Genomic DNA, 144179 nt, shown 5'->3' with positions numbered 1-144179 from the left:
GTACCAAGTTACATAAACCTTATCCACATTTTAGGATTAAGGCTGCATAAACACTATATCTTTAAAGCAAGTTTCCGCCCTCAAAGAATTCTGGGCACTGTAGTCTATTAAGGGTTGCTGGGAATTGTATTTCTATGAGGGGTAAACTACAATACCCAGAATTCTTTGAGGGGAAAATGTGCTTCAAATGTGCTTTAAAGGTATAGTGTGCACACAGTCAAAGACTCTTCTTGACAAGAGGGTTAAGGGTGACAATGGATGCTACAGAGAGTGACTTGGTCATCCAGCCAGCAGCGCTTCCTGTGAAGTCAAAAGTCACAAAACGCTATGACTTTCATGGAGGCACAGAAAGCTGAACAGAAGTCGGATGCTTTGGTATTGTTTATTCCCTCGGGACACAAAATGGAAGAAGACTAGGCAACAGCTTGTTTGGATTATTTCAAGATTAGATGTTTGCAAATATGGGTTGTTCTAAATTGGTCTCTTTATTTAGACAGTTTGGGATAAATGTGTTAATTTTACAATCCACGCTGGAAAGTGAGAGGCGACTGATATGCACCAGGGAGTCATTCCTTCTGCTGCGCCTAGTTTTACAATCTGCCCAAATCTATCCAAGATGTCTAACACACCAACATCATTTATTCATGCCCGCTGGGTGAGGATAGGGCTGCTAATAAGTCCAGTCATTATGACACTGCTTGAATATAGGGATGTACACTGGTGTCACACCACAGATGCATTAGTTCAAGGTATATATATATATATATATATATATATATATATATATATATATATGAAGAATACATTGGATACCAAGATTCAAGTCTGGAGCAAGTACTCTTTGAGTGTGTGAGTACTCTTTCTGGTGTGAGAACCCCAGCAGAAATTTGAAATCACAAAATATGTAGTAAAGTAAAGCATAGAAATATAGTCTGTTAGACCTTTAAAATATGCCCTTGTGAGTTCTCCCTCTTCCCCCAGCATAGGAAAAGACCACAAGTTTGGCAAGTTAAAAATTGGTTTACTTACAAACTTTTGAAAGGTCAGGTTCATGTGCTTTTCCATACATCAGTCAGGAAAAACTGCATAGGCAGTAAAACATGGCTTAGTAAAAAGGTGGTAAAAGTTCCTAGATTACAGGTATAGGAACTTGTGGCTTGTGAGAACCATGCATCTAAGCTGGAGCAACATGCTGAGTTCAACAGATAGACTGGAAGGGAACAAAGGCTTGATTACCTAGTCTCTCCCAAGGTGAGCTACGCCTGGCAGGACAGCTTACTCTATTGTATTAACCCCTTTGTGTATTGACTAGACTTAAGCATGTTGGTTATATGAGGCTGGTTATCCCACAAGTTGCACTGGTATAACATTATACCAGCATAATTCCTATGCCAGAGAAATTCCAAGGACACAAGGGCAAAAACTGAGTGACACCAGATGGTGAGAGAGAGAAGTAAGACTCTGAACGTTATGATTACTCACAGGTCAGTCCCACCCCTGGAGATGACATAACTACAACAAAAATAGTGCAAGGGCCAAGCTACATGCTACATGAATCACACTTTTTCCAAAAGCATGCTAGGAGAAAGGTTAGATCTGTATAGTACAAATCACATCAATATCATACATTTAAAGCACATGGCTTCTCCCAGAGAATCATGGGGACTGTAGTTTGTTACAGTTGCTAGGAGCTGTAGCTCTGTGAGGAAACTACGGTTCCTATGATTGTTTGGGGGAAGCCGTGTGCTTTAAATGTATGGTTTGAATCTGACCTAAAAGTGGCTCCTATGTTTCAGGTTCTGGTAAAGCGGAGGAGGTGTCCCAGGACGGACTAATTGGACCTGCATGGATGACACTGTGCAAATCTGCAAATGTAGCCTTAAACCTGCACTGCTGGATTCCTCTTCAACTGTGGTAACTCTGCCTCCACATTCACTTCATCACTACAAGTCTCCAAAGGAATCTGCTGAGAGTCTTCAAGTGACAGCTTTTGAGCTCTTTAAGAATCTGATCTTCTCCTACAGCAGTCCAGCAGAGTTTCCATCCCATCAAACCAAATACAGCTCAGTAGCCATGTACAGCTGGTCATCAAAGGCTCAGGAAATGTCTTGCTTTTGCTGCCTGCCTAGAACTGAAAAAACATTGAGGTGGGAGGTGCATTGAAAAGTGCCTAGCAGGATCCCAGGCCAGAGGGTGGGCTGTGTTCAGTTCGATCAGGCACACATTGCGCAGGCCTGATCTAGAATCCTGCAGCTGTGCTTTGGACGGAAGTTTTGAAACGTACTTAGTTTAAAATCTGCGCTGTAAGTCCTATTTTCTACAGCCATTTATATATCTCTATATTCCTGCAGCAGCAGCCCCAAAAAGCTGACTTTGACAAGCTGCTTTCAGTCCTTAGCTTTTGATCCTGTCACAAGGAAGAAAGAACAAGTCTATTTCTCCTCTCCCTTCCAGGGTACTGAAAATGCCGGTGTCCTGGCTGCCAATTTGCAGACAGCTACATGGAAGATGAATTGGGTCCATCAGTTGCTGTAGGAACCTGCATATATCATGAATGGCGCAGTTTGCTGTAAAGAACAATCCCCCAAATGCTGCCACTGTCTTGGCATACAAACCCGTTTCTCAGGCCTTCAATTTTAAAGAAAAGGCATGTCTTCCTGATCTAGGATGACGAGTGTTTGGCTGGCTCATGACAATATCAACCGGCTAGAGGGTGGGGTGCTTCCCCCCCCACCCCGAACAAGCAACAGATGCCTGCAGTGTCACATGGAGAGAGAATCTGGCAGTTTGTTCAAACACTCTGTCGGCAGCAGGCATGTTAGAATCCGACAGATAAGAAATTGGCCAGCAAAGTGTGTTGACGGAGTGTGTAGGCTGCAGAGGCTGCACTGCCACCTCCCTGAAATAATGTGAGACTAATTCCAGAAACAGCTAATAGCTTTTGCTGGGGCAGAATTACAATTGGATCCCATCCACTGCTTTTTTGCAAAGATCCATTGGTCAGGAGGAAAGCATCTGTTGCAGGCAGCCAGGAGAGAGAAGGATGGCTCAGATAAACAAACAGTCTCACCATCACATATCAAATGGTGCATCAAAAACTTCCAACCCCTCCACAGGTTTGTGGATAATGTTAGAATACCCCAGCAATTACCACGGGTGACTTATTTATTATAGGGCTAGTCCATCAGTCAGACAGGAGAGACATTTGTCCTGATGCCTACAGTGAAGGCAGAAATTGCATAGCAGGTAAAAGATGGTGAAAAGAGTTGTGGAAGGAGATGCAAGTACCAAGTAAAGGGACCACAGGCAAAGTGGTTGGGTCCAGCAGAGGATGTAGGGGACAGTGGGTAGCAGATGGGATGAAGAACACAAGAACTGTGGGGAGCAGGTAACAGGATACATATTAAGCACTTAAGTGGATACTCCTAGGTCTCAGCCCTGAAGTATGTGAATCCTTATAATGACATGATGACCATCACAGCTGAGCTTTTAAAAAGTTTATAAATTTTCTAAATTTGACAAAATCTCAACAGTTGACATCTAATGTTTTGACAGCGACATTTTTGAACTGAAAATGTACTTTCAACATTCAAGTACTTTAAGCTTGTTTACATTTCTGGATTGACACCTTCCCCTCCAAACTCCCTCCCCTCTGCCCGAAATATGAAATTTCATAAGCTCAACTGTCGACTGCCAAATGCAAAAATACCACTGTGTTTCATCTATAAAATGCTGCCAACTACTTAATACTATCTCACACCCAATATCAAATGTCACTGGATGCCAAATATTTGGCAAATATTTGACAAATATTCAAAGTGTATCTGAAGAACAGTTGACACCATCAGTTTCAGAGGAGAACGTTGGGATGCAAATTCATTTTGGCTCTGATTGCCAGGAAAACAAGTTACTGCCCTTCCGACACTGCGATCCTATACACACTTACACGGGGAACAACAAAGCTGACTTCTGAGTAGGCAGATATAGGATTACACTGCATGTATGTGGAAGCATCTTACAGAGCAGCATCTGTGCCCTTAATGTTTCTCTCACCGGACAGCTTTAGACAAGGAGGGCATTGTTCTGTGAAAGGAAACATGGCTTTTTAAATGAAATTAACTGCGGTCCAGCAACCGAGCTTGCTTCATCAGTTTCACACCAACTGAAAAACTGCACATTTCAAATTACAAATTGTCAGTTGCATGAAGACATCTCAGCGGGATTATCCCCACTCACCCCCACCCTCTGGCACTTCTCGCGAATGCTTCTTTAAAGCAGGTTCCTCGCGCACAGAACTTTGCTTTCACACACATCACGTAACTTTGGCATGGCTGGCTCGGCTGTCAGCCGTGTTATCGTCCCAGTCCCACATGGTATTTTAGCTCTTTTAATCAGGATCCTGCACGGCCAAAGCTGAGCCACACTGGCCAGAATGAGAGAGAGAGGTGTGGAGGAGGCTTCCTCTCCCGTTCCCTCCCACCAAACATTATTTCCCTACTCTCTTTTTTTAGGCTTTGCCAGAGAATGAATAGTGTAATCTGACATGACAGTGATGAGAGCCAATTACCAGCTTTAAAAATTAGCCCCCAGGTGAACAGGCAGCCCAGCTACTGTCAGGCTGATTTCAGGTTAGGCTGGAAAATTGTCAGCCAGCTGACAGAGCCCTTGTTTAGTCAATTCTCCGCTGGAAAGGATAAGCCAGAGTTTCGACTGAAAAGGAGCCGAGTTCTCCTTTTATTCCTTATGCTTGAAGGCTTGCAAACTCTTGCCGGTGGAAGAGAGTCCAGTAAACAGCATCACTTGCTACTTACCACCTGATCCTGAACAAATTATTTACGGGGAAGTCAACCCGACTGAGTTCAACGTAACAGAGTTATGACGCACTCTGATGCAACAAATTCACTTTTTAAAAACCAGACATTTTATGGTAAGGAAAGTGATGAGGAAACACACTCAAAAGTGTGGGATGACAATGGATGAGATGCTGAATAACCTCCCCACAAACAAATAAGAAGGAATGCTCAATAAAGAGCAGGTATCCTATCACCTGTCAGCAAGCTTAGCTTAAACAAATCAGGGTGAATGCTCAGTAAACAGGTCACCTGAAGACTGAAGGATGGGAGTTTTGAATTAACTGGGTCTTGGGCTGCAGCCTTCAGATGGTTGCCCAGGTTGTTCTCTGGAGATCTGATGCCTGCCTGCCTACCTCCAGTTATACTCTGCTTTTATATTTCGAAATAAAGCAAATATGGAGAAAGATGTCATCTCTCTCCAGCGCTTTCTCACCTGTGGTAAAACATCCTACCTTCTGGCCTGTGTTATGATTGGAATCTATGCCTTTTCCACGGTAAAGCAGGATAATATACTATGGGACCATAGGTGAGGGGTGGGATGTAGTAATATAAAATAAGTAAGCAGGCTTATGCTATGGGTGAACCGACAGTACAACAGATCTAAACTTGCAGCCTGGGAGTTGTAGTTTGGGGTAGAGGAGAAGCGTTGTCTGCTTAAGGAATTCTTAGCAGCCCCATCAGATTGCAAATCCCTAGATTCCCATCACCGTTTGAGTGGACTTTTCTCTACAGTTTGGTTGAGATGGTTTTTCAGATGCTTCTACACATGATCTCTCCTCCCCAAGTTGCAGCTCAACCTGCTTCCCACAAGTAACAATCACAATTCAAGTCAAGGCATTTAGAAGACAATTATTTCCCATGGGTAGTGGAGAAAGAGGTTAACTAATGGCAGTTTCTCTTCTTTAGCAATAGTCAGGAGGAAGAGCTCAGGGCAACATTGCAAACCAATATAAAAAGCCATGGGAACTATTCATATTTCCATCAACTTATGAGGTCCTGTTCCAAGAGTTCCCATTTTCATAAGTGTGATGGGTGAGCACAAAGCATAGGGCTTTTTTCAGAATCAATCTGCAATTAGGTTTGGGGGAGGGGATGCAATCGATCTGGATTGTGGGAGGCACTATGTGGGGAAAACAAGGACTCCATCCCCATTGATTCCGGAATAAATGGTTATGTGTATGCAGCCCAAGAAAGCCACATCAATCTGATGAGCAGGCAACAAACCAGCATCAGTAGTGACTGAAGTCCCCAAGAACCCTGAAAGCAGAGGTCATATTATGCAGCAAGGCAAGTTTGTGCAGGCCTGGAAAGGGAAAGCTGGAGGAGAAGGGATGTTGGCAAGCCTTTGACAGCCTGGCTTTATTTTTAGCAGTAAATTTTATACAATGTACTTTCTGGAGATATTTTATCCTTTCTTTTTATGTTGGAAGCAATCTTTCACGTTGCAATATTATGTATACTTTCCCTTTGCAATATTGCACTTGAAAGGTTGTTACGTGCCTGGAGTCCTCGCGGCGCTCTTTGGAAATAAACAAAAACAAAACAAATGTTGCTCCTCGTCAGATAAAAATGGCTCCTGCTCAAATGTTTCTCTGCCTCGCGTTTGCCTCCCACCTGTTACCTCCATTGTTTGTAAATGTAAGAAGAGCAAATTACGCTGCAGTCGAAAATTCCTAACATGCTGGACAGCAGGAGAGAAGTTTGTTGCTTGGCGTCTAAAGGGCTTATTGGAAGATCTGTTAACGAGAGCACCAAACAGCATCTAAGCTGGAAAGTAGAAAGCAGCAGCCAGCCACAGAGGGAGCATCTCACCATTAGGGCAGGGATGTGGTCTAGTGTGGTGCAAGGCGGATGAGGATGGATGCGGTTTAGACATCATGGTTTATGACTCTTGCCTGCCTTCCCACACTCATTTTCTCAGGAGACCAGAAAGTACAGAAGGCATTTTAATGTGCACGGGTAACAGCAGCAGCCCTTGCATTAAAAGCCCACAGCAGCCCATGCACGGAAGAGATAAAAGTTTGGTGGTTTGTCAGCGGCACTTGCACACACGCAGCAGGGTAATATATCATCATAAATCCCAGCCGTTTCTACCAAGCAAGGGGCCTGTCAGGCTCGCTGCAGAGCGATTCCTGTTGATTCAACTTTTCTCTCAAGATAAAGTTATTAAGGCAAATTTGATCAAAATGACACATGGATTAGAGTGTATGTTGCACAATCTAATTCTGTTTACTGTTCTGGGGGAGCGGACAATTATTACAGAAGCTGGGACAGAGTGTTTTTAATAACATTTCTTGTTAAGATTTAATTACAGGAAATTGTGTTTTCTTAATCACTAAGACTCAACCGCCTGGGAAAAAAAATATTTTATATAATTTCATTTGCAGTTTATCAAATCCTTTAGGATATTCCTTTTTTGACATGAGGTTAATAGGCATACACTAAGGATGTCTTAACCAGGGTGGGGAAGGGACAGAATGTTTTCAGTTTTTCAGAGGCTTGGAAATTTCCAAAGAGGACTAACAGAGTTTGGATGCTTTATATTAAGTCAAGGCTGTTTCATGGACATATTGCCAAGAAGAGAAAACACCTTTACCAGATAAGTAATGAGCAAAGAGATGAGGGGGAAATGGTCTTTTCATTAGCACACTGACCATCTGAGACACTGTACTTGGCTGCTTATAGCTGCCTTATACCCAGTCATACCATTCTTCCATCTAGCTTGGTATTGTGTGTGCTGAATGACAGAGGCTCTTCTCCAATCCTACCTGGAGCTGATGAGGCTTGAGCTTGGGACATACTGCATGCCAAGCAAGTGCTCCACCACTTAGCTATGGCTCTTCTTTCATTTACTTGCTTCACTCTCCAGAGTGGCTACTCACATCAGCATTGTAATGTGTGAGCTGGGAGTTTTGGATCTCAGCAACAGCAGCTTCAAAAGCTGGAATACTTTCGTGCAAACTTAGGAGTTTGCAAAATTTGCCTGTGCCGTAATTACTTGTGTATTTCTATGCACGGCTATAGGCTTGGAATTTTGCTTTCCTCTCCCAAGAATTACTTTTAAGCTCTGAAAGTGACTACTACTAAAATAAGGTTGATCTTGCTTCCTGCTTAGATGACTGGTCTTTTTCAGAAGTGACTGTCCAAAGCATAAACAAAAATGATGCATGCTGTTGACCACTGTCATGTGTCTCTGTTTTTCTTCTAAACCCACTAGCAGGTGGATTTACTGGAGGTGATGTGCTGTGTAAGGCTGCAGGCAGGCAATGTGCAACTGCAATGATTCCACTGTGCCTGACCTGCTGCCATTGCTAAGCCTCTTAAGAAGCTAAAATCTGGCTGCTCATCTACTATACTGAAAACAAATTTGATTTATTCATGTTGAGAGGAAAGCATTACAGAATTTAATATTGCATAAGTATATAGCACATTATAAGGGACGCAGGTGGCACTGTGGTTTAAACCACAGAGACTAGGACTTGCCAATTCGAAGGTCGGTGATTCGAATCCCCGTGATGGGGTGAGCTCCCGTTGTTCGGTCCCTGCATCTGCCAACCTAGCAGTTCGAAAGCACGTCCAAGTGCAAGTAGATAAATAGGTACCGCTCCAGTGGGAAGGTAAACGGCGTTTCCGTGCGCTGCTCTGGTTCGCCAGAAGCGGCTTAGTCATGCTGGCCACATGACCCGGAAGCTGTACGCCGGCTCCCTTGGCCAATAAAGCGAGATGAGCGCCGCAACCCTAGAGTCGGTCACGACTGGACCTAATGGTCAGGGGTCCCTTTACCTTTATAGCACATTATATTTGATGATCGTTTTGTCTCCCTCTCCAGTTTGCATGCAAGACAGATGCCCTGAGCACCTCATCCTAGTTGCATGACTGGAACTCAAAAAGGTTGAAATAGGAACTCTCCCATCTGGTATGCTACACGGATCACAAGCACTATCCTGAGTGGTGAAAAGTCATGCACAAACAAGCTTTGGAGGGGGGAAGCATAGCAGAACCAAAAAGATTATCCCTGGCTATAAACTGATGTGGAACGAACACTTCTGCAGTTTCTCTAGTCAGGAAAAGCAGACAGTGACACTCAACCTACTGGATTCAGGTCCTTTAAAGGAGTTTTAAAGGCTGCCCACATTGTGGTTGAATGGTTGGCATCAAGATGGGTAGGCCCACAGCAGCTGAGCAAGATGGTGGACTCTTCTAATCACACGGCTGGTGATCAAGCCAGATGTCAGAAAAGCAGAGCCAGAAAGGAAGATACAGGGCATGACTCAGTGTTTTTCCTGGCTACCGCCAGGTGTGTTTCTCCAGACTGTGGCACAAGCCTCATTCTGAGATCTTAGTAGGCCGGCTAGTCTACATGGGTGTAGGCATTCCCTCAGGTACCCAGATCCTAAACTGTTCAGGGCACTGTACGTCAACAACAGAACCTTAAACTTAGGCTTAGATGAAATCTCACGTTTCAAAGGGGTGATTCGTGCAATTCATTGTTTCCATCAATTACCAGTCCAGGTCTCGGATCTACAGAACAGCATGCCTTCTGAAGACCCTTTGCAAAACTATAAGCTGTCACCATTCCAGCTCCCCTCTTTCTCCTGAAATTAATAATATATCAAAAGTTGGATTGTTGTCAGTTGGGGGCCCAGAGCTGTACACGAGCGAGAAAAGGAAAACCTAAATCATTTGCTTTTAAGTATCACAAACTGTCTAGTCAATCTCCGAAATACAAAGTTGCCAACAGCAAGGTCACTCGTTACAGAACTTGAAACTATGTTTCTGAGACCTCATATTGCGGCAAACAAGAAGATTACAGGAAAAACTCAAGGCAGGTTCTTTTTTAAAAAAAATATCAGGAACAACCTAATTAAAGAAGCATACATCACCCCGACATAGCACTACACAGCTTCGTCTGTTCACATGGCTATCAACTGTTTCAAACTGTTTTGTGTTTTAATGTTGTCACCCACCCTCAGACCTTATGGTGAAGGGTGGGTAATTAATAATGATGATGATAATGATAATAAATGTGCTTCAAATGTGTGACGGGGATGTGACCAATGGTAGTTCATCTATATCTTTGCAAGCTTTGTTGTCAGCCGCCAGCCTGTATCTAGGATGGCACTCGCAATGCGCCACCCCACACCAGCTGTGTGGCACCTGTGGATGCAGCCTCCATTCTGGTCGGCACATGATAGTTGCCACTTGGTATGCTGAGAAAAATGTATAGCACTTCAATGGTCTGTCACAGATTCTTTATCGTGGATGCAGGGCAGAGAGCTAGGACAGGTCCACATTTTGCTCTCCCAAACAACTTCAGCCTGTCCTGAGAGCAATGTCCCTTGTGATATATCGCCCGTCAGTTGGGTTGCCTCCCATTTAAAGGAACCCTAGCCAATTAGGATCCCAGCTGATTAAGGATGTGAATCCATCAATTACACTTGCATAGAAATGTATAAACCAAGTGGGTATGTGTGTGTGTTTTTTTTGTTTTTAGATCACACACACGTCACAACAGGTACCATCACAGAAGAGGCATTAATTTGCCCCTTCCTATGTGAAAATCTTCCAGCTCTCTGCCACCTACAGTTTTTAAAGTTAATTTAATTAACCCATTATACCCAAAAAAGCAGCTCTTCAATTAATCAGAGGCTACATCAAATTGTTTTTAATCTATTAATTGAACCAGTTAATTGACTAAACATTGCAGCCGTAATCGCAAGGGATCCAGAACTCAAGTCTCAGATCTCACCTTATAGCCACAAGAACACATGATCTAAGACTTGAATCTCAGCTTCCTTTACAAAATCGCAGAAGTCCCCTGGGGTACACCTCTCAGATCTTGCAGGGATTGGCTTTCTTCAGCCTGTTAACCCTCTGCATCTTAACTAAGAAAATTACTTTGAAAGAACCAAGATACCAGATCAAACAAACCTGAGCTCTTCCCGGGAACTCCTTTGTGAGTTAATAATTAAGGAAAACAAGCAAAGGTTGTTTCCTAGCCAATTAAGAGAGTTAGCATAGCACAGCAAAGAGAGATTTATATCTAGCTTTTTCTGCCTATAAGAGGCAGGTCCAGTTACCTGTAGCATAATGGGGTGCTGCCCCAAATATAAGCCACCTCACCCAAGCAATTGTTTGTGCAGTTAGCCCAGTCCTGATCAGTTATCATCTTTGAAAGTTTGTAGAGAAAAGCAGAGTGTGAGTCATGGACTATGTGTTCTAGTGGATATAATATCTGATCTGAGACACTGGCTGGATTGGAACAATCAAATCCTGACTTAATAAACTGGGGTATGCAGGAGCTGCATCCATATGCTGCCCCTTTGCCCCTCCCTCTGCATGAGTGAGGACAGTGGCAACTAACCATAATTTCTTGTTACATATGAACTGTGAAACAATGGTTAATGGCTTCCATGCCCTCCAAGTGTCCCAATTTTCCAGGGGCAGTCCTAGAATGATGAAAGCAATCCTGGCTTCTGATTTGACCCCGGAATGTCTCTATTTCCCCTGCCAGTGCTGCCACCACCCTGGCAACACAACCCCCAAAAAGGATTGTGCCACAAAATCCCGAGCAACTCTATGCCTCTGTTTTCCCCACACTCTTCAGTTCAGTACTAAATATCAAGCAAGTAGCAATGTAAATAATTGCCACCTGAAAACATCCATATGGCTCTTGGTAGGGACTTCAAGCATTCTGTGATGTTTATCTGGGCAACCAGTAGTTATTCGACTCAGTCATTCCAAAAGAGGTTGTGGTGTGGTGTGTCTGGGGGTATAGTCATTAGCACAACAAGGCTCTACCTACAACTCACTGAATTATTCCAAGTGTAATAAAAAAAATTTTAAGGTTATACACACACACACACACACACACACACACACAATATAAATGTTCATAAACGTACCAAGCAAACACGTACATAAATATATAAACCACATGTCTGAAGCAGCACAGGAAGACAGTCCTGAAACCATTTTGACTCCCAAACTGACCAAATGTTTCTTTGCAAGGAGGGAGGGGGTGAGGGAACCTTCCCATTGTCTCAGGAATTAAGTGATTACCATCTCAAAGGAATGGCCAGACTACCAGAAAAGGCAATCAGGTAACTTGCCAGATAGGAGATAAACAAGGAACTCAGATTTCTGTTGTAGACCGCCTTTTCTGTGATGTGGGTATGATGTATCTGGGGGTGGTCTTGGACTCCAGGGTGGGCAATTTAAAATGTCTATATAAGGGCAAAAAAAAAATATCCTTCCAGTAGCACCTTAGAGACCAGCTAAGTTTGTTATTGGTATGAGCTTTCGTGTGCATGCACACTTCTTCAGATATATGGGCAGGCACACCTTTGTTCTGGGTCCTCCTCCTTTCCTGCGTGTGAGGGGAGCACCCTGTTGCAACAGCTTTAATAAAGATCAGGCTTACTAGCTGCTTTGCTTCTCAATATTCTCTGGTTGGCCTCTGTTATTTTCTCCTACCGATGGAAAACCTACAAAGGATTCTATAAGGGCTCTTGTGTACCCCATAAGGGAATAAGGGCAAATTTTGTTTACAACACAACCTCAAAAATACGACCCACAAGGTTTTGCCAATGATCTGCCACAATTCACCAGCTTCTACTCCTCTCCTGATCCATTGCAAGGTTCTGTTGTCAGTTTAGTGTGACTCTGCTCTTGCTCACTGGCAAACCCTAAATCAAACCAGAGAGAATACTTTGCAAGAGCTCAGCTTCTCTGCATGTTAACGAAGAAGATTATCACGAAAGAGCCAAGCTACTAGAACGAATCAGAGCTCCTTCTGAGAATGCCTTTGTGAGTTAATAATTAGGAAAAGCAAGCAAGGGTTTGTTTCCCAGTCAATTAAGAGAAGAACTATCAGAGCAGAACAAAAGATATTTAAATCTAGCCTTTAGCTTGCAAACATGCAAGGTGTCTTGAAGAGTTTTTGCTTTAGATATACATACAGGAAGGTGACCTGAATGCAAATGACAAAATACTTAGTAACCTAGATTTAGTACCTTTCAGTGCAAAGGATACAAAACGTATCAGTCAGAGGTCAAGACATGGAGTGGAGTTTGAGATAAAGATGAGAGCCTGTAAGCCTATGCTGAGTATCTTCACACATGCCTTAAAATTGAAAATCACTGTGATTTATCACACCAAAAACATCTCTAGCCTATTTGCATTGCCTTCATGCACAAATAAAGATTTCTCTCATTTTAAGATTCCCATGTTTGTTTGTTTGTTGCATTTACATCCCACCTTTTTCTCCAAGTACCGGTAGCTCAAGGTGGCATTCATGGTTCTCCCCCTCTTCATTTAATCCCCACAACAACCCTGTGAGGTAGATGAGGCTGAGAGGCAGTGACTGGCCCAGGGTCACCCAGTAAGTTTCATGGCTGAGTGGGGATTTGAACCTTGGTCTCCCAGGTCTTAGTCCAACATTCTAACCACTACACCATGTTGGCTGATGCCCTCTAGAGATTGTGCAAAAGAAAAGGCAACTACACTTTCCTCTCTAGCCTGGGAATGCTGAGGCTTTATAGTGGGAGTGCTGATTTAGGAATGGGATCAGAATCATCAGAATCAGAACCAGCACTCAGGCTGCTAAATGCAAAGTGGGAAAGGACGGTTTTAAAGCCTACCATAAGGCAAGAGTGGAGCAGAAATTTGAATTGCTTCACATTTTAATGCAAACCTACCCACTTCCTGAAACAATGCACAAACACAACTGTTGCTGGAAATTCCCATTCTCTGAATCTTGTGATAGAATTTTTCAACCAAAAAGGGTGTAATAAAAGGTGTATATTAGCAGAAAGTGTGCACAACAATCCATGTTTTAGTTAAAATAACACACGGACATGTATTATATATGGGACAAATATTTCTAAAAATGTGTATATTTGGCAGAATGGCATACAAAATGTGTAAATTGGGAGAAATACATACTAAAATGCTGGTGAATTTTCATGAGGAATTAGAAAAAATTGCAAGCTGATATGAAAAAGTGGAAAACTCAGCTTTAGGACTGGAAAACCAAGAAACAGAAAATGGAGCTGGCAGATTTGTCAATCCTGACCACAAAGGTGACAGCTGAATAAATATTCTGACCTCTTGTGGTTCTGCTGTATTTTATTATAGTTTATTGTTTGATGTGCTTTATCTGAACTGCATTGTTATATTTAGTTACATATTTTGGAACTGCAGATGGCCCTGGAATTTATATGGAGGATGGCACATTAATCTTGTAAATAAAGACATGAACAAATGATGCCATGAAATCTGACATTATTTCTGTACTGTTTAATTACCAAAAATTATTCTTCATTCAAACACATTCCAAGGTGGTGTACAATGGGCATGAATAAAACTATTCATACCAGATCCAAATAAAACAAAACAACAAAACATCTACATTCATGATGAATTAGCAAAATGAGAGGCAGCACTATAACATTTGGAAACTACAAAGCAAACTAAACATGACATTTTAAAATGCCCGGGCAACTAAACATGTTTAAGCCAACCAGATGCCAAAATGTTTGCATGCTGGCCATCTTTAGCCATGTCGGTTTGTGTGTGTGTGTTGAAAATCAATAAAAACACTTTTTAAAAAGATGGTGGAATCTGGAGTCCAACAATATCTGAAGGGCTGTAAGATCCCTACCAGGCACATCAACTCCACGGGGTTGAGGCCTCTACAAACCCCCCTCCCATGTCTGCTGGGATGGGGCTCAGCCTCTCCCCCCCCCATCTTGAGGGGGAAGGGGCCTGGCTGGATGTTGTCCTGGGCCACATAGCACTGGGCGATGCTGGACGAACCAGCGAAGCCTGGAGTACAAATGTCACATTAGGAGGAGGCCTGGTTGGCTTCTCCTGATGCAACAGTCATCATACACGCAATGTGCATTTCACATCATGCACGTGACATCACCCACCCAAAATAAATGTTGGGTGCAATTTGGCACCTGTGATCCTTAATACTGATTCAGGGCTTTTGTATTGGGCTCAGGAATTAACATCAACCAGGCCCATCCTCTTCCTCTCTCTGACATTTTTAACACCCTGACATGCATGGAAGAAAATGTACACTTGCTTTTTCTAACCTACACCTGCACCTCATCTCCAACCTTTTTTTTTTTTTAAGTGTTGCCCTGGCTATCTGCTGCAGCAAAGCTTTCCACTGACAGACAGCCCAACCCATGAAGAACGTGTGACAAACCCTGCTGAATCATCCCAGTGGCCCATCTTGTCCAGCATCCTGTTCTCACAGTGGCCAACCAGATGCCTGTGGCAAGCCAACAAGTAGTGACAGCACTCTCCCTTCCTGCCATTTCCAGCAACTGATATTCAGAAGCTTTCCTGCTTTCAATGGTGCCTCTTTTTTGTGGAACGATTTGCCTAATGATATTAAACTGTAAAAAAAAAACAACAACCTATAGGGCCTCCTGAAGAAAGGGCTGAGGACTTTATTCTGCTTCCAAATACACATCAAAAAATGAGGGAAGGAACTTATGCCTTCCCCAAACCCTTTGTCTGTTGCTTCTGAACTCAAGGATACCAGAAAGACATCCTGATCAAAATATCCCCTATCAGTTCTTTTTCCTGCTCCTTTTTTTAAAGTACTGTGGGTGAAAAAGACAGTTGAGAGAATGAGTGAAAGAGTCGATTGTGCTGCTTAAAGGCCAGGCCAGCTCAAGTGTGCAGGCGAAGGCAGCCTCCCTTTGTACGGAGGGCGATCACTGAAAGGACAGCTCTAGGGGGAGAGGAGCAAAACAGATCCACTATCAGCCGGAGGCATCCGCAATGTCACAAAGCCACAGGCTGGTAAATAGGACGTGAGGGCTCTTCACCCAGCTGCAGCGTTTCAGATGGCACCTCAGGCCTGTCAAACAGCCATGTTATCTCTCCCTGGGAACACAAGGCACCGTGGTTTTGAGGTGAATAGGCTTATCGCAAGCTTGTCTTTCAACTGGCAGGCGACATTCCGCGGAGCACTGGTATTCAGGCCCGGCTTGCCCATTATCTGCATACAGAACCTGATTATCCTATCAGTTCTTCTGACAGAATTGCTACAAAACTGCAACATCTGCCTACACGCGTGTGGGCAACTGTGATCCCCCTGCATAATCAAAGAGAGCATGAAGAGGTGTGTGTGTGTGTGTGTGTGTGTGTGTGTGTGTGTGTGTGTGTTTTCACCTTGCCCTCACTAGTCACAGTGAGAAAAGGGACAGGTTGCATTTATAATTGCCAGCCCCACAAAATCCATGATACCTCAGGAATGTCAATGTTTATGGCCAACTCACTGGTTCTACACACTGCAAGACCATTGCTATCAACAATCAAACAGGCCTTTGAACAAGACATGTATGCTCAACGGCACAAACCATTGCCAACAAAACCCCAAGGGGGTGACTATTTGACTTCTACTTATTGCATTGTGACAGTTAAGGTATTAAAAACCAGCCACAACAAATGCTCTTTAAAAAATAATAATAATAATATTCTAAGTATCCAAGAGTAGGAATGAAAGTTGCCTCAGTTTTTCATTTATCCAATGTTAAATTCAGTTCTCCACATGCAGCAATTTGATTTTTTTAATCCTCATGAAGATTCATCATCATTTTAATGTTATTTTCTCCTAATGCAAACAGTTTTGTATACAAGCTTGACTAGTGTACACATTTCTGCAATCTGTTTCCTCTAATATAAAGCATTTTTGTATGTTATTTGCACTTCTATGTACACTTTCCTCTAACATACATTATTTTTGTAAATATTGGTTGGAGAACTGCATTGCAAAGTTCAGATAAGTGTAAATTTCAAAGGATGGCTGTTTTCTAGTTGTCATATTGTTTCAGAAAACGTGAATTTGATAGATTGGTCTTTGAATGCAAACTGAATCAAATTTCTTCCCCATCTCTATCCAAGGGTGGGTCTTCATCCTGTAAATAAAACTTAGTAAAAGATCACCCAAAGTGTCACTGTGCATTGCACTCGGTGACGCTTACTTCTGACTGCATTGGTTCAACTTGTAAAACTCATAGAGCTTTAACAAAAGATCTTCAACTACCTAAAATGCATCCTTTAGTCTTTAATCAGAACACTCTTGCTGCCATTTTAAACTGCTGAGATTAAGTATGAACCCCATCAAAAAAAGGAAATAAGTATCCAATCTCTGCTTGATTATTTTCATTCATTCTCAGACTTCCTCTATGATTTGTCACAAGCAAACTTGAAAGCCTCATTATCACCTCATCAGCCTGCCAGAGCTAAGAGTGTCCTGGAGCTCCAGCAGATGACATAATAATCACAGTTCTGAAAAAGGCCCCTGAGCTGTGCTCTCTTGCATTCCTCCTCCACTACACCTCTGCCCTTAGAACAGGGGTCGGCAACATGGGCCATGGGCCGGATGCAGCCCACAAAGACCATTTTACCACCCACGAACTGAGCTGTCCACTTGGCAAGTCCCCCGCATGCTGCACTAAACTGGCACAGTGCGGTGTGGGGACTCGCTGAGCGGCGCCGGAAATCACATCTGCGCATGTGCAGATACCGGAAATCGCTTCTGCGCATGTCCAGATGCCGAAAAGAGCTTCTGAATAGGTGCAATTTTCAGCGTCTGGGCGTGCGCAGAAGCGATTTCCGGCGCCGCGGACATGCACAGACACGATTTCCAGCGTCCCGCTGCACCAGTCTGGCCCACGGACTGATCCAGCCCATGGCTGGTAAACCTTGCCGAACCTTGCCTTAGAATTTACAGACTGAGAAGAACCATATTTCATTCTTCTGTGTACCCCAAAACATGGCAAACAGGAAGCATTTTCTGATGTTTTGGTTTCAACATACATTCAGGAAAAATAGTCCAAACAAATTAAGGTGTTGAAATATCTACACAAACTTTCTTGTCTTGGTAAAGTAATGAAAACAAGAAGGGGTTCAGTTTCTTTCTTGGCTTAAATTTCTAGGTTGTGAATTGTCAAAAAACTGGCAGGCTATGAATCTTTCCAACAGAAATGACATTTCAGTCTAGATCAGAACACAAGCACTACAATGAGAACAAAGCAACTTGTGAAGAAAAAGAAATAGAAGGAAGATTTGCTTTTTTTAAGAAGATTGTTGCATCTGTTCCTTACAGACACAAAGGAATATATATACAGAATCTGTAACGCTTTGTTTTATCCATCCATCTATCTAGTTCTCCCTCTCCCTCCTGCTCTGTCTCTCTCATCCTGTTGACAGTATTTATCGATCTAATTGTGCCATCTATCTTTCTACAACATCTCTCTTTTCTTCAATCCAGCCTTCCATGGAGATGGTTTGGAGTGGGTTGTTTTTTCTCCCCCAAGTTTTTGAGGGACAGACAAGACAGCTGTGCATTCATCCTGCACACTGTTTGATAAGCCTGTTTGATAGCTTTTGTTTTCTGTTGGGTTGACTGCTCAGAAAAGCATGTGTAACCTGATCAGAGAGAGTAACATCCAAGCATCAGCAACAATTGGATGTGCACCGATTCATATAATAAAGGACCTGTGAGCAATCAGCACGAACATACAGGCAATAGCGACACCACAATGAGGCAGAGAAATAAATTTTGGGCTTGCTGGTGCAAGGAAAAAATAAAATATAGAAAGGAGAATTCCTGGATGCCAAGATCCAAATTTGTGGCAAGTACTCATTGGTTAGAGAACCCCAGCAGAGATTTAAAATCACAAAATACACAGCAAAGCATGGAAATACTGGCTTTATTACATGCCCTTCTAAATTCCTTCCAAAGTTCCCCTCTTCCCTTAATATAGAAAAAAACCACTCATTTGGTAGAAATTGTTTCCTTACAAACACTCCAAAGGTCAGATTCATGTGCTTTTCCATACAGCATTCAGAAAAAGTTGCACAGGCAGTAAAACTTGGCTTGGTTACAGTGGTGAAGTTCCTAAATTATTGATATAGGAAATCAAAAGAGGCTTGCTAGAGTCATGTGGCTAAGCTAGAACAACCAATTTAGCCTCTTCACATGCTGAGTTTCTCATGTAGATTGGAAGAGGAACGAAGGCTTGGTTATCTAGTCCCTCGCTGGCAGGACTGCTTACTATATATGTTCTTAACCCCTTCATGTATTAATTAGACTTAAGCATGTGGTTATATGAGGTTGGGCATCCCACAGGCCTTCTGTTTTAAACCCTGCCTTCCTCTCTTAATGGTTATCCATTGAATGCAAACACTGTCAACTAATAAATTAGCTTTGATTTTTCATTGCAGGAGACTGGACTAGATGACCCTTTGGGTCCCTTCCAACTCTACAATACTATTATTCTAAGTTTTACTCAGAGTAGAATTAAGGACTCAAGCGTAGTCTTGTCTATTAATGTTAATGAATTTCCTCTGAGTATGACTTACACTGAACATAACCCATTGTTTAAAACAGGTATCAGAACCAGAACCTACTTCTAACCCAAACATGGATTTGGGAATCAATTTCGTAATCTTTTACCATATATTTGCATGGTGATAGTGCTCCTGTTGTGACCCATCTTTGGATCAGGTTGTGGTTCACTAGTGGGTCCTGTCCCATCAGTTGAAGACCAGTGGTCTAAAACTTGCTTGTACAGATGAGGGGCAGAAAAATACAATGGGCACAGAATTTGGTGTCCTGAGAGTCTCCGGATTTATTTTTAAGAGAACAGGTTTCTAGACTTTATGGCCAAGAATACAACTTGAATGTGTGTTGGCAATGTCTGGTGAGATCTTTGATCCTAGGCAAAGCTTCAGTACAGTTTGAAGAGCAAAGGCTTTGGTGCCCTACATGGTTTTTTGTCCCCTTTCTATGATCAGCTGGAGCAGAAAAACAAAGATGCAAAACAAGCCCACAGAGACAAATACGCCAACTTCATACAAGTTGCAAGAATCTAGTTTTTACCCAGCACAGAACTTGAGTTACATAAGCACATTTCTTCTTATTCTTTTTGATGCAGAGCTCTGATTATTTGTCTATTTGCATTTGTATTTGTGCTGTAATCACACAATCTAAGATACGGGTACTCCTGAGACTGTGGGGATGCTCGGATGGTTTCCACAGAGAACACAAGTTAATTACAGGCATCTGTATGCTTTGACTCAGTTACTTCTTTCCCACATAATTATTTTAGGCACACATGTTAAGTATTCCTATGGAAATAAATTCCCAGCTGTGGCCATCACAGCTAGAGGCTGTGGGTGTCAACCTTTATATTGACTGCAAGGATCACCGGCCAGTCTCCTGTTCTTGCACACTAGAGAATGTCCTTAGGGGTCTCATGGTGGGAGGAGGATCCCAGTCTTTTCTTTCAATCTCCCTCCAACTAAGCAAATGTGGCCCACTGATGTGCTTTCAGATCGTCACATCTGGGAAAACTCAGTTTCATTTATCTTGATTTCTTTCCTTTCACTTTAGTTAGCAAAGCTCATCCAGCCCCCCTGCAGTAAATGTTAACTTGTGATGAGTTTTCTTAGAGGGGGAATCTGAAGACTAGTTTTGGTCACATTTGAGAACCCTTGGTGGCAACAGACACAGCAGAAATGTTGAATATTTTACGTGTGGACCATAGATACAGATTTATAGATTTGGAATAGGGCTGAACCAAGCTCCACAGCAGTGGGTGGCACTTTTTGAAAACTGTCAAAAGCCACCAATTTTCTCAGCCCTTTTCTGGGAGTGCTGTGAAAGGGGATGATGTGCTCATATTTGATGGAAGTGCTGACCTCACTCTGAATAGACTTAGCTTCCCTTCAGTGTCCTCTGCATGTGCCCCTTCTCATTCATTATGTGACACTGTGATGCCACCATGTTGACTGTATGGTCACTGTATGGCTAAGATCATCCAGATGACCAGCACAGGAAGCATTGCCTTCACTCTAAATTGGCTTTGTCTTCATTCGGGTTGCAGCAACATTTGATTGCTCACATAGAACAGCAACATCATTACACAAAATTATTAACTTCACAATGTCCAATTGCCTGGGATCACTCACTTCAGAAAGGAGTTGTGGGAGGTGATGGGACCAAAGCAAAAGCAGATATGAGAAACAATTGGCAGAGAATAGCCTCTTAAAATGATGGACATTTGCATATTCAAAGCCTTCTGCTTCCCATTCAAAAGCACAACTTTCAGTTCAGGAAATGAAAGAGGTGAACATCTAGTGTAGCCCTGCTTTGGAGATTATGGTATGGTACATTATATCTCTGAAAGAAAAAGTCTAGGTCCTGCTGAAGATCAAGAAAGAGCTGCAGTTCACTGGTACAGAACCTGCTATGCATGAAAAAGGACCCAGATTCAATCTGTGGCATCTCCAGGTAAGGCTGGGAAAGACTCCAGTCTGAACCTCGGTAGAGCTACTGCCAGTTAGTATAGACAATACTGAGCTAGATGAACCAGTGCTCTAATTGGTATAAGGCAGAGTTCAATGTACTTATGGCTGAGTTATAACAGTACCATCATCCCAGGAAGAAATATAAAGATGTATGCACTGTACAGATGGCTAACTTTGATTTGCGCATTAATTCTGTGTGTGCCTGTTTCCGACATTTCTGACTATGCTAATGTAATCGTTGTGAGCTTTAGGTACCTACCCCCTGCTGTTTACCCATTAGGGCAGTAGCAGACAGAGCAATGGCGCAGCACTGCTCACCTCACCTCTGCTCAGTTGCATTGCTGTTGCTTACTAGAAGGTAGATGGGAAGGAGTGAAGTGGCAGGGAGACTGGTGCAGGGCAAACACACTGACCAGAGGCCCAGATTGACTCTGCTGGTGTGTTTGCACCATGCTCATTTTGTCACCACTTCCTCCCTCCCCTTCTACTTCCTGGCAGTGACACAATTGATGGGACATCAGCTGAGTGGTAGCTGCCCACTTGGGCGTCCACTACTGCAATAGGGTTAACATCCTTCAGTTTAGCAATCTATGAAAGGGGCAAAATGTGTAGGACATCAAGAGACTGCAATAACAGAATAGTCATGACTGCGTTGTAACATGTATTATACATGACTTGCATTATTAAATATGAAAGGCTACCTGCACTTCAATTTGCATATTGTTCTGGGAAGCGCAAATCATCCCAAACTTATCCTTCATCCATGTAGTTTGTCATCGCTGTAAAATTTACTTCTGCTAACAAACATCCAAAAAAAGTGCATCCATGAGAAATTTTCAACTTATTCTTGAGATAAGAACAATCAGTAAACATTATGAACAGCATCCCTGATACTCTAGAGGTAGATGAACCTTATGGACTCAACAAGTAAACAGTAAGACCTTCCTAAGACCCCAGCATCTGCATCCTTGCTTTTCAGAGGCACAGGAGAAGGAGGTTGTCTTGAAAGTGTAGTTTCACTCTGGGTATGGCATTGCCAGGAGCGTAGGTCTCCATCATTGTCACTGCATGACAGCAGGCATGCAGCAGCATCTACTGCTAACGTGAGAGAACTACAGCCTTGTTAATGAACAGAAGTGACAGCAGCAACGGCAAGGAGGCCGGGTGACACCCTTTCAATATACATCACCGTTTCAGATCACCACCTTTTTGTGGCAGCCAGCAATGTGAGAGACAGATCACAAGCTCAAAAGCACAGAGCAGTAATTAGAAAAGGTGAGATTCGAGCTTGTTTTCTGCATTCCATGTACCAGAGGGTTAGACTGAGCAAGTGAGTTGTTGTTGTGTGTGTGTTTGTAAAGGGAAATTTGAAATGTACACTTCAGCCCCCTGGATCCTAACAGAAATGTTACGGCAGATGCTTTCTGTGGGAATACTGGGTTGGCTGAACCAGGATAAAGTCACTCCAGTCAAATATTGTCTTTGGTTGGTGCTCAGGATCAGCTGTTTAAGAGGAAAGCCACATTAAGATGAACAGCCAAAAGGAGATCCCATTTCTAATTAGACAGCCCAATAAGCTTTGAATATTTGGTTTGCCATATGTCTCTATCCATAAATGTTGCAAAACCATGAACTGTCAGCCTACATTTCTTAGGATCGCTGCCAAATATATTTTGATAGACAGACAAATAGGTGTTGGGTGGAATTCAGTGCTACGCTAAGGTGATTGTTCAGTCTGGTGATCAGAAATGCTTCCACTAACCGAACTACATACCCTCCAATATTTCTCAGATGAAAACAGGGACACCTTGAGCCAATTACAACCTTAGAGCTCATTCCAGCTAGCAGCCAAGAAGCAATGCTCTTGAAGTTGCAGAAAATTTTGTCAAAGGCAGTCAGCCCCTTTAGCAGCTTCCCCCAAAATAAAGGTGAGAATTATTCAAGCTTGACCTGTTGAGTTTTGGCATGTCATTGTACCTCTTGAATAGGAGCTGTGCCACTACCAAGGTGGTAAGCCCAACTATAAGGGCATTATCTTATTATCATGTTGGGTCCTACATGGCATGCTGTGCCTGTCTCAATCAGAAGACTGGAGGATGTAATTGCTCTGCTGGTCCAACAGGATTAGAAAGATGTTATCCTTTATTGAACCCGACATTTTCTCCTACCCCCACTCCCAAGCAGGGCAGCCTTTAGAGGATCCTTCAGGGGGAAAGAGCAGCACAGCCTTATGGTGCCTGTGAAAATCCATTTATTTACAAATTTGCAGACTGAGAAGAAAGGGTAGGGAGGCAGCAATGTGCACAGGTACTGCATGATGAATGTCGACTAGTCTAGAGCTCAGGAAAGATGCTTCCTGGTCTGCCTCTGTTCCTGTATCAGACATGTTTAGTGCTTTTGCACATTGATCTGCTAACTTTGGAAGAAATAATAGCTCAGTTGGTTAGAGTGTGATGCTGATCACACCAAGTTGCAGGTTCAATTCCTGTAGGGGACAGCTGCATATTCCTGCACTGCAGGTGGTTGGACTAGATGGTCCTCAGGGTCCCTTCCAACCCTACAAATCTATGATTCTGTGAAGCCCTGGAAAAGAAAGACATGGCCCATCCTGTCACAGAAAGCTTAGAGGACACACCCACCAGAAAGCTAGACAAGATTTATTTTTCTCTCTTAAATGAGACAAGGAAACACCTAGCTCCAGCCTGATACAACTAAGACCATTACCATCTAGTGACTAAACTATGTAACGGCACTATCCACAAAATCCTATGCATGTTTACTCAAAAGTAAATATGCGGCTGCTTTGGAAGACAACACCCATTCTGCACTGGCTGCCAATGTGCTACTGGGCACAACCTGAGATTTTGATGTGAACATATAAATGAATGATTGGGTCCTAAATACTTGAAGGACTATCCCTCCCTCTATCTGCCAGCCTGGAAATTGATGGGGTTAGTATGGTTCACTATCTGGCAATTTGTGTCCAATAAAAAGGGTGCAGTAAAATATACCCTTTGAACCCACTCAGAATAGATCATTTTTAGAATTTCAAATTTCTCCATTTTTGTTACAGAAAAGGCATCGAAGGCTGTCAAAAAGTTCCATCGAAGAAAAAAGGGTCTGTTAAAATTATATAGCGTTATAAAGAGGAATGGCAATCTAAGATCATATTTACACTGGAAAAAGGCATACTCCTGGGACTGCATAGTGACACTGACAGATAAGATGCACAGAGAAAGTGTGTCAGATTTCTTCTTAATATAGGTAGGGAATGCTGGGGAGTGGAGGCAAGGTGTAACAGGTGCCTCTCCAAAAATATTTTCGCCTGCCCATCCTACTACTCTGGCACATGGGCTACTCTGGCACATCAAAGCATCATGAATCATAGCAAATTAATTGTCAAGCACTCATGATGGATTAATGCCCAAGTTTGAATTAAGTGTTAAGAGCCTGCAAATCATTAAACAAAATAAATAAATAAATAAATAAATAAATAAATAAATAAATAGCTAGCTAGCTAGCTAGCTAGCTAGCTGCCTGCTTTCCTTTTCTCAACTAGCGCAAGCCATTGAAGCTAACTGGGAGGGAACTCACTCACCTGCCAGAAATCCTCAGTGGGTGTAGGAAGAATATTTCTCCCAGGTAATCATCCCCTGCAGGCCTGGCTGCAAAGTGCACCTTCACAGCCCACTACTTTTGGTTCCTAAGTGGATTCAAGGCAGCAGAATGTGGTGGTCGAGACCTGCAGGGAGTGGATCATATTTTTAATGCTTCCCTGTGTGAACAATTTTAAGTGCAAGGGTGAGACTAGCACACCAGGGAGAGAGCTGGGATAGAACCGCCCCCCTTTCAAAATGCCAATTTTAGATTTGCAATGAAGGCTTTACCATGGAGGAACAAGTATTCAACACTAGCATCCCTTTCACTTGCAGTCTGAAGTGGTGCAGGCTGCTCTACCACCTCCAGGTCCTATTATTTCATTTTGCTGCGTGTGTTGGTCAGGATATAGTTACCACTGAAAAGAATCCCAGAAAAAAGCCTGGTTTCTTCCCTAGTTGTAAGGCCATGAACAAGGGTTGCAGGGGGTACACATGTACCAGGTCCTAAGCCAGCACAGGCTCTAGTGTCTTAGGTTTCATTTTTTTTAAAGTAAGTTAATCAGACAGTTATATAGAGAGTTAGAAAGCAAAACATGGAGGCAATGTTCTAAGGCTCATTAGAGGCAGATACAGGGAAGCTGCTGTTGCTAGGGATGCTTAATCACTTAATCACTGTTGCTTAGCAGTCAGAGAAAGGATGCTGACCACCTCCTTCTGGGACTCAGGAGGTGGGACTGTCAGAACAGCAGAAAAAGAGGAGAAACTCTTTGTTGTTGCTGTCAAACTGATGCTGGGCAGCGGAGAATAGTCTGACTCTGTGCTAGGATATGTTTGTTTAAGCACTTTCTTCCATGTCCATATTATCTCATCCACTCTCCAAGTATGCTGCCTTTACAGTATAAAACACAGTTGGCTCCCTTTGGTCTGTTTTATTTAGAAGTAACTTCCATGAAATAAATGACTTCCTACTGAGATAAAATGATGATACATCAATGCCCTCCCCACCATTTCCTATGCCTAATTCAGTCACCACTAGTCTGTCAGTCATCACTGGGCTGTTATTTACTAATATACAGCAACCACACAACAAAATAAGCAAATATAGCCATAAAATATTACAAGCTGCATCCGTCAACTGCAGCAAGTTAAAATTCATGTAGGCTGCTTTTTTTGTTTATCAAGCTTGGCAAAAGGTTTTATTTGCATGTGTTTTGCTGAGATTTGTGAAACTGCACATGCTTAGATCATTTAGGTTGTTTGTTGTTATTGTTTGTTTTACCTTGCTTTTCCTTTCAGGAGTTAAAGCTTGGGTACACTGTCTTCCCCTCCTCCCTTTTTATATTCACAACAATCCTGTGGGGTAGACTTGGCTGAGAGTTGGCAGTTCAATCACCAAAATTGTTAAATTGTACATACTTAAGAGTATTTTTTACCTGTTGTTATTTATCAGGGCTGACAAACTTTTTGGTATTTAAATGTAAATTACAGAATTATGAAAGCAGTTAAAGCAAGGGGCTTTTTTCCTGACTTTGCACATATTTTATTTACTTGATTGCTAAATAACACTGGATATTTTTATCTTGCTTTTCCTCCCAGGAACTCAATGCTGTTTACGTTAACCTCTACTCACCACTTTTTGTTTTTGCACCAGCCCTGTGAGGTAGTCTAAGCTAACAATATATGCACATAAGCAGTAGCACCTGCCAATAGATTGTGGGGGTTGGAGGATGCAGGGGCCCAATCCACATACAGTGCACAGGACCCAAGGAATTCTGCTAGCCCCTCTGCCCCCTTATGTGTAACCTTAAACTGTGGCGATTCCTCTGCACAAAGTTATGTCTAACATCTTTGTTGTATAGCTTCCACTATGCTGAAGAGGTACCTATTTTTCCTGGCTTTGTCAGTGAAGATATTTTTGTGGGACCCACCTCTCCCATTTTGGTTAACCTATATTGTGCTGTTTGGAATTGTTTTCCTTGTATAATTGTATATTGTTGTAACTTGCCCTAGGACCTTACAGTGAAGGACAGGTAAGAAAATCTCTTAAGTAAATAAACACCATCTCTCTCTCTCTCTCTCCCTCTCTCTCTCTCTCACACACACACGCACGTATGTTTCTAAATAAAAATAAGTAGAATACAGGTTTTGATGGAATTAGGTAAATTATCACTGACCATACCAGAATGTTAGAATGTGTCAAGAGAAGAGATTCAAGCACTGAAAATTCATCAAGACTAACCATTAAGTTCCAATAAAATAGGGCACGTTGCTGGGTCAGTAGGAAAGTTCTTTACCAGCATTAATTCAGCGTCCACTCTCCCTTTAATACATTTTGTTTCAAGCAATTATGTTGAATATCTTATTGCAGAAGAATCTGAAGTAGAACATTCCTTACACCCCCAGTAACGCTCTCTGCCACCCCTTTCCTCCCCTAGATGAATTAATCTCAAGTCACAACTGCATATGGATCCTGGTGGAGACATGGACTGGCTGAATCAATATGCTTTCCTAGAGAGCTTAATTAACAATCATCCTCCAAATTGCAGAAATAGATAACTTTCTAACATTTGGAGGTATACTCTATCCCAAATACCCAGCAGCAAGTTGGCAATACTGGCCACACAGCACAGATCAATTATAGTGATGTTTTTAATTTCCCAGAAATAGAAGTTAACTGCAGCTTACAGAAGCAGGGACAATTGAATTACAGCTCTGCCAGGGCTGCACTTTTCCCAGTTTATAGCTTGGAAAGTCCACAGGAAAAGATGTTGTTCTGATGTGGGTTTGAAGTCAGGGGGAGCCTAAAATGAAATGGGGGGAAAACGGATGCTGCTTAATGTTGAGAAAGCTCCATAAGTTCCAGGTTTAGATCAGGTTATCAAAATAGTACGGAACTGACTGGCTGCTATAAAATTCTATAGACTGTATTATGAAGGTCAGTGAGTCAGATATACTGATCCCTTTGTGACCTTCATCTGCAAGATATGGATCCTTTCCAGACTTTCATTCTCTTTTCAAATAGCACAAGACTGCTTCTAATCTTTTTCTCCTCGCAGCTCCTGGCTCCTAAAACACATTGCATCCCCTTTCCCTGCCCTTTTGTTGCATTGTTCTTGCCAAAAAGCCCACATCTCTGAATCTTAAAGTAATTCAATATGAGGGTGATGACAGGTGTCATTTATAAAGGGGATGGTGCAGCAGATTCTTTACGCAAGGTGTGAGCCTGGTTTCCTCATGCTTCCGCAGTTTGCATGACAGAAGGATACGGCTCCTGAATGCTGGTTCCCCCATCAGACATGCTCCCCCCCCTTCCAGGTGAGCTACACAACTTTTCTTACCATGTGTACATTTTTACTCATCCATAAAATTCATACTCTCCCCATTTAAAAAAAAAGTAACTGAGAGATAGGATAGCCTGGCCACCATGATTCAGGCACAGGTAACCTCAGGACTTGATTACTGCAGTGTGCTCTACATGGGGCTACCCTTGCACCTGATCCAGAAGCTCCAGCTGGTTCAAAATGCTACAGCTAGACTGTTGATGGGGACAGACTACCACCAGCACAAAATACCGCTGCTTAGAAGCTTGCACTGCCTGCCCCTATGTTAACCGGGCAGGCTGAATGTTCTTTACAAGGCCTTTAACAGCTTGGGTCCAGGATACCTTAAGGACCACCTGATCCCTTATATCCCTTCCCAATCATTCCGATCTTTGGAGGAGTCTCTCTTAGTGGTCCCCCAGGGTTCAGATGCACAACCTGGAAGTTCCAGAAGCCATGCATTCAGGATTAGTAACATCAGAAGAGTCTGTTGAACCGAGGCAATGGTGCATCTAGTTCAGCAACCTATTCTTACAGTGGCCAGCCAGTGGAACTCAAATCTCACAAAGCCATTGCTTCATAACCTTTGTTCTTATCGCAGCCAGGGGTCTTTGATGCATTTTGGTCAACTGCTGTAACATGAATACACATCATACATGGCAGCTGCAAAGAGGCTACCCTTTGGAAGAGAACAGGGAGTTGTCAAGGCGAGCTCACTCCCTGCTGAAGCTTAAAATCCCTCCTTAAGACTTTCTGTGATAACATCTCTCTTTAAACATTGCTTTTACTCTCATTCATAGGCTGAATTGGTACATTTCTATCTACTGCAAATTCTATCTTTGCAATCAATTTGTTGTGGGCATCTATAGAGACTCCCCAGCTTGTGATGTGAATGGTTTAATGTGTAGTCACATTGCCAACCAACACACATTGATCTAGCCTGCCAAAACATGCTGGTCTGAAATTAGACCACATAACCAAAAATAAAAAAGCATTTGGCTCCCCATTCTGATATCGCAGCAGAAAGTCAACTTGGGGTGTAAAAAGAATATTGTTATGCGTATGTGGGGTGTGAGACACCCTAAATTCCTGGATTCAATAAAAGTTATTGTCAGGGAACTGCCATCGGAACTAGCTGAGGAGGCAAGGCTCCACAGCGATGCTGGAGAGGGGCCAAGCAGGGAGAGAGGCAGGTCTCCGGCTGGGGAAGAAAATCAGCGCAACACCAGGGATAGAGGGGGGCCGATGGGGGAAGCAGAGAGGAGGCTCCAGGACTCTTCGCAGGAGACCAGCGAGCAGAGCACAGGTCCTCCGCTGGCCACACCCACCCTGCGCAGAAGACTTCCGCGCGGGGAAAGTAGGCGGCGACTTGGCGTCAAAGAACTTCTTTGCTGGAAGAGGTTCAAGAAACGCCCACTGACGGATTCTGCCAGCGACTGAACAGCCACGGAGTGGATGGCTGTCCAGCGAGAAACGGTTTAACCAGGCAACCTAGCCCAGAGCGGCAGTAACTTACGCACGAGCAACCCCTAAAGCCATTACAGTTATAATTAATCAATATTTGGGGAGTTAAACTGTGCCAAACATTGAACCCCTGAATTCAGTGCTTAGGTTAAAAATACAAGACAGACCAGCCTGGTGATCGCTTGCTGAGTGTGGGTCGCTAGGGGAACAAAACATGAGAATGGCTGAGTCCTTATGCAAATAAAGGGGCAGGGAGATAAACAAAGGAGTTACTCTGTGCCAGACAGCAGAGGGGTGTGAGCCCCTCCTTCCTCTACAGAGGTAGTTAACAGAAGACAAAAGGCCAGAGTTTTTAGGATGGCAGTTGCTTGCAAAAACTGTGACAGGCTGTAAAAAGGAGAGAGAATGCACGGCTTATTTCTGTTTTGGATCCAAGGCTGCTTCACCTATGAGATACCCTCTTGAAGTGTAATGCTGGGAACCACTCCATCATAGACTCAGGTTGTATATATATGTAAATAAACCATATTGCATAGCAACACTACAGTCTCCACTGTGCCTCATTTCCAAAAGGAAACATGAACCCTGGACCACTGGATTCTCAAACCGCTTGGCGAAAGTGAGGCCATAGCCCACTTGTAGTGCAAATGCTTTGAATGCAGAAATCCAAAGCTTGATCCTTAGCATCTCCATACAGGTAGCTCCTGGTTTAGGCACATCCGAATGATGTGTGATCGTGTGCACATGCACAGTGCCGAACCCAGAAATATTCTCAAAACATTATAAAGATGTACTGAAAAGGGGTGGACAGGGGCAGAGCGCTCAGCCGACACACACAGGATCTTGGTACAGAACACACACAAAAAACAACAAAAATCTGTACTTAAAAGCAAAGCTGTTGGTATTACCAGTACCGGGGGGGCTAGATGGACCAGTGGTTAGTATAAGGCAACGTCATCTGCTCCTTGTAGCTTAGTAGTAGAGCACATCCTTCACATACAGGAGGTCTCAGGTTCAATCCCTGGTATCTTCCATTGAAGTATCTCAAGTAGAGGGCTGGCAAAGTCCTCCACCTGCGATTCTATAGAGAGCTGCTGCCATTCAGAGCAGAATTTGCAGCCCGAATTCTGGGCCAGACAAATCAGTGGCCAGCCTTGTCTGTAAGGCAGCTTTGCCTTTAACCAGGAAACGAAGACAAGAATAGCATGACTAGCTTTTTTATATTCAGAGATGCCCTTGACAGTAGAGCTTGCTTGTGTTCTGTGTTGCAAGTTAACAGAGCATCATAACAAGGGCCCTGCTGCATCAAACAAAAAGCCTCTCTAAGTCCAGCATCCTGTTTCATGTTGGGGCCAGCCAGATGTTTAGCACCTGAGGCAAACCATAGAATGGCACCCCCTCCCCACCAGGGAAGAAGAAGTGAGTGAAGATCTCATGTCATGAGTATGACATGTCACTTCATGTCATGAGTATGACATGAAAGTAATAGGTATCCCTCTGTTGTTTGCTCCTTTCCAGGGACTGGCATTCAGTGCTATACTGCCCCTGGGTCTGGAAGTTCCATTTTGCTTTCGTGGTTAATAGCCACCTATAGACCCGTCCTCTATGAATTTGTCTTAATTCTTTTCCAGAGACATTGGAGCAAGTGGCAATCACCACAGCTTTTTACAGTGAATCCTGGCATACATCAAATGATTGGTGGCTTCAGCACCACCGAACAACCAGCATATGTCCCTGACAGAAGAAAAGATTCTCCACCAATGCTTTAATCCTTTCTTTGTGCAGAAGCTGTTTCAACCCCATGGTAATTCCCCACCCCCCATTGCACCTTTTCTAGCTCTAGGATACTCTTTTTTGGACACTACCCAGTATTCCAAATGGGGCTGCGCCACAGATACACATGGCAGCACTGTAATACTGTTATGACACTATTATGGTACCCTCCTTAATAACCCCCCGTATGCAGGATCATGGGGACATAGTTAACATTTTCTTTATTAAGGCAAGGGATCTCAAATGAGGCAGTCGGAAATGAAGGTGTTTGAATTTGTCGTTTGGGAGGTTGCGAAGAATCAAGAAAGTTATTAAAAGGTGTGCACAGGAAGATTCAGTGTTAGAAGGTTAAAGCTTCATTTGACAGATAGTGAGCATGAGAAAATGGAAAGTAAATGGGTTGCTAAAATGTTTTACATTCATACTCATCACGGGCAACGGGAGTCGCCATTTTAATGAACAGAGATGTATCATTTCACTTATAGAGCCTTCTAACTGATGATAAAGAACCATACATTAGACCTGCAGGATTAAACAGCCTGCGGACACAGATTATAAATTGTCATGCACCAAATGGGAACAAATTGCCCTTAAAAGTCGTTCTTACATGGATAAATCAGCAAAATTGCTGAAGAATACTTGGCAAGGGCAGGGGTGAGGTGATATCCTAGATTGTCTTTTAACTTACTAGAGGGTCCTTCACAATCCTCCAAAGCTATAGTTTTCAAGGCGTCTTTGGGGACATAGGGACAATTCCAAAAGAGATACATGCTCGCCACAGGGGCAGCAGATCCTGATGTAGATTTTTATTCCCCACCACTTGATCCTGATGTAGATCTTCACTCACTTCTTCTTCCCTGGTGGGGAGGGGGTGCCATTCTATGGTTTGCCTCAGGTGCTAAAATGTCAAGGGCCTGCCCAGCATGCCTCCAAAGCACAGGCCAAGCCAAAAACCGCTTAGACCCATGCTTTCTAGGGAAGGCACAAGCGGACGTGTGGACAAGTCCAGTGTCGCTGCAATCTCAGAAGAAGGGTCTGAGTTTGGTTGGCCACAATAAATTGAAAGTAGCACAGCAAGTGTACTCAGACAACCATGTATGAATACGCTATGTGATCAGTGTGTGGCTAGGGCATTCATTCCCACCATGCAGTTCAGAGTCAGTGTGGTGCAACAGATACAGCATTGGACTAGGAGAACTAGGGAGACCTGGGTTCAAATCCCTCACTCAGCAATGAAGCCTATTGGGTTCCTACACTTTCTCATAGGCAAGTTGTTGTACAGATACAGGTGGGGGAGAGAAGAACAATGTACAGTTCCCTGTGCAGCTTGGAAGAAAGACAGCATATAAATGAATACACAATATGGATACACAGTGGACTTGAATAAGTACCGGTATATGAAGCAAGAAGCTGATGGATGATTTGTAGCATCATAAGGAAGAAGGAGAGCAGGTAAGAGGATAAGAGTGAAAGTGGCCACTTATTTGCACACTTAGCAGTCCATGCAAGTGGCCTTGTGAGCTACCCCACAGTGTGAGAGGAAAGAGCTCTCACAATACCATAGCTACGTCTTGTCTAAGCACAGAGCACTTGGAAATAAAAACCTCTGTTCGCAGAAGTTGCTGCTGCGCTGTTGTCTCAGTTCCCTCATTCTGCACAGCGCTACTTATGGAGGCCGCTCACATGAGCTATTATAGGTGGTCAATTGTAACGTATTAATATGGCCTAATTTTTCACGAGCCTGCACCACAGAAGATGCTTTCGGGGAAAATAAATGCCGTATTCAGACCTGTTCATTACTGGCAATAAAGATGAAGCATTCTCAGAGGCTGAGTTGTTAAACTCAAATTAAAGGGAAACAAGTGATCAGTTTCCAAATGGCACATCAAAAACAACAGTGTATGGCTGTCATCATTACAGGCAGCTACTATTTCACAAATATGACTGGATAAATGCGGCAATGTCACTGAGGCTATCTTCTTTGTTGTTGCTGCCTGCGTTTTAAAAACAGAACTCAACCTTCAATTTGGTGTCGCTGAAGTCTGCTCTGTGATTATCTGATTACCCCAGTGGAATGGTCAGCTGCAAAAGCACTCAAAGGCTGGCGGTGAGAACAATGGCATAATCTGTTCAGAAATTATGGCAATAGCCCCTGGAGTGCTCCACCTCAGTATCATCACACTGATGTACAAATGGGATATAGATAGCTGCCTTGTGCCTAGCTCAGTATTGTCTACATTGCAATGGCTCTCCAGGGTTTCAGGCAGCAGCCTTCCCTGGTCCTACCTGGACATACCAGGGATTGAGCTCAGCATCTTCTGCATGCAAAGCAAGTGCTCTACAGCAGCCTTCTCCAACCTGGTGCCCTCCAGATGTTTTGGAATACAGCTTCCATCATCCTTGACCATTGGCCATGCTGGCTGGGGCTGAACAAAATTGTAGTCCAAAATATATGGATGACACCAGGTAGGGCAGGGATGGGCAACCTGCAGCCCTCCACTGGTTGTTAGACTCCAACTTCCATCAGACGCAGGTTGAATCTTGACAAGACAGAAGTACTCTTCTTGGGGGACAGGGGGTGGGCTGGTGTGGGGGGCTCCCTGGTCCTGAAAGGGGTAACTGTGCCCCTGAAGGACCAGGTGCGCAGCCTGGGAGTCTTTTTGTTTTTTTATATAATATTTATTCAAAGTTTCAAAAATACATAAGTATGAAAAAAAAAGAACAGAAAAATACAACAGAAAAATATATCAAAAAGAAAATACAAAAAGAAAAAACAAGAAAAAATACAAATCCCATATTGCATCTTTTCATTTGGTTGTTTCTTGGACCTCCTCACACCTCCCTCTTTGTATTCTAGCTTAATTCGTTGTTTCAGCAAATTCTTACCATATTTCTCAATTTTTGTTTAAATAATTTATCTTAACAGTCTATCTTATTTATTAACTCAACATATCCTTTCCATCTTTTGCTATATTCTATTGTTCAATTTACATTAATTTCTTTAACCTTATCTTGCCTTAAAAATCTTAAAATTCAAATTTTAAACCATATTTCTACATAACTCCTTAAATCCTTTTTACTAAAGCCAATTGGTTCCATTCCAGCATAATCCCTGATATTTCATTAGTGTTACACTAATTCCAAAAATAGAAAGAAATTTTTCATTTTATAGACTTTTTCTTTTTCTCTAGTTTTTATCCAACGTCCCTTCTTCCTGGTCTCGGGTTATGTCAGTCCTTTCTAACCATTGCATCCAGTCCATCAATCTGGTGATCTTATGTCCAAGGCCCTTAAGTCTCTTCTATGCCCCTTCTGCAAATTTTCTTGTTCTTGTTTGTGCTTACGCTCTTCTTTGTCTTTTATTGGTTTCTTTCGTAGTTTCTTTCCTTTCTCCTTGGGGAGTGGGTCTCTGGGGAATTCCAGCCGGTAATAATCTCCATTTTCCTTCATCAAGCTAGCCCATTCCCCGCAGTCCCACTCCCCGTCATCGTCATTGTAATCCAAAAAGTAGTTATCCAAAAGATAATTGTCAACCTGTTTCATAGTCCCACCAGAATTAAGAGCTTCCTTGACTCCAGATGCTTCCAGCCACATTCCAAGTTCAATCTTCCAAAGCAGCGGCTTTTGCTCCTGCAGGACTTTGGGTCTCACCATTTGTGTTGCTTGGGGTACAGTCGCAACCTCTTCCGTCTTCATCTGCCCTTGGACTTACCCTGTCAAACCAGTTTCCTGAATTGGTCTCTGTATAGTTTCTTTATCCTTGATTCCTGTTAAATCATATTCACTGGCTACAGCAGTCATCAAGTCCAACTTTTCATTCATCAAGTTCATCTTCTCATGCAACTGCTCCAGCAATGCATTTGTCCCGCCAAGGGCAGACACCAAAACTTCCTCCCAGCACGTTTCTGTTCAAGGTCAAACGACTGGTCCCACGATCTCAATCTCGCAGCTGTGAAGTCTCCGAATAAACTGCAACAGCAAACTGACAGGCTCCCTCTAGGGGACACAATTTCTATTTGTATCCATCTTTAAAAACGTATCCAACAAAGGAAAATTACTTTCGATTTTCAAATACTTTGTTTCTTTGAAATGCAGAAATGCAGAAAGCAGCGTTGAAGTTAGTTTGTTTCTCTTTTTTTTGACTATCTGTCAAAGTGCTCCACTTTTAATCAATGGACGTCTCCAACGATTTCTGTCCTAACACCCCGTTCCCAGGTTTGGGACGATGGAAACATATTCCTTTGCTCTCTCTCCTGCAGGCTTAAACAGTCAAATTCCCCCCCCCCCTTTTCTCTTGCTTCCAAGGGGGTTTTATTGGTAGTAGATGCAGGAAATTTCAGTCTTTAAGACAACTTTCCAGGCTATTAGATTGCAAGGTTTTTGCTTCAGTCTGTTTACAAAAAGTGGAAGGCGGACTTCCTGTTTAAACCTTCCCGCTTCGGAGCCAATTCACAAATTTCTTAATCCAATTTTCCGTTTTTACTCACGGGTACTTTGTTTAGTCCAATTGTCATCAGGAAAAAGTCAGCGCTCTCCGGCGATGGCTGTGCGGCTTCCCTCCGTGAAAGTAGCAATCGGTTTGCTGCACCGCGCTGCTCACCCCACTTCGCTCCGGAGCCCCAAAGATGGGGTTTCCCTGCGAGTAGGGGAGGCGCTCTTGGTGCTCTGCCGAACCCCGCATTCCCAGGCTCCTCCGCCTGGGATTTCTAGCGGGTCCCCACCTTCGCCGCGGCGGGAAGACCCAATTTCCACGGAGCCCGTTCCTCCAGTCGTCGATGGCGCTGACCCGGAAGTCCCCTTTTTGGACTCACAGCTGTTCATGGAGGCGCAGGTCAATTATGTATCCAGGGCAGCTGTCTACCAGCTCCACCTGGTACGAAGGCTGAGACCCTACCTGCCCGTGGACTGTCTCGCCAGAGTGGTGCATGCTCTAGTTATCTCCCACTTGGACTACTGCAATGCACTCTACATGGAGCTACATTTAAAGGTGACCTGCAAACTACAATTAATCCAGAATGCGGCAGCTAGACTGGTGACTGGGTGCGGTGATTGGCTCCCAGTATGTTTCCAAGCACAATTCAAAGTGTTGGTGTTGACCTTTAAAGCCCTAAACGGCCTCAGCCCAGTATACCTGAAGGAGCGTCTCCACCCCCATTGTTCTGCCCGGACGCTGAGGTCCAGCGCTGGGGGCCTTCTGGCGGTTCCCTCACTGCGAGAAGCAAAGCTACAGGGAACCAGGCAGAGGACCTTCTCGGTAGTGGCACCCACCCTGTGGAACACCCTCCCATCAGATGTCAAAGAGATAAGCAACTACCTGACATTTAGAAGACATCTGAAGGCAGCCCTATTCAGGGAAGTTTTTAATGTGTGACATTTTAATGTATTTTTAATCTTTGCTGGAAGCCGCCCAGAGTGGCTAGGGAAACCCAGCCAGATGGGCAGGGTACAAATAATAAACTGTTATGGTTGTTGTTGTTGCTACCAGTACAACTAATGGCCAGCAATGATAGAAACAACATTAGGAAGACCACAGGTTCCGCATCCCTGAGGTTGTGTGCTCAACACAGCAGGCCTAAGACTGGAATTCCCAGGCTCAGCACTAGGGTGGCTTTAGACTGGACAATGGCATATTGGCAAGAATATACACCTGTGCCTTGCATAGTCACTTTTTAATATACCTCATGTACCAATTGAGAGTTCAATATCTAGGAGCTACAGCCATTCTTCTCTCCTCCCAGTTAGCTTAGCAGACCATTGACTTTAATAAGGCTCTGCCCAATATAATTCATGTTAATTTCTCATTAGCATGGACATCATTATCATATTTCGTTAGGTCAAGGTTACAGAAATGTTACAAAACGCACACTTAAACTCATTGGTGCCAACCAATTTTAAGACCATAAACTAAATGATACATTTTGATAGCATTTTGCACTCCATGAAGCAGCTTCTGCATGAACATCTCATCACACATTACCATTGTTCATATCAATGAGGCTCGCCTTTGTTGGGAACAAGCTGTTATCATCTTTCTCTCCCCCCCCCCCCAAGTTCTTGTCTAGTTCCATGCTGGAGGTCTCTGGCCTTCTTCAGGCTTCCCATCAAATTCCATTACCATTGGATGAGGGGATGCAAGCAGGGACACACCCCATCCCTTCCACCTTCCCTCAAGTCACTGTTACCACAACCCAACACATGGAGAAGGAACAAATCTCTGCAGCAGTGAGACTGCTCAGTTGGAGCACCCACACTCTGTTTCAAACCCAGGAAACAGAAAAGGCTCCCTGCTTCAGAAGTTGCCTCTCCAACTCATGGAGGGTGACAGGGAGAGCAACAGGGATGGAGCTATCATGTTCAACCCCACTCTCTCTCATCTCAAAAACACCTGACTGGGGCTTATGAGAAGGCCTAAAACAAATCCAGATCTCCCTGCACGTTCAGTTTCCTAAGAAAGGGGGAAGTGACCACAGCGCCAAAAGGTAGTAATAATTCCTATAATTGTACCATTGTACAATGGTTAAAAGCTGGTTATTTATTTATTTCATTTGCAAATCACCTTTCTGCCAAGGCACCCAAAGAGACCATTTTAAAATGGGAAAACCAATAAAGGGTATAAAATAGGAAATTGGCTCTGGGGGATTGGGAAAGAACTGTTTAACTGGGGCAGGTCCTGATGTCGTTGTTGCCTGCTCCCCCTTACTCCTTTCTTCCTTTCCCCAGGGCAGATGGTTTCATTCAGCCCAGTGTGGGGTCAATCTGGCTGGAGCAGAGAATGGAGTGATGGAACTATTGTCTCCTTCCCATTCTCAGCTCTCCCATGCCCCGTGTTGACCTCCCTCTTAATCTGAAGAAAGTGGTGCCATGTTTTAGCCTTCTTGATTTTGAACCACAGTCAGACCTGGTGCAAAGAAGTCTATACAACAGAGGTAGCCCTCCAGATGTTGTGGACTGCAATTCCCATCAGCCCCAGTGTGTCCTATGGTCACAGATGATGACCATAGTAGTCTAAAATGCTTGAGAGCGCCATGTTGGACACCCCTCCTATACAACACTCCTTATTCTTCTCATCTAAAAGTGGAATGTACTGTGGAACCATGGGGCTTTGCCAAACCTTCTGTGCATCTCCACAGGATTTACCCATCTGTCTACTCTTGTCATTTCCAGCCATGCAAGTGGGGACAGAGAAGCATACTAAGCTGCCAAAATGTGGTTTGTTCAGCTCTGTTTGCTGTAGCCCTGGAGATGCGGGACTGTCATATGTGGTTGGAAATGCACTCACTGGCAAACTACTACTGGTATTATAAGCAGATTAAAGGAACATCTGGTCAGGTACTAAGCACAAATGGATAATATCCCTGGAAGACAGGAGTATTGTTAACATGCTCTTTGCTTACACAAAATGGCTCTTTCTCTCAGATTTTGTATAGGGAAGCATTTGACAGGAGACAACAATAAGGTCCTGATTAATGGCCTTTGATAGCTAATGGCTAATTGAAACTACTGGAAATACCATTACATCCCACCTGCCTGGGTGGAACATAGAAGAGCGGAGTTGTTAAGACTTGAATTTAAGTCTGGGGCTGGCCAGGGAAGACTGTTAACACATTTTTGGCTGGCTGAAGTGGCATCTAGGATACTAAGGCATTGGACTACTTTCAGATTAGGACTGCCTGAGTGCATGCTCACTTGCTTCCCATCTGCTCATCCTGTACATTTGCAAATGAATGGTTGTATTCAGCTACGTCATACTCAGAGTAGACCATTAAAAATCAATGCACCTAAATTAGTCATGTCCATTAGCTTCACTAGCAGGACTAGCATTGAATACCACTGGAACACTTTATATAGGATGCCATATGTTTCTGTTACTCTCTCAACACCAGGTGCCTCTCATCACAAGGTGCTCCTGGATCATCCTACCACTGGAAAAAGTGGGGCGCACAAAAGAAGAGAAGAAGAAGAAGAGTTTGGATTTGATATCCCGCCTTTCACTCCCCTTCAGGAGTCTCAAAGCGGCTAACATTCTCCTTTCCCTTCCTCCCCCACAACAAACACTCTGTGAGGTGAGTGAGGCTGAGAGACTTCAGAGAAGTGTGACTGGCCCAAGGTCACCCAGCAGCTGCATGTGGAGGAGCGGGGAATCAAACCCGGTTCCCCAGATTACGAGTCTACCACTCTTAACCACTACACCACGCTGGCTCAAACAGTAACATGATATAAACATGGCCTCTGAAACCATCCTAATCTGTCATCTACAGATACCACAATACAATACAAAAGGGAACAGGTGGTTCTGTGGTCTAAACCACTGAGCTTCTTGGGCTTGCTGATCAGAAGGTCAGCGGTTCAGATCCGTGTGACAGGGTGAGTTCCCTTTGTTCTGTCCCAGCTTCTGCCAACCTAGCAGTTTGAGAGCATACCAGCACAAGTAGATAAAGAGGTACTGCTGTAGCAGGAAGGTAAACGGTGTTTCCGTGTGCTCTCATCACAATCCTCTGTGCCCCAATAGCGGTTTAGTCATGCTGGCCACATGACCTGGAAAGCTGTCTGTGGACAAACGCCGGCTCACTCGGCCTGAAAAGCGAGATGAGCACCACACCCCATAGTCGCCTTTGACTGGACTTAACTGTCCAGGGGTCCTTTACCTTTTTACCACAATACAAACTGTGAGCCTGTATTCTCACAACTGGCTATTTCCATTCATCTAGCTGGAATACTGTGGAGAGATCCAAATGTCTCCCCTGTTGCAATTAGTCCTTAGACCCAGTGTTTTTTTCTTTTAAAAAATGTTTAGGGGTACTCTCATTTTCCTACTCATATTAAAATACTGCCCCTCAATGAGGCCAAACTTAGATTCACAAAATGTTTAGGGGTATGCATACCCCTGTGTCCCCCCAGAAAAAAGCACTGCTTAAACCCATCAATTCCATGAAGTCTTTCTTCTGTCTCCTTAGTCCTCCAAACTAATCCAAAACATTAGGTTACAGCCTTCATTCATATTCATTCCTAACTGCTTTGCCCTTTCCCATCACTTTCTCTTGCTTATTACCTTTGCTTCTTCCCTCCCGCCCTTGCCTTAGTGATCCAAATGGAGACTGTAAGAGCCTCAGGACAAGGACCTGTCTTTTTGCCTGTCAAACTCTGTAAAATGTCACATAAATGGGTGGTGATGCTATATCATAATGCACTGTCATTAACCCTATCCCCAATGTGAAAAATGGAGAGTAGCATGAAGAACTTAGATCAGGATATGGCGCAAATAAAAGCTATTTTCTGTAAAGTGAAATTATATTGTTGGAAAAGATGGCAAACTCTGGCTAGACAATCCAGTGCAATATATCATGCGCACAGGGAATAGTACATCCCTGAAACTGGTGATAAAGCAAGGGGGTTGTTTGCTTGTGCAGTGAAAATGGAATGAGGAGCTAAACACAGTCCTCTTGCAAAACTTAAAGAAGGATGTTTATTACCCAAGTAACTAGGTATCTGTGCTGCTTGTTGTGGATTACCATAGGCAATTATATACAGGGGTAATAGGTTAAACTCAGAAGAGTTTCGATATCCTGCTGGGACAGTATTAATTAAAGAGATTTTAAAGCAGGAATTAAAAAGTCGAGATAAAGGTATAAAGAGGTATGGGAATACAGGAAGTCGTCAGGCTGTTGCGTTCAGGTAAGTGTTACTCAAGGCAGTTATAACAGAATTTAATATACTGTTTAACCCCTTTATTAGACAGGCTGCAGAGTGAAGCACATAGTCATCTGCAGTGCGCAAAGCCCACCACAGAGATCTGCAGCAGAACTTCATGGAGAAAGAGCTGAACAGCCAGTGGCTCCACTATGCCATTCTGCTGCTTCCAGCTGATTGTTGGAGCTGCTGAAACAAGGAGTCCAACGTGATGTTGCACAAGCAACTAATGGGTAGCAGACAGACTGCCTCTCTTCTTCCCGGAGCATCAGCAGGGCCCTGATCTGGAATATATGCTAGTTCTTTCCTCCTCCTCTTTCATAGGGATGGAGAAAGGGAAATGCCGTGCTCCCCAATAGGTGCAGTATCTTCTAGTCTGGGCTCAGGCCCACCACTATTTCTGCTCCTGGAAGTGATAGTGGAGGGTCTGGAGCACGGTTGAGTGCCCACTTGAGAGCAACAGGCCCTTTGATTCCACAGTCTCCTTTATGGAGAGTCTTTGGAGGTGGCAGCCCAATCTGGACTGTATCTAGCAGTGAGGCACTGCTGCTCTTCTGCAGGGACCTCTTCGGATTTGGGGTTTGGGCACAAGCTGGTCCTGACCTAATTATGCCTTGTAGAAGCAGTAATGCAGCTAAGGTAGGGCTTCAGGGACACCTGTCCCAGTCTGACACAACCCAGACATTGGTGCAAAATAGATATCAAATATCATGGACAACACATTGACCATGTTAAATGATATGGTTTTCAGTATGGAACAATTAAGTTTTCAAGATGACCGGTGCAAACCAGAAGGCAGCTTGCTCAAAAAGTGGCACCTTGACAACTTCTGACTGACCTTGTACCTGCAGCTTAATAAAGCCTGCCCAGGCATTAAATATTGTTGAATGGGAAAGAGAAAATTGAAAATATGTGACACTGGAAAACAGCAGGTATGTGATTTGGGACAAAAGCACTCTCTCAGCAGTGATATCATGGAATTTCAACAGCAGTACCTTCAAGGTCCATAGGCACTGTCCAGTGGAGAATGAGAGGAAAGACCTTAATACCCTCCCCCAATAATCTTTCAATCACAGTCACTAAAGATGCCATCCCAAAAGGAAATAAAACCAAGCCCCCTCTGACATCTGCCCCTATATCAGGTACTGGTTCCAAGAATGAAGAAATTATTGACAGCATTATGATTCCCAAGGCTTGCATCTTTCCAGCTTTTAAGGTTCTGCAAAATCACTTTGAGCTATTTTAACATTCAGACACTAAAGGGTAAGGGAAGAAAGATATAACAACAATTACATCCTTTTTGTGTTCAGAACATTTCACAGTATTCCTTACAACAACCCTGAGAGGTAGGCAAATATTTTCCTCATATTGCAGATGGCAGCTGAGGAATAGTGTTTTGGCCAAGTTTGCCTACTGAATTTGTAGCTGAGGTTTAGTCTGATCCAAAGACTTTTTGACTCCCAGATCACATTCTCACCAGTCACTATGTTTCTACAATGCTGATAGATGCTAATCTGTGTTCAGATAAAGAGTGTACTATATCAGATAATAATATCTGTCCTCTTCTTTACAGAGACAAATAGCTTACATGCCAAATATCAGCTCTTGGGGGCAAGGCTTTATCTCAAGCCGCATCTTTCTGGATTTGTGTTAAACTAAACAGTTATGCAACAGTTATGCCAAAAACCAAAATCCTCTTTGTCTAAAAGCAAATTTATAGCCCTTCAGCTGGTAGAGGAGTTTAGTGCACAGTATTACAACAACATAACCTGAGGTCTAAAAAAATAAAAGAAAAAAAATTGTGCCCTTGGTATCTTTTGTTCATTGTTAAGACTAATTTAAGATTGCAAGAGAGGGAGGCAGACTAGTTAATTGTTTAAGACCTGGGACTTGCAATACTGCTCTCAGCTCTGACAAAAGAAAAAGTAATGGAGGGGATCCAGGGAGAACAGAGAGCACTGAAAAATGTAGGGAAGATGGGGAAGTGGACATGGAGCAGGTTGCCTCAAAAAAAGGGGTTACTCTGCATGACCAAAGACATGCAGGTCCTGGATGATATTGAACAGGTTAGCTATCTATTACTTTTCATTTAATTTTATTTCTTTATATACCACTCAATGCCAAAATAGAATTCTAAGAGGTTTACAAAGTGTAAAAACCAGATGATACAAACCAGTGAAAATACAAATGCCCCTAATTAAAATATACACAACAAAACAATACAGCAGTTGAAAAGTTGAGATATATGGAGGTGCCTGCGTAAACAGTATATCTTCAAAAGCCAGAGATATGCCAATGCAGATGCGGCGTATTTCAGCAGGGAGCACATTCCATAGCACCAGTGCTGCTACTGAAGAAGCCCCCCTCTGTGTTACTACAATGACTTATAACAACTAGCAATTTGTTTGTGTCTCTGTGTGATTTTGTTTCCTATGTCCATTATTCTTGCCACCTCTGCTTTTGCAATAGTTTCAGTATCTTTGAATTTGCACTCTGAAAGGAACTGAAATCTGACCCCTTGGGTGAGACTCATATTCCTGCATTCCAATAGCTTGGGTAAAACACCTACTTCTCCTCAGTTTCCCCCTTCTGCAAAATGGGACTGTTATCCTCAGGTATGGCTTGTGAAAATTAAGCAGCCTTTACACATAGCTGTCAAGTGTCCCTTATTTGAAGGGACAGTCCCTTATTCCAGCGCCATGTCCCGCTGCTGTCCCTTATTGATGGATGTCCCTTAAATGTCCCTTAAATGATGTCCCTTAAATTTCAAAGGAAGCAGCTCCTCTCCCTCCCTCCCTGCCGGCCAGGGAGGAGGGAGGCTCCAACTGTGTTGCTTGGCTGTGTTGCTCACCCAGTAAGAAGTCTAAGAATGACTGGGGGTGGAGCTTGCATGCCTTGTGTGTGACTAGTTAATGCAAGCTGAGGGGGTTTTTGAATGCTGGACGCCATTTTGTTGCACGTGCTGCTGCAAACTTTGCAGTGCAAAGCCAGGCTGGGGAGCCATCTTAAGTTGAGGCTGCATAGGCCTTGTGGTGCATGTGATTCAGATTCTATTCAGTTGAACCTCTGGTTACAAAGTTGGTTGGACAGTGTTCTCGAAGCTACCAGCATGAGTTTGACCAAACTGTAGGAGGACAGGAAGACTGGAGTGCCTGGAACAGGTGAGGCTGCAGGTCCCTTATTTTGGCTGCTGGTCCCTTATTTTCAAGGCTGCTGGTCCCTTATTTTCAAATCTGTAAATTGACAGCTATGCCTTTACAACATTTGGGAGATGCAAAGAACTGGTGCAGTCCTTTGAGAATGCAAAGTTCTGAGTCCTAGCAACAGTTCAGGTATTCTTGGATTTAGTATCTTAGACACATACTGCAGGTTTTTTATCTGCTGTTTGTCTACTGTTGTGTGGCGTGTTTGAAGTGTGTAAAATTAATTACTTTAAAAAAAGAAGAAGAAGAAGACTACTCCTGTGGGGAACGGGAAAAGCAGAAAGTCTGAGTTTAATTCAAATGCAATGGAAGAGAGTGATTCTACAGAGAGAAGTAGGTACAACAGAGTCACTAATGGAATTTTGCTGTTTCCCCACTGCAGGCTGTGCGGGACAATGCTCTCTGCCATGCACTGACTGAAGGAAGGTCAGAAGAGCTTTTGTTAAAGCATTATGTACATTCTGGAATGCGACGTGTGTTGTGTGTTTTGTTTATTTATTCTATATTCAGCTCAATATCTTTAACTTAGTGAGTTCTATACCATGACACAGGCCCTACTAACAGATGGTTGAAGTAAAGAAAATGGAAGAGTACTTTTTTATTCAATACAAGTAAACAAGGACTATAATTAACAGAGAGAGAGAGAATCATAAATATAAATACACAACATCATTTAAGAAAGATATAAAGGAAGAAACATAGCTATCAATAGTAGTACATCTGCTCTACATGCAGAAGGTCCCTGGTTTAATCCTCAGCATCTCCAGCTAGGGCTAGAAGTGTCCCCTGCCTGAAACCTTGGAAAGCCAATGCCAGTCTGCATAGATAATAATACTGAGCTAAATGCAACAATGCAGGTTCCTGTGTTCCTAAATCTAACCTACATATTCCTATTTTAAATAAACTCCAAACTATTGACTCAAAGAAGGCATAAACAGTAGCAATAATTAATACAGTAATATCCTGCCATTCAACCGACTATGTCATCATACAACAGAGAAGTAATTAATTTTAATCTTATAACCAACCTTCAAAAAGTCAATAAAAGGTTGCCACGCTTCCTCAAATTGAGCTTTTAATTGTCTCCCGTCCCTAAATCTCATACCTTCAGTTAGTTTAGAGAACTGCACTATTTTCCATGTACAAATTGTTAATATTTTCTCATTTTCTGCTATTTACAATTTGGCTGCTGTGAAAGAAATTAGTCAAGAAGTAATCTTTTTTTAAAAGCAACATGACCATCGTCACATTCAAAAAGCACCTGTCATCCTATGAATGTATCTCTCTACTTGATTCTAAAATTGTTTAACTCTGGGATACTGCTACTACATATAGCGTTAATACACTGAGACACTGCCAGGACAGTGATGGCTAATCTGTGCCCCCTCCCAGATGCTGCTGGACTGCATTCCCCATCCTCCTTGACCATTGGCTATGCTGGCTGGGGCTGATGGGAGTTGGAGTCCAACAATACCTGGACAGCCGCAGGTCAGACACCCCTGTTCTAGAACCATGCTTTCAAAATATATATTTATATTCTCAGTATATCTTGTATTGAGTCCGACTATCAAACCCAGAACTGTCAAGGAGGGGGAACCTGTGTCCTTTCAGGTGTACAAATCCCCATCATCCCTGGTCATTGACCATGATAAGGTTCTTTCCTAACCTTGAGAGCCTTTAACAGGAGGTGTCAGGAGACGAACATAGAACCTTACACTGGCTGGGTCTGTGCTCTGCAATTGGGTTGCAGCCACTTATGATGCTAGAAACATATTTGGAAAAGGTTGCTGATCCAGGAAAAGCTGAGTTGTCACTTAGGCATGCTGTGAGACATCCACATGGTCTCTACAATGCACAAGAATAACAAGATAATTGGAAACTCAAGACTGGCTTCAACATGGATTTTTTAAAAGGAGAGAAATATGAACTGGCACATAGAAAAAGGCACACTATTAACACCCAGGAGATTACACAGCAGAAAACTAGCATGATTCCTGGCATCTGCTAGAAAACCCCAAGCCTCAGGCTGAAGGGTTGATATGCATTCCCTAGTAGTAATACCTTCCTCTCTGGTTCATTAAATGCAGGGGATGCTAGCAAGGAGCTGGGATCTTTGCTTCCAGGGCCAAAATTGCCCAATTGTGACATCCTGCAAACTGGTATACAGAGGCAAGATATTGCCTGAGAAATCACCAAGTGGAGCAGTGGAGGGGAGTACTTCATTTTGTGCCCAGGCGTTAGCTAAGGCAAGGTGAGAAAGGAACAAGGGAAACCAAAATGGCTCCAGACACTGAGACTTTTGCTTGTTTTCCACCGATGGCTGTTCCAAGCTTGCTCCGCTGCCAGATTGTCCGTCTGCAGGGTGTTCTAACAGCATATTTGTGTCCCTGCTGCTCGTGATGCTGGCAACTACTCAAGGGCTATAACAGAAGCTATTAAAAAGATTGCTCTCAATAATTTAAAAGCCAGCTCTACAGCTTAATAAATTCAGAGTTGGAGGGGGATCCTTTCTTAAGCACATGCAATTAAACAAACAGTCCTAGACTCAGCTGCTTCACACAAAGCACTCTTGCTGGGAAGCCTTTTGTACCAGGAACTGAATGCCACCGTGAGCTTTCAGGAACGGGCAGTAGAATGAAAAATTATGCACGGTGTGGCAAAAGTGGATAGGGAGAAGTTTTACTCCCTTTCCCATAGTATTAGATCTCGGGGCCAAGCAACAAAGGTGAATGTTGGACGATTCAGGACAGACAAAATAAAAGTACTTCTTCACACAACACACAGGGCTTATCCACACTTCCCCTTTTCCCGCTACTTTTCCCTGAAGACAAACCGCTCTTAGAACTCAGTTGGAGCAAATGGCAATTTGGGTGGTGCCCGTTAGGTCTAATAGGGTGCAAGGCAGAGAGGCCAACAGAATGGGGAACCAGAGTCAACTAATTCTAGTCTGGCCCTCATCCACCCCCCTACTGTGTTCTGATAATGGCAACTCTAAGACTACAGAGAAGGAAGCCAATAGCCGGTGCTATAGTATCCCTTAGGTTTGGGAAAGGTACTCACTGTGTGAGGAAATCTTGCATTGGGTCTGCCCAAACAGCAACAAGAGTCAGGAGAACTTCAATACATACAGTGGTACCTCGGGTTAAGAGCTTAATTCGTTCTGGAGGTCCATTCTTAACCTGAAACTGTTCTTAACCTGAAGCACCACTTTAGCTAATGGGGCCTCCCACTGCTGCCGTGCCACCGGAGCACGATTTCTGTTCTCATCCTGAAGCAAAGTTCTTAACCCGAGGTAATATTTCCGGGTTAGTGGCGTCTGTAACCTGAAGCGTATGTAACCTGAAGCGTATGTAACCTGAGGTACCACTGTAGTTGTTTTTCTTATGTATGAACAGCAACACAACACCTAGTTAGTTGCTAGCTGCAACACAGGCAAAACTAAGGTTCCCACTGGTTCCTACTGACTTATGGAGGGAGCCACGTGCAGAAAGGAGAGGGGAGCTTCAACTACACATCAGGCATGTCTCTTAAAAAGAGAGGCCACATACATTTCGAGTGCCACACCCTGGACTGGACGCAAGTAAGAAGGCAGGCAGACTGCGGCTCCACCAAGGGCAGACTGCAGTTGGCAGGGTAGAGCCATGTTTGTCCAAATGGAGAAGCTTGCACTGCCTTGGGCTGAAAAAGGTTCTCCACCTCCACCTTACATCCTGTGGAATTCAGATATCCTTTCGGGAAATGTTCGGTCCTCTGCACATCTTCAGCAGTTTGGGAACAGCCAACTGCTACATTTGTTCATTTTTGGCTATGCTTTTTCTCATTAACCTCCAGCACATTGAAACCTGAAAGCGGAGTTTTGAGCTCCAGGCCCAAGAGCTTTCCAATTTGAATTCGCTGTTGCCACCTTGGAAGCTGGGGCCTGAATTGCCTTTGGAAGCAGGTGGGCTTGTTGGCCAGTTCAGCAAGAGAAGAAGCAGCTCAGCTACGCACGAACCTGGCAGCTCAGACATGACCAGAATGGGGAAAGATGGAGATGCTAGCGCAGCATGCAGGCACCACAGAGCCGAAGAGCATTTGCTCCTTTCTGCTTGGCAAAGAAACCCTGACAGGCCCGATCGGTCTGGATCCAGATCTGAACACAAAGCCACTGGGTCTGCCTTGATGCTCTTGTTGCGCATTTCTGTGCTGCTTCCCTGCTGTTGCGCTCTGTTTGCCACCAAGCCTTGACAGCTCCCCCAACCTCAGCAGGGCTCTTAATGTCATTTCAAGGACTGGCCATTGGAGGCTGAAGCTAACTAGCTTGGCTCATTGTTGTCCTTTCTTTGGGTTGCAAAGCTTTGGCACAGGAGAGCTCATTTGTATGTCATTATGATGCATTCAAACCCTACTAGCTTGTTCCTTTCAGAGCTTCAATCCCAAATTAGAAAATAAAAATGTGTGCTTTGCACACAGGGACCTTTTGTCACTACCTCTTGCCTTCCATGCCAATGTGTCCCTGTAGTTTGCTTATGCCACATTTGCAGCATAAGGCCTGACTGGAAAAAGACACTCTGAAACAATAAGGGACAGGCATCTGTGCCTAAATGTGTGCCATACAGACTCCTAGATGGTCTCAGTCCCTGAGCCAGCAGTGGAAAATTGGGATGCTTACAGATGACTTGTTTAGTGAGCATCATTCTGATTTGTTTGCCTGGATGTTACATGATGCTGCGTCAAGCAAGTGTATTCTAATGTATATCCCCATCACTTTCTTTATTGCAAAATGGCTGATCTTTTGGGGGCAGCTGGTTTGTTGTGCAAGACCTCCAGATCAACTTTAATTGCCCAACCTGAATTTGCTGGTGTGTTATAGAATCCCACCTGAGAATAGCGGCCATCTGGAAGTGCTCATTTGGACATATCAAGAATCACAAACAGTGGGTTTTCCCCGCCAAGCATTTCCTGAGTTTGGAAACTCCCAGGTCTAAGATCCACCTCTCATTCTTTTTTCATTTGGCACCTTGATGAACTCCAGCTTTTGTTTTGGACCCCATCCCACTCTTATCCTTATAAGATGGGGCTTCTACAGGCTGAGCAAGGTGACTGAAGAGACATTGCCAGAGGGATGTTAATACAGATAACATAAATCTGCAGCTCCACTCAGAAGTTAAGTCTTGTTGAATTCAGTGGGGCTTGCTCACAGGTCCGTGGGTTTAGGATTGCATCCTACGTTTCCAGCAGGCTGCTACAGCATCCATTCAGCAGCGCCACCTTTCACCCTGGCTGAGTGAGCTGGCAGGCCTTAGGAAGGGGCAGTTCCCCCACCACCACTACTTTGGGATTGCTCAGGTCCTCTTTTTAATAGCTACCCTATACTAATTGTTCTCTGAATGATGATCGGACATAGTAAAAACAGTATTAAATCACAATTCCACACAGATACAAACAGCAGCACTAACAAAACAATCGCATGAGAAAGTAAAATATAACACATATCATAAAACCAGCCATTAGGAGCATGGAATTTAAAATAAAAAGGCATTGGCATCAAATGGCATTAAAGTGAGCGCCAGACGAAGTTCTCCTGGGAGGGCACTCCATAAGCAAGGGGCCACTGCTGAGAAGGCTTTCAGGGGTGAGTCAAGAAAGCATATGGAAGGGAGGGTGTGAGTGCAGAGGAGGTGCATCATTGCACAGATGCCATGTGGATGGCAGAGGAAGCCTGAGGCCTGGGGAAAGCCCACCCCCCTCTTTTTGGGCAATTTCACCCGCAGGGTGCTCATGCTCTTTCAGATGAATCTCTACAGCAATTGACGGGGAGTATTTCAATCAGAAACCCATCTCCTTTAAGGACTGCTTTGGGGGATGAGCTGGAAAAGCAACCAGCAATCTGCTTCCTGAGGTGGAACAATAATGGGGCCAAGGAATCCTGTTGGAGAAAGAGCAAGCAAATCCCTCAAACACAGCCTGGAGCAGGGAAAACAACAGTACAGCCTCTTGAAGTGCCAGCCAATTCCACTCTCAGGCTCTCTACAATAATAACAACTCTGCCTCCTACTCTACTCTCCCCTGACAATCAGCTAGTGAGGAAACATTATCTTATCCGTGAACTGGATTCTAAACCACGGTAGATGGAGCCCGCTGAACTCTATGTACTTGTGTCTGTGTATATTACTTTGCTCCCCTCTGATTAACTGGTTTGGTACAGAGCCGTTTGAACGCTCTAGCATTGCAATAGCATCACGAGGAATCAAAAGCACATACCAGAATGGCCTTGTCTATGTATGCACTGATAAGGTCTGGCTACCATATATGTGTGGAGAGAACTTAATGAATCCAAATAAATGCCTTTAACACACGGGCCTACAGGCTGCTCTGGTAAAAACAGACTTGCACAATTCGTGACCTCCTCTTTCACTCAAGCCAAATGCAATTCACTAGCTGTTGTCAAGCCTGTCCCCTAGCCCATTTTTGCAGACTCGTTCAGGCAGCAAAGCTAGGATGGTTACTTAGGCTGCACCTTTACCTATGTCAATTCAGAAGTCCTGTTAAATTTAATGGGGTTTACTCACAGGAACATGGGGTTAGGACTGCAGCAGGCTGCTATCGCATAGTGGCAGCAATTCTATCAGGCTGAAGCAGGAAAAGAGAAGCAGGCCCACGCCATCGGCCATATTGAGTTGCCAGCTCCTTTTAGTTCCTCCTCTCACTGAACTGTTTCCATCCCAGTGGGCTGTTATAAGACCTATGCATCTTTAGAACTGTTGCCTGAATCTGCTTTTTAAACTCTCCCTCCCCATCTTTTTTTCTTCTTGTGTTTTGGTTTTTAGATTGCAACCCTGGGAGCAGAAAGGAAGTTTCCCCCCCTTTTAAAAAAAAATATGGGAGCCTTTTCTGCTGAAGAGTGGATTAAAAATGCTTTTATTAAATTAATTAATGTCAACTGAGCAGCATTCTATCACTGTAATTACTTGGAGAGGGCAGGTGAACAGACGATAGCAAGAAGAAAAAACGTCAGGCCTAGGGTGACAATTGCTTCCTTGCAGAAGCGTGGGCCTTGGGAGGTGGCCCAGCAATCCCTACCCCTGGTGCCAGCCCAGTGCAGAAGCCTGTTTACTACCATCCTACAAAGCAAGCAAAACAAAACAATGAATGAGCAATACAAAACAGCAAAACAAGTAATAGAAAACCATGAATCTGAAACAATCCCCCCCCCCAGCTCTCCTACCCACTAGATAAGTCACTGCAGGCCTTTTAAATCATTCTTTGGGCTTTGCCTGAACTCCCCGAGTTTGGTCCCAGTGGGGTACAGGAGATGAGCAATGCCTTGGGTGTGTTCTGTATTGAATTCAGGGTCTTCTTTGGTTGTCCCAAAGGCCAGCCAATGGTTTGGAAGGAAACTCCTCCAGGAGAAAGATTATCACCCATCATTTATCAGCCTTTGCTAACCTGGTGCCCTCCAGATGCTTGTCACCATGACACCCAGAAGTCCCAGCAGGCACACCCATGCCAGGACAGGCCAGCTGCAGAAATGATGCAAACTATTTTTGAATAGGATGCGATGCCAAGTCGCCATGTCTTGTTTTCCCTTACGCTTTCAAAACCAGTTTCCAGTTCTCCTCGTTTGTGCCGTAGCAAGCCGCAGCAGCCGCAGCAGTGTGCTTAGCCTGGTAAATAATGCATACAGTCCTCACTGCTATGCAGACAGACAAAGGCAGGTAGTGTATCAAAGAGTAATATTGTACTGCAAATTGCAGTGTAATAGCAGTAATTTAGTGCCCTGTAGGTGATCAGGGATTCAGAAAGTACCGTAGCCCTATGATCTGTGCTGACTGGCAAGGTGACTGGAGGCATAGCGTGGAGTTTGACCTTTGGATTGTCTCCAACCTAAGCGAAGCCATAAAAAATTCACAAGACCATGCTGTCTCCCAGAAAATGGGTGGTGGGACAGATAAATAGGTTTTTAGTTAGCATACTCATATGGATAAAGTGAGAGGATGAGATAGGGAGGATCCACACAGCATACAATGCACATTCTATATCCATCATCTCCCAGTGTATTGATCTATTTATGCCCATGCAGCTTATTCTAGTAAGTGCACAGAGATAATAGAAAGAAGAATTGCTCAAGAATCAAGTTAGTTAGATAAGGGCTGGGCCTAGAGTGGCTGGAGGTTTGTCTAGATTATTTCCTATTACTTGCAGGCTTGACTGAGAAGAGAGTTTTTCCATTAGGGCTCTGGCAGGGTGCTAGCTGGGGGATTTTCTCAATTAATTTCACAAGCAGGCATATGGATAATGATCTGTCAGTGTGCATGTGGGTGGTGGAGGTGAAATTTCAGCCTGCCATGGCTTCATGGACTGGAGGGCATTAACATTCTTCGCCAGGTTCCCATTTTCCAGCACGTTTGTCGCTGTTGATCATTCTGGTAGTAGTCATCCTGAGCTGGAGAAATGATATCAGGAGAAATATGCTATTTTCAGGCTCCCTACTAACTTCTTGATCAGAGGCAGCTGGAAGCGCCGAGCCATGCGTTCCCATGGAGCTCAGCAAAGAGACCTGGAAGGATGTAATCACTCGGCCCATTTAGGAAATACAAAACTACCCTGGGTTTGCAAAAAGCTGTCACTTTGCATTTGCAGAGGGGGCTTTGGTATGCAGAAGCCCCTTCTGGTTCTCCAACTTGCCCTACTCCTCTCACACCACACCAAGGCTTCTTCCACCAAAAGCAGGGGAGGTGTCACGCTGATTCCTGGACTGTATCACTTCAAGTGCAAACCTCAGATTTCAATGCTTCTTGGTGGGGGAGGCGGGGTGGGGTGAGGAATCCTGCATATCCAAAACTAGTGTTATCAGGCACAAGCCTAGGCTATAACTTTTCTTTGTGACATCTGTTTTTTCTACCTGCGGGAATATTAATAATAAACAAGATTTCATATGGAGGGGCATTCATTTAGCCAGCCTGCTGCCTAAAGCAGCAATGTCCGGGAACAGTTTTATCACTTGCTGTTCATGGGATCCACATATGAGAGGGCCTGGCATAGAGAGAAGGAACTGGTAGTTGATTATTTTTGCATAAATTGGACAAGGGTTGCTATGCTGGATTTTTGGCAAGGAAGAAGCACAACTGATCACTGCTTCGTGTTCATCCATTTGATTCACAAAAGTCTGAGATGGGTGGAAGCTTTTATGTGGCTTTCGTGGATTTTACTTCAGTATTTGACTTAATAGACAGTGCCAGTGGTCATTTGTGGGAGAATTAATCACATACCAATATAGGTAACCTTATTCACATACTTGATTGCAGACACCAAGCTGTTTCTTTTATTAGACAGACCATTTGTCCTTGCTTCTATGAAGCAAGGAAGGCTTGAGACTGGCAAATTGAAACTCCCTTGCTTATCTGGTCATCCTCATCCTATTTGGTATATATTATACATATATTAGGTATATTTTCTGCACTTTAGTATATAGCCGAAGTCATTCAAACAGCTCAGTCCTAAACATGTTTATTCAGAGTTAATTGTGCAGAAGATTGCAGCCTAAGAAAAACATTTTCCCGCATTTGCAATTCACATGAAAATCCCTCACTGAACAAAACGTACATGCCACACCAGCAATGGTTTTCATATACACCATACTTTTAAAATATGTGACATCCCCCAAATAATTCTGGGAACTGTAGCTGACCTCTCACAGAACTACAATTTCCAGAACCCTCCATGAACTATAGTTCCCAGATTTCTTTGGAGGAAAACATGTGCTTTCAGTGTATGGTGTGTACTCTGCGGCTCATGAACAATGTTCAGAGGTGACATAAGGGTCTTCCTGGACACACAATCATAGAATTGTGGGGTTGGAAGGGATCCTGATGATCATCTAGTCCAACCCCTGCAATGCAGGGATTTGCACCTGTACCTTACGGGGACTGAACCTGCAACCCTGGCGCTTGTGAAGTTGTTACTCATCTGTTCTGGAGGATCCAGAGGCTCCCCTCCAGAAGGCACATCTGTAGTGAATATGCAGCGCCCACAGACGAGTCCCAGACAAAAACAGAAGCATATTCATCATACGCCCATACTTCTGATTCCTTAAATTGTCCCCCTCCTAACATGATGTGTGTCCCACTTCCACTGAAATACAAGGACGGCCATCCCTGCCATGTATCTTTTTTAGAAGCTTTCAGTCCTCACCACATTCCAAACATGCAAGAGACAAAACCTCATCAAAATGAGAAGTGTGTGTTGACAAGCGTGATGAGCATCAGCCCTGGCTGTGGAAACACGTCTTAAGAGAATTGCTCATTTCGTGGAACCAGGCAGCCTTGTGGTGGGTGTACTGATTAATTTAATTCTAATTAATTCTGTAATCTCAAGCTGTTTCGGAAATCTGTGCATAGCTGTCAAGGTGGAAGCATGGAAGGTGACACAGAGACAAACCAGGGACTGAGTTCATGGGGCTTCTGTATATTTATGTCACTTGGAGAGGACATCAAGAGCAGCGCCATCCAGCCTGCAGGACTCTGATAGCGTTTTCTGCCATTCCCATACTCGTTGGACACACTGAATGCGCATAGCCCTGGGCAAGCCATATTGGGAATGCAACTGTATTTTACTTAATGCCTCCCAAGACTTAATAATCAGTGATCAGACTCTTTCCTGGACCTAAATGGCTAGGGCTAGCTGGCCGCAGGCGAGATTACAGGAGGAAAGCAGAAGCGGAAGAGCACACAAACACAAAACAGTTATGAGAACAGGGGATTGTAGTGCAGAAAGATAATTACAGCATCTGCCCTGAACTGACTGAAATGCTCCACCTACCCTGTTGGCTTGGTGGCAAGGATTCACACACACACACACTCCTGCCTGTGGCGCAGGTCTCATTTTTGGTCCCCTGTCACTTGAAAATTGGCAGTATCTTTTGTTCTTCATTTGGTCTTCCTGGAGGAGTCACAGCTAAGAGCTGAAGAATGGCCGTATTTCTTCCTTGATGGCCCATCTCCAGTCTTCTGTCACATTGAATGTTTCAGCCTCTGACCCCTGGGCATTCTCCCAGCTACCTGGCTGCATTGCGATTACCTGGACGCCAGCTGTCTATCAAGACCCACCTGGGTCAGAAATTCTTAAAAGGAAACTGTTGCCATACCATCCCTTGTCCCCCACCTCACTGGACTGTCAAGGCTTCTACTTTACACTTCAGGAGACCCAAAGCTGATTGCAAGCAGCTGCAGGAGGAAAGATAGGCTCGGACTAAACTGTTTTAATTTTTTTGAAACAACCTTCTGCCCCCTCCATTCGTCCTGTTATTTCAGTTTAACTCTTAATAAACTTCACAATTTTGGAGTTTTGTGTGCATTTCTACCAGATCCAAAGGGAATTTGAATGTGCAGACCATTAGGTGTTACACTACATGTGGGTATAATTGTTCTTGTTTTTATTTTGATTATGTATTCTGTATTTTGATTACGTATTCTGTGTTTTTATATTGTGATTTTATCCTGTGAACTGTCCTGAGACCTGCGGGTATAGGGCAGTATACAAATTTTAATAATAATAATATTTTTTTTTTAAAAAGCACCACCACAAAATAGTTTCTCAGCCCTTATTTTTTTTTAAAAAAGGGGGGGTACTCTGAGCATGTGTAATTTCATGTTTTAAGTTCACTTAAATCATAGCATCATCATGACTCCAGAAATAAACAAAAAGAAAGTTTGCTTCAGCTGGGTTGGGCCCAATTTTAATAGTAGATCCACTAAAAATGATAAGACATGACTAACTTAGGACCATTAATTCTGACAGGTGTGTACTCTTGAATACAACTCTTAGGAATTAGCACCATTTTATATTAGTAAAAGGCAATATGTATTTAAAGTAAAAAAATAAAAAAAATAAACTTCTATAACAATGTGCATGCCTGACCAGCTGATCCATGAATAGAATTGAAGAAAGGATTCTACAGTGACCAGTGTCAGTCCTAGTAAGCCTCAGACAGACCCAAATGCTGGTGTCAGACCTGTTTGCTGCTGCCCTCATAAACTACTGTTCTCTGGGTAGTCATTTGGAGGGCCTCCAGACTCTAAGGCCCAGGGCTTTGAGCCAAAGTTCCAACTCTATCAACACCACTGCAAAGACCAGGCGGAATATTGGCTTTGTAAAAAACCATATAAAGGGCAATAAAAACCATCCCATCACACATCCTTCTGCTCACCCCTCTTCTCACTCAGATCTATTTATACAGCTTCCACTACCTGTATTAAAACACCAGCCACTGGAAGGCTGTTGCCAATGCACAGAGGATATTTAGTCATTTTTCATGTCGTATATATATACATTTTTAAATACAGGATTTGCAGCCCTTGCGCACCACAAAATTGTAAGCTATTATTCAAGAATCAAGACAGAAAGAGGCAAGTATTCCCCAGCACCAAAACAGCAACAATCACCTATACACCTCCACCACGTATTTATTTACTAGTATGTCATGGAATGAACAGTAACTTGAATAACTTTGAAAAACACATTTCAACAACAGGAGCCATGTTATCCCCAGGCAAAGGGCAAAGGTTCCACTTTGGGGCTGACCTGGAAAGAATTGGTCTAGATGAACAAAGTGTTTGCTGACTCCTAAAGAGGCAGTGACAGAAACAACCAAATTAGACCATTAATCATTTCTACAGCTGTAGAAGCAGTCCCTTTTAGAATTGTTGCAACACAGGAAGGAGTACAAGAGAGTCCTGCTCTTCTCATTCCCACCCCATCCCAAGATAGGACACAATGGCTGCAATCCTATACACACACGAGTGAGTCCCACTGAACTTGGGGTTTACTTTTGAACATACATGTATAGGATTGCACTGTAAAGTGTGTGTGTGTGTGTGTGTGTGTGTGTGTGTGTGTTTTACAAGGGATGGTAGGGGAGTTCTCCGTCACCCTTGAATCAATATGTACTTTTCTAAGGCAGAAATTTTGTTCTGCAGGATTGATGGATATTTCGTCCTATCGAAAGCCATGACAGATGGGCTGCATTCAAACCTCTATGCATTTTTAAATTGCATTTACACTCAGCTAAACAAACAAAAATAGTGTCTGAAGCAAAACTGTATTTCTTTTTATGCCCCTCTCTGCATACTATGCTTCAAAAACACCACTGGGAGCCTCAGCTGGGTTTTAGATTTGAACCTGCTGCGTTCCCCCAAAATGCATTTTCTTTTAGCCCAGCTTTTGCTAGATTGAGAAAATGCTACAGATTTTCCCATTATTTATTAACCAAAAACAAATCAGAAATGGGAAACCCTGGATCTAATCCATGTAGTGAGTTCTCTGCCACTATTCTGCAATCTTTCAGCCCCATCTTATGCATGTTGCCAGAAGTCTTCCTGAATTTAATGGGACTTACTCCCAGGGACGCCTGCACAGGACCACAGCCTCCAGCTGCTTTCAGATTGTAGAAACATCATACTTCAAATCATGAACTTGGTTCAGACAGACCTTAATCCCAGGCAAGGTTGCAAAGGTTCATGGAAGAAAAACTACATGAAATGGCACACATAATGCAAGAAGAATACTGTGGCACCTAGCATTCATGTAGCAAGCATATTTCAAGTACACAGAGTGCATCATCCTAGCAGCCCTTACAACAACCCTATAAGTCTTATAGTATAAGGTAATATTATTATTTCCATGCTGCTTATAGGGAGATAAGACCAAGAGAACAGCTGGCAGATCTAGGCCTACCTAGCAAATTCAAGGTTAAAGTGAGCTTTGAAGCAAAGACTACTTGGTTCACTGCTCATACCCTGAGCCACTACACTTGTCACCACCACCACAGTCCACTATTGTCTGGCAACCCAAATTCAGGGGGTTTGGTTCAAGGACCTCCAGGTGCTGCTGACTTGAATAAAATTGGACTTAGTCATTCATTTATTTAGAGGTTTCTATACCGTTCTTCACAAAAAAATGGTAATGGGGTGGTTTACAAAAAAAAAGAAAGATAATAAAACATACTGTAATACCTACTAAGCAAAACAATTCTCATAACACAAAAAAGGCTAGCCTCTAGTGAGCACATTTAACATGGGAATAACCAGGAGAGCTTCTTCCTCAAATCTTAATACATGGGCAGGTTGGTAAGGGAAAATACATATAGGTTCAAAGCCGCACACATTGGAGGGTGTTCACATGAGCACTCTCTCACAATCAATGTGTACTTGAGCTCCTTTCTCACTAATGCTGAACAGAAGGTGGAAATCCTGCCCCCCCCCATGCATTCACTGAACATCTGGTGGGATTCAATACGAACACTCCTTGTCCAACCCCTTAAATCTGGCCTCTGCCATGAATTCACTGGTGGCTTTAGGAAAGCCACTCTTCCTCAGGCTCATCCCCCAAAATGAAGATAACGATACCCGCCTAACAGGGTTGTTATAAGGATGGCAATGATACAATAGCCAGAACCGGCCCAATATATTTTTTCTCCCCAGCCCCTACGATTGCAGCTCCAGCCACCTAGGCTTAGACTTTACAAAAGTCTATGTGGGAACAAAGTTTCAAACATCATTCAATGCAGGTTTTAAAAGCTCTAACTAGAGAGTCCAAACGAGCAAAATGAAAAAATAAAAATACTCCTTTCTTGCAAAAAAGTCTCCCAAAAGGCAGAATTGCTGTGGAAAAGGAAGAGCCCCAGCAGTGCAGCCTGATGGGCAATGGAGCTCCTCGCTCTCAGTTCTAGAATATTCTTGAAACAACAGTACTGTAATAATTAAAAACACTCACATATTTATTTTAAGTATGCTCCTCTCTTCTTATAGATTTGAGTGACCCTCTAGGTAATAACAACAAGAATGTAAGGGGGACTCACCCTTTGAAATAACTTGGTAGGCCAGGGCTGTCCTGAATCCCTTTCCTGCAGCTCTTACGTCAAAATGGCTTCCAAAGGCCACCATTCCTCCCCACCCATCTGCGCACAAGAGCTTGAAAGCATTGAACCTCCTTAAAGTTCTAATTAAGCCATAGGGGTTACATAGGTACAGGTTTTGCTTAAAGCAGAACAGCAAGCCCTAATGACAAGCAAGCCCTAAATGACAAGACTAGAAGAGAAAGCGAGCTGCATTTAAACCTGCATTTGTTTCCCCCCAAATCCAAACAGAATTAAAAGGGTGGGTGGCTATTATGTTTATGGGCGGGGTGGAATTTGTGAGGGCTGGGAGAAATTTCCCCATATTTTATATGTTTAAAAAATGTCCTGCTTTGGTAGGAGAGAATACATTTGGTGCTGTGGCTCGCTGTTACTTGTTCAGTGCAGAGATCTATAGAGGGGAACAGAAACAGAACAAAAAGAGAGACTAAGGTTCAAATAAGATGTGACATTAAATGCATTGTTCCATTTCACATGCAGGTTTTTAAAAATGCAAACAGCTGCAGTAGCGGTGGTAGGAATTATAATGATTGGGACTGCAGCAGCCATAGAGTTTTCCTGCTAGCCTTTGAGGAAAATTCCTCTTCTGAAGGCAGTGTTGGCTTTAGGGAGTAACCCCCCCCCCCATCAATACTACACCTTTAGAAGAGGGCTTTTCCTCAGGACCACAGCAGAGGAGAAAGAGGTTAACTCTTCCTGCTTCTTGCCTGCTGCAATGCTAAACATCTTCAGTTTCCTCTGATACGGTTTTGCATTTTTGAAGTGAACTCCTGAGTCCTGCCTAGTTTGGCCCTAGGGGAAGAAAAGGGGAGGCAAAGAGACCCTGTAAGGTGGAGAAACGGAGAAGAGTCAGGTGGGGTAACATACAGGGTAGAGAGGTCTGTGATGCTGTAGAGATGAGAAAAGAGTACTATAGATGAACAGAGAAATGGAGTCAGAAATACAGAGAAAGGAAAAAGAATTTTTTTTAAAAGGAGGTGTAGGGAGACCTATGAACTGGGGAAAGAGTAAAAGGGAGTAACAGATGAAGAGCACACATAACTGTGGCTACAGAGAGGGAAAAAATAAAGGAATGAAGGAGGCTGACAGAAACATTGGTGCAGAGAAAAATAAATGGACTAAAAAAAACCCCTAAGCACTTCGTTGAAAATGTGACACTGTCCCAGTAGTGATATAGCACTGTGGCCCTTTTGAATTAATAAACACGTAAAAGTGGCCCTCAAAGTGATTTGTGCATCCTTCTTTTAAGTGTTGTTAATAAGAGCTACATTTCAGTATCATCCCTCCTTGTTAAATTTCAAGCCACTTATCAATTCACTTTGCCTAAACACCTCTTCATTTTCTGTACCCTAAGCAGTATGGTTGCCTTCATCTTCCTTTCAGGTTGCTTTGCCACCCTCCGCTATAACACAGATGACTATGTTCCACCCAAGAACACAAAATAGTTGTATTTCAGTAGCAGCTTGTGTTGTTTTGGATAGATTTCACAGCCTTACCCAAAGGTGCCTCCTTGTCTAGTTTAATTATAAGACTAATAATTTTGGGTGTTTTCTAGCTGCTTGAAATTATAAGAAATATGCTATAAGTTGGTGGGGAGTTTGGTTTTCTTGTAAAAAAATACTCTGTTTAGAATTCTGCTTTTCTTGTACTTAGGATGGGAAAGATGCATGCTGTGCATACTAAAGGCTCAGAAGCAAAAAAGATGATGATGAAGAAGCTGCTAAAATCAGAGTTTTAATGCAGTCTTGTGAGCTTGTGCTTTTAGAACATCTGGAGTTTTAGTCATTAGCATTTTTTATTATTTGCTCCATTCACCTTGCCGCAATTATTGTTAAGGAACCTAATATTATTGGTAGTTCAGCAACCACTTCAGTTATGGGTCTTGGTAAAAGTGGTATCCATCTTGATGATTAATAATTGAACACTACATGATGTCAACCATCTCTCTCCATATCTATGCTGCTGTTCTCCAGCTACATGATTAAAAAAAATGGATTGATGAAGTTAGCTGTCTTAATTGGCTTCTAAACTTGCTGGAACCAGGGATTAAAGAGATCTGGCACCCACAAACCCCTAACACTATGATTTTTCCCAAAGAATCCTGGGAACTGTAGTATGTTTAGGGTACTGGGAATGGTAAATATGTGAGAAAACTACACTTCCCATATATTTTGGGGAGAAGTCATGTGCTTTAAACGTGTGTTGATTGCATTTTAAATATATGGTGTGGATCTGCCCCACTAGGGACCATAAAAGCATCCCTCAACACCTCACAATTGTTTTTAAAAGGATACGACACAACCGCATCCTCAAAATATTTTGCATTTTTCCGTTCTGACATTTAAAAAAACGTGGATTCAGCACCTTACGGTGCAAAAATTAAGACTTGTTAAAATACAAATCTAATCCTTTAGAATGTATGGAAGTGAGAGCTGGACCATAAAGAAGGCTGATCGCCGAAGAATTGATGCTTTTGAATTATGGTGCTGGAGGAGACTCTTTTGAGAGTCCCATGGACAGCAAGAAGATCAAACGTATCCATTCTTAAGGAAATCAGCCCTGAGTGCTCACTGGAAGGACAGATCGTGAAGCTGAGGCTCCAATACTTTGGCCACCTCATGAGAAGAGAAGACTCCCTGGAAAAGACCCTGATGTTGGGAAAGATTGAGGGCACAAGAAGGGGACGACAGAGGACAAAATGGATGGACAGTGTTCTCGAAGCTACCAGCGTGAGTTTGACCAAACTGCGGGAGGCAGTGGAAGACAGGAGTGCCTGGCGTGCTCTGGTCCATGGGGTCACGAAGAGTCGGACACAACTAAACGACTAAGCAACAACAAGAACAACAACAACAATCCTTTAGAAATGCACCTTCCAAATCTCAGTCACCCTTCCAAATGTGACCCCCCCCCCCACAAAAACGAACAAAAAGCAAGCTGTGGTGCAAAACTTTATATTCGAGACACAAACCCTCATGACGTGTATCATACTTGGGAAGCAGATTGTGGTAGTTTTAGTATGCAGATCCTTCCAATCACATTCCACTTCTGCAAAGTCCCTTTATTGATCATATTATAGGACATAAAACTGTGCTACCGAGTTAAAGATGAGCCCAACACCGTATTTAGTAACACATTATAGATGCTATTTTTTGTATGAAGGAGTGAGCCTGTTAAAAGATGAAAATCATTCTCGTTTCATGAGATAAAAGGAATGCCGGAGGGCGTAGGAAGTGGTGATATAAAGCCATCCATGCCATGCCCTCCCTCCCCCAGTAGTGAATTCGTCTTATTCGGGGTATTAAACTGCGGCAGCATCTATCAGTCGTCGAAACGCAACGCTGCGTAACATCTCCAAGCCCTACCCCTAACTTTTGACTCGGCGGCTCTTCTGCCAGCCAGAAACCTTAGACACGGAAAGCCTCTCTTTAAGCCACGTCTCCCACTAAACCAGAATTGCTTTGCCCTTCTCAAACATGGCGGCGTGCACGTGCGCGATGGAAAGCGGAGAGAAAGGACCGGAATACCCGGGGCAAAGATGGCTGAGGAGGCTACTCGAATCCTCGCCCCCTTGCTTGAGTGAAGGCCTATGTGGCCATCCCGCGCCTGACTCAGGAGGGAGGTGGAGGAGGAGGAAAGCTGTGCGCATGTGCAGCCCACCTGTGCAACGTGGAGGGGGAAAATGCCTAAGAAGCAGGGAGAGCGCGTGGGCGTAGCTCAGGAGGTGAGGAGAGCGGCACGTTGCCCGGGCAACCAGGAGGAGAAGGGGGCTTTTTTTGGGGGGGGGAAGCACCTTACTGAGGGCGTGGCAAGGATCCGTGAAGGATGGCAGAGGGGATGGACGTGAATGGGGCGGGGCAGCGGGAGCGGGTTTTACAAATGGGTCAGCCTTGGGGGAGGGGAGATGCATATAGGATGGGAAGAGAAATTGGTGCTAGAATGGGGAGCGGTGGTGGCTAAGCGTGTTGCACGAACCTACCCCGTGGGGTTGTTGTGAGGATAAAATGGAAGAGGAGCACGCACACTGCGTTAAGGTCCTTGGATGTGTAGTCCCTAAGTAAGGAGTGGAGAGGGATGTCTGCAGAAAATAATTGTGGATATATTAGATTGCGCTGAATAGTTGACCAAAGCACGCCTCTTCAACCAATCACACTGTTGTAAGTGCCTGTGAGCATGCCCTAGCTCAGTGGTCAAGCTCTGTGTTACGACTTAAAGCTGAAGAGACAACATCGAAATGTAATAAGTAAGCAATAAGCAACGGACATAGATGGGTGTCTGTAGCAAACGCCTCTTTTAACTATGCTGTTGTACATTAGGTGTTTTATCTCTTAATCTTAGGACCTGATACATATCTGGTAGGGTCACCAGCTGCAAGAAAGGGCAGAGCTCTTGCATCTTTGAATAGTTGTGTAAAAGGGGAGAAAGGAATTGGTGTAAGCTTGTCATGTTATGTCTTAGCCTTAGCTTGCCTTCCAGGGTTAGTGAGGATCAAATGCCACAATGCACCATTTTTTACCTGCAGTTGAAATTTTACTATTATTTATTTATTTTCTTTAAGAACAAATCTCAAGGTGGTTTGCAACACATCAAAACAGCAAATAAAACAATCCAGAATAAAACGAATTCAAGCTTCAAGGAAAATATTCAGATCCTTCTCTAGGTGACATTTTGCTTTCCCCAGTCGCCACCCTGGCATCCAGAGATCTCCACATAGTCACAATTGGACACATGCCAGTTGCAAAATGCACCTGGCGCCTGGCTAATCCTAACACTGGTTGGTATGGCTAGAGCTTGAAAAGGTGTAGTGAGAATGTGGCAGGCAGAAAGTTAATTGGTACGGCCTTTACAGCCTATTATACTAATTAGCATCCTAAATTGGTTACTTGTTACACTTTTATGTTGCCCTTCTGTAGAAGCCCAGGGTGATGTAAATGGTTTTCTCACACCCTCGGCCATTTTATCCACATAAGAACTCTGTGAAATAGGCTCAGCCAAGATCACACAATGAGCTTCCTGTTTAAGTGAGGATTTGAAACCAGGTCTTCCCAGTCCTAGGCTGACAGTCTAATCACTGTACCACAGTGTCTCAAATGCAGGATCTTTAACACTTCTGCACCTTATTTATTCCTCGGCATAGCACTTCATGCACCTGATGCAGTCCACATAAAATCTTAGCCTTTGCTGTTTTTGCTGCAAATAATTTCTGGTTTTGGAACCTTAGTTCCAACATGCTGGAACTTTAATTCTGAATTACTGGCAAAAGGGGAGAATAATTTATTTGATAAACTCTTTCCCTCCCTCCCTCACCTGTTAGTGGGAGAAGAGTGAAGGAGAAACCTATAACTATCCTAGCTCGCTATCAGTGTCCTTGTATAAAATTCACCTTCTTTGGGAAAGGTGGTGGTATTAGTTGGAAGGTGCAACTGGAATACAGATCCCTAGCTTTTTCTAGCTGGCTTGGTACCATCTCTGAAGGTGCTTGCCATGCTAGCTGCCGTTCATATCTGCTCCGCCTTTGCAGTTGGCCTTGGAGGTGTTATGTCTTCACTTCTTACACATCCTTCCTATTCTGCTGTTTAGTCCCTTGGCTTTCAGTTCAATGTGCTTTCTGTGTAGTGAAATAATTTGGAGAGAATAAGGTGGAAAGTACTGCATATGACTGAGCCAAGGGTGGAGGAGAAATATTGAAATTTCCTAACATTTGTTGAGAAGAGCCATGGTCAATATCTGAATCAGTGCTTGGGTGACAAGGCACCTTGGTTTTTTCCCCAGTGTTACTAGGCATCCCTGTTCCCCCCCACCGCCGCCATGTTGCTTGGCTCAGTCACCATTCCCTCTCTTTCCTCCCTGCCCACCCCCTCCAACTCCAGCCTAAGAAGCCAGGATGAGAAATGACTTTTAGAATGTGTTGGTTCTGCCCTTTCAGTGTTTCCATCCCATCCCTTCCTCCCTTTTGCATACCGTACTCTCTCCAGAGTTGTTCACTGCTGTTGTTTCCCCATGTTGCAAAGTCTTCAACTCTGTCTCTGCAGTTATTTAGAGCTTATTAAAACTCCCCCTGTTCAGAGGCAATGATGTGTTGATTTAATCAAAAGTATCTGCTGATCTGAGCAGTGCAACAAAACGTTGGCAAATGGGAAATCCTGGGATATAGGACCTCAAGCTCCACTAATCTTAAGTGGCTCAGGCTGTTCTGCTGTACCTTCAGCGGCAAACACTTTCCTTCTTTGCAGGGAAATCTGCCAGAGGGCCCTGCTGTGAGCTGAATTGCTTCCTTCTTCAATGCATATTCTGCTTGTATCACCCAGAAACAATTGTTAAAATCTGAGTTTAATTCTAGTGTCAATGAGCACAAACTGGCTGGTAGAGTGGACTCTACTCTATAATAAACAATTTATTACATATCAAATACTGTTTGAAATATGGGCTCCTAATTGTTGCTCTGTGTAACCGCACAGAGCATGAATAGCCAAATCCCACTGAGTAGTCAGACACATAAACATGATAATGGTTCATGTCCACTATCATCTAACATGTGGCAGTATATACACAGAAGCCCCCAGTGGCACAATGGGCCACTGTTTCTGGCTGTGGGCAGGATTCCTGCATTGTAGGGGGTTGGACTAGATGGCCCTTGGTATCCCTTCCAACTCTACAATTCTATGGTATCTTAAATATCACAGTAATCCTTACAATCATCACCTCCACCAACCGTGCGCACTTGGTAGGTTGGTTGCTCTTGAGGTCAAGTGGCTATCAAAAATAAGATAAATTATTTCTACAAAGTTGGGGAACCCTCTGCATATGCAGAAGAATATAAGTTTGTAGATTAATGAAAATCTAACAACAGCCTGTTCAGGACCTGTGAGCTTCCGATATGTACAAAATGTTGAGATGTCAGTTTGGAGGGTGGGGGAAAAGGGAGTATTAGCCTGCTGAAGCCCCCCAAAGCTGCTAATACACATATCCCCTTGGGGAGGGCAAGGAACTCAAGAGGGTTGTGGTGATGCTGCTGTAGACATTCCTGGAGGAAACGGATTATCTTGACCCATTTCAATCTGGGTTCAGACCCTGGTTTGGAACTGAATCTGCCTTGGTCACCCTGGGGCCCTCTATTGGGAGAGGGATTCTGTTGCCCTTACTAGAGCTCTCATTGGCTTTTGGTACCATGGTATCCTCTTGAAATGGGTATTGGAGGCACTGTTCTGCATCTCATTCTCTTGGCATCTTTTATATTTCTAGTGCTCTGAGAAAGAGAGGAAAATCTTTCTCTGTCCATTTTCTGCACACCAGAATAAGAGGTATGCAGAGAAAGGTAATATGGAATTTTTTCCCCAGCAACAATTTATTCATAAAGGTATTCTCAGATAATTTAGAATAGCAGCATTCACCTGCTGTTTGAGGGCTTTAGCTCACTCTTTTAACACCAATAGATGGTGCATGTTTGCATTGACCCCAAAAAATCTAGATTGCACTAAGGTTTAGAGTTAACCTTTTCGTAACAGTTTAGGATTCCGAAGAGACACTGCACCTCATACTTGCAGATTAAAGGCGCATTGGGGTTAAAAATTACTGTGTTCTTAAAAGGCAGTCAAACAAAAATAAGTCTGTTGAAATAGGAAGTGACAGCATCATAAGCGAGTACTTAAAAATTAACGTGTATGGCCAGCCAAGAGCACCAGCCAGCAGGATTTTGAGGCTGCCGCATGTGGGCCATGTAAGCATTGTGACCAAAAATACATTATTGTATTAAGATTCACTAACAGGAACAGAGTGTGTAGTACTTTTCTGCTCTAGTTGGCTCTGGCTAGGGCTTCCTTGAAGACAGCACTCATTTCTGGGCGGATTGTTTCAATAAGAACAGACAACTGGAAGGTGGAGGGGGGATTCAGTACTTGAAACAGGACTCCTCTTCCTCCTTCTCCACTTGTCTTGGGGCAAAGACTTACCCCATTGTACTCCGGAGAGCACCATATTGCATACATTCCTCCAGCCTTTGACTCCCTTTGCCCTCGCAACTGTCAGTCATGTCAAGAGACTGGTGATTGGTTGAGGTACGTTGGCATTGTTCTTTGTGATCCAATGGCTCTCTTAATAGCCTTGATAGATGTTTACAGTAATGAAAATTCTACAAACCCCCAAGACAGCATGTTCCACTATCCTCAGCTGTGTTTTCAGTAGATCGTTTTTCCTTCCCTATTTAAGGAACCAGGCTAATTTAAATCTAGGCTGTTGCGAAAAAAGAACAATGGAGTAGCACTGACAAGTGTTGCAGCCAGATTTTCAAATACTTCTTGGAATTTTGCAGGTGGCTCTTTCACTCCGGCACATCTCTCATCCCAGTAGCAGAAACAAAAGCTATTTTTATGAGGCAACATGGTAGAATAGGAATAGGATGTCTTACTCAGGGAGACAAAGGCTATGTACACACCATATATTTAAAGCGCATCTCCCCTCCCCACCCCAAAAGAGAATCCTGGGAACCATAGTTTATCCTTCAGTTCCCAGCTGAGGGATATGTGCTTCAAATGTATGGTGTCTCCATAATTAAATGAACTGCCCAAGCAGCTAGCCCTGATGGTCTCCTTATCAATACAGTGGAACCTTGGTTCTCGAACGGCTTAGTTGACAAACAAATCGCAACCCGAACACCGCAAACCCGGAAGTAAATGCTTTGGTTTGCAAGCTTTTTTCAGAAGCCGAATGTCCGATGCAGCTGTCAGCTATTGTTTCCGGGGTGTCTGTGCCAATCGGAAGCCGTGCCTTGGCTTTCAAACTTTTCGGAAGTCGAACGGACTTCCAGAACGGGCTACGTTCAAGAACTAAGGTACCACCATACTGAAATGTGCCCTGAAGATGGAGAAATAAAAAGTGTGCCCATTTTGGATGCTGTTTTCTGACACTTATCTTTAGCCTCCTGTTATAATTCTTGAATCTTACAAATACTGCATGCATTGTGCAGGGGGAAAGCTGCTGACAGATTACATAGGACAAGTATCCCCATTAATCGATATTCTGTAAATACAGTTGATAACCTGCTGGGTCACTCAAACCAAAGGTCCATCTAGAAAACCACCCTGCTTCTCACAGTGGCCAACCTAGCTGTGTCCAGGAAGCCCACAAAACAAATTGAGAATGAAAACCCTCTGGCTGTGACTGGTTTTCGGTGGGCTGGTGCCTCTGATCCTGGAGATTCATGACAGCTGTTATGACAAATAGCCAGTGTTTATCAAACTGGATTTTTTTTCCTAAAAAGTTTGGTTCTCTAGTTTTTCTGCTTGGTTTTTTTTTTTCAAATACACTGTTTTATTCCTCTGATAGTTGCTTCACTGTTGCTGTTATAATATTGCTATATTGTTTATTATTTTTATTTTGTAGGTGATAAGTTGGAATGTTTTATAATGAAATTTTATCTTTTAATAAGTTTTGAGCCACCTTGCTAATATCGAAAGGCGGCTTACAAATACTGAAATAAATCTGCTTAGCAGGAAGATGATTCCATTTGTCTTTTTCTCACAAGCCACCCTCCCCCTTTTCGTTTGGCTCTGATCTGTTTAATGAGGGTCAGGAGGTGTAAAGCCTCATTATCTTACTCCATTGGATGTCAGTGTGTGTGTTATGTGGCTGAGTGCCAGGATCTTAATTAGGGAATTTACAAAGATAGAGACCGGATGCCACTTCTTCAAAACTGCTTGCAGCCTTCCAGCAAGGAGGAATGGGTTTGATTAACTCATTACAAAATTGGTTTATTTTGTTAAAAATAAAAATAAAAAGACCAGCAAATTCAGACCAGATCAAAACGCCAACCTTCTGTTTTTAAGGCACCCGGAGACAGTATAAATAAATATCAGTAATAAGCATCTGTGTCTCTTTGGATTGACATCTATTTCCCAACCCCAAGCCTCTGTGTTTTGGGAGGTCTCCAGAGTTCCCTCAAGTGAATCCAAATTTCAGAAGAAGTGGGCATTGTGCCTGATGGTGTACTTCCTACGAGGGGATGCCTCTGGCTTTGGCACTTTATGCAGATTGCTTGTCAAGTATGCAGGGGCTACCCATCCTCTCTTAAAGTGCATATTGTAGCATTGAACTGGGGAATGCAAGAGTGCATTGATTATGGGGGCAGTCCTTACTGTTTTGGAGTGGTGTTTGATATCAAATATGTCTTAGGAAACTCTGGGTATGGTTCAACTAATGAATCCTATGAGCATAACAGGGCTCCCCCCTCCCCTGGCACCCCCAAAATTGGCTGTGGGGTGTCAGGAGAACACTCTGAATAGCCTGCAGGGGGAGGAGAGAGGGGTTATTCCATCACGCCCTGTCGAACACTGTCCCATCAAAAGTCAAGGAAATAAGCAATTATCTGACTTTTAGAAGACATCTGAAAGCAGCCTTGTTCTGGGAATTTTTTAATGTTTGATGTTGTGTTGGAAGCTGCCCAGATTGGCTGGGCGAACCCAGTCAGATGGGTGGCATACTAATTAATTAATTGATTGATTGATTGATTATTAGGCAAGCTGAAATGCTTATCCTGATGGCACAATCAACATACCATGCCATTGGATTCCTTCTTGTGTCCCAGGCTTTGTGGGATTATAAGAATTTTTAGATTAGCTGCACACTTCATATGGCAATTGTGTCTGCTGCAGATGTATTGGTGTTATCCCAGTATTTCTTGCTGTGAACATGTTGTGAATGTTATTTTATTTAATAGTAATTGATTTTTCTTAAACCCACCTTTTAGAAAGATTGCCTTTTGAATGATAAACATGCATCCTTAAACAGTGGCACATGTTTATTGGAAGCCTGCAGTCCAGTCAGGGCTCCTGAGCATGTTTTTTTAATGGGTATTACAATACAATATAAGTTTATTGTTTTAGCCAAAGGCCATGACAAACCCGCAGCAACGTTACCAATAAAACAATACACACCATACATCCATAATAAGAGCCAACACCCATGATGTAAGAGAGGTTTCCAAAGACATCCACAAACTCAAATCCAGCTTGATTCCACATCAAACCACCAAATCACAACATTTTATACCAATTTTATCTAATCCCCTTTCCCTGTTTTTATTTGTTATTATTTTACCGTATTTATCGCTCAATAACACGCACCTGACCATAACACGCACATAGTTTTTAGAGGAGGAAAACAAGAAAAAAAAAATTCTGAATGAAACAGTGGATGTATCATTTTTGTGCTTCATGCTGTGGCCACAGACATGTGATTTGACGGTGAATTTGGGGTGACCCAATGCAAAGATCCTGAGGATCCATGCTTTGTAACCACGTTTTTGTACCATTGCAGCCCCAGGCAACAGTGGGTGCGTGATTTTTTTGGTGCAGGCTGTAGCCATGGACATGCTATGTGATCTGATGGTGAATTTGGGGTGACCCAATGCAAAGATCCTGAGGATCCATGTGGATCCGTGCTTTGTAACCACGTTTTTGCACCATTGCAGCCCTGTTTTTGCATCAGATCATTGCTATGTGATCTGATGGTGAATTTGGGGTGACCCAATGCAAAGATTCTGAGGATCCATGTGGATCCATGCTTTGTAACCACGTTTTAAGTGGGGAGGGAAGGAAAAACATAGAAGGGACAAGGAGCACGATAGGGGTGTGCGGAGAAGCAGCTGGCTAAGAATGCAGGAGAGGGGTTTTACCGGAGGGAGGAAAAGAAGGCAAAAGTTCCCCCCACCCACCCACCCAAGCCAGCCAGCGCTCTCTCTCTCTCTCTCTCTCTCTCTCTCTCCCCCCCTGCATGTTTTCCGGCTGCCTGGAATGCTTCCCTGGACGCAGCAGCCGCAGCACCGGAGCACGGAGAGGAATTAGAAGGAAGGACACTATCTTTTCCTTTCCCCTCTGCTTGCCAGGAGGGGAGGGGAGGGGATTTCCTGCTCTTCGTTTCGTTTGAGCAAACAGCAACCGAAACAGAACAGGGTGGGCAGTAAGACCCTGAGGCAGAATGCAGGAAAGCAGCAGCTTCCTCTTTTCAGGTTTCCCTCCTCCGGTGACGGCGCGATATGATTTTTGCCTGATTTTTGCCCCTGCACTCGGGACAGTCGGCTCCAGGGACCACACATTCACTCAATAACACGCACAGGCATTTCCCCTTACTTTTTAGGAGAAAAAATCTGCGTGTTATACAGGGAAATATACGGTATTATTTTTGCAGCCAGGGCACAGAGGGTGTTACTCGATGTCACTCAATGGAAACCAAACCACTTCTGCCAGGGTGTACCTGCTTGCTTGTGTGAACAAAGGTTTCAGAAAGCAATTTCTTGGGTCTGTATGGAAAGGCCCCATTGGGAAAGGGAGCAGCACAAAATCATCTGCATACATCGTGATTGAGACATTTCTGTTCCTAATTACTGGAGAGTGGAAAATTAGCATTGGCTAAATATGGCACCAAATAGCTAATATAAAAGTTGAAAAAAGTGGGAGCCAGAATGCAACCTTGCTTCACTCCTCATGACATTTTAAAAGCATGAGTCATACCACCATTTAAACCTACTCTGACCCTCATTAATGTGCTGCTGCATAGTTCTTGGATCAATAGCAGAACTCTGCAGTCAACTTTGGCAATTTGAAATTTCTCCCAATCTATTTCTGATAATAGAGTCAAATGTAGCAGAAAGATCAATAAAGGCCACATGAATATTATTCTTATTGTTCTTAGTATGTTTTCTAGATGACCTTTGGGTCCCTTCCAATTCTTAAAATTCTGTGATCCTTAAAATACAGTTCAGGGTAAAACACTGTGTCCTCCTCAGTGGTTTTTCAGGAGTAATGTTGTTACTTTGTAACCAGTCTGATAATTTTTGAAGGATATGCTGTGCATATAGCTTTGAGGAGATGTCTTAACAAGATGGTGGTTTTGTGGATAATTCCTATTGTTAAAAGTGAATAATGAAGAAGAGGCTGTAATGTGGTTGATAATATTTCCACCCTTTTTGTTCAAATAAGTATACTTACCCTTAGAAATTTCTACAGGACTCCCATGAAGGATATATAAATTACGTTGGGATACAAATTCTAACAATTTCAGGCCCTGTGCCTTATATTTATTGCCAAAGAATAATGAAGTCTAAGCCTAAAGATAGCAAGAGATCCTCTGCAGTAGCTCCAATTTGGGCATTAAAATCTCCACAAAGAAGTAAATGCTGTGAGGAATTTATGACTGATCTGTTCCAGCAGAGATGTTAAATCTGACCAAATTTTTGTGGTCAGTGACAGACTATTAGTAGGGGGGAGGTAGATGAAAAGAAAGGTTCCTGATTCAGTTTTGATTTGTATTGGCAAAATAGCATCATTTTGAATTCCAAAATCTGCTATCCAAACTTGCCCTGCCAATTCAAGTTATATAAAGGAACTTAAGCCCCCAAGTCATTGTCCCTTTTTAAATTTCTTAACAGCTGGCTGTCTAAAAGAGTTAAAACCCTGTAAGGGGGAGGGGGAGGGTTAAGTTCATGAGGTCAGGTCTCTTTCAAACCTATTATATCAAATTGCTGGGACATACAAATAATATCCTTCTCGGCCTTCTTATTTATCCCAACCCACCAGGTACCAGGAAAGAGTGTTAAGACCTTTTCTGGATGTTTTCTAATCAGTTATGGCATCTTAAAGGAGAGCTAAAGGCATCATAGCTTGCTTTTCTATAATTACCCCTAGGCCTGGTCTTATCTTGAACATTTGTTAATGGAGAATCCTTTTGATTTCTGGAAAATAGATTGCAAGCAGGGTATACAAGCAGGGTAGGAACTGTTATGTACTGAGTTGAATAGGATCAGAACACAAGTTAGCATAGAGTCATAGAATTGCAGAGTTGGAAGGGACTCAGAGGGTCTTCTAGTGCAACTCCCCATTTAATGCAGGAATCTCAACACACAGTCCTCCCCCCAATAATCTGTTTGCATCTCTCGCCCTGCTCCAAAATGGTGTTCATCTCCGATGCTTGGGGGAATCATCATGATGTCTACTTTCCATATCCTTCTCCTTTATGTCCCATTTAGGGACTAATGCTACAGTCCTCCACTCACTTACTTGGGAGACAGCCCTATGGAATGAATTCCTCTGAGTAGGTTTGCATAGGATAGTTTTGTTTGTGACCCATTCATTCTTTGGCTGAAGCTGCCAGGAAAAGAATATTGCAGGAAGAATGATCTATCGTGATCCCCTCCTTGCCCCTCCCGTTCCTCCACTCGTTTCTAGTCTGCCTTGTCTTTTCTAAGCATTCCTTACTGCGAGCAAATGCTTTCCATCTACGCCAGGGTTCAGGTGTTCAGCAGTTTCAAAGAGCACTCTGTGGAGAGCATCCTCTGGGGGATCTTGCAGAAGCCTTACTGTTTATCAAAGTCTGTGATTTTTGTACAGATATGAGATCCTTGGGAAGCTCCATCCTTAGCAACCCTGAGAATAAATGTTAATTCTTGCCCAAATGCTCCGATTACTCCAACCCTCCCTGTCCATTTCTATCTCTCCTGACTCTCCCACTGCCCCTTATCTACAGCAATACTACTGTAGTAAGAAATATGCCCCTGAATTGCCATGTATTCAGCATTCGGTCTCATGCACCTCTAAAGTGTGTATGGGCCTCTATTGGGCTTGCATCTGCCCATGTTCTTCTCTTCTGCACAAATATTCAGTTATGTCATCTGGACAGCTATCAAAGCTTTAATGCTGAAAAGTGGGCTGTCCCTGAGCTAACTTGCTCACCTCAGAAATCTCAAAATCCAAAATGGATCTGAAGTGCAGGATAAAATTTGCAATGGTGGTTCCCATTCTTTCTTTTTTTTGTCACAGCTCAAACAGTAAGGTGTTCTGTTTGCAGCTTCCATGGACTCTATAAGGCCTGTCATTAGAACAAGATCTGGGTGTGTGGAATTGGTAATGTGCTGGGATAAACTGAAGCTCAATTCTGACAAGATGGGAGATGCTGCTGATTGGTAGTATGACTTGTGGAATGTTGTACTCTCTCTTAAAGATCTGGTTTGCGAGTGGGTCATCTGCAAATTCTCCTAAGACAAAAAGATAGCTTACCCACAAATATTGACACTCTGGCAATGTCCTGTTTAGACTATTGCAATGCATTGTCTACGAGGCTACCCTTGAAGACCATTTGGAAACTGGAGGTTGTACAAAACAAATATGGTGGGTAGACTACCAATTTGGATCTTGTCAGTCTTAAAACAGATGGATTGGTTTCTGGTCCATTTCCAGGACACATTATTGTGCTAGACCAAGATGCCTCAAGTAGAGTCTCTTGCCTTATGAACCCTCCTGAATATTAATATTCTTCTCAGATGGGCCTTCTTTGGGTCTTACTGCCATTTGAAGAGAAGTAGGTGGTGGCTTGTGCTATAGCGTCTTTTCTGTTGTAATACCTTATCTTTGGAATGCTCTCCCTATATAGAGACTTGCCTGACACTGGTTTTGCTTTCTTTTTAGCACTAGGCAAATGCATTTTAATTTACTCCAGCTTCTTAGTGTGCCTTAGTCTCAACTGATGGTTTTATCTGGTTCACAACCACCCGCAGTTCTGTTTTCATTGTCTTTTTGTTGAAAGGTGTCATTTTTATTGATGGATGTTGTTTTAAATGACTGAATGAAAACTCTTGTGTGAGGTTCGCCTAAAAAGCACTATAGAAATGCTGAAATAAAGAGAGGTGCTTAACCTGTTCTTCTGCTTCTTTGCCAGGAGAGAGAGAGAGACAGCTTTGCTAGGAGGTGGGAGCTGCATCTTGTTTCTGTGTGAACCGTTTCTGATTTTGGCCAAAGACGGGGTACATATCCCAGGATGCATCTGCTCTCAAAATAGGCAAATGTGCAGAAGAGTGATTGAACACATTCAAGGAGGATAGACCAATTGAGATTATTAGCCATGTTGGCTTCATAGTTTCAGAGACTCTTTGGCACTCAGTACTAGTTGCTGGGACACGGGTGGCACTGTGGGTAAAACCTCAGTGCCTAGGACTTGCCGATCGTATGGTCGGCGGTTCGAATCCCCGCGGCGGGGTGAGCTCCCGTTGTTTGGTCCCAGCTCCTGCCCACCTAGCAATTCGAAAGCACCCCTAAGTGCAAGTAGATAAATAGGTACCGCTTTATAGCGGGAAGGTAAACGGCGTTTCCGTGTGCGGCGCTGGTGCTGGCTCACCAGTGCAGCTTCGTCACGCTGGCCACGTGACCCGGAGGTGTCTTCGGACGGCGCCGGCTCCCGGCCTCTTGAGTGAGATGAGCGCACAACCCTAGAGTCGGTCACGACTGGCCCGTACGGGCAGGGGTACCCTTACCTTTTACTAGTTGCTGGAAGGCAACAACAGGGAGGGAGCTACTACCCTCAAGCCCTGCTTGTGAGAGTCATATAGTATAGGATGCTGACCTACATGGACCATTGGTTTGACCCTACAGGGCTTTTCTAATGTTATCTGGGCAGGTGTGGGGAACCTTTGGCCCTCCAGATATTGTCTAACTACAACTCCCATCAGCTCCAGCAAACATGGCCAGTCACCAGGAATGATGTGAGATGTAGTTCAGCAACCCCTGGCAAGCCAAAGGTTTCCCATACCTGTTTTGGGGGCTGTGTTTTTAAGGTGCTTTTGCTGTAGACAGACTAATAATACACTGCACTTCAATTTTTCAAAGTTCTTCCCATCGATAATGTCAATAATCCTTATAACACATATGAAAGGCAGGCCAATATGATTTTCCTCATACCAGTCTGTTTCTACTGCCATAAATTGGTCCCTTGCATCCCAATTCCTTCCTTCTTCCCTCTGCCTTGCCCGAGGCTGGTGCTGCTTGCTTTCCTTGAGCAGAGTGTGAGGATTGCTAATTAGCCCAGAATTGAGCCATAAAGTGGCTAATCAGGGGATCAGTAGAATTGATTTCCCAGTGCAACTCTTCGAAGGGATGCCTTTCCCTCTTTTCCTGCCCTGGGATGAGCAACCAGAGCTTGGTGCAGGACTGGGAAATGTCTCCCCATCCTCTGTATTGAGCGCATCTCAGTGGGCTACTGGGAAGGACTGCTCCAGATGGGCACATGACCTCTCTTAGCCAGGCTTCCTACCATGCGCACTGGAAAGGGGTATTGGGAAGGGAGCATGTCTGATTGGCAAGCTAATGGGGAAACCATGTCAAGCATCAGTACAAGCTCTCCTTGCAATTCCCCTGTATGGGGAGGGGCCCATAGCTTGGAGAGCTGGCTTTGCATGCAGATCCTCTCCTGTTCAATCCCTGGCAACTCCAATTTAAAACATGTCAGGTTTCAGAGCTGGGAAAGACCTCGTTGCCTGAGACCTGGGGGAGCAGCTGCCATTCTGTGTAGACAGCACAGGCTTAGATGGGTCCCATGGTTTGACAGCATGAAAAGTTGCTTCCTATGTTCCACAAAGAGCACATTGTTTCTGCCAGATACTAATGGAATCTCTTTCCTGATGCTTTACCTATAGGGTGGCAAAACAGATTTCCCCTGGGCTCAGAATGAGATGCCGAGGGAGGGGGGAATTCCCCAAGGCACTTTTCCCTTAAGGGGCCTCCTTTGTTCAGACCTCATTCTTCCCATACTCCTCAGTCCTTCATCACCTGTTCCCTTGCACTTCAGCTGCTCCCTCTCCCTCTCTTGTCTCTCCACTTTACTGGAAAATAAATTAGCAGACTAATTAGATGACTATCTTAAGCAGCCAGCAGTTGCTTCCTGCCGCAACTCCAGCTGAATGCAAGATGATCACGGCAGTTAGAAGTATCCGCTTGGGACTCGGAATTGCCCAAGTTAATCTGCCTGCCTCACCTGGGGCAAGTCACTGGGCCACTTTCCATTTTCTGGAAGACATGGCTGCATTAAGATATAAATAGCCTCAAATGTGCCTTATTTCCTGGAGAAAATTCAAGGAGTTGTACATCTACATTCCAAAGGTTTGCTCCAGCTGCCTTTCCCCCCCTAAGTGTTGGCTATGAATGTTCATTTCCTCATCTTAAGCCAGTGGGAGTGATGTTAAATCTTAACATGGGAAGCAGCTCTTTAAGTAGCTCCTTCCTTGGTGGTTTTTAAGCAGAGGTTGGGTGGCCATCTGTCATGGATGCTTTAGCTGAGATTCCTGCATTGCAGGGGGTTGGACTAGATGACCCTGGGGGTCCCTTCCAACTCTACAATTCTATGATCTCCATGCAGGTGTGTGTGTGTGTGTGTGAGAGAGAGAGAGAGAGAGAGAGAGATTGCTTCTGAAGTGCAACGAGAGTACTTATTTTGCTAAAAAGAGATGAATTGAGAAGCAGACATTTGTGTCCCAATCTGTACAGGTGGCAAATGAATACTCGAAGCCCTGATTCTGCTCTAGTCACACACAACTCATGGTCCATGGAAAATAATGTTTATTTCTCCTCTGTGTCAAATGTGAGGCCAGCCTGGATGATCATCCCAATGCAGACCCAGATATGCACTGCCATCAGTTCTTGTTGTTTAGTCATTTAGTCGTGTCCGACTCTTTGTGACTCCATGGACCAGAGCATGCCAGGCACTCCTGTCTTCCACTGCCTCCCACATTTTGCTCAGACTCATGCTGGTAGCTTCGAGAACACTATCCAACCATCTCGTCCTCTGTCGTCCCCTACTCCTTGTGCCCTCAATCTTTCCCAACATCAGGATCTTTTCGAGGGAGTCTTCTCTTCTCATGAGGTGGCCACAGAATTGGAGCCGCAGCGCCATCAGTTCTGTCTTTGTGCAAACCTGCTTCTTTATGCCTTGTTCCCCATTGCTGGATTGGGATCTGTTCTTGCTAGACAAGGAATGGCATCTTCTGTTTTTCTTACAGAGCAATTATCAGTGTAATACAAAGCATCACTTACTGTAACTTTTTTTTAAGCTACAGATGACATTTTAATGCCAATCTCAGGTTCAGTTTTATTGGGAATCGGGCATCTTAAGTGATATTTCTACCTTTTGCGAACCTATCCCTTGATACTGCAATTCTTGGAATATTTTGCTAAGGGGGGGGCACCTTTAATATTTAGTATGAGAGCCACATGTTTCTTGCCCCTTTATGCCATATTGATCCCGGCCCTGGAGACCCACCATAAAGCAAGCTTACCCTGCTGTTCGGGTATCCTCTGCCTAAGTGTCTCTCTGCCACATTTGTAAAAGGAGGATTTTGCGGTCCCTGTTACTGGAGAGTAACCTCATGTGCCAGTTAGTGTCTTTAAAGCCCTGATCGGCAACCAACTTCATTGCAGGCCCATTTTCAGGAAGGGATGCTGAGTAGAGCTTCACCACCAGATTGCTGGCTGAGGTTCCCTTCAGATCTAATATAACCTATTTTAAAAGAGCTGCACAGGTTGCCAGTTCATTTCCAGGCCCAATTCAAGGAGCTTTCGTTATATTGGAAGCCCTGAACAACTCAGGCTCAAATACCTGAAAAGACTTCCTTCCCTACAGACCCTCTTGGGTGTCAAGATTGGCAGAGGGTGTCTACTTGGCACCCTCAGAAGCTCACTGTGGGTGGGTGTGGCAGCCCAGGAGAGGGCATTCTTCAGCAGCCCCTAAGATGGGGAATTTTCTCTTCCCACAAAGGTGTGTCCCACAAAGCACCTTCAAGATACAGCTTTTGGTGAATGCTGAAGGTGAACCTCTTTGCCCTGCTTTTGACACTTGAGATGTGTGTTTTTAAGGGGTGAGTAGCAACCAAGAGGCTTGCCTGTTGCTTTAACAGCCTGATAATACAATCTGCAGCGGTCTCTCCTGCTTCTTTCTGTTGGATGGTGGGACAGCTGAAACATTTTTCAAGTCTCCAGTCAAACCCAAGGTGGGCATTTTGAGCGGTTGGTGAAGAGTCTAGTCATTCATTCTTGGTGTTGTTTTATGTGTGTTTCAGATAGATACCCTGGAGGAGAAGCTGACCCAGTGCAGAGAGAACTTGGAAGAGTTGGATTTTAAGCTACGGAGAGAAGAACTGACTCCTGAGGGAAGGTACTAGTGGGAATTCAAAGAGCTCATTCATGCATCATGGAACTGCAAGTGTCTGTTGCTCATGCAAACCACTGGTGGGCGAAGTTTGCTGATTGCAAACAGCTCTGGACAGAGCAGAGATTTAATGAGATCCCCCAGCTACAGTTTGCTCTGAAAAGGAGACAATTTTGAACAAACTGAAGCCTGCCCTTTGCTGCTTTTTGTTTGTGGTGTAGCCTGTGCAGATGCACTCTGAGCTTCAATATGCTCTTAATTTATCACCTTTCCTTGATAAATTCTTTTTGGACCACCCAGAGAATCTTGGGCCAGAAGGAGGGGTATGGCAGCAAACAAGAGGAGGGACTGGCTAGTTTGGATGCTTATGAACAAATTGCTAAGAGGTTGGCTCCATTTCTTTCTGATCCTCAAAGCCCCCAATGCAATTTTGCCAGCCTTTTGTCTTCTACAGTAGCCATTCAACAGCTGCTTTAGAATTGGCTAGATTTCTCCCCACCCTGGCTGGTGTCTCTCTCTCTTCCTCCTTTGACGTACTTCTAAGAGTCCTTCTCTGCATGCCCTTCCCAACATGAACACATTCTGTGCTCCTCCCTTAACTCGCTCAGCAGTCTACTTTGGCTCTATTTTCACCCTGTCTTGTGCTTTACTCTCTGGGGGAAACAAACCCTATTAGGCCCCCTGCCTTCCCCAACTACACCACAGGGCTTGCTCGGAACCAGCAGCCAATTTGCTGGTGTCTCTTTATTTCTAGCCACACAGTGGCTGCTGCATGTCTTCTCCGCTGTTATTGGAACCGTACTGTTGCTGCAGGTGCTACTTTCAGGCAATTTGTTTTGTTCTTGTGCTTTAAACTATGGATTAATTAATCATGTTGTGCAGCTAACAATGCAAAGCTGTAGATTTGTTCCCCTTCTTAGAAGATGTGCTGTGGAAAAGCAGTGCAGCTGTTCACTAAGGGCTTCTACTAGATTCAGGCAAGATGACCTAATATGGGGAAACAGATGCGCTTATGTCCCTTGAACATTAAACCACATGCAAGACTCTGCAATTTTCTGCTCAGAAGTGGCAGATTGGAAACTTCATCTGGGATGAAGCAGTCAGGATTTCTGACTGAGATGAGTGGACTTGGAAAGAAAGGGCAATAATATTTCCTTGAGAGAGATCCTCCTCTGAGGATGTATTTATTTTCTAATGAGGAAATGTGTGTATTTAAGCACTCTTTTGGGAGGCAACCAGGAGTTGCATGCTGTTGAGTAGCTGGCATGGCATGGCAGCAAGTGGGGAGGCTAAATTCTGCATCCAGTGCAGAAATGCAGCTCTCTGTCCCTCCTCTGCCCAACTGTCAGCAGGCTAGTTACTTTTGTGGGGTTATTTACAAAAGGCTGATTTAAGCTCCCCCAGTTTGTTAGAGCCCTGTGGAAGGGAGCTGACTTGAGGATAACTCACAGGCAGCAGATAGGGTAAACCAGTATCTGCACTATACTGTAGATCAGTGTTTCTCAACCTTGGGTCCCCAGCTGTTGTTGGACTACAACTCCCATCATCCCTAGCTAGCAGAACCAGTGGTATCTATTCTACGGCAGATCTCTTTGTGATTTGTCACGGGTCGGCAAGGGTTTCCGCCTCTCAACAATTCAACAGTAGCAAAACCTAAAAAGCTTTCCCACTGGAATTTGATTGCTGAAAAACAACAATTGGAGAACAATCAGTAAGAAGGATTTATGAGCTTCCTTCTTTTACTGATCACAAATTCCTGATGTGACCAGGTGCTTAATGCCTAGCTGTCTAAGCTACCAGTGGCACATAAAGGTTCTAGCAGAAATAAAGTAGATCTCACAAGCCAGAAGTCTCCCCACCCCAGAATATACTTGAGACCTGCAGATGGGGAGATTCACATGATGTAAAACAAACAAAACAGGCTAGGCTAGAGCCCTCCTCCCTGCCATGTCAGTTTTTGCATGGAGAGCCAGTGTGGTGTAATGCTTAAGAGTGTTGGACTATGACCCGGGAGAGCAGGGTTTGAATCCCCAGTCAGCCCTCAACTCATTGGGTGACCCTGGGCCAGTCACCATCTCTTAGCCTAACCTATCTCACAGGGTTCTTGTGAGGATGAACTGGGGGGGGGGGAGGGGCATGCACACCACCTTGAGTTCCTTGGAATAAAAGGTGGAATGTAAATGTAATAAATGTAATAAAAATAATCATATGAGTGGTGCCCACCTGTAGTGATACAGTCCGGACACAGTTTGTGATAACTACAGAGGCCTTAAAGTCTAGGTGCCAGAGTACCTTCTCAGCCAGCCGTTGGGAAGATTTTATTTCACTGCACAACTTTCAGATTATCTAATAATCATTCTCACATATTTGCAGAAAGTCACTGGAAAGAGAGAGAAATCTGCTAGCAACCAAAGCTGAAAATTATGGTAAGGAATGAGTAACTTTAGAAATTGCTTTCCCCAAAGACATACCATTAATTCACAGGCTCACGAGAGGGAGGAGCTGTGAAACTAAAGTAATTCATTCAACTGCCCATACGCTCATGGAAAACTGTTTTTTAATGCGGAGATCATAAATGCCTTCTGAAACAGAGTTCAAGCACTCCTTGCCAGAATTTATGTATTAGAATTCTGCAGTAAAACCACTAATTTTTGCAAGAATATACATTTCCATTTAAACAGTGTAAATTAAGGATGTTGACTATTTCAGCTTGAAAAGGTAAAATGAGAGCAGAAAAGCAATGGGTAAATAAAAACAGGGCAAGTGGATCATAAAACAGGTTGCGTTTCAATTTTTAGAATTTGCTGAAAGTATCACACACAAATACACTTAAAAATCTGCATCATTCAAAGAGAGAGTTTCCCTGAAATGGAGCCTTATAAAGCCAAGGTTATTAATTAACCCTCTTTCAGACACAGTAAGGCCAAATCCTACACATCCTGAAAGAAATCCTGCTTTTTACTAATAGGAATGCAAAACAATTTGTCAGATCGCGACATTTCTCTTGTTCATTGAGAGAGCCGATAGCTTCGTTAACCATTTTGCTGGCTTGGCTGATATATGATGTAATTCTCCAGGCCTTGATTTGTTTGGTGTACAAAAGAGGAAGCAATTTTGCAATTGATAGACTTCCAAGTTCTGGGTGCCCCCTGGTGAGAAAATAAAAGTTGCTTGCACTCCCATTAAATACGTTCTGCATCAAATGCAGAGTAGCCTCTAGATAAGAAGATGGCCCTTAAGGATTCGCTTTTGTGGGGTCTCTGAAGAAAGGTGGGAATGTACATGCACCAGAAATAATGGGGGGGACAGGGATGGGGCAGGGGGGAAGAGTTTGGATAAAGCCTTTGGTCAAGGAGGCTCTGGCCATTTAGCAGCACAGTGACTGTTCATTTCAGACTGTGGTTGTAAACCCTGCCTCATGTAGGCCCATGGTCCAGCATCTTGGGGCAAAAAGGAAATGACATGGATAGCTGCAAGGAAAGGCAAGGGCAAAGTTAACAGTCTAATTGTGAGAAACAAAGATTGCCATCCCCACTTAAAAGCCCTGGCACCAAGGAATATGGTTATTGGTTGCTGGGGAAAGGAACCAAAGTATCTTCCTTCCCTTATTTGCCCCCGCAGCAGGAAAACTCAATTCCCTGAACACCCAGTCCTTAGTATTCCATGATTACATTTCCTCAAGTAGTGCATACATCGTACTTGAAATTGCTGCATGTATGATATCATGGCAACAGCAAGTGGTTATTGGCCATATCAGCACTGGGGCTGAGTGACATACTTCCTTCCTATACTTTTTTTCCCCAATGTGATTTTTTAAAATGTCTTGCTTCTTGGCTAGAGATGGAGGGTTTCAGACTGTACTTCTAGTGCCTTTTAAAATACAAGAAAGCAAAACCCTAGTACGGCAACCTCCTTCGCACTTCTGCTACACCATGTTGCAAACTTTGTTCTGAGTCGTCTCAAAGGAAGGGTGCAGAGAGGGAGCCCTCCTTGCAGCAAGACTACTGCTTCCCTTCCATTAGTCCGTGCTACTGTGGCTGAGAGCTACTTCAAAGCTCACTCTCTCTGCTTGTGGTCAGGAAAGCCCCTGACAATTGCTTCATTAGCCCACTATCTATCCTTAGCTCTTTAGGTTGTGCTGCCCCCTGCTGGCTTGTTGTAAATCTCATTTGCTCCAGAGATCTCGCCCACCCTCTGGATTTGAAAATAACCTCAGGACCAGGTCTATCAGAAAGCCACTTCACACATTGCACTGCACAAAGTTGTACATCTAAAGGTTGAAATGGGCATGCATGCACATGGTAGCATGCAAGTAAACTTTTTAAGGGAGCTGTACTTGGCTGCAGTTATTCCCTTTTTATATTTTAATGGAAACCTTATAAACAGGTGAAATGGGTCTGTGGTGTTAGAAAGGACGCAATGAGATCATGTGGCCCAGCTTCCAGGACCAAGTTGTTCCACTATTATCCATGATAGATTCCTGAGAGACTCTTAGAAAACCTCAGAGGAAAGACATTTCACCACCTCCCTGCCACAGAACACAACTGGAAAATTCCTCCCAATGTCTGATCTAAAATATTTCTCTGCCTTCCTGATGTAGTTGATCCTGTTTCTAAATAGCCAGCATGCACGATCGGTCAGTGAAGGGAGCAGTGCCCTATAAGAGCACCATAGCTGCAGTGAGAACTAACCTCCAGTCAAGGGCTGAAGACCTTTCCGCCCCATTTTAATGCAATGGGCTCATCTCAGTTAAAGCTGTCTCCCTGGGGAGCTAGCAAATACAAAGGGACATCCGCCTGAGCTGTCGTATTAACACCTGAAACTTCCCATTAAAATTATACTCCTCTGGCAGTCGCACGCCGAGCTGCGCTCTGACCTCTGCCGCCACTGCAGTCAGCGACAATGATTCTGTTGTCAAATAAGCAGGCGCTATGGTCTAACCTCTTGCAGAAATTACAAAAGCGCCGAAATTGCCTCTGAAGAGGCTTGATTGCTGTGTAGCAGCCCAAGGTTGGTGTAGCAAGGCAGCTGCGGCACAGCTATTGAGTAGGCTCTCAATTAAACTGGAGCTAGCTTTCTTTATGTTACAACTCACACCCCACCTTTCCTCCAAGGAATTTAGGGCAGAATACTTCATCCTCACAACCACCCCATGAGGCAGTGCTAGGCTGAGATGCCCTACATTGCCTGGGCCCTCAGGTCCAGGGAATGGCTAAGATGGGAACAGTTGCATAGAAGCTGGCAAGCAACATAAATTCCCCTGGAACCCTCCGCCTTCTTTAGCCAAACAGCTGGGGCCACAGATGGGCAAAGCCAGAGACAAAACTGGGAGAAGCAATGAATGCAACTCCTACCTTTGCACAGTAGGCTACATTCTAGCCACACAAAATTCACACCACACACATCGCCATCCAGGCAGTAAGGCAGCTCAAAACAGCATTCCAGCTAAGACACTGGAGCAGGATCAGCGAGAGGCAGTCTGACTAGAGCCACATCAAGAGGGTTGCATCCAGTCCCTCAGACCGCAGTTTCTCATCCCATAATTCAAACTAGTCATATAGTTAGGCAGAGAGGCACTTTCCTGCCTCAACTAGTAATTCCTTTTGAAGCAGCAGGTTTCCACTGGCTCAATATGTTCAATGACACAGAGGTGGATTGAAGTACAATGTTTGTACGTGTCAGTAAAGCCAGCTCATATGTCGCCATGTAATTGTTTTAGGACTACATAGCAAGCAGCATTTTGAGTTACACAGAGCTCTTCTGCAAGCAGGTTTATGAAAACTAGGCTTAAAACTCAAGGCTTCATAAGAACCTTAAGCAGGACTCTAAAAAGATTTGTGGACCTCCTTTAAGAACCTTGAGTAGGAATATAAAGATTTGTGAATATCCTTTAAGCTCCTTATCCTACCTCCTAAGCAGCTGGACTAAGAAAAATCTACATTTCAACCATCTGGGATCTGAATTCAATGAGCATGCTGCTGAGACGTAACTTTTATTCTCACAAACCAAAGCAATCCCGCCATCATAATTCCTTTTGCAATCATTCTATGGGTTAAATGAGAGCACCACATTTGGTGGTTGTGCAAGAACTGCTTTCCTTTTTCTGCTCTCCAGTTATCCGTAACAGGATTAAGCTGAAGCCACAGGCTGATTGCGAAAGTCAGGTTGATGCAGCAGGTTGAGGGATATTTTATACACCTTGAGTTTCCCCCTCTAAAAGAGAGATTATTTTATTCAACCTTTGCAAAATTTACGAAAACTTCAGGCAGAGATAAAATGAAAGCTCAGACAGTGCTTTATAACAAGGCCTCTAGACTCTGCCATGCCCCTCCATCCAGGCTTCTTGTTCTTCTATGTCAGGCCCTGTAATACACTGCTTCTGTTTGTAAGAGTTATCCACCTGCAAGTAAGGCATGCAGCTGAGAGAGGGAGAGCACATCTACCTATAATGGAGAAACGCAACCACATTCTAATATATATATATATAAATGTTTAAGGCAATAGCTTAAAGAACATGAGAAGCCTTAAACACTGCCAGTTCCACAGCAGTAGAGGCACTAAAAGAAATGAAACAGGCCTGTCTTAGATGAGTGGTTGTCTGGGAGAGGTCTAAAATCCAGTTTTTATCAGGCTCACTAATATGGCAAGACACTGGAGCAAGAAAACTTGATTTCCCCCAAATGGAGGTTGTGGGTGATTTTGAGACGAAAGTAGCACCTGTGTTTTTCTCTTTTCAGAGAAAGAACTGAAAGCGCTTCGCCATGAAAACCGCAAGAATGCAGCCCTCTCAGTGGCCCTCGTGCTGCTGCTTGTCGTTATTTACACTTGCTGGACGATGTAGCAGATTCTGCAGAGATCCCCTCATGACGTGACTGTGATAACCTCTTCTTTCCCTCACCAGACTGTCTCGAGGGCGTGATCGGCTTTCCAAGCCAGTGCTCTCAAGACACCTCCAAATCATAATGGCCTCGGCAGTCCCTGCTGTTGAAGTATGAGGAAAATTTTGGAGAAGAGGCTGAAGTATGGTGGGGGCCGTCCCGTTATTCTGTGGTGAATAATCAGTAATGCTGCCATTTCCTGTTTTTAAGAAGCCACCTGTGTGTAATCAGTCCCTCAGATTGTTTCAGTAGCTCAAGCATTTTGAAAATGAAACTTTTGCCACTGCAAAGCTTTTCTCCCATTCCCCCCATTCAATAGACACCAAGCCTCTCCCTCTCGTCCTATTTCCATGGTCCTCAACGCCTTCCTTTCCCACTGAGCAGCATAGGTGGAGCATCTGGTAATAGTACAGGGCAGAAGAATTTCCTGGAGTTGGCAAAGGGCAAATAAAACTAATTCCACAATTTGAATAAATACCATCCTCCTGCTTGGAAGAGGATCTATCTTCTGCCTCTTTGCTGTGACTAGGAAATAATTGCACCAAGAATGAAGGCTGTGTTGGTTTTTATGTTTATAATAATGGGACTCGTGGAATGGCCCATCTTCCACTGATCAAAATGAGCTTGATAATAAATCCTGATGATGTCTGTATGTTGGGCACACGTTGCCAGGCGGAGCTGAAAAGAGCTACAGTCTCATGGAAACCAACAGCGTATTGTCCATGGCTTATGTTAAGCTGTATTAATACTCAGAGTCTCTCTCTTACTATTTTTTTACGAAGTGTTCAAGCCAGAGCAGTTTTACCCTCCCTTTCTTAGGCCACTTTGTATACACAGCAGAGCTCTGGGAAATTCATCTAAGCCAAGAACACAGCACATTTCTGAATTATAAGGATTGTATTGGTGATGCACAGACAAAAAGGGAAGAGGAACAAACACAAATGGTATACAGCTTCACAGAACACATTGTGTAAACATTCCTTTCAGCAAGACATTTTTGACCACCTTCCCCCATGGGCTGGTATGAGAACAGGCAACAACAGCAGGTTGCATTATCCAGGCCCAGTCTTTCTAATGGCCTTCCATGATCCGAACTTACCAAGAGTCCATTCCCCAATACTGGAATTAAGCTGTTATAATGTTCATTAGTGTCAGGCATGCAGCCTTTAACAGATCTTGGCTCCCCAGCTAGTGTACTTCGCAGTGGAAGAATCTTGACCCCACAAGAGGCCATTAGATCTTTTACTAACACCATTTACTAGCCCTACGACAACAGAAATTAGCTGTAACGCAGGTGAATTAAGTGAGGATAGACGTTTCTGAAATCATTCTACCCCAGTATTCATACATCCCCTACCAATTGCCCTCAAATAATATAGACTAACATCAGAGGAAGTCAGAACTTATAATAAAATCTTTCTGAAATATTCTATGCCAGCAGGCAAGGAGGTTCTGAGCTAGAATACCCACTGTTAATTACATGTCTCATTAGTCTCATCTGCTGTGTCATATTAGGCGCAGGGGAGAAGGCAGCTCAAAACACACCATGCTGTTCTACAAAACAAGTACTTTCAGAAACCAACGCCATGAAGTTCAAATTAGAGGAGTCCGAGGTTATTTATTCACCTTTGTCCCTTCCCACTTGAAACAAAATGGGTCAAGCACTGCCCTACGCTCTACCCAGAGGATGATCCCGTACGTATCAGGAAGGCAATTTTGATTTGAAATTTGCCCTTTTCCTGCCACAATTGCCCTGAAAAAGCAGAACCTTGGTGTTGGCAAAAACCCCTCGGCCCCAGCTGATGTCCCTCCAGTATATGTAGTGGCCGCCTCCTCATGCCTGATCAACAGAGACTTCAACAGTTTGCAACTCCTGTTGCCGTATGCCGGTAAAGGAACCTCGAAACAAGTTCCAGTGGTGCAAAGCCTTGATCAAGCTAGACAACTGCTTAAGCTACTGCTATAAAGCATGAATGTATGTGAACCTTGTGACTGAAGAACAGCAGGCTTGAAGGCCATGCCTAATAAAAGCACAAAAACGGTCACAAGATTTAGGTTCTGCTTATAAGGAGGTTTATAAAGGGTTGTGTGGAGTGGCGGTGCCTTGCCTAGTACCTCCTCACAGCGGACTTGGGTATCCCCCGTTAATGTCCTGTTCTGGGTGCTTTGCTATGAGGGCAGAGACTCGGATGATGCCTTCAATTGCAGGAAGCTTCGCAGATTTCTTAAGGCACAATCTAGGCTACCCCTTAAGTCGACGCTGTCCCTTCTTGCCAACATGTGCAAATAATTCCATGCCTTCACTGCCTCCAGAGTCTTTTGCGGTATATTAATGACTGGCTGCCATTAGAAAACGCAGCAAAGGTTTTCCTTCCATCTCAAGCAAAGTCGCAACACGGGGAAGCACCATCATGACCCTTCAAGCTGGTCTTTTGTTCTCAGCACACAAGAGCTTAAGTGCCAAAATACAGGCCAGAAAAGCAAAGGTTATTTTTCATCGTCATTGCAGGAAAGGAAGAGAAAGAAGATTCTCTGTGCCTTCATTACAGATGGAATTTTTGATCTAAATGTAAAAATGATTTCTGGTGCTTATTTTAATAATTAAAAAGGCCAAGGGAAAGTGACCTATTTAGAAGAGGGCTGGTTGTTACCCTGGAAAGATCAAGCCCAGATGGTTCAACCAAACCACATGCTCTTGGAGGCCACCAATCCTCTAAATTCCAAATCTTCCCAACTCGCTGAACTCAGTGAAAAACACTAGGCATGCCTCAAGGATTTCAAAATGGAACTGCTTGGGGTGACCCATTTGCATTACTGAAAGTGGAGAGTGGGAAAACGCAACAAACTTACTTTGCATAGAAGCATGAAATCCAGCTTTCAACATAGTCACAAGTCACTGTCGGCAGTAACTACCCCTGAACCATTACAATCAATACCTCCCCATTTGCTCAGTTTTTGCCCCTCGAGCATCCAGAACTCCCTAGGCATGAGCCACAAGCCCAAGGAAGTAAGTGCTGCAGGAGCCAAACTTCCCAGTGAATTCACACTAGGCTCCTAAAGCAGAGAGGCACCATAAAGGACAAACTGAGGCCTTTAAAAACCCGCTCTTCCCTCCAGCTACATTGTCTCCCACTCTTACAAGCACGACCGAGGAGCTGTGCGCATCCTCTTGCTCGCTGTGCCATCTGCTACGTGGAGGCCAGGTGGTCGTCGCACAGGTGGGGAAAGCCCTAGAAAGAGATGGTGGGGATCAATCCGGAAGAATGTCCTCTGCTCCAGGAATCTTACCTCTGTGGTACTTGCAGGATAAACTGCCCGGAGCAGATATTTATGTACAGAGTTAGTTTGCAGTCGGAAGCCATTTCCCATTCGTTTTGCACTGATTCCCCTACCACCCGACCAGGCTTCCTTGACCATAATTTTCCTCCATGGCTCACTGCAAGCAGCTGGAAGAAACTTGATTCTAATCAGCTGCTGAAGATTCCAACCCAGGCTCATTTCCTGTCCCCCAGGACCGCGTGAGGAGCTGGTCGTAGGGCGAGTGGAGTCTGATGAAGGATAAGACAGCGTCTTTGGATAGCTTCTCAGAATTGTCCCTTTTTTGAGAGTCGTGCACTCTGACGCCTTCCCCCCACTCCCAGAAGAGGCGACTGAAGTAGCAAATTCTGTGGACAAAGACGACAGAAATCAGCACAGGGAGTTGGACCCAGGCAGTTGCAAACAGTTGCGTATATAAGGCCCTCAGTTCTGTTAGTTAAAAGAGCCCTGGATTCCAGGCAAGGACCTCTGTTTGTATCTCTGGAATGGCAGCAAGCTGAGACACAGAATTACCAGGTTAACTGATCTGGACTTAAAATAAGGCAGTGCTTTCAAAGGCTCCTTTTAAAGGAATGTAGCAAAGGGCATTAAAAAGAAAACCAGAAGGATCTCCAATAAACCCAGATTATGTACTGAATAATCTCCAGGGATTTTTCAGACTGACCGCATAGCAAAAGAGCTCAAATGCTGTGCACAGCTTTATACAAATTAGCACATAATTTCTAGTTGTTACATTCTTTTGCAAAATTTCCTATATTTGGGTCTCTAAGCACTGTGCCTTTGCTACAACTGAGGGTTAAGTATGGGTGAAGAAAAAGGGAGAAAGCAGTAAAATAACTGTTCATCTGAACTGTAGCTCTTTCCTCCCTCCCTATGTGTGTGCGTTTGTGTGTCTGACCATACATACGGTAAGCCCAGTGTAGAAGAATTCGCTTCACCTTCAATGGCAAGAACCATTCTGAGGAACTGGTGGTGAAGTCCCATCTCTTGAGCCTGCCTGGCCAGAGGGTCCAGTGCCAAAGAAGGGGTGGGTAGGGTGTTTGGTGTTTGTTTTTTTTTACGTGGGGGGCACAACAGAATGATGAGTAGTAGCCCCAGGTGTGGTCAGTACCTTCCTTCACTTCTGGAAGTCCTATTAGAAGCTTGATATCGACATCTTCAGCCAATCTTGGCCGTTTGTGCAATGGGGCTTCCCTCCCCTCCCGCTACATGCCCCCTAAATTGGCTCGAGGGGAGTGTCAGGAGGAAACACCCCCCCAAACAGCACAAAGGGGGAGCAGAGAGCGGGTCTTTCTACCCAGAAAACTGGAATGCTTGCACAGACAAAATGATGGGAGGAGCACAACACTGAATTCCACCTTCAAACACTCCACAAAGTCTAACCTTCAGCTTCCACAGAATAGATACGGCTGATAAGATACTTCAGGTGTAAAATGGCCACATATACGTGTTCTGTCTGTGCTGATGATGTTCGCATTACAGCAGAATCAGCACAAGAGAGAGGAGGGATCTTTTGCCAGCTCTCAAGTGGGAATATGAATCTCAAGCTGAACATGCATCCCCCAAGTATCAAAAGCCTGTCTGCTGGTCATGTGGCCAAAAAAAACACCCCTGTTTGCTCCCTCTACTCTGATGCCTTAAGAGAAAGCCTAATCGATAATTTCTGCAGGACCCACCAATTAAAGGACTTGCAGACTGCAGACACAGACACCACAGCCAGGTGTACAAAAGGTTGTTTTAACAGAAACAGCCTTATTTTTGCCTCAAGTCAAAGCACTGACTAGAAGGGGGAAATCAATGCCTTTGGTGTCTGAAAGCGGGGGAACCCAACACACAGAGAGCCAAAAATTTTTTAGACTTCTGAGGGGGTGAGGAAAATGAAGTACCCTTAGCAGAATCTATAAAAGAACTTACAGGAGACTTCTGAAGAGTCCAGCAACCAGAATGGAAACCGCAGGAGCTGCAGCAACTCTGACTGCTCAGCAAAACTTGACATTTTAGATAAATAAGTTTTGTACATTCTGATCTTTTTAAAAAATCCTCTTGGAGCAGCCTCATTGATCAGATCTCTATTCCTGCCTGAGCTCAGGTTCTCCTCCTTGTTTAACAGTGTTGTCATACTGGAGAAAAAGCAAGTAGCTAATTGCCGGAGACAAAGCGGCCTTCGAGTCCAACAATTACTGGCATTTAATATTCACAGCCTATTTAGTTGCACTGTTCTGATATTAGCATTGTGACAAGAAAATATATCAGGGCCTAATTACAACCATATTAGAGTTCACAAATGATAATGCAAAACATCCATTATCAAAATCACACGTAAGCCTCTTCCCACTGTTTTCAGAGCCACAGTTATGCTTTCTGCAGAAAATATGCAATATGAGGAAGGGAACGGAAAGAATTCCTGAGTTTCTGAAAGAAAGTGAGATGCTGCTTACTGCCTGCTTAGCATTTGACAAAAAGAAGTTCAAAGGGCTCCCACAGTTTCTCTAAAACTATTCAGTGCAAGAGAGGTGGAAAATTAGAAGCAACTCAGCTGGAGTTCCCAGGGGTCAGACACGCTCAGGCCCGAGAACGAGGCTGGATTTTTCTTAGGGTAAACAGAACTCCTGAGAATGAGCCTCTCATTGTCTACATAGGTAAAGAGACCCCTGACCATTAGGTCCAGTCATGGCCGACTCTGGGGTTGCGGCGCTCATCTCGCTTTACTGGTGGAGGGAGTCGGTGTACAGCTTCCGGGTCATGTGGCCAGCATGACGAAGCTGCTTCTGGCGAACCAGAGCAGCGCACGGAAAGCCCATTTACCTTCCCACCAGAGCAGTACCTATTTATCTACTTGCACTTTGATGTGCTTTCAAACTGCTAGGTTGGCAGGAGCAGGGACCAAGCAACGGGAGCTCACCCCGTCGCGGTGATTCGAACCTCCAACCTTTTGATCGGCAAGTCCTAGGCTCTGTGGTTTAACGCACAGCGCCACCCGCGTCCCTCCATTGTCTACATAGTCCATGTTTAAAAAGCTGTAAGCACTTCTGCTAACCCTGTTTGGATAAGCGACAATTCTTCTGTGTTTTATGTAGTACACATCATAGATTCAGCTTTACAACTAAGGACTTCTAATCCTGTGGGCAGGAATATAACCTCCTTTATAAATGGGGGGTGCAGTTTATGGAGGGCTGAAATAGGCTTACATCAACGAGATGGGACACTAAGGGGGCAGGCAGGGCACCCAAGGGGGCTGCTATACTAAGATGAGTAAAGTTGAAAACTTATTCCAGAAAACGAGAGAAGAAATAAGCTTTTACAAGTGTGTGTGTGTGTGTGTGTGTGTGTGTGTGTTTGGGGTGGGGGAAAGAATCGCAAAGATACAGAGCAGCAAAAGGGTAGGCAGAAGGAAGAGAGATGGACAGACATTTTGGTCCTCTGATGAGCATTCTTGTGCAAGCTGAGTTCACAGGAGAAAGGACTTGGCGGGGGGGGAAGGGTGCTAATTTCTGTCCTTTCCTGCTAGGCTTCTGCAGAAGACACCTTGTTTGTTTGTTTGTAAATTTGTATACTGCCCTATACCCACAGGTCTCATCCTTCTTGCCCACCCTGCAAAAACTCAGCTGCAAAGCAGATACTCCTCTTTTCCAGGTACTCCTCTTTTCCAAGTTCTCTGCATGTGTCGCAGGAAGTGGGAAAGGTTTGGGGTTCACTAGCAACTGCATATAATGGCTTAGATAGAAAACCATCCAAACACCTGAAGCCTTGGTAAAAGTAATAAGGAGAGCCTTAAAGATAGAGGAAAGCAGTATGAAAGAGCTAGAGATTAAAGAACTTCAAAGTAAGAGGGGTCTACATTTTATACAAAAAACACCCACAAAACAAAACAAAAGCAAACAGAATGGAACAGAACAGAACAAAAGAAAGGGGAAGCATGGTTGAAGCAAGCGGCAGAATTTGTAACCATCTAATGGCTGAAGGTGGAAGACAAGAATGCCAATGAGAAGAAGACAGCTACAGCAGATTCAAGGATTCTGGCGTAAGCAAGGATTATTTCATTCTTGCTTCTGTCTGACTGCTGTGAGGTCCCAGAATTCAGGACCTGACAGGGCATAGAAAAGAAGCGTAGGTGAACCATACATCTCTGCTTTGGGTGACAGATACTCAAGGAGTAGGTTTTGAATTAAGTGCAGGCATGTATGGTTCCCCACTTCCTCAAAAGCCTTAGTGCAGTGCTGCCTTTTCCTAAGTCTCCTAGTCAGCTTCTTCCTGTATCTCAAAGCCTTTAAAGTGAGAGTGTTTCCATATTACAAAGTTTAAGCTGTAGTTCTATTAAGGGGCCCAAGATCAAACCAAGAAATCTTAGCATCCTTTCAAAGATCCCCAGAGTTGTCTGGGGAAAACTATGATACATCAGGCCACTGTAATTCTGTGGTATTCAGAAGATCAAAAGCTTTCAGCGAGACCTATTCCTGACACAGTCTCCAGACCCAGCCAAGTATACCAACTGTGGCATGCAGTCTAATACATGCTGGGTTACCTTGCCACCTCCCGAAGCCAACTATTAAGAGTACAATGAATTGTAAATCATGGTCCAGAACCCTCCCAATGTTTCCTTAGATAATAGAGCAAAGCCTGCGGTGGTAACTTCTGTGGACATTTACAGGTCAACACCACACAGTTTAATGATGCTGGAGAGAGATCTATGCACTACAAAAGCAACATGTGCTGGTATGATCCCCCTCGCTGCTTCTAGATAAACTGGCAGTATTTTCTGGATGATACTCACTGAAATGGTGCAACAGATTCTTGAGGCAGTTCATACGTTGATTTATGTGTTGTCTTGTTGTAGAAAAATTTCCTATTAGAATTTTTGCTAACTGCCATGGTCCACGGATCTGTGGGGGGGAAAACGAGATCAGATTAAAAAGAGAAGAATAACTGGACTACTGTAGAGTATTGCATGTGAAGCTGTCCTTAAGAGATGGTTCAGAAGCTGCAAGTGGTGCAGCATGCAGCGGCCGGAGTGCTGGTGGGCTCTGCTGGCTAAGCACATAGCACACCAATTCTTAAAAGACCTGCACTGGTTGCCATTGTGCTTCCAAGGCAAGGTCAAGGTGATCATGTTGACATACAAAGCCCCAAATGACTTGGGCCCCAATATCTAAATCAAGCAAAGGCAAACTCGGCCCTCCAGATGTTTTGGGACTACAACTCCCATCATCCCTAACTAAGAGGACCAGTGGTCAGGGATGATGGTAGTTGTAGTCCCAAAACATCTGGAGGGCTGAATTTGCCTGACCCTGATCTAAATGAAATGCCTCCACCCATATAGCCCTGCCCAGGTGTTGAGATCTGCAGAGGAGTTTTTGCCAGCAGTTCTACTACCTTTGTGAAGTCTATGGGGCAGCAGTGTCTGAGAGGGTCTTAAAAGACCCTTATGAGAAGAAAAAAACTTGCCAATATACTTTTTTTTTTTTACACCAAGGCACCTCATTTCTAAGGCACATCGGGAAAATTCAGGATATGGCCTGAAGGCATATGAGGCTACCACCTTGCTGAAGCTAGGTAGGGTCCAAGTCAGGTCAAGATATTTTGTACTTCTGCCAATCTTGGGATTCCCCCAAGAATGCTTATGCCTTCCACTTGGTTTTCAGTGACCCTGGCTTAGCTACAATCTTGCTGGTACTCATTAGCTGAATACACTGTAGGAATGATGGGGCAGGAAGGGCAGCCTCATGCGCCAGGTGATGGACAGAGGACAAGGGAACAGGTAGTTGCCCTGCACTTGAGTTCTCATCCAGTTACTGGGTACCCTACTCATTTCAATCCTGAGTGGTGGCAGGAAAAGCAATGCATGGGAAGAGAAGCTGCTTCTGTAGTATTTATCATGGATGGCTTTTAAGGAAGAAAAGCACAGGGGGCATATGAAAGGAGAAAACTACTTCAGCAATCTTCTGCAAGCATTTTGCACTGCTTTTTCTGCAAAAAAAATAATACCTCAAGATCTTCCCCAGCTTCCAACGTTCCCCTGCACAATGCTACGCTCTGCTAGGAGAATCAGGATCCAAGACAGAATGGGAGGGGCAACTAACCAAATAGAGGAATGTACTCTCTCAGTTTTTTAAAAGCAAAAAATGGTCCATGTAATTGTTTTGACCAAAGCAGAGATGCATATTTCAGAGCTTGACTTTGACCATCATAGCAAAGAGTCCCTGAACAGAGAAGGACTTACCACTGACAGTCCGAACGATGTACAATCCTGTGGGAACAAAGTGTCTGTCGTCACGGCCAGTGTAGGACAGCCGTGGGGTTCCGCCTGAGCTCTTGATGATCTTCATCTCTAACCTACGCCACCAAACAACCAGGAGACAGGGTGTTCATACCCAAAGTAACAAAAAATGCACAAAGCACAGGTCTCAGCAATGTGGCAAACAGTCCCAGACCCTGGGACTTGGTCCAGGAGGTGCAGTTCATATCCCTAGCCAAGCAGAAACTCCACTGTGGTCAAATGACCAACACAAATTCTTCTCTCTGTTAAAAGTATAATTGTGACATAATTTTGAGGGGTGTTGTGAGGATGAACAAGATAAGAAGAAGGTTGTCGGCCAACAAAAAAAATGGTTGCCAGGATCATGCCCCGCTCCCAAAGGGAGCTGGTTTGCTGGTGACCTCATGCTGAGCCTCCAAATCAAAGATGCATCTGGGACAATCTCCTTGCTGAGTGCTCTGAACACCCAACACTCTAAACAACTCCCAGGTGTCCTCCAAACTTTGGGGATGCAAAGGGAAAGGGGCAGTTCTCCCCCCTGCAGCTCCACAGTTGGGTGAAGCTTGAGGCTCCTCACACTCACCAGAGGCCTGCTGAACACTTTTCATGATCAACAAAATTGTGGAACCTGTTGAAAGGGTACTAAGGGACTCTGAATATTAGAGAGACAAATGGTTTAGAAGGTTCATCTGAGAGCTTTGTTAAGTACTAAGGCAAAGCAGCTAGTACTAAGGCAAAGAATCTACGGATAGATTCAGGGCTTAAAATCTGGTCATTTTAGCACCATCTATGGATTCCATTGTGCAAAATATGAATGTGCTGATCTTTAAAAGCAGCCAGTATTTCTCCCACCAGCCAGCCACACAAGCAAGCCTCTTCTACGCCACAAGGGAGAAATGGGATGGATCTCTGCAGGGCTGGAAAACACAGTGTTGGAGGCTTGGCCATAAAAAACCTAACTAACTTCCTTCCGCTAGCCAATAAACATAGGTTCCTTTTGGATAGGCTGATAAATCCTACCAGTAATGCAGAATTAACAATATTCTCTTTAAAAAAACAACAGAGAAAGTCCAAATAATAACATCATAAAGGCTGCAAATCCAGGATTTCTGAGGACTTACCTTAGAAAAATCTTTTCCATATCCTCTAGCCTGTATACCTCCTTCACTCTGTGGAGAAAAGTCCATGAGTGGAATAATATGCTGGCCACAACATCTAACTGTAGATTGAGTTCCTACAAGCTCTTCAAAACTGCTGATGACTCTGCTTTAAAAAAAACTTACTCCCCAGGTGCTCTCATCAAGACTCCTAAAAATCTTAGACTTTCTATAAAAGGAAGTTTCTAGCCCTCATGATCGAGAAGTAGAATACTGTAATAAAGAAAAAAAAACTTATCAAAGATCATGACTTCTAATCACAGAACTCTACTGATCTGAGCACTTCATGTCAGCAGTACCACCAGCCTTCTTGCTGAATTTAGATGGCTATATTTAGGAGTTGTAACCCTGCTATTTTGTTTCAGCATCAGAAAAACACAGAATGAAATATTACACAGGTCCTATACAACAAACTTGATTCTGAAAGGCTTCTGTTGACTGGCAAGCTTTATGCAGGTTAAATTCGTTATCCAAAACAAAATTATTAAAATTGAAGAGGCACAACCACCCTTTAGTAAAGTGTATGTTTCCAAGATGATCCATGGTGCTGCTTTCTCTTGTGGCCTGATTTCTTTGCCCTCCCCTCCTGTCTTCATATAAGTTACAAACTAGACCCAGAAAGAGAACCACATCGTTTGGTCTCTGATTCTTCTGTCTAGCAGCTAAACCAGTTTATTTCAAGGATAAGCTCTTCACATATCAAACTGATCTGAAATGGTCTTTCATAGGAAAGCATCCTCCCACAATCACTCTTGCTGGCTTCCAAACGTACAACTTAATGTGAAAATCCATCATGGTACAAACTACCTACAAAGTATTTTTAATTACAGCCCCAGAAGCCAGCAAGAATCCAAAAGGCCGCACTCACCGGATGGGGTTCATATCTGGCCGGCTAGGTTTAGAGACGGCTTTTACAAATTTCTCTGCTAGCTGAATTCTGCAACCAAAAAATAAGGATTTCTTTAGTTTAGCTTTACTCAGAAATGGATTAAGTCTTATACAATGGGGAGGCTACTCAAGGTAGTAACATAACCAATCTAAAGATTGACTGATTTAATAGTTTGGCCCATTTAAGAACCAGATGTTTACGGGAAGCCCCAAAATAGGACAAACTATGAGTAAAATGTGGCTAGGAAGGCATTTGAGGGCTGTTGGCTTTTTCTCATGAAAAAGGATCCCTTCCATACTAGTATATTCCCAAATGTTAAGATTTGCTTGCTTGCTGCTAATGGAGTAGTCTTCTCTGCCACAGGGTTGCATTGGCTAACTGAGTGGAGATCAAGAAAAGGCATACCGCATTCAGAAGTTTGCTCTTTCAAAATTTCTCAAGTGTCTATTTGGGGTTATTCTGTTGAACAGCCGACACTCTAGGTTAAGAACCCACCTCTCACACACACCCCGCACCCATCAAACTATATACACAAGTAATTTCCCGAACTCTGCTTACCGCTGATTGAAATGTTGTTCTCGGACATCACTACCATTTATCACCAGGGCATCCAGGATGTGGATGGCATTAATTTTTCGCTGTGCTTTTCCCTAGGGAGAGGAAAATCGGCACCTCACAAAGTGCTGCTGTATTCTGAGTGTGTTGCAAAGAATACCATCTGCATGCGCAACAGCTTCCCACCTCACTGACTGCTTTAGAAGTTACAGTGGTACCTCACAAGACGAATGCCTCGGAAGACGAAAAACTCGCAAGACGAAAGAGTTTTTCGTTTTTTGAGTTGCTTCGCAAGACAAATTTCCCTATGGGCTTGCTTCGCAAGACGAAAACGTCTTGCGAGTTTGTTTCCTTTTTCTTAAAACCGCTTGAAGAGGTGCAGTTGCGACTTGACCGTGCTTCGCAAGACGAAAAACCTCGCAAGACGAAAAGACTCGTGGAACGAATTAATTTCGTCTTGCGAGGTACCACTGTATACAAAAAAAAGTGCCTCTTTGGCTGCATGTCATGATAAGCTTGAAATAAACTATGGTTCACAGGAAACCAGGCCACACGGCTCCGCCATGTTGGTTTTGCTCCACCCTGAGCCAGGAAACCAACCACAAGCACTTTTGGTTTGCTTCTCCCAAACAAACTATGAGCAGTAAGCCAAGGTGGCTTCCACTTATGGTTTGCTTCAAGAACAAACTGAGTGCTGGTTCCAGGCTCATTCCTGGTAAACCATCGTTTATTTCAAACTATGGCTTATCATGACATGTGCATTGGGCTGTTACCAGGTTCTCCCACCCCAAATATACAGTTCCATAAAGGATACCGCACATGCTGAAGTCTATACTGTTAAAATTCACTTCTAAGCTGTTTTAAAATTGTTCCCAAATACTGGGTAAGACACCACTAGGTTGTGACTTTGTGGGGAAGTAACTGGAGAGCAAACCAGGGCAATGGATTGTGGGACTGTCGCTTCTGAATCTTGAACTCATAGCTCACCCATTGACAGATAAAACCCATTGGCATGCTGCCTTAGGGGGTGGGGGAAAGTCAGGAATCTATGGATCAAATCAACCTTCCAAAAGAATGAAGTAACTGCTTAGCTGGTGGAGATCAGGGGTGTTTCTACGCCAGCACTCCCAACAGCGGCTAGCCAGGTAACCTTGCAAAGCTCGCAAGCAGGGAGTAATAGGAGAAAACACCCTTACATTTGTTCTCTGCGTTCAGTAAGCATGCACATATTGTGGCAGAACATGGAAATTCCATTCTTAACTGTCATGGAAAGCTCTATCTCCCATTTAACTCATTTAATCCTTTTAAAAAGCCATCTCTACAAGTTGCCAGCGCCATATCCTGCAGTAGGAAATCCTTTAATTTAAGCACCGTGTGAAGAAATAGTACCCTTTGGCTGTCCCAATCCTATTGCTAAATCAATTCCACAGCATGAATCTGGATTTGAGTGTTTCAGAGATGGCAATTTCTCTCTAAACAGTTCATTATTTTACAAAGTCTCTTACGTTCTCCCGCCCTAAAAGTCTGAAAACTGTTGAACACACATAAAACCCAGCAAAGCTGGCGACAGCCAACCACCTCCCAAAATGTTCCTTCAGCTAAGCCTGACTGGATCTGAACAAACGGACTGTGTCAGAAGCTATGGAAAGATCACACAAGAGCACAGCAAGCATACTGCAATAGCTTACAAAGAGAAGGTAGCTTTGTGCCAAAGCGAGTATGTGGCTGAGCAAGGTAAAACTCCCTTTCTCTGTCTCACTAGGTGAACCCTGAACTGTGAATTAGGCTTTAAGCAGATTAAAATTCCATTATTTTAGGTTTTCCGAAACAGTGTCAAAGAGTGCATAATGGAATTGAAAACACTAGCATTTTTATTAGGATAAATTGTAACAAGCTTGATGGAAGTGGGAAATTTGGTCCCACGGTAGTTGTAACACACAGTGCTTTGCTCTCTTTTATGATTTTGGTATTGTTCAGATTCTACTGTTGATCGTATTCACTGAAGTTCATTTTGCACTTCATACTGTTTCTAACACATCTTTTTTTAAGTATAAAAAGTCAGAATTTCAGCACATTGTTTTTATTCTTGAACTGTTTTATCCTGTTCTTATTAGATGAAACTGATTTTACTAATTTGGACAATTTTTTATCATTTTGTGTATGATTTATTGCTTTATCACTTGTTTGCCACCTTGGGGTTCCTCTGGGAGAAAGGGCAGGAGATTGATTGATGGATAGGAAAATTTGTGTCAATGCCCTGATTTACCCGGGCTGAATTTTTAACTTATTTTATAAAGATTGGTGTTCCAATTACTGGTAGTTAAATTTTGTTTGCTGCACTAGTCTCAGGAATGCTTACATTTTTTTCATTCGCAAATATCCCCTGCAGAAAATCATTTATCCCTTGAATAAATTATCTTCTCTAAACTTTGTGATTAGTGACTAAAAATAATAACAATCCCATAGCAATATTTGTTCTTCAAGCTTGGTAAATTGGTAAGAAAATGATAGATCCACTTCTGGAGAGGAGAGCTTTGGCTGGAGTATATGCATGTGTGCAAGTGATCCTACCTTAGAAGAGCAAGCCACAAAACGACCTTAAATGCCACTATCCTTACCAAAAGCCCTAGTGATGAGTCTGTCAGGCCTTTCCCCCTTGTAATATGAGTTTTAAATTGCTAGTAGAAGAAAATTAGCCCCTTCTGAAGAAAAATCAGCCTCTTACCTCTCCTTTCAGCTCATGAACTATCTCCACAGACAGAAGAGTGTCCCGTGGTAATTCTGTTTTCAAGTCCAGTTTGGTCCAGCGATCTGATGTGCGACCAGCCCAAGTGTATATCTGAGACTTCTGCATGTAAACAAACAGGAAGGCAGCAAGATTAGGGACCAAAGGAGTTCACAGATGAGGCCACAGTCTCTTGGAGTTAGTACCAGGCCAGCAGAGAGAGATTGCCAGAGTGGAATGTACTTTATAACGAAGCATCTAAAAAGGTTGTCAGCGGAAGAAGAAAATCTTAAATTTTATCTGTTCTAGTATTTTAACTTTTGTATGTTTTAAAGTAGATTTCTTAGTTTTTCTGGATTTTACTTTTTTATCTTTTGTAAATCGTTTTAAGGTCTTTTACAATCAAACAGTGTACAAATTTTATTAAATAAATAAACGAGTAAACAGTTATTCAGGTTGTTTAGCAAGCTTCTCTTTTAGCCCTCACAAGCGAGGGACTTAATTTCACTGCAGAAATTAAGAAATCATGTTATCAGAATATGGTAAGATCATGTAGTTGGTGAATTTATAAAACAAAGTAAAGCTTACTATAAAAATTGGCTTGTAACGTATCAGTGAGATACTAGCAAAGGTAATCCACAGACCAAACAACCACCATGGCAATTTAAGCCAGGATCTAAAACAAGACCATTCCTGGAGATAATCAGGAGCAACACATGGCTGAATGAAATTGCAAACCAAGCACCAACTTGCTTAAAATACACAGGGGGGGTTTTTTCTCTTGCTGAAACTCATTGTTACATTTCATTATTACCACTTACCCCTAGTGCTAGAAGAAACTTCTGCTCACTTCCTGACACCATGCACCTGTAATCCAGCACAGGTCGGATTTTCTCCAAAGTTTTTGAGTTGAGAGGTGTTGGTTTGTAACTGAAGATCTCCATGTCAGCACCCTAAAAACAAAAAAGAAGAGGGAATTGTTATCCCAAAAAAGGCTATCACAATGACTGGAATTAAGGAAGTTGTTTCCATGCTCCATATACTGCATATCTCCACCACTGTCCAGCCAGGACACTGATTCCAGCTTCGAGGGCCTTCTGGCAGTTCCCTCATTGCAAGAAGTGAAGTTACAGGGAACCAGGCAAAGGGCCTTCTTGGTAGTGGCACCCACCCTGTGGAACGCCCTCCCATCAGATGTCAAAGAGATAAACAACTACACGACTTTCCGGAGACACTTGAAGATTATTGGGAAATTTTTAATACCTGATGTTTCCTTGTATTTTTCTGTGCCCAGACTGGCTAGGGCAACCCACTCAGGTGGGAGGGATACAAATAATAAATTACTATTACTGACGTAGTGACATTTTTTGCCTCCAGCAGCCAATTGTCAAAATAACTGCACAATGCTGCATCTGATCACAAATATATTGTGTGCAAAACTGATTGTTTGAACCAGAGAGTTTATAAGTAGATACATACGTTTAGGGACAGACAAAGCAGATATACCTCTCCGTAATAGCCAGCTCCAAACTTACGACGATACACTTCACCTTTTGCTGTTAACAGCAACCAATACAAGAAGCCTTGAGGGAGTGTTTTCACCATCTTTGCTTTTTGCTGTCTCATGATAAAGAGCATTAATTTAATCTGAGCATACAGAACAAACAGCAACTGGAAGTCTCACCTGAATTAGCTCAAAGAACTTGGACTTGGGATCAGAAGAGGATGGAGCAACTCTGGCCTGGTCTGGAATCTAGAGCAACCCAAGAGCCAATGAGTCAACAAGGATTTGGTTCACACATTACATTTATTCCATCATTGCTTCTAATTATTTGCTGTTCATCAGGCATAGAATAAAGGGGACGTATGGAGAAGCAAAAAGAAAGCCAAGGCAGATGCACATTAAAATATTAACTTATTTTGTAAAAGACAAAAGAGCTTGAGTTTCCCTGAGCTACTGATGGATCAAAATTAACTTGTACTCGGGCTATTTTTGTCCTCTTACTCACAATCTCTCTGCCTCTCATGAATGGAAGAACCCAACGCATTGTTTTTGAAGTATTGCTACACACTACTTCTACAGCTTTTTAACATGCCTGCAAAACGCTCAGTAAACTTTGGCAATTGATTTCAATAGGAACAATGGGAGCAGCAGTTCCTTTTCAAATAAAAAGAAAAAAGTACTCTTTACTTCTCCGAGATCTGGTGTTTAATACTAAGGACTATCAAAAAAACCGGCAGAGAGGAACTGAGAGAGAATTAAGAGCCTCGGACGTGAGGTCTCCAGGCTGATAGTAGATTAAGACTGATGGACATTTGCTGGGGATCGAAACCGGGAAAGGGGATGGTGGGGTCTGGGAATCCAAAGGGCGTACAATTATAATCTGTTTTTTTTATTTTGTTTGGTTATTAGTATGAAAATTGGGGAATTCGTGGAAGGGAATTTGGGTCGACTTTAGAAAAAGATTTGAGCACTGAGGTACAAATATTGATGTCTATAAGTTAAAATTGTTTTTTTTAAAATGAATTAAATATAAAAAGGTTAAAAATTGGGGATAGGAACTTGTTGAACTAACAACTTGAATTGGAATACAAGAAGGGGAGGTGTGGGGAAATCAGGGAAATATGGTATTGAAAATATGGAATTGTAAACCCTATGTGTTTTTTAATTTTTTTGTGTTTTTTTTGTTTTTTTGTTTTTTTGTATTAATGTGGAAAATTTCAATAAATATCTATAAAAAAGAAAAAAGTACTCTTTCGCACAATAGATAATTAGCCGACAAAATACGTTGCCATAAAAATCCCCACAATCCAACTTTCATGCAGGGATGACAGGTTGCAGCTGAAGAGTCAGAGCTCCATAGTGGAGCCTGCTGGCATGCATAAATCCCCAGCTTCAATTCCTGGCAGCTCTGGGAGGGGCTGGGAAAGACACGCTGTCTGAAATCCTGGTGCGCCACAGACAATCAGTGAGTTAGATGGGTCAATGGTCTGAGTTGGCATTAGGCAGCTTCTTGTGTTCCTGGTTAGGTTTCTTCTTCTCGGCTCTGAGTGATGAAGTATATGTTTATCCAGTGGCCCCACCTAGAGCAAGGGTGAGAAACTTGTGGTCCTCCAGCTGTTGTTGGACTCCAGTGACCATCAGGCCCAGTCACTGGTCAGGCAGGATAGAAGCTATAATCCAACAACTCCTGGAGGACCCTAAGTTTTCCACCCATTTGCTACAGAGTAGTTTCAATGAATGCTGAAAGTAAGGTCCTTTTTATGTTTGGGGAGAAATTGCTCTTGTCTAAAAGGATCGATGTTTATTTATGTTAGGGTCCTATGGAGTATCCTGAGTAGCAACTCATACACATGCCAAAATACGACTTCTTATTTTGGCCAATTAACCCAAAACAGCACTGCACCATGATTCCCTACTCACAATCACTAACTTCATTTAGAACAATATACCTAAAGCATGTACTAACAAGTGCAATCAACTGATCAGACTGTGACTACAAAAGGGGATATTGAAGCACTCTTAAGAGCTGGCTAGTACTAAGTGGCATTGCTCTTTTTGGTTAATTAGGGTATGACATTCCCTTTTCGTCCACACACACGATGACATTTACTCCCTCAGCCGCTAAACATTTTAAGCCAAAGAGATATTTCTCAGATAATAGGAATGGGATGCATACTAAAAAGCAAGAGCTGTTACTTAAAGATTCATCATACATTATGTTACAGTCTACGCTTTTGTTTTTAGCTAATTGTGAATGGCAGGAGTTCTTTCAATGCTTTTAAAATTGAATTTCCACAGGCTACACTTGAGAGAATTTTTTTTCTTTAAAAGCAGGTATGGATTTATTAAATTTAACAAGTCTACAGCTAAACAGCTATTTTCTTTTAACCAACTTGTTACTCCAATAGCCATTCACATGTTACTAAGAGAAAGACACACAGAGAAAGAAGGTTTTTCTTCTTCCAGTAGAAAAATGCTATGATCAGTAATAATAGGTGGCATCATCTCATGAAATATGGGGATTTTGTTTTATTACATTTCTATGCTGCCCCTTAACATGAAGCTATCGATCAGGCAGCTTATAAAAAGTGCAATGAAGTATGAGAAGAGACACAATTATTCCATCCTGGTAGCAGAATTACAGCAGAATTATTTTTAACAGCAGTCAACTTCTTAAAAGCCTGCATATCACGAAGCAGACTTGAAGAGCCTCAACTGCCTGTTGCAATGCATCAAACCCAAATACGAACCAACGGTTTACAAGCAAAATTTTATGTGTAAACCTATCTGTTTATTTCATTTTACTACACAAATCTTATGTCACAGGAATATCAATTTGAAATAAAATCCAAGCGGTGGAAGTTTGAACTTCATTAGTTGCACACTTCTAACCCAAAAAAGTAGGGTGGCCAAGAGAGAAAGAATTCATTCTGAGACCGTATGTGCTGTGATACCTCAAAGACCACTGTATTTTTCAGTGTAAAAAGCATGGCCTGCAGCTTTGTCATTTACTTTAATAGGTCAATGCAACTTAGTAGAATGATCAGAAATCATGTTCTAGGCCAAAGAGACTTGCTGTCCAAGATGACCTATTGTGGTGTGTAAGTCAGGAACAGGCATTTAAAATATGGATGCTTTAGAAGGCAGTTGGCATTCATCATGAATGTCTCAAGTAAGTTATACTCGCATTCACAATTAACTTAGTACTAATTTTTCTGTCACTGAAGATCTTTAGTTTAGCGACAATCCCACCCTTTGGGAAATGGTTTTATAAAAATCTCTTTCTCTAACCATCACTCTCTAAATACACAGAATTATATATAAACAATATATACAGTCCCTAGCCTGCCCTGTGGTTTTTTAAGGGAAGAAAATCCTCTTCAACAGAGAATACAGAGACATTAAAAAAGGAGAACTACAAAACTATAGTTTGCTGTTCTGTGGTTTTACTCACCCCCCAGAGTCGGAGGCATTCCTTTCGGATGTCAGCCTGTCGTGGTTCATTCAAGGTCCTAGAAGAATTTGTGATGGTTCTTCTGAATTTTCCAGTAAAAAGGATAATTCAGCTTGCCCCCCCCCCCAACACACACACCTGTCCCCAAAGATGGATTCTTCTTTTCAATTCACATAGTGATTTATGCACCATAAAAACAAGGTGAAGAAGACCCTCAAATAAACTTCTGAAATGCTCTAGACCCCAGAAATTACACCTGGAAGATCTATAAAAGAATACCGCAAACCACAAACTTGACTGACTTGAATGACGTTCCCTGGAATAGAGCCACTTTCATGCAAGTCTCTCCCATGCCCCACCACCAAATGAAGGCTGTAACATCTCAAACAGTACAAACAACAAACCTGAATTACAGTTCGGCCCTCACCCAAGAGCACCTTTAAATATAAATATACTTACGTGTCTTGAACAAAGGCACGGATTTTGGCCAGTGCTTTGATCTGAACAGCGCAGAGTCTGGAAGAGAAAGCAGGTCCCAGCTTTAGAATGCATTATCTACTAAATTGACAAAGTAGCTATCTGAAGATTGATTTCAGCAAGGCATTTGACAAGGTGCCCCATGATATTCTTGTAAAGAAGCTGGTAAAATGTGGTCTTGACTATGCTACCACTCAGTGGATTTGTAACTGGCTGACTGACCGAACCCAAAGGGTGCTCATCAATGGTTCCTCTTCATCCTGGAGAAGAGTGACTAGTGGGGTGCCACAGGGTTCTGTCTTGGGCCCGGTCTTATTCAACATCTTTATCAACGACTTGGATGATGGACTCAAGGGCATCCTGATCAAATTTGCAGATGACACCAAACTGGAAGGGGTCTAACACCCCAGAGGACAGGATCACACTTCAAAACGACCTTGACAGATTAGAGAACTGGGCCAAAACAAACAAGATGAATTTTAACAGGGAGAAATGTAAAGTATTGCACTTGGGCAAAAAAAATGAGAGGCACAAATACAAGATGGGTGACACCTGGCTTGAGAGCAGTACATGTGAAAAGGATCTAGGAGTCTTGGTTGACCACAAACTTGACATGAGCCAACAGTGTGACGCGGCAGCTAAAAAAGCCAATGCAATTCTGGGCTGCATCAATAGGAGTATAGCATCTAGATCAAGGGAAGTAATAGTGCCACTGTATTCTGCTCTGGTCAGACCTCACCTGGAGTACTGTATCCAGTTCTGGGCACCACAGTTCAAGAAGGACACTGACAAACTGGAACGTGTCCAGAGGAGGGCAACCAAAATGGTCAAAGGCCTGGAAACGATGCCTTATGAGGAACGGCTAAGGGAGCTGGGCATGTTTAGCCTGGAGAAGAGGAGGTTAAGGAGTGATATGATAGCCATGTTCAAATATATAAAAGGATGTCACATAGAGGAGGGAGAAAGGTTGTTTTCTGCTGCTCCAGAGAAGCGGACACGGAGCAATGGATCCAAACTACAAGAAAGAAGATTCCACCTAAACATTAGGAAGAACGTCCTGACAGTAAGAGCTGTTCGACAGTGGAATTTGCTGCCAAGGAGTGTGGTAGAGTCTCCTTCTTTGGAGGTCTTTAAGCAGAGGCTTGACAACCATATGTCAGGAGTGCTCTGATGGTGTTTCCTGCTTGGCAGGGGTTTGGACTCGATGGCCCTTGTGGTCTCTTCCAACTCTATGATTCTATGATTCTAAGATCTTATGAATCAGAATGCGCATGAAAAATAACCAACAGACACAATGACCAATTTCAATACAATACAGTAACTGGCCATGCTGCAATGGTACTGCCAGGGAATTGAGGAATATTTTCACTCTTCCTTCACAAAAGGAGGTTGGGTTTTGTGTGTTGTTGTTGTTGTTTATGTTAACCTATGACTATTCTTATCTGCGCAGAAAGTAAGTTTTTTTATTATTGCTGCTTTTCAGGTTAAAAAGAAGAGAATAATGACTGGTCAGGATAATACAGAAATGCAAAAAGTGAATAAAGTACACTAAAAAACAGAAATTAGCAAGATTTCTTACGATCAACTGATAATACCAGTTTTATATTATCACTGCAGAGTAGAGAAAGCCACGAAACTACAATATACAAAGCAGGAGTGAGAAATCTAGATGTGCCATTAATCATGCATCTACAATTAATGGTGCCTAATTGGCATTTGAAAACAAAGGACAGGACACGAGTTATACAGTGTGTCATTCACTTTGTCTTGTGAACTAATCCACAATATGTGGACTTTGCAGAGGAAGAATTATTGGAAGCAGACAGCTTAGGAAAAGTGGCTAGCAGAACCCTGCAATTTCTTCTCACTGCCCTTCAACTCACCTTTCATTTGATCGGATTATGTAATCATGGAAATCATGGTCACCATTGATTACTTCCAAAGGGACAACGAGGTTTACATCCTGGTCTGTGTTGCGTAGCTGATTGAGTTTGATGTTCACCGAGAAAAGATAGTCTCTCACGTCATCAATTCCAGATTTCAGTCCTCGGCATACCACATACCTGCAGGGTGAGACAGACTATTTGCTCATTAACTATAATAACTTTCTGATGCATTGTGCCAAACTGTAAAATGAAATAAATACAGCTTGCAGAAAACCCTTTCTGCTTTTGCAAGAGGTGATGACCTTTATTGGTTATCATATATTTTATTACTTCCACTAGTGCAAAACACTTTCCCAGTTCCATCTTGTTTTATTCCTATTTCAAGGATAGGAATATTTCAAGAAAATTAGAGATATTGACTTGCCCCAGATGAGCTGCAGTACCTTAGGCCACAATCCTGCAATTAACTGGGAATGTGCTTTAGAAACATTTTATTGTGATCTGGGCTTCTTTTGGCAATGGCCCCAGAGGCACCAAATTCACTGAAAAGAAGGTATGTATACAAGTGATTTCTGGTCATTATCTGTCTGATGAAATTTTACTCCAAAAGTATTTGAAGAAGGTAGGAGGCAAAAAGAAACTTCAAGCACAGGCATTAACGAATATAACAGCATGAAGGATTACAAGTGATCCTCTCATTACAAAATTTAATTGCCTCCCATTTAGCAGTTTGATGTGCCAGCAAATATTTAGCAAAACAATTTGAATGTGATACAGAACCTAACTCTCATAGAGTTTGTAGCAAAGCTGCAGCTACTTCAAACCTTTTTTTTATCAGAGCCGCAGTGTTCAAAGAGACAGGTACCTTCCACCTTCCACAATGCCCAGGTCTCACCTTTCAGAATTGGCAGGGCGACTCGTCACAGGTTTGAAGATTGACACGCGCTCAAAGCAGCAGTAGAGCAAGTATACTAGGCCAACGCTGAATGGCGTGAACAGATCAAAGGTTTTGCAGACAAAGTGCCCTCCTGGAGCAGAAAAAGCAAATTGAAGCTACACCTTACAAAGAGAAAGGAGAAACACACACTACTTTATTATTAATCATATTTGTATCCCACCCTTCCTCCAAGGCACTGAGGGTGGTGCACATGGGGTTATGAAATGTTATCCTCACATGCACCTGTGAGGGAGATTAGGCTGAAAAACAGTACCTTCTACACAGGGAACATAATGGCTGAGCCGAGATCTAGATGGGTGCCTCCCCAATCTGTCCCACACACTGTCTATATCACACATGGTTTATGACAGCAGCCATTCTTGTCCACAGATGATATGGAGGAGCATGCTGTGGAAATCTCACAGGATATTCTCTTGGGTACTTAACAATCACATTTTCAAAAGTCATTCAACCCTTTCACCTCCATTTACCACTTCTCCCCTAATTCCCTGAAAAGGGAAGAGATTGGACAGAAGGGATTCCAGCAAAGTCCTCTGCCTGCTGCCTTCAGAATGTTTCCATGGTAAGCTGGTAATTCCCAGGGCCAACATAAAGTTCTCCATTGCCTCGCTATGAGAATTTCATATTCTGCAAATACGAGGAGATAGCCAAGAGCTTCCAAATCCAAATCTTATTTTAAAAACAGTGATGCATAATTATAGAAGAGGAACAGAAGGACCAACACCTACAAAAACAACGAGTCTGGTCTCTTACAAAATACTGCGCAAAGTAGGGGTGGAGATAAGAGAGTCTAGAATAGTTAACACTAAAGCCACAAGGGACAGAAGGGGAAATACAGAGACGGGGGTGGGTGGGGAGAGTGTGGAGAAGCACCTGTTCGTACGACAGAGAGTGCTGTGAGGAACTGGCAAAGAGTCAGCTGCTTGCTTAGAATCTCTTGGATGTTTTCCTGACCCTCAACAGAGAAACCCTGAAACACACAGCAAACAGCAAACCTTAATGCAAATCACATTTTATGGAACTGAAACCCAGTATCACATTTCATGAAATGGAAAACTTAAATTCAATTCACCCTTCCCTCTTTGGAGAGCGTGACAAGTCACTGCCTGCCCACTGAGCTGCATGCAGCCTTCTCCCTCCCTGGGCTTATGCCTTTCCATAATCTGTCAGGGAAGAGGAAGCTTGCTTCTCACTTTCAGTAAAGAGGCAACTGAGATAATAGTCAGTAAGGATGGAGGGGGGAGTGAGCAGAGAATTGGTGGAAGTGGTCCTCCTTAGTCCCACACTCAGGAGGGTGGGGGATCATCTTCATGGCACTGTGCCTCATTAAAGAGTCTGTTCCTCCTCTGCACCTTCCTTCTCTTCACACCTATCAGTTCTAGGAAGTGCTCATCACACAAGGAGCCACTGTCATTGTCTGTCACACAGTGTACATACACACAGAGAGTGTTATTCAACTAGAAGGAACAAGGATGCACTCGCAGAGGGTAGCAGCAGCTTTCATGCTGTACACTGAGTGCTCAGATATGCTGGTGAGGGACATCAGCAACAAATCTATGTTGTGATGTTCTATGAACCACCACATTTGTTGATTTTATTTGTACTGAAATGAAACCATTAATCCAATCCCAAAACAAAACTGATCCATTATCTATATCCAGAGGTAATCCTGTGTGTGTGTGTGTGTGTGTGTGTGTGTGTGTGTGTGTGTGTAAGCTCTCTGAATCATCACATCACATTTATAACAAGCTAAATGTCACATCACAATGCACAAAGCTAGGTCCCTCTCTTAGCTCAGGGAACAAAGGGAAAAGAGAAGGAACATACCCCATCAGCCATCAAGAAATGTACCCCCTTGCGATCTGTATTGTCCAGCACAAAATTCTGGAAGGCAGTGATGTTCTCGGGACGGGTGATGTCTCCATCTCCCTCAATTCCTTCTTCGCCTGTGAGCAAGGAAAGCAAGGAATTTGCTCTCATCTGCTGTGTATTACTGTCATTACATACCACAGAATCATTTCCAAAGATTTCTCATTATTTCATTTTAAAAACTTATGACTACACTTCCGCATAAAGTGATCTGAGAAGTTTTGTAAAAGAAGTGCCACTTCTCTCATCTCTCGTGATGTTGGTATTCCTTGCTATCCTTGGTAGTTTCCACACTTGATTACATCCTTTGTTTAAAAAAATGGGAGACAGTGGCAACAATCTGTGTATCCTGCCTGTCTGTCTCTAAGATCAAATGGCAATCAACTTTCAAAACATATATAACTTCTGTAGGTACTGACAGAGCTGTCACCAAAATGTTTTAGATTTAAAAATGCACGTGCATTCAAAACTCTTTAAGTCTTTCAATTGACACTGAAGATGAACTATGAGGGGGTGGGGAGAAGGTTGCCATAAATACATGCTTATACATACCATAGTAAGGCTCAAAGAGCTCACTAGAAGCAGCAAAGAAATCCTCCAATTTGAAATCATTTGGTCCTTTTAAGGTCATGCCAAAACCTTTTGCATGCCACTTCTTCCTCCAGAGGACATACTCTGAGAAGCCCCCAGGGCCAGCACATACATCAGCAAAGTACAGGAGCTCTGCATCACGATCTCTGATCAGAGGTTTCTGCCAAAATGGATAAGGGATGAGACTCAAAGCACCTCAACAGAAGCAACTGACTAACCAAAGAAACAACTGCATTGCCGTACTGCATCCCTGACTGCCAGGGCACTTAAAAAACAACCCCCCCCCCCAAAAAAAACCCCAACTATTTTAGTAAAACTCTGAAGGATTTTTCCACCCAATTCCCCCATTCACAGAAGATACTGAAGATTTACAGATATAGAGAAACCTTTACCCCTCGAGAATCCTTTGGGTTTGTAAACATGTGGTCGAAGACGTAGTCTAGGTTTGCCATCTTCATTGCTGCTCTGTAAATGCAAGAGGGAGACTTGTTAAGAGTCTGCCCTTGCTAACTCAAGGGCCACAAATCTGAGATCCTCCACTGACCTGTTTAGGAAGAAGACTCCACGGATCATCTCATAGGGGTTGGACCTTGTACGAGCTCGGCGCATTTCCTCCCCATCCAGCTCATCAAATACGCTCTGGAAAAAGAAGGAACAAGTCTAATTTGACAAGGAGGTCAAATTATAGTTAAGTAATATCAAATTACAGGAACCTAGCTATAGGGGAATAGCAATGAGCTCAAAATTCTCTAGCTGGAGGTATTAAGATGCAATAACTTAGGCAGTGCCACTACAACCTTTTGAAGCCAGTAAGAAACAAAGGCCTGTCAAGTGAGATTTAAAACACTGAGTCTGAGAATTAAATTCTGGCCTCGAAATTAACACACATGGATGAAGTGTCTAGGTCACTTGACCCCCAATGTCTCAAAACAATCAACTCGCAGAGCGTCCAGATCTTAGCTATACTCCCGTTCTCTTCCACGGAGTGGCTCTGTCCCCAACAGACAAAACTCACCTTGCACTGAAGCATATTCTGTAGGAGTTCTTCTCCACAGAAATGTGTTTCATCATCAATCACCAGTTTTTTCTAGAGAATAAAATATAGGGGAAATTAATAAACAAAGATAACATCTTCCTCTTTATTAAGACAATGTGGCAAGAAACCTTTCATGAAAACATGCAAATCTAACAACAAGAAAATAGTTTGGGGCATCTGCTCTCAGGTGGGAACTCTGACCTACTCCTTGTGTGCCAGATAAACGGACACATCACTTTTTCAGTATGAGAAATAGGACTGAGGGACTGGAACTGTAGACACCTGCCTTCATCAACAGTTTCCCACATGTGATTCTTTTTCAAACTTTGAAAAGAAATAGTTTAAAGAATCATAGGCTAAATGGAATACTTATCTGATTTGGGGCCATACTTGCTGATCAAGCAAGTAATGCACATGGAAATGGCTTCAGACATGAGCCTAATTTCTTATAGAGCTTTGCTTTTTTAAAAAATAAATCACCTATGCTAATAAAAACTTGGATCAAAACACTGAGAGGTGACATTTAGCAAATATCACTATGTGTGAACCCACTCCAGACTTTTTGGGTTGACATCAGATAGCCAAACTTGAAAACTAGGTGCCATCATCACATACTGGCTACATGATCTCCACTTCATAGGCTCGTGTAGCCTGCAAGAACCACTCTCTATTTAAAACAAAAAGCAAGTACATGCTGCCAAAGCTGTTGCTGAAAGGGATGCAAAAAAAGGGATGCTGGGAAGGGGGCTTCTGAAGAATATTTTGGTGGTCTGAAAAATCTCTTGGGAGCATGGAAAACATTCACCCAGTTTTAATTTTAAAAAACTGTGCAAGAAGGCAACTTAATGAAGCTCTGCATACAGGAAACAGGTTTGGTGTGCCTTGCTCAAGGCTACCGATGAATTTATTTGATATTTAAGATCAAAGCCTTGTTGCTTGGGTCCAAGCCCAATGCACTCTTAACAAGGGCTCATAGCACTTTTTGTAAGAGTCAGAAGCAAGGCTGATCAATAATCAGTCTGTTTCACTGCAACAGGAAACAGTATATAAGTACATATTGGGAGTATGCATCTATTTCTACTTCAGTTTTCAATCTAAGAACAGTTAGATATCTACTCACCAGGCAGACTAATAAACATGGCATTTTGCAGCCTGAAGAAAAGTGGGGAAGCTGGCTTTGTATAAACACCCTTAAGAATCACTGCGGTACATCAAACACTTGCCACTATGGATCATTAATAAAAACGGCTGGTATCCAAGGAAAAGGAAAATCCTGTCACTTGCTGTTATTTACACTTCTGGCTAGGCTGCAGCCTTTCAAACTATATCACTGGTGAGCAGCAATATTCTGTGCCAGGCAGACAGAGAACACTGTACAAAATGAGAGCATCACTACAGAAAATGCGGCTTCCTGCTGTTGTGATTAAACAGCTTGTCAAGGTACTCAAGCTCTCACAAACGCAGCAATTACATGGATGAAGCTTATTCGCACTGCAATCTGAAGAACAGAGTGAGTAGCTCTCAAATACCCAAGTATGTTAATTTGCTCCCTTCACATGGAAGTATGGACTCAGGTTGAGAACACAGAGCTCAGCAAGATAATGAGTGTAAACACACCAACCTAGGACCCAGGCCCACATCACCCAGCAAAACATTTTTAGTACAGAAAATGGAAGAGCTGGACGGCTTAGAGGTCCTTCTCAACAGATGGTTGTTGTTAGTCAAGTAATAAATTATTATTATTAGAGATAAACAACAATATGACATTCTGTAGACATCTGAAGACAGCCCTGTATCAGGAAGCATTTAATGTCCGATGTATTGTGTGTTCTTTATATTCTGTTGAAAGCCTCCCAGAGTGGCTGGGGCAACCCAGTCAGATGAGCTGGGTATAAGTAATAAATTCTTATAAAAACTATTATAGTTCGGAAGTGAATGTTAGCCAAAACATTGGGTGAACATCGGCAGTCACTTTCTCTTAAGTCTAACACTACCTGACAGGGTCAACATGAGACTAAAATAGAAGAGGAACCATATATCGCACCCTCAACTCTTTGGAGGAGGACAAAACAAAAATGCAATAAATAAATTGTAAATAGAAATTCATTTATATAGGAGTTCATTGTGGACCATGCACTAAAATAAAATGTTTGGAGCTCATCTGTAATTTTAATTTTAAAAAATTGAGAAAGTCAAAATCATCTAATTATATTTTTATTGGCATTTATTAAATGTATTTTTTTACTTCAGTTGGCTTCCCTAATATTAATTATATTTTAAAATGTTTACTCAATATTTTGGTTATTCTGACCCGGTCTTAATCTGTTTGTGTCAGGGAAAGGGCATCACTCAAACTGCATTTCACTTTTGCATGCAGAATGGCACCTCTGGACTTGGTACCCAGCCTCTCTGAATTCTTAATTGGTGTAGCCCTTAACTTCTTCCCCATGCTTCATACCTTGCCTATAGTCATCCAATCCTTCATTTCCTCAGCATCTGGAATTTCAGTGGTACATTCTGGGAACCAGTCCACTTGCTCATAAGCACTAGCCTGTGAACATATGAAAAGATAAGTAAAAAAGAAGACTGTGTATGCTGCAGCAAAATTTAACTGCTTAATAAGGTAAAGGTAAAGGTACCCCTGCCCGTACGGGCCAGTCTTGACAGACTCTAGGGTTGTGCGCTCATCTCACTCTATAGGCCGTGAGCCAGCGCTGTCCGCAGACACTTCCGGGTCACGTGGCCAGCGTGACAAGCTGCATCTGGCGAGCCAGCGCAGCACACGGAACGTCGTTTACCTTCCTGCTTGCACCCGGGGGTGCTTTCGAACTGCTAGGTTGGCAGGCGCTGGGACCGAACGACGGGAGCGCACCCCGCCGCGGGGATTCAAACCGCCGACCATGCGATCAGCAAGTCCTAGGCGCTGAGGTTTTACCCACAGCGCCACCCGCGTCCCTTTAACTGCTTAATACTTGGAAGTAAACCAGAAGCTCAACATAATCTTTAAGGCTGAAATTCAAATAATGTATTTAAGACAACCATAGTGTTTTCATAACACATGGGCAGGCAAAATGTTTATGTGACAAATAAGAATAAGGAAGTTGAAATAGATTACCAGACAGAGGACAGGATTCACTTAACAAATCCTGTCAGAGGAAGCCCTGCATAAGGACTTCCACTTGCAAATCAGGGCTTTCTCCCCTCTCTTCCCCCCACTCTGGGCTCTGGGGGACGGGGTGTGGTTGACGCAGGGGGAAGAGAAGGGGGAATAATTCCATCTGGCAAGCTAAAATTATTGTGCTGATGGAATGATCAGAAGAGCAAAAGGCTGAATTCTGCCCAGAGGTTAGCACCATTTGCAAGATATAAGTCTTCAAAACCAAGGGTTGCTGTGCCACAAACTTCACCTGAGCCAGTGGCCAAAAGACCTCTCCACAATGCCTAACAGATAAGTCTAAAGCACAAAAAAACATGTGGAAGGAACAAAATGTGCACATAATTACCTCTGGCTCATCCTGCCAGTTGATGTTGACTTCTCCATCAAATCCTTTCAGAGTCAGCCCCAGACCTCGTCTTCCTTTCTGTTTGGAGGCCTCAACGATCTCTTGTCTCCCCTGGCCATATTTTCCAAGACCTTCACCTTCTCGGAAACCCATTTTGGCCTGTAAGCCAATGCAGAATAAGCTCCTTAGTAACGTCTAACAACAAATTTATGCACTACCTTCTGTGCTTAGGCTGAGGACTAGCAGAATAAATAAATAAATCAGGCCATCTTAGGCTCCTGTGATTAAAAAGTATTGAGTGCACTTAATGAATCTCACAGAATACTTCTGGACTCTCCTTCAAGTGTGTTCAACTTAATTAGGATGAAGCTAGATCAACAGAATGAAACATGTAAACACAACAACAAAAATGAACTGCCTTGCTACAAATGAGTAACCTGTGAAGAACTCAATAGCTATTTGCCATTTATCAAGTTTATCAACTCTGGGCTCTTTGGACAGAAAAGTCTGTAATGAGACTACAGTTTTGATCATTGTCTCTCTCTTTCTGTCTCACACATGTCAGAAGCCCAAAGCAGTTCATGTGAACCTCACAACAGTAAACAGATGGGATTTAGTTAGCCATAACCCTTCAGGCAACAGGAGGAGTTTCAAACTTGTGTTCCAGGGAACTCTGGGGTTCCTTGAAAGCTTATCAGGTACAACTTAAAGCAGAGGTTGCCAAATGGTGGTCTGTCCACTTCCTTCAGGTGGTCTGCAGCATGTCTGTGAAGAGCAGGTAGACGGCCAGGTTCTAAGGTGAGTGGGATGGACTGGAAGTGATTGGGGGGAAGCATTTGAAAGGAGTGGAGAAGACTAGAGGTTTAAAAGTTTAATCTTGATTTCATTAAAGAGAATGTAGCATCATTACAATTGCTAAAACAGGCAGAAAAATCATTAAGTGGTCCACCAAGACCCTCCGTAATTTTCCTGTGGTCCATTGTGGGGGAAGTTTGAGAACCACGGTCTCAACAAACAGATCAGGTAGGTAGCCTTGTTGGTCTGATGCAGTAAAAATAAATAAATAAAACAAACTTAGTTGGTCTCTAAGGTGCTACTGGACAATTTTTTAATTTTTTAATTTATTTCAACGAACAGATCAGTAACGGCAAACAGGTTTCCCTGTAAAACAGCTCACATAAACATCTAGAAGATGGAAGTAGCAGAAGAACTGGGGTACATTCTATGCTACACTCTCAATTAACACAGAGTGACCCTAGGATCCTCTGCTATGCACAGGGATTCTATAGCAGAAATGTGAAGATTCATGACAAGCTGCCATGAAGAGGTTCCTTGAAGACAGACATTTGAAAACCATAGAAATAAAGCAAATAGAATTATAGATCTTGTTGGTTATATTTTTTCTTTGAAAATAATTTTTAAATTCCTTTACACTATTAAACACCGGCTGTGCTCTTACAGATATAATTTAGTCAGGAAGGAAAAACAGTACCGACCTGTGTTTGAAAGACTGCAAACCCCAGTTCCTCAACTGTCAATTAAAGAAAGCCAAGGTCTGAAGGGGAGGTCTAGCTTTGTAGCTCAACTCTCTGGAATGTTACACTGTTGGAGAGACAGGATTTTCGTACTGTAGCACTGCCACCCTCTGGAATTCCCCCCCTAGAGAGACCCACCTAAATTCTTCCTTTCAACTTTTTAGGAAGTAAGTGAAAGTATTTCAGATCAGGCCACCATTTTGACTTTCTGATACTTTATTTAGTACTGGTTCTTATTGTTACGATTCACCTATAGTTTGTTACCTTGGCCAGAATATTTTGTAATTAAGTAGATCAACTATTTCTTTGGCAGCATTTATTCTTTTAGAAACATATATGAGCTAGGGATGTTCAACCAGAGTTGTGACATTCCCTGGGAAAATAAGCTGCTGCTTAAACAACTTTACTCCTAAAAACACAAAGAGGAATATAGCACTCACTCAGTTTCTCGTAATATAACTATTAGGAACTGATTCCTCAGCTAATCTACACAAATAATCACACACAAACAATATAAGCTTGGAGGGGCTCATTTATCTCCTAACAACTGCACATATTTCTTTAGGAGAGCTCACCTCACACTCAGAACTGTAGCTCTAGCACAGCTTACAGCAAACCCTCTACCATGAAAGTAATTACTGAATTCTGTGATGGATTTAATTAACTGCTCACTGACAGATAAGAATCAGGCAGGCCTCTGTGAGCCAAGGGCAATACTGATGAGGGCCGAGTTATTTTCATAAGGCCTGAGCACTTCACTCAGAAAAGGTGCATCACAGACAACCGGAGCTCTGAATTTCCTCCCCAATATAATGCTTGCATAATTCTAGAGGCAAGGTTGGTACCTTATTCCCTGGCAGGGTTCCTGTGCTTTTAATACCTGTGTGACATATTGAAATTCAGCAAGTGGAGATTTCCATATCATTGAATCACAAGGGTAAGAAAAGCTTCACCTGCTCCTACCTGCTATGAAGCAGTTCAAGATTACCAGGAAAAAGATGTCAGTTCTAGACTAAGGGACAGGTTGTCCCAAGTTCAGTTTCTGCAACCTGTCCAATACAGCTGAAGTTGTTGTTTTAAAATACTGAAGATTGGAACATTTTATTATAAAGGCAAGATCCATTTTTTGTATTATGTGGAAGGTCAGCTCTAAAACCTGCATGACACTTCATTGAAGTTGTGCATACTTGCCTAGGATGAACTATTCCACATTTCAAAAAAGTTGTTTAAACTATGCACACACAGGAACTCACATGGTACCAAACAGCAACATGACTCCAGTGCCCCAAACAAGGAATTCCATTTGAATCTAATTTATTTTAAAGATTCATTGCGCTAGGAGTCCATCTGAAATTCTGATAGCAGGAAGTAAATAACAAGAAGGGGGCTACAGAGTATGAACGTTTGGATGTAGTCTGAGAACATAGGCGCACTGAAGTTTTGCTTTTGCTCCTAAGGAAATATAATAATCATGGGTGAAAAGGTTTATAATGCAGATTTCTCTGTCCCAATTCACGCTGTAAATGGCAATACTAAAAGCAAAAGAAGAGTGCTGAAATCACCTCTCTAAAATTCTTAGCATGTAGGAAAACTGAACTTTGGTTCATACCTTTCCCTGAAATGCCTCTTTCCAGAAACTTGCAAACAGCAGGTAAGGAGACATTTAAGGACAGCAAGTATGACGGGGCAGGAAAGTACAACGTGGAGTGCTAAGCATATATGTTTCAGCATACATGGTGGCTTTGAAGTGCTACTCAAAACAGATAACCATTCCTTGATTTTGAACCAGATATGCGTTCAAATTTTAAAAGTTTCTCCACCACCAACTACAGCTAGAAATAAGCTCCTAAAAATAAATGGTACAACTTGAAACTCAAAGGCAAATTATGCAATTTGCAACCTGACTGTGACTATGCAGCCTTCCAGCTTTCCTAACTTACTGAAAGAGCACTCTGGACACATATTTGGCCCAGACATGTTCCAATATAGTTGGGAAAGGGAATCCTACCAAGTGGATCCCACTGACAGTGCTCTTATTTCCCCCGATTCGGTTTCCACAGGATGTTTGCAAGGGTGCTCTGACCTACCATGAGCTTCTGGGACACGCTGTTATACATGGAGTATCGGGAGGATGTGCCCTGTACAAGGGAGTCTGCGCTGAACTTATTGCTGAAAGAGCCAAGGACAGGCCGCCTCTCACTGATCTCGCCGTCAGATTCGCTGCTGCTTGTGGTGGAAGACTCTGAAAACCAAACAAAGGAAAGAAACACTCCGTCTATGCCACAGCATAATCAAGTTATTCATGGAGAAGAACACAGATCTATCTAGCTCAGTACTGTCTACTCTGGCTGGCAGCAGCTCCCCACGGTTTCAGACTTATCTGGAGATACTGGGGTATGAATCTGGCACTGTTTGCATGTCAAGCATTTGCTCTACCACTAAACTATGGCACTTGAGCCTTACAGTTCAATTCACTGCTGGAAATCTCTTTAAACTGCCACCAAGTGCTGTAGGAAGCAGACATCCCTCAAACACAATCCTTAGTGTTGCACTGGCTTCATGTGACAAGGAAGGAGATTCCAATTAAACAGCAAGAAAAACTTTCTAGCAGTAAGAGAAGAAGAGTTTGGATTTGATATCCCGCTTTATCACTACCTGAAGGAGTCTCAAAGCGGCTAACATTCTCCTTTCCCTTCCTCCCCCACAACAAACACTCTGTGAGGTGAGTGGGGCTGAGAGACTTCAAAGAAGTGTGACTAGCCCAAGGTCACCCAGCAGCTGCATGTGGAGGAGCGAAGACGTGAACCCGGTTCCCCAGATTACGAGACTACCGCTCTTAACCACTACGCCACACTGGCTCTGTTCGAAAGCAGAATGGACTCCTTCAGGAGGTGGTGGACTCTCCTTCGTTGGAGGTTTTTAAGTAGAAGTTGGATGGCCATCAGTCATGGAGCTGAGTCAGAAAAGTTGTTTTATAGACTGCAATAACAAATGAAAATTCCACTGACTTGTTAGTACCCTATATAGCCCCCAGTGCCTCTGACCTCACATGGTACTCACAATGGTTTAACTATTCTTCTCTGGAAATTAGCAAGCAGGGTTCTAATGATACCAGTTAGTCCATGACTCCATTCTATGTCCAATGAAAGGTTGATTGCAGCACAACCAAGTTTAGATGTGGACAGGCCCATGTGATGTCACCTCTATAGTTACCTTGAGCTCCATGATTACCAAGTTGCGTTTCATCATCTGATGTGGAGCTGAGGGTCAGACCCAACTCTTCGATCCTTTTCTTCTGCCTCTTTAGGGGACTGCTATATTCAGGTTCTGCTCGTCGCTTCATTTTCTCTGCAAGGAGGAAACAAAATATTTAATTATTAAAATATTTCTATATTGCCTATTATAGGGGCATCACAAGGTGGTGTACAACAATACCAAGAAATACAATACAAATACAATCAAAATGATTACAATGCAATCCGGTGGACAGTAAAAATATTCTTAAAACCCCAGAATGGCTGGTGGTAATAGTCAGAAAAAGTCATAGTAAACAAGAAGGTTTTCACCATGTGCCAGAATAGTTTCAAACACATTCATAAGTGTGGCATAATTTTAAGGCAGTGGAGTATTCAGGTTTTCAGTCCTTATATAGAAACATTCTCTTAAGAAGAAAACTCTTTCCTCTGTGCACTTTCAAGACTGCTCATATAAAACAGGAGGGAAATCAGGAAAGCAAACAATTTGCTCTCCATTAATTTAAAAAGAATGAAAACACCTGAATAGGCATTTTCATAGCATGTTTTCATTCCACCACTTTCATCATACAGACACACATCCCAGTAGAACACAGTTCTAATTCAGGTTTCACTGATAAACACACAAGAGAAAAAACAGCACAATCCTATTGTTTATTCTCATTGAGCCTTACTTCCAGGTTACTGACATACAACTGCATCTTAAGATTGCAATCCTAACCACACTTGCTAGTGAGTAAGCCCTATTAAGAGAGTGGGAGATGCTGCCAAATAACCATGCACATGACTGTACAGCATGCTCCTTTGAACTCAGAGGGGCAAATTTATAAGTAAACATGAATAGGACGGAGCTGTAACCATGCAATCCTATACATATCTACTCAGAAGGTTCTACTGAGTCAGCGCCAGCTTACTTCTAGGTAAGAGGCTGCAGCCTAAGCTTGTTAAGTTATCACAGTACATAAACAAATAACAAAAGGTGCCCAAAGTATACCACCAGTTTAGCAGGTAGTCCTGAGTTAACAAATTTGTGAAGAACCAGTTTCTAATGCCAGAGCATTCAGAAACCTGGTTATAAATAATGTTATTTATATGAGCTCTCATATATTGCAATAATGTACTGTAGTTGCTAATAAATACATCAAAAGCATTATTTTTTGTTATGGAAGATACACTGATACCACAGCATAATAGGGCTAAATAACACACCACTGAATTTACCACTCCTGGGATCATTAAAACTAGGAGAAGAAACATCAACTATGTGGTACAAATTTTCTTGAGGCAAGTGAGGAACAACAGGGACAGCACTGTGGCTATGCTTATTAACGGTGGTGAACACAACATTGTTCATTTGTACAAATCATAAAACTGAGTAAATTGAATGTTAAACATAAGAGCTGAAAGCTTAAAGTTGTATAGGCATAGTAAAATTTCCAGGATGAAGCCATCCCCTTCCAGTCTCCCTGCAATCAGCACGAGAAACAGCAGCTAGTTAAAAGGAGTATCAACAGGAAGATTCTCATTTTAGTTCTTCTATGGGCAACATTTTACAGCACAAATCATATACATGCCTACTTAAATCCCATTCAGTTCACTGGGGCTTACTTCGAGGTACGTAGGTATATGATTCGAGCCCATCCATCACTGGGCAATGAGGGATTTTACTGAACAGTAGCACTGAGTCACATTAACTTGGATATATAAATGAATTATATAAAAGAACACTGCACAATGCTAGAAGATTTCACAATACATTGGGGGACAGTCTCAAATTTTATTCTGAATATGTACACAGTCTTCAATACCCAACAGAAAGTAAAGCACAGTATTGTAACAGATAGTTTCTTCACAATTTCATCCAGTTGATTGGTTTTATAACAAAACCAATTTCTATGACGAAGCCATTAAGTGCTCAACTAGGAATATGATATTTTAATTCAGATGCCAGCTAGTGTACTTATATTTACTAAACCCTATGGGGGTGGGAGAGATGGCCTTAATATAGCCACCACCACAACAAAACAACACTAATTTGCAAAGAGGACTGAGGGCTGGGGGGGGCGGGGGAGAGAATCAGAGGAAAACACCAGAGCAAAGGATGGAGGTGGTTTAGGTAAGGGGAAGAAGTTGGGATTCCAGGTGGAAGCTAAAAGGAGCGTGTGTTTCTGTGCAGAATCCACAGTCTGTGGAGAGCTGCAACCTGACTTCAAGCAGGCTTACCCAGAAGTAAGTCCAAATGAGCTAAAGAGAACTTATTTCCTGGGAAACATGCTTAGCATCTCACCCTTGGTAAAAGGGGGAAACCGGGAGATGGAGATGAAAAGGGAGGCGAGGGAGTATCAGGACACAGGAGAGACAGAAACCTATCAAGCGATGCCCTCAGGAGGGAAGGTCTCGGCTAGGCTAGGAGACATAACGGGGAGAGGCAGGAACTGGGGACGAAGAGGGGCAGACAGGGGCGGCCAGCCTGGAGTATTCTCGGGAGCTGCAAACAAGTGGAGACAATCGGAAAAGCAGCGTGACAGGGGCGGCGGGGGGCTGAGAAGCAGGGGCAAAACGCCCCCCCCCCAGGCTCGTTCGCTCTCCCCGACCCTCCCGGGAGCCCTTGCTACACTCACACGAGGGGAAGGGGGAGGCTCTGTCTTAGGCCGGAGCGGGAGATGAGGGCAGAGAAGACCGCGAAGGCCGAGCCTCAGCCCCCTCCAGACACTCGCCTGGGCTCGAGAGACAGAGAGAGGAAAGAAGGCCGGATCCCCCCAACTCCTCTCCGCCACAGTTCAGTTTCGTTTCCCGGCAGCTCCGCACTGGGACGGGGCCCTTCCTTCGCGCGCGGCGCAAACTAATGACGCAATAGGGAGGCGAGAAGAAGTCCTAGAGAGGCGCAGGGCCCCCTCGTGGCGGGAGGCTGCAGAGGGAGGGAGGGAGCGGGAAGCATCTCAGAGCCTGCACCTCGCGCAATGAATACTATAGTACAGAAAGGGGAGTATTAAGCGAAAACGTAAGCTTCTTGTTCCCCACCTTGCACGATTAAAGTGCAAATTAAAGTTCCCTTTAATTTGACGTTTTAAAGTGCTGTAAATAATAATGCAGCGCATTTGGAATAGTCTACGTGCTTCACACGTAGGTGAAGGATAGCTCAGAGTAGACCCATGTCCTAGTAACTAGTTGGATATTGTGGAAGATCAGCAGCCTTGCTAATTAGCATAAATTAGCATAAGGAGGAGATTAGTCTACAGAGCTGCATTGCTCAGGGAGATACTCAGACCATAGAAATACAATTGGTAGAGAGGTCTCTGTCTGATGTTATTTCCCCTCCACTCCTGGGAGGGAAGGAGTAACTGATACAAGAGAATAAACATGACTTCAAACCATATTTCCCCCCAAGACCCATTTATCCTTATTAGAACCCAATAAGGCAGACATATATGCACAAAGTATTTGTTTTTAATGTGATCCCATTGAGATCCCAAGATGAAATTTTGTAGGAAGCTCTTTAAAATATGAAATATTATTTTTTTGGAATTCTTTAATCATATTGATTTTTTTTATATCACTATTTAAAAATTTTCAAAACATTAAATTTTGTAACTTAAATTAAAAGTTTAAAGTAAGTCCATCGTGTGCCATATCATATTAAAGCCCATGAAGTTCTGAAGAGATTTGTATTTTTAGTTTTGAATTACTGGGATCTTTTCTTATACTACTTTTAGGAAACAGAAAAATGAAAGCAATATAAAATGGTAAGGTAAATGTCACTGGATCACTTGACATGGAATGCCCCTAAACCAAAAAAAGGAGATGTGCAGAATGCATAAATATGTAACAGATGAAGTCTTTCCAATTTCTGTCCTCCATCTTTTCCCCTGAAAAGTCCAGGTAGGTGACAGAATGGTTAACACCTTCAAACAGTCAAAAACAAATATATACACTACAAGCAAGCTTCACATGGGCATATCAGTGCAAACCAGAGATAGCTAACCTGTGTAGTCCAACAACACCCACTATACCTTGCCCATGGCGGCTGAGTATGATGGGAAGGCCAGAGATTCCTCGTCCCTTGTGTATACCCATGACTTTAAAATACTTGATGCACCAGGAAAGCATTTAAGAATAGGCTTGTCCACAGCAAGAGACAAGTGATCAGGAGAGTGGTATTTAAAAAAATATGACCAGGAGCTTTTTCTACCAACAAATTACTACAGGCAGCAACCATTTTAGACATGCCCAATGTGCATGTTCACATCATCCCCAACCCAGAAGTGACCTGAAAACGTCACCAAAAAGGGGGGAGGACGGGGCAGGGGCAGAATGGAGTGTTTGCAGGCATTTTCAATGGTGTTTCACTTAAAACGCATAATCCCCATGTCAACTGGGAGATGCCTTTGATCGAATGCATGGTCTTCTTAAGAGTTGCTTCATCCACTACAGTTTCCCTTAAAAATATCAATTCTATATACACTGCTGCATGTCTCCAGTAAGCACATTCATACACAGTGAACACCCTGTGAAACAGACACTTCGAAGTTGACACATGACTATGCAGATGCAATGTCACGGCAGGGGACGGCAGCTGGGATAGCAGAGCAGAACATCCAGAAAGGTAGCTTCCCTCTTCTGAAACGAGAGTGTTTCCAAAATTGCCAAATAACAGAAATCAATGAGAACTAGGTGCACCATCATGTGTAACAAGGTTGATATAGCAATGCAGTTTGCCTCATTTAACCCATTCCAATAACCTTGTTCCAGCTGATTCCCAAATTGGTGCTCATGCGCCAAGGTGGTTTTGAGGGAGGAAGTGCTTTCAGATCATGCATTTCTTGGTAAGAAAACACTGCCACTTTATTAGAATTGGGGAGGGGCACCACACATTCTTATTATATAATTTATAACAAAAGTTAACATAGCTTTATGGCCTATGTGCCCCTGCATCTTATTTCATCTGTTTGAAACTACACTACCAACATCTTCAGGGCAAAGTAGCATTAACAAAAAAAATATGGAATTTATGAACTTGCAATAATTTATTGACAATAGTAAACTACTGTGGTGGCTCAGAACTCCTTGCAACGGGGAATGTTAAGTGTCTTTATCCAGTTATAAAAGTGTGATCTTCATTAGCATTAAAGCTAGAATCAATAAAAATAAGGTAGCCAGACTCAATTGGCTAGACACACAGAGCTGGGGAGTACCACACATTCAGAAACACGAAGAAAGGATATTGGCTTATGAAAGCAACTTGAGCAGAAATGACAGGTTTTTTTTGTTCTTTTATATAAATTGTAACTTTTAAACAAAGAAATAAATAACCACCCCAAGACATATCAAGGAAACAAAAAACAGAAACAGCTGCCAATCCAATTTGCCTGCTAATTTGAAGCCAAAGCCCCTGAAATGGAACCTGAGTTGCTGCAAACTTATAGTGCTGTACCAGCAACATACTGTGAATACTGATAAATATGTAGTGCCACCTTCTGCTCATTCAGAAATGCAACTTCTTCACTCAGCCGAAGCCCTCCTACCACACTCTACACACACACATACACAGAGAGAGAGAAATGCAAAAGCGCTGCTACAGTTTTGACTGTGTCTGCTCAATTTTGGCAACAGAGCTTGAGAGAAAGTGATTAAGATGCTTTTCTGGGAAGCTAGGTATCAAACTCTTTGGGGCTTGGGGCATGGTAAATTTAACCTTGACAATTTCTCCAGACTTATGCAGCTGTAAATATCCTTATTCTCTTTATGAACCCATGAGTCATGTGTAAACAGCTTTCTGACACAAAAAGCAAATATGTACTACATCAGGTTACACTTAAGCAGTTATTTAGCTGATGAGCTGGCACTCTCCAACCTATTAGGAGGGAAGCAGTTAAATTTAAGTTTGGTGGTACATTGTCAACTCCAAGAATTTCATAGCAAGAACAGAAACACGGGTTTAGTCACCTAGTATGAAAAATGGGTTTGAGCCTAACAGTTTTCGATCGTACTCTTCAGAGATGAGGACATCGCACATTCACTTAAGAAAAGAACAGGACCCTGCCAAGCCCTTTTAATCCACAATTCAAATTCCAGTCTCTTCATTGTTCCAAGTGTCCAATCCTTTCTCCCAGAAAGCATCCAGAGCAGGCTCCAAACAACTGCAAGGGTACGGTGCAGGTATTTCAGATAACATGGTGGCTGTCAGAGTCTCCCTCATAGTCATCACTTTCAAAGCTGCTTAATGACATGATGGACTGCACAGATGTAAGGCTACTGCTCTCGCTGTCTAATGTTGAGGTAATGCTACTGCTCTCACTGTCTGAGGACGTGCTGAGAGTACTGCTCTCACTTTCTGACGCTGGGTTCTCCGCAACAACCTGCTTCCCTGCAATTAAAATACACAGATAAAAAAAGAAAAGCAAAAGTGATTTGAGGCAAGTGCAGGAATACCCAACCAAAGGATTTAAGTTTGGGAGTATATTTGTTTTTCAATGGTGCAGGAAAAATACATTTAAAAGTACAGTATAGGCAAAGGGTAATGAGGACTAAGGGGGAGTGGGCTTTGCTTTCAGTACTCAAGGGTAAAACTTTTATATTCTGCACAGCTCTGGTCTTTCATACTGAATACTGTCTCTTCCCTTGGACCAATGCCCACTCTTCTCTCAAGGAAGTACACAACTGTCTCAAACACGATGCTTAAAAGCACAGAGAGGGTTAGAGAAGAGGAAGAAAGAGAAATAAAGGAGACACAATGTCTCAACATAAAATCAATACAGAGGTGGAGCAATGCAAGGTGTCTCTGTCTAAGCCACTGATGGCCAAACTTGGCCCTCCAGCTGTTTTGGGACTACAACTCCCATCATCCCTAGCTAACAGGACCAGTTGTCAGGGATGATGGGAATTGTAGTCCCAAAACAGCTGAAGGGCAAAGTTTGGCCATCACTGGGACTCTAAGCTGAACTCTAGACTGCTTGACTGCTTGTAGCAGACATGCCATCCTCACTTGTAACATAACAGTTAATCAGTTGGTCCTAGGGAGGTGGTCCCCAAATTCCAACCCGCCAACCACCTGAAATGGTCTTTTCTGCCTGTTGTAGCAATTATAATGTGCTGTGCTAGAGGCTACATGATATTAATTTGGTTTTTATTGCTTTTATTGTTTTTATTTCTTATATATTGCATTTTATTTAATTGTAATACAATTTGAATTCCATAGAAGTCAAATTGTAATACAACCCAATGCAAGATAATAAACAAAAGGAGCAATAAAAATACAATTAAAAATCAATACGAATATTTCATATAACGGATGTACTCTCTCCCATCTTCAACCACAAATCCACAGACCCACTGCAGACCACCTGAATGAAGCTTACAGGTAGTCCATGGACCCCATTTGGGATCCCCTGTCCTAGAGCATAGTCTGAAGTTATATAATAATAATAATAATAATAATAATAATAATAATAATAATAATAATAAAACCTTTATTGTCCATGTACAACCTGTATACAATGAAATTAACTGAGCCTCCCTCCCCCCAACTCAGTCCCATTGCACTCTGTGTGCTTGTCGCACAACACACCAACCCCGAAAGTCTGCTGCACTATATTATTTTCCGTTCAGCAGCCTGACAGCCCACAGATAGAAACTGTTTTTTAGCCTGTTGGTACGACTGGTTATACTTATATTTCTCCTGCCTGAGGGTAGAAGATTAAAGAGGTGCTGGCCGGGATGTGAATCGTCCCTGAGAATTTTTCTCACTCTCCTAAGGCAACAATCCCTTTCAATGTCATCTAGCAGGCTCAGGGGACAGCCCATGATATCATGCACTGCGTTCACCACCCTCTGTAAAGACTTTCTGTCTGTGGTTGTCAAGCCAATGTACCACACTGTGATACAATATGAGAGGACACTTTCTATTGTGGACCGGTAGGAGGTCATAAATTGTTGTTTAACATTGTTCTTTCGCAAGACCCTGAGGAATGGAGACTCTGTTGGGCCTTCCTAACCACCTGAGTTATATTGTTTTTCCAAGTGAGGTCTTCACTAAGGTGAACTCCCAGGAATTTAAAGGAGCAAAGCTAGATTCTAGTCAGTGTCTTCTCAGCAGCTGCATGACGGAAAATCGAATGTAAATATAATAAATAATGTAAGTAATGCTAGCATGAAATGAAGAAGGTGGCTGAATTAGAAGATTAACCCATATTGCTTTATTTAAATTTTTCTAAGTTTTTGTATCTTAAGGTGTCTGTGTGTGTGTCTGTGTACAACAACCTTGCTGTTAGCTTTGAAATGCTGTCTCCAAAACAGCATCTGAAACTGAAAAAGCTTTATTCATGAACAGAAATAAAGCAAGGCACAGAAACCTAACTGTAGTTTGCTATCAATATATTTCTAATTAAACACTACGCTACGCAGGTGCCAAGGAATGTTCAAATGCCTTAAGAATGGAGGACCCACCTCTCACCTTTTCGCTCTTGGATGAGGGAAAGGTGGCGATGCTTCGTCTCATCATCCAGGTTTTCCACCATCCTATCAATACAATTGTCCAGAACTAGCGATCGTGTCTTGGATAATATCGTCCCTCTACATATTGGACACTCCAGCTTACGCTTCATCCATTCATTGATGCAATAGGAGCAGAAGCTGTGTGCACAGTTGAGAGTGACAGCCTGAAAAGTTCATATTATATATAATACATTAGATTAGGATTTCTATCCCGCTTTATTTACAGAAGCTTCAAGGCAGCTCAGAATGGAAAATAAAATTCAAAATACTAAAAACAATGTAAGAAAAGGAACTGTCAGAACTGGATAGCTTGGCTGGTTAGAACATGATGCTGATGACACCAAGGTTACAGGTTCAATCCCTGTATGGGACAGCCTCATATTCCTGCATCGCACAGGGTTGGACTAGATGATTCGCAGGGTCCCTTCCAACTATGATTCTATTAAACATCCACATAAAAGGATAAAAGAGGAAATGAATAAATGGAAACCAGTAATATTGTGTGTGTGTGTGTGTGTAAAAACTAGGAATAACGTATTATTTATTTGTCGCTATAAAGGAAATGAACTTAGACATGTACATTTTTGGAAGCAATTATTCGAAATTGAGATTTTTGAAAATAATCTGTATACTTATTTTTAAAAAGTAGATTGATATTTAACATATTTTAAAGGTATGATAAAATGTAATAATTGTGATGCCAATGGTCTTTTAGTAAGATATTGTAGGATTATTGAAAAGGTTTATTATTATTTTTTATTATTACTACTATTATTATTACTGTATTATTATTGAATATATATACCGCCCTATACCCAGGGGTCTCAGGGCAGTTTACAGAATAAAATCAAGATATAAAACCACAAAATACCTAATAAAAACAACAACCCAATAGCCCCCCACAAAAGAACACATTTTAAAAGGATGTATTTATATAATAGAATGTGTTGCATTAAATGATATTCTAATATCTGTATTATCTTTTGGAGTTTGTATAGCATGTATAATGTTTATTCATTAAATCAAATGTTTATTTAATTCTTTTAAAGGAAATTGTGTAAATCACACACATATCCCTTCCATGAGCAGGAAGTTTCATGAGCAGACTTCTGCTCACAGAATCATTGGATCCAACCCACAGAAATCCCAGGAACAAAAATCGGGTTCAGCAACTTTCAGACTGATTTGGTGTCAGTAAAAGGGGATTAAAATATATGTACACTTACTACTGCTTCTTAAAGGTTTCATCTTTCAAATCTTACCTCAATGAAGTGTTCAGAGCAAATAGTACACTGCAGCTCATTCTCCAGCACATCATTCATGTGGCTCAAGGCCTCTTCCTTTTGTGCTCGTGCCTTCTCCTTCTCTTCCTGTGGCCCAGAAGAAAACGAACCCAAAAACATCAGGTAAACAATGGTAGAAGAATGAGAATGTATTGGGCACGTGAGACATACTTTCCGAAAGGTGAAAACTTTATTAAAAATCTGCACAAAACAAAATGCCCCTAAAGTTATATACAGCTAAAACCCTCCACTTCACCACAGTGTAGAAATAAAAGCAAGGTGGTGGGAACCTATGGAAAAGCAGAGAGCAGCTTCCTTAAGCTGCAAAGTGGGAGGCTTTGGAGCAAGGTCTAAACTTCGACTGTTGTGTGTTTTTCTTCTGTTCATACCTTAGTCTCTTTCAGTTCCCTGTCCTTGGCTTTAATGATCTCTTCAAAATCCTTCTTGCTACGGCTCAGTTCTTCCATCAAAGCACGATGCTGAGAAATAAGATACCAAACAGAAATTCTCATTAACATACCAATTAGGCATGCCAGATTCTACTTCGCATCCTGAAAATATGTCAACCCACTGCATGAATATAACTCATTTCCTCTAAATAAACATAATCCGTAAAACATACACATACTTAAAACTTATTTAGATTAGAAAAATGAATAGGCAAAAGGTATGTAAGGATGCTGCTAACTGTACAAAGGTAACCAGATGAACTATACAAAACAAAGTTAAAATAAAATTAATCATAAAATACAATTAACAGCAGTGTATCACACCCAGTTAACCAGATAAGGCCACGCCGACACTGCTCTGAATACTTGCAAAAATAGGAAGCTGTCACCTGAATGACCATAAAATGGGAGACAACCGGCTTTCTACTACAGGTTTCATAGACAGGGTGCCACATCTGAGAGGCCCTTCTATACGGAGTGGCTCCCTAGCCTATTCTTAGTGAGGACACCACAAGCAGAGTCTTGTGCACAAACCTTACAACTCAGGTTGGATGGTTCTGGGGCAGGTGTGCCTTCAAGTATTGGGTCCTAAGCTCTTCAACGTTTTGTTCACTGATACCAACACCTTGAATTGGCCCTAAGAATGTACTCATTCATATAACTATAACATCAGGAGCTGAATGAACATTTATAGGCCAGCGGTAATTCCCATGATTGTAGCACCTGGAAATAAGTCTGCCTTTGGTCACAAAAGTAGCGACCATCCAGTTTGGGAACCTGTGGGCCTCCACATGTTGCTGAATTACAACTCCAATCCTTGACCACTGACCATGCTGGTTGGGATTGGTGGAGAAGTCTAACAACATCTGGATAGCAACAGGTTTCTACTCCTAGCAAAGAGCTTACCACACATTTCCTAAATGATCCTCATGATAGAAAAAGACCCTCTGGCCCAGGTAACATTTTGTGAAGGTGTGCCAAGAGGGAAGAGAACGTGTTGCAGCAGTGGGATGAACAGTAATAACTTAGAAAATGATGGGACCAAGCCAAGAAAAAATCAAATTCAACAAGCCATCATTACAGATTGCTTGTGGTTTTGATACTGTCTTTTCTGTTCTTCCTAATCATCCACTATTTTTGCTACTTGCAGCCAATCAAGCATGTCTCACTGCAAGAGGCAGAACTAAGCATCCTGGCAATTCGCCAGTGGGGGTAACATTTGAACATCATCAAGTGATACAAACATTGGAAATAACCTAACACTGTGCTACGTTACCTGCACTAGAACCTGGGTCAGTTGTTCCTTCAGTCTCCCTTCTCCTTCTTCCTCTTTTGCTCCCTAAACAATAAATAAGAGCCTGTCAGTCAAGTAAAGGAAAGACATATAGAACTAAGAACAACAACATGAAGGATAACAAAAGCTAGTGGAAAAATATGCTAAAAGGAGTCAAACAAGTTTTCTTCCATGCAGTTATAAAATAACAATAAAATGGCTGCTGCCTACACAAAACTGAAACCTGAAAAGGAAATCTTCAATTATTTTTATTTTTACAGTATTCCTAATCAGAGACACATACCCCTATACAACACACTATCTCAGGGGTCTGCAACTTTTAAGACAAAAAGAGCCACTTGGACCCGTTTCCGAAGAAAAAAAAACTTGGAGCCGCAAAACTCGTCATTATAAAAATAACTTTTTTGTCACTTTTTTATTATTTCTTTGTTTGACCCCTCAGAATTACTCCTCCTCATAGAAATAAATGTTAAATTAACAAGTTACCTTTTTGTGTGTGTGTGTGTTCTTCACTCCCCTTCAAAACAGTGACCAGCGTACATCCCCCTTACAATGTAGCGGGTGGGCAGGAAGGTGACGTCGGGACGGTGCGTGACTAATGAATGCACCGCCCCCATGCGACGTCACAGCCAGTACAGCGCCCGCCACAGTGGGGAGTGTCGGGGCGCACAATGCGCCTCCTCCCCTCACTAGTATCTGCCCCAGAGCCGCGGCAAAGGTGTAAAAGAGCCACATGCGGCTCCGGAGCCGCGGGCTGCAGACCCCTGCACTAACTAATCATGTAATGCCTAGAGTATCTTCACTTGTTTGTTCTCTCTGCTGTGGTTGTATAGGCAAGGGAGAAGGGCCCTAGCTCAGTGGTAAAGCATCTACTTTAAGTGCAGAAGACCCCAGGTTCAATCCTTGGCATCTCCAGGTAGGGCTTGGAGAGAACCTAATATGAAATCCTAGTGAGCCTCTGCCAGCCAGTGTAGACAAAACTGAGACAGATAGACCATTGGTCTAAATCAGCATAAAGTAGCTCCCAATGTTTCTAACAGGGAAGGAAAATAGCCGGAGCAGTGTCTTCTTTGCTCCCTCCTTGCTAGAATATGTGCTATCACAAGAATGTGAATCATTGATGGCTTTCTCCTTGGTGGAAGAAGCAGTCACCTACAATAACTGTTGCAGGCAGTGGATGTTATAGCTGCTCTACATTGTTGGAAGAGCAGTTTTAAAAGTCCTGCTTGCTGGCTGTAACGTGTGGTCTTTATGGACATTAACAAGGTGAGTTTAAACATTTTTAGAAAGTGTTTCTGAATATTTAAAGTGCAGGTTACGATGATAAAGGTGAGCTCTACTAAACTCATTGGAGCTTTCCAATTAGCAAAAATTGTGTAACATTAGGCCACAGTTAGGGGTGTGTGCTGCTAACACACACTCACACAACTAGTACTGTGTGCTTAGCTGTCTTCACTGCCCTTAATAGCTGCAGAAACTTCTCTCAAACCTGCCACCCTCATAGGCAGACTTGGGGACACAGAGAGGTCTTCTCAGTGGCTGCTCCCAGACTCTGGAACTCCCTGTTTTTGCTATTCTTACTTTATCTGTAAGCCGCCTTGAGTCCCTGTCAGGCAAAAAGGTGGGGAATGAAAGAACAAACGAATGAATGAATGCAGTCCCCATATCTGAAAAGATTGCCGAAAGGACTGAGGCAGCATGGCAGAATGTATGTGACAGTCACAACCCAAGAAGCTGCCCAGTTCAATTCTACCTCTTCAAGAACAAGCTTGTTCCTGCACCTCTGACAAAGTTCTGGGGGTGTGGCAGGAAGTCAGTGTAATGGTTCTCCCCTTGATTGTCCCACCAATGGTGCTAAGAGGAACAGACAGGACACACAGCAAACCTACTGCCCCTAAGCTACCATCATGCGCACACTATCAATGGTGATGTTTTACCATCACAAGCGCAATACAATACAAATGATACAATGTGATAGAACAAAGCTATTAAACATTTTGATGTAAATAAAAACAATAGATTGCAAGCCACATTTCTTATCCATTCATAATCATTTGTGAGCATCTTCCACAAGCAATAACATGCTTGTTCACTGAAGTAACGTGTGAAGCAGCCATGAATCACTGTGTTTTAGCAGACAACCCTTATTAGTTGTAGGTTTCTCTTAGCTCACAAATCTAAGGAATAGTTGGCTTTGTCAAAAACAGAAAAGAGATTTCTTTCACACTTAGTGGGAATGTGCAGAGGTGAGTAAAATACTGGAGAATGGTCCTGGAGGTAATTAAAAAGATTTTTTCAATTTAGCAGATCCCATCATATGTTTATTAAATTATTTAAAAGACAGCTTCCTTTGATAACTAAACAATTTGTTATATGTTCATATAGAACTATAAACCTATAAAGAGCTGGAATCATATGGGTAAAAACATGAAAAAAGGTAATCAAAGTAAAACAGATTTTTAAAGACAAATTAGTGAACAACTGGTGTTGGTGAAGCTTACTGCTTTATTTTTCAAAAATCACAAAATTATAATATGATCAAAGTGGGTTAGAATTACAATATATTAAGAGGAAATTAAGTATTACAGATATGGAGAATGTGTTTATTGAACTATGAAATAAAGAGCTGGGATAACACCATGGTTATAATAGCTAGGGCATTAACCATGATCTAGCAATTTAATTGCACACTCAGGCTTTATGCACATTGGTGCCTTGAAATACATTGAGGGTTTTTTTCTGGCAGTGTTTCAGGTTGCTTTTTTAGGTTGTTGTTCATGCCAGAGAAGGAGTGGGGATGTCGTCATCTGATGCCCATTACCTAATTTGCTTACCCACACTGAACTCCAATTCATTGAAGCTGTCGCTGAGAGCTGCCTAAGAGCTACAGACCTCAGCTTCACCATGGCTTTCATTTTTTAATCAATGGAGGCTGTTTAGAAGAACAGCAAACAAGACTCCAGGATACCTATGGATTGTGGCTAACTTCATGTCTACTCAGGTTCAAAGACCAGCAGTGGGAGCGCACTGGAGCCAGAGAAGGGGTAATGTGTGCACAGCCTACGCTGTGGTTACAAACTACAGTGGTACCTCGGGTTAAGTACTTAAAGCCTACGCTGTGGTTACAAACTACAGTGGTACCTCGGGTTAAGTACTTAATTCGTTCCAGAGGTCCGTTCTTAACCTGAAACTGTTCTTAACCTGAAGCACCACTTTAGCTAATGGAACTTCCTGCTGCTGCCGTGCCGCCGGAGCATGATTTCTGTTCTCATCCTGAAGCAAAGTTCTTAACCTGAAGCACTATTTCTGGGTTAGCGGAGTCTGTAACCTGAAGCGTATGTAACCTGAGGTACCACTGTACCAAATGAAGCCGTGTTATACCCTGCTGTGATAAAACTCGTTGGCTTTCTTTCACAGACAGAAGGGGAAGTTCTGTTTTGCCACCCATCCTATTCTTATCCCTTCTCTAGCAGGGGCCATGAGGAATCAAACAGGGACAAAGATAATTAAACACAGTGTATTTCCATTGTTCATTTACTGCTAGACACTTTCCTTAGCGCTACTACTTCATCAGCAGGAATTTCAAGCAGAGTTGCTGATGGAAGAACTAGAAGTATTTTAGGGTCAAAGCAAAGAACAGTATTGTAATCTCTACTGAAGTGACTGTGCAACTAGTAAGGAAGTGAAACAATATTCTGCTAACTACTGTGCCCATCAGACAACAACAATCCATTCACTTCACATCTTTTTATTGAACCCATAGCTCTAGGAGGGAGAGGCCTTGCACTTCAGTACTGATCTTCTGGTGTCCATCATTCAAATACAGTAAGCTGTGGCTCACAAGCCAGTAGATGCAGCCATGTTAAAAACACATCAAGTATCCTGAGAGCAACATGTCCATTGTTGCTGATCTTGCTATCTTGCCTAGTCTCACCAAAAGATGCACCATCTGCAGAAATGCAACTCACGTGTCTCACTAATCAATGGGCTTTTTGCAACACAAGAAATTCGAGGAAATTAGGACAGGGAGCAAACAATTCTCTCTTTGCCAATCTCATCATAAAACAACTACAGTGAATTTTAAAATGCTGCGCTTATTTTAAAAAATACAAACTCTACGGTGAAACAGGACCAAGTGTTGTCTCCTTCATGCATAGTATTTTTATACATGTGATAATTTTTGTATGAAATAAGGTATGGTACATGACTGGGCAGCCTAATCAATGTATGAGCACTGAAATAAGTTACCACAATACACTGTGTACATGATGTTGCACATGCTTTTTCCTTGTCGTCAGATATTTCAGTGTAGGAGAAATGTCATAATTAATCTACCCTGTGCTAATAACTAAACCAGCTGGGATTTTTAAGCAGCTAAACTATAGTTTCAAACAAGTTGGCAACACTGTTGAAAATAGCTCATTAGGCACACTAAATGGAGGACTAAGAAACCTCAGTGCTGAAAATGAAGGTGTGGTGGTTTGGGAGACTATGGCAATGCTAAAAATGCTAACCTTTCCCCCATCCAATCATTCTTGCTTAGGCACAACTTCAACACTTGCAAGTTTTCAAATGGTACATGAGAGTGGGTGGGTGAAGTATCACAGCTGCACCTACCTCCAATTCTTCACAGACGGTCTTCTGCAACTGCTCCACTTGCTGCTGTTGCTGCTCCTGCTCAGTGCATAACTGCTCCCTCAGTTCCTGCAATTCCTGCTCCAAAACCTGGATCTCTACAGGAGCACACTTGTTCATTTGCCTCACATTCAGGACAGCTGTCTGTTTCTCCTGCATCTTGGCTTTTAGCTTTGTCATATCTGCTAGAGTTTTCATTATTTGTTCCAAACCATTCCAAGACTGTGCCAAATTTGGGGCTTTATGGTCCTTAGAAAGAAGAGCTAAACCATGCTCAGGCGGAATGGTGCTACAGTGATTTTTCTTCTTCTCCTTTTTACTGGGACTTGGAGAAACCAACACTGTTTCCATGTTTTCTGTTGTTGGTCTGGACAGTTCTGTCCTGCCTCCCTCACATTTCCCCAAAGAGTCATTTTCTGAAGACACCCTGTCTCTTTTGGTTCTGGAATTGGAAGGCCCTTCCGCTCCAGATGCCTCAGATTCCTCCAAGCTAATTTTACGCTTAGCCCTCATGTCTTTCGTTTTCTCTGTCAGCTGGTCATTTTTCAGCGCCAGAAATGGACTGACTTTCTTCCAATCTTCCCTTATTAGTGTATATTCATACTCAGCTGTTTCTCTGTTTTTAAAAGGAACTCCTAATTGGATATAGTCGCCTTCGTGTAAGAGATAGGGCCGTGATGGATCAATGCGTTCACAATTCAGCCAGACACCATTTAGACTCTGGGAAAGATAAAAAATAATAAGAGAGAGCTAGGAAAGGTGCTTGTTTTTCTGCACATCAAAAAATAAAACAAACAGACCAGAAAAACAAGCCAGCAAGGAAAACCTGGCACTCCTCAAATAATACTGCAAACAAACAAAAAACAGCGATCCAGCACTAGAGTAGAATTAGCATGAGACACAAGTATTTCCCACTCCAACAGGAAACATCTGAGCCAAGAGCAGATTTTGTATTTTATGTATCCATGCTGATTAAGTGATTTGTCCAGAAAACTAGCAGTGCAATCCTATGCACATCTAATCAGAAGTTAGTCCTAGACTTACTCCCAGGTAAGTGGGACTGTAGCCCAAAGAAATTTATTACAACTCCCTGAGAAGATAAATCAAGATTTAAAAACAACAGCCCCTGGTACACATGACACTCAAGACATGATTTATATGTTGGAAGTGTGGCAAGTCTCCCTTCATCAGCTGAACTAACCAAAATCTTTGGGATCTCCACACTTTAAGCTGGGGTCACGAACCTGTGCCCCTCCTGATGTTGACTCCAACTCTCATCAGCCCCAGCAAGCACTGCCCATAGTCAGGAATGATTAGAGGTGTAGACCAGCAACATCTGGAGGACCACAGATTCACCACCCCTGCTTTACACAAAACTCTTCCAAAAGAAGTGGGGGGGGGAATAATCGAAAAGATATTTGCGTTATCTTTAAAAGGACAGCACATACAACAAGACAAAACAGCATCCAAAGCAAAATGTGAGACACAGTGTGGTAATATGGGCAGGAGTGCTGGGTTTGGAACCAGGGATTACTGGGTTCAAATGCATGGCCACTCACAGCCGCCCCTAACCAACCCCATGGGGCTGCTATGTGGATGAAAAGGGGTATCTCTCAAATGCTCCTTGAAAGAAAAGGCTGCCATAAACTCAATAGGTGAGCTAATGCAAGCCACGTTTTCAAACTTTCTCTCAGCATTACCACCCACCCCCATCTGCAAGAAAGAGAACACTGGCTTTTCCCGCTATAAGGATTACAAGTAGATAATGCATGTTTTAACACTTCTGTAGTACTTTTAAGTATTAAGTGCCACAATCATCTGAAATTCAGTATACAGTAACTGCAGGACCTTGTTGGTGATGGCATCCCAGCTACGGAATTCAGAACTTCCATCTCACTTTAGCAGTTTGTTCAGGTTTTTTGAAGAATATTAACGCCAGAGCTTGTGGCTTATTTTTTACTTGTTTTACTGGTTAAGGTTATAAGTACTACATCTTTCTCATGTATATACTGTATATTTTATATATTGTTTTAAAATCCTATGTGTGCTGCTGTAGGATTTCTATTTTTTATTATTTTTATTATAAATATTATTATTATTACAAGTACTACTATTTTGTGTGCCACAGGCTTCCCAGGCAACCAGCCCCCGCTACCATGGCAGCTCCCCCAAAAAAACTTTCCATAAGTCTGTCGGCCTTCCTGAACAACAATGTGGCTGATTTCACTGGTGGGAAGGGGTGACAGTGGAAGGAAGAAACTGCACAAAATTGGACAGAGAAACCTTGCACTCACAAAATCTTAGGATACCACTCATTATAGCTACTTCATCAATTCTGTAGTCTAGATGATAAATTCCAAGTACTATATGAAAGAAAATAATCCTATACAGTGGACCCTCTAGTTATGTACCACTCTGGTTACATAACTTTCAGGTTATGAATGCAGCAAACCCAGAAGTGTATACTTCCGGGTTTCGCCATGTGTGCATGCACAGAAGCGCTCTGCGCGCCTTGCGCATGCGCAGAAGCAGAATCTCTAGTTACGTTTTTTTCGGGGTGCACACGGACCCCCGGAACGAATTAAATTCGTATCCGGAGGGTCCACTGTATTACTGAGGTAATTCTCACAAAGAAAGTCTACAGAATCAGGTATACATTATCACAGCCATAAACTGTTCTACAAACTGCATACAAAATTAGCTTTTCATGTAGTTCGCCTGGCACTCCAGCTTTCCTGATCACATTTTCAAACTGGATTCCACATTCAGCATCTTTCAAGTCAATTCATTTTTAGTAACTTTCCGTACCTTGTTATCAATCACTGTCCACTGCCCATCAGTATTTTGCTGGAAAACACAGTGGTTCCGGGAGATCATCAAAGGACAGGATTTTGACATCAGTTGGTAAGTAGCACCAGTTCCTCGACCTATACTTACCTAAACAAACAAACAAGCAAGCAATTAACAATCTCCTTTACCAATATCTCCAACATATCTATTCTGGATTTCAATGCTGTGAAATGGGTATTTCATTAGTTTCTTACAGTAATTCAAGGGAATACATTAAGCCACCATACAAGTATTCCATTATTTTAGTTGCAGTGCCAAGATTGTTTGATATGTCAATGTTGGTTGCAATGAAATACAGGCATATAAAAAGATGATTTCCTGGATGCCAAAATGCAAGTTTGGGGCAAGTACTCCTTAGTGAGAGAACCCCAGCATAAATTTAAAATCACAAAATATGCAGCAAAGTAAAGCATGGAAATATATGCTGTTAGACCTTTAAAATATGCCCTTCTAAGTTCTTCCCAAAGTTCTCCTCTTCCTCTAACATTGAAAATGGCCACACATTTGGGAAGTTAAAAATGGTTTACTTACAAACTCTTCAAAGCTCAGATTCATGTACTTTTCCATACAGCATTCAGAAAAAGTTGCACAGGTGGTATAGTAACACAATAATGGCTTGTAAAAGCCATGCGGTCTGAGCTGCAGCAAGCAGTTCAAAATGTCTTCACACACTGTGCTTCTCTAGTAGACTGAGGTACAGCAATAGGCTTGATTGCCTTCCCCTTAAGGTGAGAGCTAAGCTAGCTAAGCCTGGCAAGTAAGTTTACTCTACAACATTAACCTCTTCATTAATTAGACCTAAACATGTTATCCCAGTCAACACATTTTTAAAACCTGTGAACTATTGTTGTTGTTGTTGTTGTTGTTCATTAGTTTTCCACAAATGAGTATTTGTTTATTTGTAAAAAGAGCTATTTACTCTAGCAGGCAAATCCAAAGTAGCCTAACAAACAAGTCTGAGTAGCCAATAACAGCTGAGAATGCCATTGCAGTTATAAATTCTTCAAAATCCCATTTAATTCAGCTTTAGGCCTGTATTAAGCAATTGGACATTTATTCATTTTTTTCTATGAAGATCAAACTTCAAATTACATTAACGTAATACTTAACAATCTGGACTATGATGTCAATATATACAGTATTGTAGATAAACCCCTTTCAGGTTACATTAAATGCTTCATTTCTCCTTCACCCCAAAGCTCTGCAGTTGATGCATAGCTTTCAAAGCACCTCCAGGGACTTAAAAAGAGGGAAGGCTTGTCAATATATTTTCAAGCTGCACAGCTTCTATATGATCAGGGATTCTTGGAGACTCTGTCCTGCCTTCTGGCTCTTGTCACAGTTCAATCTCACCATATGGCTTCAGAGATTATCATGTTCATAAGTACAGAGCTTCCAAGTAATAGACACAGCTAACAAATCACAGATTTTCTCCATCCTGTCACTTGTAAGGTCATCACACTTTTCTACCGAAATAACTGCACATGAACAACCATCCTTTGAAGATCTGTCATATCTTTCATTATAGTACCTTGTATTGGTTCTTGTTGTTTATTTTTATGCACTGTGAGCCACTAAGGAGGATATAAATTTCAATAAAAGCGTGAAACCTTCCACAGCATTTGTTCCCAGAATTATGGTCAACATTTTAATCAGGCCTACGGAGCATGAGACTCAAAGTCAAAATGTATCCATGGGCTTGAGAACACCTTTGCTTTTGCAATTCCATACTGATAACAAAATCAGAAGGCTTATTGAGCTCCTGATGCAGGCTGCTATTCATTTATGAATAGTGAACTGCATTTCGCTTGGTAAGTCAAAAGCTTGCAGGCTGGCTTTAGATTATGCTAGCTACATTGTCATAACCAGCAAAGCTGTTCACTAGATTTCAACATATGGGCAAGTTTTAAGTTAGGCAGGGGAAAGTTTCTTTTAAACTGAAGGTCAAATCTTTAATAATGAAGATGTGCCAGCATGGACACCTCTGTGGCTACAATCTTAAGCACATTCAGGAGAGTAAGTCCCATTTAACTAAGTTAAGATATAGCTCAGAGTGAAGATGCTTAAGGTGGTCCTGTTACAGGTGATCCTGTAAACGCTTACATCACTTTAATCTAGATTCTAGAAGGAAATGAAGCAATGTTTGGGCACACATATGAACTGACCCGGACCCCACAATCATATGAGGGTGGTAACACAAGAATGGGTCTTTTCTGTGGTGGTTCCCTGTTTGTGGAATGCCCCCGCTAGGGCGGCTCGCCTGGCAACTTCATTGCATATTTTTAGGTGTCAGGCAAAAACACTCTTCTCCCAAGCCTTTGGCCAGTTAAACAATGTACTGTATGACCTATTAAACTGGGTGTGCGTGTGTTTGTTACTGTTATGCACTTCTGTGTTTTTATATTGTAAACCACCCTGGATGAAGGACGGTATAAAAATTTAATAAATAATAACAATACTGGATGGAAATTACAAGGTAGGGCAACAAACCACGTTTTGGCCCACTAGACTGACTGTTGAGCGCTTTGCTTTATTTGCTGTTTTATTTCGGCAGTTCACTGCTTTTTTATTGTATTAACTGGCTTTATTGTTTTACTGAATGTTACCCTAAAAGTTTAAACTGAAAGGTGGGACAAGCACTTTGAACACAGAAGACGACAACCCATTCAGCCCCAGCTCTAAATTTTGGCCTTTTAGGGCTGACCTAATTCTGCTCTGGACCATAAAGAAGGCTGATCGCCAAAGAATTGATGCTTTTGAATTATGGTGCTGGAGGAGACTCTTGAGAGTCCCATGGACTGCAAGAAGATCAAACCTCTCCATTCTGAAGAAAATCAGCCCTGAGTGCCCATTGGAAGGACAGATCCTGAATCTGAGGCTCCAATACTTTGGCCACCTCATGAGAAGAGAAGACTCCCTGGAAAAGACCCTGATGTTGGGAAAGATGAAGGGCACAAGGAGAAGAGGACGACAGAGGACGAGATGGTTGGACAGTGTTCTCGAAGCTACGAACATGAGTTTGACCAAACTGCGGGAGGCAGTGGAAGACAGGAATGCCTGGCGTGCTCTGGTCCATGGGGTCACGAAGAGTCGGACACGACTAAACAACAACAACAATTCTGCTCAGACCGAGGCTATGGGGAACCATGGGGTGGAGAAAGGACAAGAAGAAGCTTCAGTTAGTGGGCTGAGAGGGATACGGTACAAGAGGCAAATGAGAAAGTTAATATCCGCCTCCCAGCTGCTTTATTGATCCCACAGCCCCGACCCGGCCCCCTCAGCTGAGGAGGGCAATTCGCGCGCTCCCCTCCGAGGCAAAGGAGGGCGCAGTTCCAAATGCGGGCAACAGGAGGCGCAGCTTTCCTTTCTCTTTCCCTTTCCCTTCCCAACACAGTCCCTCACTTCGCCGCCGCCCCTCAAAGCCCCGGCGCTCGAGGGAGGGGGGGCAGCTCTCGCCGCGCTCTCTCTCACCTCGCTGCCGTCCTCCAGCAGCAGCCACTCTTCGCTCATCCCCACTCGCTTGAGGCACCAAGTTTGACCCGGCCCCCCTGAGGGGCGAGAAACCCTGCTGTCCCCGCCAACGCACTCCGCCATCTTCCGCTGCCCGCGCGAGCTGCAGGCAGAAGCAATCGCTCGGTTCGGAAGGAACAGATCGGCTCCGCCTGCCCTAGCTCTTTTCTTTTTTCCCCCCTTTCCTTTAAAAAAATAAATAAATAACTACGAGCGGCTTCATCTGCCCCTCACAAAGATGGCCACTTTAACGGGAAACATCCCCCGCCCACTGCTGTAACAGACAAGATCAATCGATGCCAGAGACAGCCGCTGCAGCCGCTGTTATTACGTTAGTTTGTTCGTGAGCTGTATCACAAACAGGCTTCAAATGTAGTGGGGGGGGGGCGGCGTTTGAAGGAGGTCTTGCCAACTGCCGGCCTATTTAAATAATAATTCGTTTGCTGTGTATTCATTTACTTTCTTTCTCGTCTGAGTTTATTTGATTTTAAGGAGATAGCTTCCGCTGCTGCTGCTCTCAGGTTTAGCAGTGTTGTTGGGGGGGGGGAGGGTGTTACTTAGAAACAGGCAATATTTCAGGGGCTGCAATCCAAGCGAAACAGATTTCGGGAACCTTTGGCCGGCCAGGTGTTGCTGAACTAGAACTCCCATCACTCCCAGCAAGCAGGTCAGTAGCCCTGGAGTGCTGGGAGTTGTAGTTCAGCAACATCCGGAGGGCTTGAAAGGTCTCCCATGCC

General features: G+C 43.0%; 3 protein-coding genes and 1 long non-coding RNA gene across 6 annotated transcripts; 1 reads left to right on the top strand and 3 right to left on the bottom strand.

Annotated features, from left to right (window-relative positions):
* Positions 1-58263: 58263 nt before the first annotated feature.
* Positions 58264-62592, bottom strand: LOC310758409. Its single transcript, XR_014545748.1, has 3 exons — positions 62099-62592; positions 59776-59917; positions 58264-59527 (listed from the first exon to the last, which is right to left on the bottom strand). It is a non-coding gene; the product is annotated as an uncharacterized lncRNA (long non-coding RNA).
* Positions 62593-62731: 139 nt separating this feature from the next.
* On the top strand, positions 62732-88015 carry CCDC167 (coiled-coil domain containing 167). 2 transcript variants are annotated; one of them, XM_083604648.1, is made up of 5 exons: positions 62782-62857; positions 67830-67960; positions 79001-79095; positions 81463-81515; positions 85827-88015. In XM_083604648.1, exons 2-5 carry the CDS (start codon positions 67844-67846, stop codon positions 85928-85930), a joined length of 369 nt encoding a protein of 122 aa, XP_083460774.1. In that variant the 5' UTR covers positions 62782-62857; positions 67830-67843; the 3' UTR covers positions 85931-88015. The 2 variants fall into 2 exon arrangements, with proteins under 2 accessions (XP_083460775.1, XP_083460774.1); XM_083604649.1 differs by lacking the exon at positions 67830-67960 and having other exon boundaries at positions 62732-62857.
* On the bottom strand, positions 86846-123778 carry CMTR1 (cap methyltransferase 1). Its single transcript, XM_083604487.1, has 24 exons — positions 123553-123778; positions 120891-121025; positions 119765-119919; positions 116143-116301; positions 115098-115190; positions 112619-112690; positions 112148-112242; positions 111996-112068; positions 111565-111763; positions 110971-111089; positions 110017-110113; positions 109081-109213; positions 108183-108362; positions 106282-106338; positions 105823-105880; positions 102549-102617; positions 101686-101817; positions 100865-100987; positions 98143-98234; positions 97564-97632; positions 96660-96707; positions 95503-95615; positions 94057-94165; positions 86846-89632 (listed from the first exon to the last, which is right to left on the bottom strand). Exons 2-24 carry the CDS (start codon positions 121018-121020, stop codon positions 89431-89433), a joined length of 2577 nt encoding a protein of 858 aa, XP_083460613.1. The 5' UTR covers positions 121021-121025; positions 123553-123778; the 3' UTR covers positions 86846-89430.
* A 1969-nt stretch (positions 123779-125747) lies between these two features.
* RNF8 (ring finger protein 8) lies at positions 125748-143701 on the bottom strand. Of its 2 annotated transcripts, none has more exons than XM_083604546.1 (8): positions 143404-143700; positions 139891-140019; positions 137065-137802; positions 132430-132492; positions 131094-131183; positions 130684-130791; positions 129381-129585; positions 125748-127295 (listed from the first exon to the last, which is right to left on the bottom strand). In XM_083604546.1, exons 1-8 carry the CDS (start codon positions 143524-143526, stop codon positions 127093-127095), a joined length of 1659 nt encoding a protein of 552 aa, XP_083460672.1. In that variant the 5' UTR covers positions 143527-143700; the 3' UTR covers positions 125748-127092. The 2 variants fall into 2 exon arrangements, with proteins under 2 accessions (XP_083460672.1, XP_083460673.1); XM_083604547.1 differs by having other exon boundaries at positions 126949-127295; positions 129374-129585; positions 143404-143701.
* Positions 143702-144179: the final 478 nt, after the last annotated feature.

The sequence above is a fragment of the Podarcis filfolensis genome (assembly GCF_964270895.1).
Source record: "Podarcis filfolensis genome assembly, chromosome: 3".
In the NCBI taxonomy this organism is placed as follows: Eukaryota; Metazoa; Chordata; class Lepidosauria; order Squamata; family Lacertidae; genus Podarcis; species Podarcis filfolensis.
Note: the sequence above shows the minus strand (reverse complement) of the source record. Positions and strands in the feature narration are given on the sequence as shown.

Bases quoted from the DNA above. Each gene is read 5' to 3' on its own strand.
- CCDC167 (XM_083604648.1), top strand. From the start codon at position 67,844: ATGCAGCTGTCAGCTATTGTTTCCGGGGTGTCTGTGCCAATCGGAAGC. The intron at 67,961-79,000 runs GTACCACCATAC...TGTGTGTTTCAG, and splicing joins GGCTACGTTCAAGAACTAAG to ATAGATACCCTGGAGGAGAA. The intron at 81,516-85,826 runs GTAAGGAATGAG...TTCTCTTTTCAG, and splicing joins AACCAAAGCTGAAAATTATG to AGAAAGAACTGAAAGCGCTT.
- CMTR1 (XM_083604487.1), bottom strand. From the start codon at position 121,020: ATGAAGCGACGAGCAGAACCTGAATATAGCAGTCCCCTAAAGAGGCAG. The intron at 112,069-112,147 runs GTCAGTGGAGGA...TTGCATTTACAG, and splicing joins GGAGTCTTCTTCCTAAACAG to AGCAGCAATGAAGATGGCAA. The intron at 98,235-100,864 runs GTAAGAGGCTGA...TCCTCTCCCTAG, and splicing joins TTCATGAGCTGAAAGGAGAG to GGAAAAGCACAGCGAAAAAT.
- RNF8 (XM_083604546.1), bottom strand. From the start codon at position 143,526: ATGGCGGAGTGCGTTGGCGGGGACAGCAGGGTTTCTCGCCCCTCAGGG. The intron at 132,493-137,064 runs GTAGGTGCAGCT...TTTATTGTTTAG, and splicing joins CCGTCTGTGAAGAATTGGAG to GGAGCAAAAGAGGAAGAAGG. The intron at 130,792-131,093 runs GTATGAACAGAA...TCTGGGCCACAG, and splicing joins GGGAACTGAAAGAGACTAAG to GAAGAGAAGGAGAAGGCACG.